General features: G+C 45.1%; 1 protein-coding gene across 2 annotated transcripts; it reads left to right on the forward strand.

Moving 5' to 3' along the window:
• The first annotated feature begins 1,640 nt into the window (after nt 1–1,640).
• On the forward strand, nt 1,641–78,547 carry MAP2K6 (mitogen-activated protein kinase kinase 6). 2 transcript variants are annotated; one of them, XM_034789935.1, is made up of 12 exons: nt 1,641–1,941; nt 44,473–44,539; nt 47,898–47,946; nt 53,180–53,293; nt 57,083–57,202; nt 58,317–58,433; nt 59,241–59,292; nt 61,068–61,195; nt 62,719–62,796; nt 66,934–67,073; nt 71,529–71,574; nt 78,011–78,547. In XM_034789935.1, the coding sequence occupies exons 1-12, from the start codon at nt 1,926–1,928 to the stop codon at nt 78,086–78,088; spliced, it is 1,005 nt and encodes a 334-aa protein (XP_034645826.1). In that variant the 5' UTR covers nt 1,641–1,925; the 3' UTR covers nt 78,089–78,547. The 2 variants fall into 2 exon arrangements, with proteins under 2 accessions (XP_034645826.1, XP_034645825.1); XM_034789934.1 differs by lacking the exon at nt 1,641–1,941 and adding an exon at nt 41,268–41,349.
• The last annotated feature ends 65,632 nt before the right edge of the window (nt 78,548–144,179 follow it).

The raw sequence follows: 144,179 nt of genomic DNA on the forward strand, positions 1-144,179 counted from the left end.
GAAAAAATGAATGGAATAGGACTTTAAATAGAGCCATTCATTACCATGATATGAAGAGGACTTCATATAAAACATGTGGTACCCAGGCTGTCAAATTTTATTGTGAAGAGAGAGGTCAAGGAAATATAAGGAAACGAAGGAAACAAGCACGATTAGTTTTTATACATCTATAATGCAATAACTGTGACGGGCACTCCTGAATACAGGCTTGAAGAAAGGGAAAACGTGTTTGTACCCTTCCGTTTGCTTCTTTATGATGCATAAAGGGACGATCTGGATAGTTTTCATTCCTCCTTTCAGAATTATTTTTCTCCATGGTTGATTTTTTTTGGGTAGCCTTACAGATCTCAGTAAATGGCAAGTCTGATCTCCTCTGTATCTGCTGGAGGAATGATTGGAAAACTGGAGTGGGAGATTTTAATAGACCTAACTGAAAGAGGAATCGTTGTTGAATCTGTAACAAAGACAGGATTTCTCCCAATGATGTGTTAGTTAAATAGGTGGTTTTTTTTAAATGAAGTATTTCTACGTCACTGTCTCCCCGAACTGCCTCCAAATGGCTTTATTGAAACTTGCAGCATATACTCTCTCTCTATATTAGGGTGACCAGATGTCCCGATTTTATAGGGACAGTCCCGATTTTTGGGTCTTTTTCTTATGTAGGCTCCTGTTACCCCCACCCCCTGTCCCGATTTTTCACATTTGCTGTCTGGTCACCCTACTCTATATATATATGCACCAGTGTCTCCCTTCCTCTTACGTGTTTAAAAATTGTAATCCTCTCTTTTTTTCCTTCCCATCACAGGAGAAACAGCATAACTAGATTGTAATGTGTTTATTTTTGTGGGTGGGAGCGAATCAATGTGCTGTATGCATGTCAAACACTAACAGAGGGAAGGCCAAACCGAAGAAATAAGTCCAGCACTTAGTTTAGAAAGCAGTAAATTCCGTGGACATTTTTATTTCCTGGGGGAGTTAATTTCATAATCAGGCTCCCAACTCTTGAACTCAGCAAGCTGCCCCCTACTGACAGTTTCATTGATCCAGTGGGACATGGCTGTCCTTGGAGGCTGCTGGAGGAAGGAGACACGGTTTGTCATTGTCAGGGAGTTAGGACCAAAGCCATGTATAGGGCTTAATATCACTGGACTCTGCTCCACTGGGAGCCAAGGCATAAGCATTGGTGAACTGTGTTCTAGTCAACCTGTGTTGCTAAGCAGACAGGCTGCTGGATTTTGCAGCGACATGCATAACAAGGAAGGACTATTCTTAACTACCATAAAACAGAAAAATGCACACACTCGCCAAAGGAATATTGTAACTAGGGCGATAGTAATCTGCATCTCCCCCCGCTGATCAAAGCCACACTGACTAACCGGCTGCTGCTGCCGTGACACTCCCTGTAAGCACAAGGACGTGCAGTCGTTTGTGGCGAAGCCGATTTCTGCAGTGTGAACGAGACGATTATTTTTTTGCAATGCATCCAGATCGACTGTGCGGTGCCGTGCAATTTTTGCAACGCACCACGGCAACTGTCTCCCCCTTAAGGAAGCGTTCCATGGACTTCTCCGGGAAACTACATTACCCAGTGATCACTGCGGTGCTCGTAGGAAGGACGTCTGCGCACTAAGATACTCAGATCCAAGTTTGGAGCTTTTAGCTGCCAGCCCTGGCCCATCATGTAGGTGCAGCAGAGCCTTCCCTTCCATTGCAATTGGGAAAAAAATTACTTTGCAATCTGTTTTGCAAGGTGTGCAATTGCACCGCCCCTCTCTGCAAAGAGATCTGCTGCAGCAAGTCAGAAAAACTCCAGTTGCATGAAGATTGAGCGCTTGCAGTTTGCATCTTTGTTGCAAAACTAGCTACAGAAGAGAGGCAAGGCAAAGTCTTTTGTGCTCCCCTCCCCCATCAAAGCAAAGGGGAAAATGTCTCAGCCGAGAGGTAAGGATCCGACTTCTGTTCCTTGCAAAATATGCAAAAAGGCATGCGTGCATTTTCAAGTGCATGAATGCAATTTTCGGGATGCAATTGCATTTTGAAGTTTGAGGCTTTCAATAGCTTTCAGTTGCATTTCCTGTTTAGTATGTGCCTTTTTTGCAGACACACACAGACACACTCACACACACAGTTCCTGTAAGGCAGGGCTTGCAGTTCAGCTGTGCATTGACGTTATTTGCATTCTTCTGCTGGGATTACCGAGCTCTTTTTGCCTTTTGCATAGTCAGGACAGATAGAGAATGTTGAAGAGCAGATGCATGCATTACTGTATATATTTGCAAAATAGGCAAAATGCATCCGAACAGCGGATAATTTCAAGTGCCACATTAAACCAAACTTTTTTTAAAAAAAGGTCTCTGCAGGGGATGGAAGGTGAAACTTGAGTGGAGTCACTAGGAATTAAATATATACCCATGTTTCCATGAGAAAGTATTGTTCTGGTGCCAGTATTGAGATCATTTTCCACCGACACCTCCCACCCCCATTTAATATCTGGTAAGTTTTGGTCAGAGGCAGTGAGTGTGATATCAGATCGCTGGGAATCTGCATTGGAAAGCTTTTGTTTTATTTCGCCTCTAAAACAGGCTGTGTGGGATTGGGGCAGTACTGAGTTTTAGAAGCCCTGGGGACTTGGAGAGAAGGCTCTCTCTTGTTAAACCTTTGGTTGTTCAGGACTCAGACTGCTTTGTATCCCAAGGGGGGGAAAAGTTGTGGGCGATTTTTGTAATTGTAAAAATACTGGGGAAATGCAATAATCATCTCAGACAGGTCTTGAATAAGGAGGAGTCACCGGGCACGTAGATGCACCTATTTGTCGGCGACGAGGTTCCTGGGTACACAAGATGAGCTTTGAGCTGGCTGGTTCGGCTTTCATATGGAAGCTGCTTATTCTTGCATTTTGCAGCCATCAGATAGTTTCTGGGGGTGGATTAGAGACATTGCCAGCAGCGGACACTTGGGAAGGTGTTCCTAGAACTTTAGGGCAGTCTGTCCTGCAACCTGAGTGTCAATCAATACACTTTGACTAAGTGCAGTGGGAAAGGACATGGTGAGAGGGTAAGTTTATCCTTTAACTCAAGGGGTTGCTCTCATATTCCCCCCACCCCATTTTTGCTTTTATAACAGAGGTGTTATATAATTTATTCCCAATTTGGATTGGCTGCAAACGTCTTTTCCAGCCAAGTGGAGAAATGTAAAAAAGTTTCCAACAGAAGGAGCCAAAGAAGTTTGGTCACATAAAATAGAACAAGAGGATGCTCACAGGACCTGTCACTAATGAGACCCCAACCTGCTGAGTTGTAGCTCACAGGGGGGAATCCTGCCTCCTGTGCAGTGGGGAAATGGAGCAATGGAAGGTGGGTGGGGTGGGTTTTTTTTTTTGTGAGATTCCCCCAGCCACAGAGTTGGAAAAACTGATCAAGCAGGACCAGATGCCTAGTAGAAAAAGAATTCTAAGTAAGTTTGCCTAGTAAAGGGAAAGAAGCCCATTTCTGGTTTTAACCTAGCTTTTTGCGTTTCCCAGCAATAGCCCTGTCAGTTCCCTTCAGTACCAATAAAATGGGAGTGGACAAGTAGCCAACCCACAAAACATTATTTCAGTGAATAGGCTCATTCTTGAATCCCTTTTCCATCCATCCCACTCTCAGCTCCATCATACGAGTGCCTTTAAGTTTACATTACTTTTGAATTGAGTCATCAACAGCCTTCCCCTACCTCAAGAAACTATATTGAAATAGTCATTCTTCAGACTGAAATAAAGGCATAACATATGTTAGATTATTTAATATTGCATATGAAGTTACCTTTCCAGGCTTGTCAAAATAAAATTTATTTATTGATAAGCTCCCGCCATTCAACTCTGGAATCCCTGCTCCTTAAGTCATTTCCAACAACTTGTTCTGAAAAATTGACAAAAATTATATTTAATTTGGTTTTGGTGCTTTTCTTCACAATGGAGACAATGCAGTGAAAAGAGATTGGTCACTAAGTTGACATATGTATGTACCAGAGCAAGTCTCGTCCTTGATCTTTCATTTAAACCAATTTTTTTTTTTTTAAGATTCCAATTACGTACAAATACGTGGTAATAAAATATTCCTATTCCATCAAAAATGTGTAGGCAATAGATTTGAGGGTAGAGACCATCCTCGGTAAAGTTAATTTTGTTAATTGAGAGAACAGTCTTATTCAGATATATTTTCATTAATGTGTTTATAAACAGTGCTAGAATTCCAATGTTTTGTGGCAGCTAAAATATAAATTAAGAAGGAGGCTCATGAGAAGATACAGAATTCTAGCATCTCAAACATTAAGCAGATCACTGGGAAGACATGATTTGCTTAGTTTTGTTATTCAAGAAACTAAAACTACATTCCTATGTATGGAATTATTTCCCACCCTAAAGAAAATGCACTAAAAAAAGTGAACAGAAAGAACTGGAAGCCTAGAATTTATATCCAAGTATCATTTCTGTATCCCAGAAGTTAACGCCACCTTGATGTATGCAAAATAGTATAGAAGATTATCTGTTTGAGGAAATTACAGTACAGAAGAATTAGAATCAGTACCAGATATGGAATACATGGCTGTCACAACTAATAGGCTACTACAGAAAAAGAAAGTGAGGAAATCCCTTATTACATAGATTCCTTGCTAAACACATGAAAGTCAGAGGCTACAAGTCTGAATTAATATGTTATAGCATAGATATTTATTGTAACATCAGTTGCTGTTTACTTTTTAAATCCCTATTCAAAAAAAAATCTGGTTGAAACCTACAGGTTTTTTGTTAGAGAAGTTCTGATCACAATACTATACTGAGATCAAAGTGTGAGATAGTAAATTTACTTACATCCCAGTTCTTTATTTCAGTGATTCATGTTTAGTTGTTTTTTTTTAAATCAAGTTAAAATGGGATGCTGATAATGTGAGAAGCTAGTCACGTGTGACTCACTAACGTGTACTTATGGACTTTGATCAAAGGAAGTTCACATATTGAATGTTACATTTTATTTATATTCCATTGTTCATTTAATTTTTTCCTGCTCTAAATAGTAACTGAACAGGTATAAAACAAAATAGTAACTCATGTTTATCATTTTTGTGTATAGCACCCCTATGGGTAGCTGCTGGTATAAAATTAACCTCTTCGAAGCCTTGTAAAGATTCAGGTTAGTTATGTAATATCCACTTTTCCTCCACGGTGCTATTTCAGAACATCTTGCCAGCAACATATTGTCCTTACATAGTCACTTGGCTAGGAGAGAACTTGCAAAAGCAGCACACAGTAATGGTTGGTGTAGTCCAGTTTGAAACTAGTGAGTTTGTCTAGGTGGGCAGATACTGCAAATGTTAAGTTACTTGCAGGAATTCTGCCCTTTTAGTTTGTAGTGTTCCCCCCCTCCCTCCCTCCCTTTTTTCAAAGAGGATTGATTATGGTCCCTTTGTTCTGTGTGTTGTATGGAACAGTACAGTATATGTTTTATTATGTGATTGGCCCCTCTAACAGAGCTGTGTTAAGAATCGAGAACACATTTTGCATTTAAAAAAAAAAAGTGCACCTCTCACACGACAAAGGAAGATATTTCAGTTCTCACAACTATCAGAGGAATTTTCCCAGGGTGAGAAAACAGAATGTGAAGCTGAAGATTAAGGGGTGGAAGATTTGCTGCTCGGCTATCAATCACTTAGAACTGACCAGTATTTTGAACAGCTGACTAAGTGGGAGTGGTTATAGCTTAGGGTCCCCCCTCTCTTTTGCTAACTTAAGCAGATGCCAGTGGTGGCACTATACCCGTGCTTTTGATAAAGCAGCTTCCAACATCACTCTCTGTATTAACTATTGGTAGCCTTGGCAGCATTAGATTTTTAATTGGTAAGTGTCAGTAAAAGTTGATTTCACGGCCCACACAAGCCAATGAAAATGTTTTTCCATTGATGATAATCAAAATGTACATATAGGCAAAGTAAGAAAAAGCTGCTTGAAAACTCTTTAGAGTTAGATTTAAGGATATTTATTTGGTATATTTTGACATGTAATGTTGACAATTTCTGCTTTAACTTTGAGTCACAAAGTCTCAAAATTATTGTTTGGCCACCCCCTGCAGTTTCTCAGAACTGGAAAATTTAAATAGATAAAAGCCGGAAAAAAAAAATGCTTAAAAATAGGGCGTCAGGAGATTTAAAAAATTAATCGCACAGTTAAAATAGAATACCATTTATTTAAATATTTTGATGCTTTCTACATTTTCAAATATTCACTTTATTTCTGATTACAAATATTTGCACTGTAAAAAAAAGTTTTCAATTCACCTAAGTACTATACTGCAATTTCTTTACCATGAAAGTTGAACTTACAAATGTAGAATTATGTACAAAAAACTGCATTAAAAATAAAACAGTATAAAAATTTTAGAGCCTACAAGTCCAATCAGTCCTATTTCTTGTTCAGCCAATCACTCAAACAAGTTTGTTTATATTTGCCGGAGATAATGCTGCCTGCTTCTTGTTCACAAGGTCACCTGGAAGCGAGAACAGGTGTTTGCATGGCACTGTTGTAGCTAGTGTCACAAGATAGTTACATGCCAGATGCACTAAAGATTCATATGTCTCTTCATGCTTCAACCACCGTTCCAGGGTACATGCGTCCATGCTGATGATGGGTTCTGCTTGATAACAATCCAAAGCAGTGCGGCCGGACGCATGTTCATTTTCATCCTCTGTGTCAGATGCCACCAGCAGGTGGTTGATTTTGTTTTATGGTGGTTCAGGTTCTGTAGTTTACACATTGGAGTGTTGCTCTTTTAAGACTTCTGAAAGCATGTTCTACACCTCGTCTCCCTCAAATTTTGGGAGGCACTTCAGATTCTTAAACCTTGGGTGCAGTGCTGTAGCTATCTTTAGAAATCTCACACTGGTACCTTCTTTGTTTTGTCAAAGCTACAGTGAAAGTGTTTTTAAAATGAACAACATGTGCTAATCATCATCATCCCAGATTACAACAACATGAAATATATGGCAGAATGCGGGTAAAACGGAGCCGGAGACATACAATTCTCCCCCAAGGAGTTCAGTCACAAATTTAATTAACGCTTTATTTTTTTAAACGAGCGTCATCAACATGGAAGCATGTCCTCCGGAATGGTTGCCGAAGCATGAAAGGGCATATGAATATTTAGCATATCTGGCACGTAAATACCTTGCAATGCTGGTTACAAAAGTCCCATGCAAACACCTGTTCTCACTTTCTGGTGACACTGTAAATAAGAAGTGGGCAGCATTATCTCCCATAAGTGTAACCAACTTGTTTGTCTTTGCATCTGAAGAAGTGTTTTTTTACCCACAAAAGCTTATGCCCAAATAAATCTGTTAGTCTTTAAGGTGCCACTGGACTCCTTAGTCTGTATTTACAAAAACAACAACATGGCTACCTGATACTTGTTTGTCTTAGCGATTGGCTGAATAAGAAATAGGACTGAGTGGACTTGTAGGCTCTAAAATTTTGCATTGTTTTGTTTGAGTGCAGTTATGTAACAAAACAAAACAAAAAAAATCCACATTTGTAAGTTGCACTTTCATGATAAAGAGATTGCACTACAGTACTTGTATGAGGTGAATTGAAAAATACAATTTATCATTTTTAATATTTGTAATCAAAAATATAAAGTGAGCAGTGTACACTTTGTATTCTGTGTTGTAATAGAAATCAGTATATATGAAAATGTAGAAAACCCCCCATCCAAAAATATGTAATACATTTCAATTGGTATCCTATTGTTTAACAGTGCAATTAAAACTGTGATTAATTTAAGTTAATCGCATGAATTAAGTGCGATTGACAGCCCTACTTAAAAATAATCATTCATATTTTATACATATTTACATACAACTAGAGCGTTCTGCCAAGCCTGTCTATCAGGAAAGAGGTGCATGCTCTGTGCTCACCCTTTACCACCAGGTCATTTCTGCAGGTGTTGAAAGTGGAAAAGGTGCCAGGTGCATTTGTCCCACATGTTTTGGAGCTGAAAGCGGTTCTGTGAGCACACCCTGTATCGGTGATAAGGAGTGGCTCTGGCAGAAGGGCTCCTGAGGGTGCCCTTGCACTGCTTATATGTTTGATGGGAAGTTTTGTTGCCAGCTGGCTCTGGTTTTAGGAATGCGAGAGCGAGCGGGGTTTGCAAAATGCCAGTTGGATGTTAAAGTGTGTAAGCCTGTAAGGTATCCTGTCCTTCGATCTGTGAGCCACTTGACACCCACTACACTCTAATAGCATGGGTGGAATGGCTGACGTACTTTCCATGTCACCAGCTTTGCATAGTGCCTTGCAGACCACTTGCTGGTTATGAGTATTTGAGAAAATGGAAATGTTAAAATAATTTGAGCAATAAAAGTGATAAAGTAGGGAAAGGGATAGAGTGGAGTAGAGACTAGTGCTCTTTTTGGGTCTCAAATGACTAAACCTCACAGCAACCTTGTGATATAGGGGAGGGATATTTTAAGAAGCACATCACTAACCACTGAAATGCAGCCACCTCTGGGGTGAAACAAGACAACTATTTAGCAGCCTCTTGAAATATCTTCAGCTATTTAGGAGAAGGGAGTGAAGATCATCATGTTCAATTAAACCTGCCGGAGGGATTTAGAGCAGTAAATATTAATTCTGCCCAAAGACATTGGAATTAAAGGGATCCAGTCAACATGAAAATTATACTTCTGTCAAAATTTGGTATGTACTATAGTTACAAGTAACATCTATGATGATTCGGGGGGAGGGGAAGGGGAGGAACACTTTCCCCCCCAGTATTTTCTTTAATCATTCAGTTTCTTCCTTGCTGAAAAGGTCCTTAAGAACTATTTTTTAAAAATTTTATTAAGTATTTTTTTTATAAGAATTTTTTTTAAAAAGGATTTAAAAAACAACTTCAGAACCATACTATCTGAGAGTGGTTTGCCAGAAACAGAAATTGTTTTAAAGTAGTTTTTTTTAAAGTCAAGTTATAGAGGAACACTTTTAAAAAGTAACATGGGACCTTGAATGATCACAAGGGAGACACAGCGGAGGTCCTGATCACGTGTCGTTGAAGGCACATTGACCATCGCTGTGTCTGTTACCATGTTTAACTTTTGTTGCCCCTGTTTTTTCATCGTTCTCCTATCCCTCCTTCCAAATGCGTTACCTGACTGCGTACAGTAGATTTGTTGTTGTAGCCATGTTGGTCCCAGGTTAGGAGAGGGAGACACAATCACCCACCTTGTCTCTCTACTGTAGATTTAGCATTTCCAGCCCTTTACTTCACTGGATTATGGAGATACAAGGAGAGAGATGTCAGAACTGGTTTATTTTAACTCCCATGTGGAATGAATTGTATTAATTCTGTGCTACCATTTTGCAGAGAAATACACATGTAAGCATGCATCAGAAGTCTGAAAGCATGGAACGGTTTTTACAGGCAGCTAGTCAAAGCGACTCTAGCACTTCTATTGTCAGCAGGGAAAAAAATAATTCAGACCACCTGGAAGGGAAAGTATGCCTAATAATAGATATTGCAGCCTTGTTTTTTTACACAGGCCTCGTCACTGGATGCTGGGGTTAATATCACACGTTCTCCTGTGTGTCAATTTATCTGTAAAACATCTGCATTTTAAAGACTAGCCATCTACCCTTATACCACCTAGTAGGCTTACAGGAGCATAAAAATGATGTAATATGTTGAATCCGTCTAGTGGCTGGGAAATAGAGGGACTATTCCTTTAATTCCTAAGCACGGCTAGAGTTATAATTTAAAAAAAAAAAAAAGTTTCATTACCTGTAAAAGTGCTTAGAGGCCTGTCTGGAAATGTTTTGAGATTAGAGTTATTGGCTGCAGTGGTGCTAGAAGCAAGTTTAGGACCCACGATTTATGCAGCTTTAAATACCGTGCTGTACAATAACAGAGCTTATGAAGGTGATGAAGTCTAATTTTCCTATTTTCTTAGATATTGCATTCAAAGATGTTTTCTTCTGGCCTCTCATCCCTTCCAAATCTACCTTAGTTTGGACATAAAGTGGGGAGGCGGGAAATTTGTGATTAGTAATCCTTATTCAAGGAGAAGGAGATTTAAATAGTGACCGTTTGGCGGGGGGGATAGTCACTCCTTTTGTAGTTTAGGAATGCTTACCCCCCTTCCCTCCCCCCTTGAAAGCCAAATTAAAAGCATCATTATTTTTAAACTGAAAATCCAGAGCACTTGGCTGGAGTTTCATACATTTCACCACACCTGTCCTATTCGCATGTGTTTATTTTAATATGTCCAACCTGCTAAAAACTCTTCTCCTCTTTGCCCAGGTACTTCAGTTAGCGTAGAGTCATCCAGAGCAGATGCTGGACATCCTTGATTAAAATTCCAGCAAGTTATACTCATGCTTTTGCATATTGTTCTTGTTCAGTTAATGACCTACTTACCGGAAATGGAGGCTCCTTACCATGCCAATTTCATCAGTTTGGAATCCACATACAGCAGGGGATTGAGCTTGCATAAATGTGATGCAAAAAGCTATGCAGCTACAGGCAGGGGGAAAAGCAGCATTTTGGGGGTCTAGTCAGGTTTCATGTATAAACGTACATAAAGTTAACGTTAGAGTTCCTTTTTCCAAGAAGCTTTAGTGGGAAGAAAGGGCACCACTCATTAGGGCTGCTACCTGGCTCAGAGGGGAAGTGAAAGTAGCTATAAAAAAAAAAGTAGTAACAAGTAGAATAAAGGAGAAGTTGATAGTAATGAATATAAATCAGACACTAGGAATTGTAGAAAATTGATAAGGGAAGCAAAGGGACACAAGGGGACATCTATGATCAGCAAAGTTAAGGATAATAAAAAGGCGTAAGTACAGTAGGAACAAAGAATCCTAACAAGGCTTGTGGTCCATTACTAGATGGAAGTGGTAGAATTATTGATAATACAGAAATGTTTCTGTTCTGTGTTTGAGGAAAATATAGATGATATAGTCATCTCATATAATATTTTCCATTCCACTAGTATCTCAGGAGGATATTAAACAGCAGCTGCTAAGTTATACATTTTTAAGTTAGTGAGGCCAGATTACTAGCTTTTTTTTTTTTTAAACTCTTGGATGCAAGTTGAGGTGCTCATTGGACTATGAATGTTGAAGTCTTGGAACATGAGGGAAATTCCAAAAGTCTGGAAGAAAACTATTGTTGTGCCAATATTTAAAAAAGGTAGATTGGACAACCCAGTTAATTATATTGATCCTGGGCAAGAGAATGGTGTGGTTAATGGGGACTCAAATAATAAAGAATTAAAAGTGGCGTGGTGGGGCGACGACTAACCGGCCTGGCACCTCCTGCTGGTAGTCCTGGGAATTAGCTCTTCACCAGCCCCAGAGTGCCCTCTGCAGGCTGGTGTCTCACCTGCTGCTGGCCCCCGTGTCCCTCCCGAATCCCAGTTCTCTTTTACATCAGGGTTCTGCCCCCTGCAGTAACCCACAATCTGGGTTTCCCCTCCCAGGGGAACCCCCAACCCCCTATCCTCCCCTTGCTTCAGTGGCTACTGCCAGTCATCATCTAGCCCCCGCTCCCTGGGACAGACTGCAGTCTATAAACCACTGATCATCGGCAAGGGGGGTTGGACTAGCTGCCTTCGCCTATCTCTGGGCTGCCCCTCTGCAGTCCCAGTACCTTTTGTAGGCCCTTAACAAGGCCTGCAGCCTGGGGTTTTTCTAGGCTGGAGCTCCCCAGTTGCCTCTGCCTTTTCCCAGCACTGCTCTACCTCAGGTACCCTACCTAGCTCCTATGCAGCCAGGTCCTTCTCTCTCATAAGCTAGAGAGTGTGTAGCTGAGTGCCTGGCTCACAGCCCTTTTATAGGGCCAGCAGTGGTCTGATTGGGGCGTGGCCCCAGCTGTGGCTGTTTCCCCAATCAGCCTAGCCTTTTCTCTCAGCCCTGGCTCTCTACAAGGACTGGCTTTTAACCCCTTCTTAGCCAGAGCAGGGTGACTGCCCCGCTACAGGAGGGAACATAACTCATGGCCATCAACATGGGTTTATGGAAAAACAGATCCTGTCAAACTAACTTGATTATTTTTGAGGGGGTTGGGGGAAGAGATTACAAGTTTGGTTGATAAAGGTAATAGTGTTAGACTTCTGTAAGGCGTTTGACTTGGTATCACATGAGATTTTGATTTAAAAAATTAGAAAGATAAAACTAAGCAGGCACATGTTAAATGGATTAAAAACTGGCTTACTGATAGGTCTCACAATGTAATTGTAAACAGGCAGACGTCATTGACTGGATGTTTCTTGTGGGTTCCCACAGGGATCAGTTCTTGCCCTATTCTATTTATGTAGGAAGTGGAAGGCAAAAAACAAACAAAACCAGATAATGCTTACAGGTGAGAAGTTGGGAGAGTGGGAAATAGTGAAGAGGATAGGTCACTGATACAGAGCGATCCGGATACAAGCAAACAACCTGTGTTTTGCTATGGCAAAATGTAAACGGAAAAAATCTAGGAGCAAATCCTGAAGGCCACACTTACAGGATGGGGGACTCTATCCTGGGAAGCAGCAAAAAAGACTTGGGAATCATCAAGCTGAATATGAGTTCCCAGTGCGACCCCGTGGCCACAAGGGCTGATGCAGTCCTTGGATGCATAAACAGCGAAGTCTCATGTAGTAGCAGTCGAGGTATTTTACCTCTGTCTTTGGCACTGGTGTGCCAGCTATTGCAATCCTGGTGTCCACACTTCAAGAGGGATGCTGATAAATTGGGGAGGGGTCAGTGAAGCGCCACAAGAACAATTAAAGGATTAGAAAACCTGCCTTACAGTGATAGAGCTCCTAGAATCTATTTAATTGAACAAAGGGAAGGTTAAGGGGTGACTTGATCGCAGTCTGTAAGTATCTACCTGTGGAAGAAAGATTTAATAGTGGGCTCTTCAGGTATAACAATCCAATGGCTGGAAGTTGAAGCTAGACAAGTTCAGACTGGAAATAAGGTGTAAGTTTAAACAGCAAGAGTAATGAACCATTGGGACAACTCATCACAGGTTATGGTGGGTTCTCCAACACTGATTTTTAAGAACAAAAATCCAATCTTGATTTAACATCTGCTCTAGGAATTATTTTTTGAGGACGTTCTCTGGCCTGTGCTCTACAGGAGGTCAGGCTAGTTGATCACAGTGGTCCCTTCTGGCCTTGGAAGCGGAATGTCTGAAAATAGAGCTTGAAGCGGCATGTGACCAGCTAGAGGGAATTGCAAGCGTTTAAAATCAGATGAAGTTTTGTAGTTGTAGGCAAGATTTCACGGAGGGAAAAACATTTTCTTCATTTGGGGGGCGGGGAAGGGGGGGAAAGCAGCTCATCTGACCAGAGCTAATAGACACAGTTTATTGCTCAGCCACACTTCCCTTCCAAGCAGTCACTGTTTTGTTGGTCTGTTTATTTACACGTTTACACTCAAAGCGGGCATTTATCAGAACATAATGAGAAATGTAGGAATTTGTTTCTTCCATTAAAACCCCAAGGTGCCGTCAGCTCTTAGCTTGCTTGTATGGGGCAAGCAAAGAAAAATCAAGAGATGCAAAGGAGGTGCCAAAGATAAAACAAACTATAGCAAATACTGACTACAGGAATCCATACTTTCTACAGTTACTGAAAGTAGGTGCAGTTGACGAAGGCAGCATACATTTAGATTTTATAACTCATTTTGCAGGCGGCGTCTCCGTATAAAAATGTAACTACAGCAAAAGGAACACACAAGCAGAATGTTCATTAGTTATGAGTGACCTCAGAGCATCATGAATATCACAATTGGCTTAGCTCCTCTGTGTTAATTACAAACAATATTTACAGGTGGAAGTTGCACTTAAAAGTCAAAAGGTGCAGAATCAAATTAATTGGGTCTTGGAGAGTAAAGACCCAATCCTGCAAACAGTTCTTTCCATGCACACATTCACTCTCCCATATAGTCTCAGTGGGAGTACATGCAGGAGTTACTGTTTGCCTGATCAGATGCTAAAGCAATGACTTCTTTATCAGACTATAAATTAAATCTGTGATTAGTTGCCTCTGTCTGAATCACCCCTCTTAATTGCTTCTCTAGAGAACAATAGATTTAGAAGATCAAGACCAGTTATTGTAGAAGGGGACTTTGATCCTCTATTGACAAATCTAAAGTTTGATTAAAATAAATGAATTAAAAAAAAGTTACCCTGCAGAAAAGAGTAGTTCCCCAGCCAATAAGGGATTTGTGAAAGGGGTAGGTTTTATATATGAATTGTCACATCCTTCCAAAAGGAAGGGACTTTATTTTTTAGCAGGTCAAAATAGTCCAGAAGTGATTATTAAGTCAAATTTCCCTAAACGGTCCACTCATTTATTTTCTCTCTAGAGGCTCTTGATTATTCGATCACACGTGACTTAACACTAGCAAGCGTCTCATAATTCCCAATGCACAAGGCAGATGACAGCATAATAGAGTTACTAAATGTTCCACAAATTCCAAGAAAATCAGAATCAACAAGTCTCTGTGGCACAAGCACCGAAAGAGAGCTGGCCATACCATCCTATGAATGCTTTCCAGCCCTCCAAACAAGAAAGCGAGTTCTCTTTTATTCCCTCGGGGGGGACACACAACAAATCTAAAGCTCACCCAGAGTTCAGGAACTGGACTCAAATTATTAAGAAAATCTTAACAAACATGAAGATTTGATGCATCCCTAAGGGGGGAGGGGGAAGTGGATTAAGAGAGAAAGTCAGTGGTACCCTCAAGTATCAGAGGGGTAGCTGTGTTAGTTGTATCCACAACAACAACGAGGAGTGAAAGCTTATGCCCAAATAAATCTGTTAGCCTGAACAGATGTTGAGCAACAGCTTCAGTAGCTTGTCTTCCGGAGGATACAATTAAAACAGCGAGGAGTCTGGTGGCACCTTAAAGACGGAGCTCCTTAGCGAAGCTTTTAGCAAAAGGATGTGTGCAAATAACCTTTTCCCTAAGGGATTGGATAGCCATCTCTGGTGGCCTGCATCTATGTTCCCCTAGCCTTATAATATAGCCCTGCATGCCCAAATAAGACTGCTTGGACATTTTACTAGGCATCTTTTCCTGCAAACACACCCCTTTCGCATCTTCATTTAATCCTTATTGTGAGTTAATATGCGATCCTCCTTGATGCCTGGTGCCCTGCTAGCTACTGTCATTGGTCAGCCAGTTCCCATTGTCCGACATAGGGCTGGGGCATTGTTCGCATCATCTGTCAACACCTATAGTCACCAGTCCATTGTCTCATAATATACAAGCCTTTCTTTAGTCCACTAGCAGATGCCATACTGTCTATGTAGGGCTTCCATTAAGGCTAGGACAAATGGGGCAAGTAACTCAAGCCTTTTTATTTACCGCATGTATTGAAACAGGGTAGCAGTGCTGTGCCCCACGAATACATTATTAATCCTACACCAGCTTCCACAAACAGAGGCCTAAAAGCCACCCTGACAGAAATTGGCTCCTCTGTAGTCCACAGAGGTTGGTCAGCTGCATTCAAAATGGCCACCATAGGGTGGCAGTTGACTGCTCTAATATTTAGCGGGCCAATTGCTGATAGGACCAATACATGCAACATGTCCTATACAAAAGAAACAGTCTGGAATTCACAGCCAAAGAGGATCAGCCTTTAGATAATGTTAGAACAGCAGCAGAATGAGCTTCCAGGGACCTGACAGTCAGGGTGTGGGCTCAGTTCCTTGTATGCCTTCAGCGCAGCCCTAGCTACCTTGAAAGGAGGCATGTTAAGTAGAGAAATCAAGCCTTACACTGGTTTTAACCTTCTAAGAGCCATCCCAGATCTAGGGGTTAGTGAGAACCAGGCAACGAGAATATCTGAGAAAAATATCAACACAGTCTATGGAAGGTGAAGTGTCCCCTTTCAGATCAGTTTTCTGTGGGTTTTTTGAGACTGTAAGCTGTGGGGCAGGGACTCTGTTTTGTGTTTGTACAACACCTAGCATAGTGGGGTCCTGATCTGTGATTGGGGGCTCTTAGATAATTAATTAATAATATAATGCTGCTGCTGCTGCTGCTAACTGGAGGAGTAAAGGACTGGTTTTCTCTTTTGAGATGAGGCAAAGCTCTTGCATTTGAATGCAACCTCTGTTCTTGGTGGTTCTTTTTATTGGCTGACAGCTGTGGGATCTCCCATCCTGAAAAAGAATATCAATGAGAAATAAGCAGAGTTTGAGCTTTGGAAGGGCTGAGATTGATTTTATAACCAGGTGACGTTACAGGCTTCTTCCTTTCTAAAAGGGGAGGGGTTTAGCGTAATCCATCTCCTTTGAAACTGGCGGAGAGGAGGGTGGGGGAGAAGAGACTTTACAAACCCTGCTGAGTAAAGATTAAAACCCCCAAATACACCATATAAGAAAGCAAACAATGTTTTAAATTGTAGTGTTATGCAGGAAGCTGGAATGACAGCCATTAAAGTTCCCAGATCTGGAAATCTCCTGCGGGTGGATCATAAGAGAATTTATATTCTGAGAGGAGCAGCCACAAACACCCCTTCATTAATAAAGATAGCCACTGGCAACAGCGATTTCTTAGAATATAGATTTAAAATACAGTTCTCCTCCAAGGAGTGTGGGGTAGTTGTTTTTTTTAAATAAAGTCTCCTGTTCCACAAATCCTCTCCTTGTTTATATGCAGAGTCATAAATCACTGACTATGGTGACACGTTTTTATTGCTCTTTGGTCCTGTTAACCCTGCAGCAGGAAAGAGCGTGAGCTCGGATTCCGGTCCTCCTTCTGCAGCATCAAGATCATGTCCTAAAATCTAGTCAGTGGCACCTGTGCAATCCCACTGCCTCCAGTGGGGCTGCACAGGGGTCAGGGAGGCATAATTGGAAAGTGATAGGATTCCACAGGTCTCGAGTGAGGACAGGATCTGGTCTGCATGAACCTCTGCTACTGGTGGACTGCACATGTAGGAAAGAACCTAGTCTGATTTACACAATCCAGGCTGAGATTTTAGGGCTGGCAGGTGGGAAGAGGGGAAACCCATCCCCTGCCCCCCAGTTTGATAGTAAAAATGAGCACACTTAATGTTGAAGACAGAGAGACGTTTAGACACCCCACAGGGCAGAATCACTTTTCAGAATAGCACCACACTGATCTGTGCACTGGAATTAGAATTCGAAACAGACCTTAATGCTTAGCCATACCAATTCCTGTGTTCAAAGCCCAGAAGACGGACCCTCACAGCATACCCGCAGCAGGGGTATCATTTGTTATGTGGCTGCCCCCTGCAAACCTTGGTTTGCCCCCCAGATTCTTCACAGGTCTATGCACTCCATTTCACCCCTCCTTCCCAACTGTGCAGGATAATATAGAATATTCTTTGTACTGACAATTCCCCTCCTCCCCCCTCAATATTTCCCTCCGTTATCTAAAACACATAAGGTTGACAGAGTAGCACTTTAATTGCAAAGAAATTAAATGCAAACCAGTGGTTCGGAACATTTTCCTCACTGGGAATTCCCTCCCATTTATCAGCATGAGACTGTCCAAGTGTTTGTAATCCCCTAATACCTAACCTGTTAGCTTTCAAACCCCTGATGCAGACAGTAAGATTTGGGATAAATTATTACCTGATAAATCTCAACACACGAGTGTCCCAATTACTCAGACAGCTATAAAGAAAGCTAATATGAGCAGTTATATACACCGGAAATAGAGCTAATCCAGGTGTTACAGAATTGTCCTTTGAGATATTTCTTCCCGGAAGGAGTAAGGAGAATCAGAGCAGACTGACCTCCTTGCTGTTCTGAAGGACCATATATTAGACATCAGTAACATGCCAAAACATACACACTCAATTTCTACTGAAGACTTGAGTTATTGCCAAGTTCAGGTTGATAAATGGACTGGAGAACAGAATATCAGACATGAGACATGGAACAAAGTGACCTCACACTATTACAACTTACAAAATAACATTTCAGCTGAATGAAGACACAGAAAGAGACACTACCAAGATCTGTAGGATTAAACCTGGGCTTATGGGTACATACGGCTAGATCATCAGATCCCACTGTCTTGTTTTTGTGACATGACAGAGACTAAAAACGTAGCTGGTATCTTTTAGCCAGGACAGGTGGAAAAACTGTTCTGAATCTGCAGCCCTTTTAATGGAGGCGGGGCACATACCCCTTGTGATACAAATGCATTTACTCCTGCTAATACCAGCATGGGCTAGACAACCCAGCAAACCTTTCTTCCTTTTAAGGAGAATGGAGTTTTATTCCTGTTACTAGGCCGCATCCTTTGAAACCTGGAATGGGATTTCTCAAACACCCTTTTGGACTGCCCCTCCCAAGAAGGCAAGAACTGGAAGAGCTTCTGTATTAGGAGAACCCCGCTACCCCCATGTGCATTTTAAAACAAGGCTATTTGTTCTAAACTTTAGAAAAATATTTACACTGTGTGCATATTTGTGAAGATACTCACCAGTTTGGGCCCATTGTTAGACACATGCTTCACTATCAGCATTTTTTCTTCCTCCAAGGCAGATTTCCCTTCAGAGCAGCTTGTTTTAAAGAGACCACTTGATAGCTGATTGGGAGAGCTCTAACCACAGGGCATCCTGGGAAATTTAACCCTAACCTCACAACTCAGTCAGGGGGGAGCCACCCACATTTTGTGGGTTCTGGGAATTATTTTCCTTATAAGAGGTATAACGGTGAGTATTGATCTTTAAGGTTCTGATTTTACAAATTCTTACGTATATGTTTAACCATAAGCATGTGAGTAGATCTTCAAGTTAAGCATTTGCAGCGTTAGGGATAAATCTTTTCTTGATCGTTAAGTGGAGCAGTTATAGGATGGACTGCAGTGTAAATGCTGTATGGGTGCCTGTCTGCACTTGTTTTTCTGTCAAATACTGACTGCTTATGCCATCCGTTCTAGCGACTTCTAAATACAAAAATCACTTAACACCCCCACTGGTCTCAAAACACCAATCTTGCACAGGGAGCTCCAGAGAGAGAGTGGCAGGAATACTGCTATGGGGCGGGGGGATACACTTGAAGCTCCTAAATGAGAAAGCCTATTCCTAATTGCAGGGCTGGAACTTTCCCAGGGGGCGTTTGTTGCACCTGGTCTCACTTGGCCTGGAAGGGTCATAAGGAGAATAGAACTGAGGTACTCAAGTAGATCTGAGTGTGGGCACGCGATTGAAAACAAACAAAAAAAAAAAAAGCACTGTAGTCTCTTGTGTGTTATGCCATGCTGTAGTACGCTCATTCAGCCTGCTTTCCAAATTGAAGATAAAGCTGCACACTGGCTAAACAGATGTTTCTGTTTTGTACACTGTGTACTTTGTCATGAGATACAAACCCACTTAGCAGATGTCTAAAATGATAGCTAGAAATTTACACTTGTTGCTCCAGTTTGGTTGAAGAGGGTTTATCTTTTGGCAAAGATTCACTGTAATTATCAGTGGATATGGCATCTATTGGAAGGCTCGGGAAATCTTATTCTGTGAATCCAGTCCTGCAAACATATAAACTTACGCTCTGCGGGACTACCTGCATGTGTAAAGTTATGCATATATTTAAGTGTTTGCAGAATGAGGCCTATAGTTGTTGCATGAGAAATTAATTGCCCCAAGAGGGCTTCCCTCTAATACCTATGAGCTTTTACTTGCTGCTAATCTCTGTTCCTTGTTTTTAAACAGCTGCTGGTTTTGCTAAAAATGTTAAGATTGCAAAAATGGAAGAGCCATTATTCTTTTAGCATCTTCCCTAAGTTCTAATATATCAGCTAGAGGGTTCAGTAGTTGATACCCAAGTTTTGGAAATCTGATGAGGAGTGTCTTCTGGCTTTCTGGTGTTTTAAATTCATCAATCTGCCAATGAGACATTAAGATACCTATCTGTGTAAGTAGGACCTATACATGTATTTTGTTCTGCTACATTGCCAGCAGAGGGAGTAAGAGTTAGCTCTCAGTATGTGCACCCTGAATAGTTTGAGACTATTAATGATGCTAATACCAAAAAAACTAGAACAGGCCTTATCAAAAGCAAGGGAGGGATATATACAGGAACAGCACCAGGGTAATTTAGTTTAAAACAAACAAAAAAAGTCTTTTGCAGACCCTGAGACTAATAGCGACAAAGAGTCCTGTGGCACCTTGTAGACTAATTAGACGTATTGGAGCATAAGCTTTCGTGAGTATTCACCCACAAAAAGCTTATGCTCCAATACGTCTGTTAGTCTATACGGTGCCACAGGATCTTTGTCGCTTTTTACAGATCCAAACTAACACTAACTACTCCTCTGATACTAAGACCAAGGCTGCTGAGTGCGCGTTCGGGCCCCGGTGAAAAAATTTTTTTGGGCCCCCCAGCAAGGGCGGACTGGCTAAAATGGGCCGACGGGGGAAGAGGGGGAGAGCCAGGCCCCCTTCCGGATCGCCGGGCCCTGGTAATTTGTACCGGCTTCCCCCCCCCCCCCCCATCGGCCCTGACTAAGACTAATAGAAATGTTTGCTTGAAACTTTACAATCACAGCAGGGGAATGCTTGTTTGTTAACATTACAGTTATTAATCCAAATATTGCAGTATTATGCTAATGCAGGGGTCGGCAACGTTCGGCACGCGGATCACCAGGGTAAGCACCCTAGCGGGCCGGGCCAGTTTATTTACCTGCTGATGCGGCAGGTTCAGCCGATCGCGGCCCCCACTGGCCGCGGTTCGCCGTCCCGGGCCAATGGGGGCGGTGGGAAGCCGCGGTCAGCACATCTCTCGGCCCGCGCCACTTCCCGCCGCCCCCATTGGCCCGGGACGGCGAACCGCGGCCAATGGGGGCTGCGATCGGCCGAACCTGCCGCGTCAGCAGGTAAATAAACTGGCCCGGCCCGCTAGGGTGCCTACCCTGGCGAGCCGCGTGCCGAACGTTGCCGACCCCTGTGCTAATGTATGAAGACCCAGAAAGTGAAATTGATTAGGATTGTCCCCTGGGAGTGAAGTGCAAAATGTAAATAGTATAAATGGCACAAAGTAAATTAGATCCTTATAACTCACAAGTGCTGTTTGAAACACAGGAAAAGAAAGTTCTAACAATTACTTTGACTTTGGTATGCATCCGAAGAAGTGGGCTGTAGTCCACAAAAGCTTATGCGCGAATAAATTTGTTAGTCTCTATGGTGCCACAAGTACTCCTGTTCTTTTTACTTTGACTCTGTTCCTTAAAAAAAAGGAGGGGGGGAATGACTGCCTAATACAGCTAGATGACAGTAGGAGGGAGGGAATATTTCAATGTGGAGGGGTCCCTAAAGAACCATTTAAGGCTTTAGCAGGCTGTTGTGATATTAACCTGTAGGGAAAGAAAATTAAAGTCCCATGCTAAAATGTTCTGCAGTCTGCATATTGCGATTCTGCTTATAGTGAAACCTCAGAGTGAAGTTACTTGGAAAAGAAAAGAAAAAGTTGCACTACAAAAAATAAATATTCTTATTCAGAAGTAAAAGTGAAACATTCTAATTATAGCCACTCTAACAAAAATCAAAAAACGAATGGTCTCTCACTGGCATTTAGGACTTAAATTTTTCTCATAGATCTTTAAATATGGGTTATAAGAGTGCTAAAGAAGTGTAAACGTTTGGGGTTTATATGTAATATTTCATTAGCGAAAGATGGTTGTAAACATGGTATAAACTGCTGATACTACAACATCTGTAACATGCGGAACCAGTTAAATCTATTCTTGGTAAAAGGAGATGCCTGTGGCGGAGTAGGTAAGGCCCATGGTAACAAATGAAACTGTAGCTCTGATAGCCGTGCAATTCCACTCATGTTTTATCCCACTGAAAGAGTGGTGATGCCACAAGTAATAATTACCTGGTGAAATTTTATTCAGTGATACTGTTTCTTTACTGGGGTGGGATGTACCAAATTAACATCACTTGGGTGGATTGAAAATTATAGGGAAGATAGAAAAAAGCAGTTTGAGTTTATTGTGGTTTTTTTAAGCCATGTTTCTGCAAAGATTTCTGCACATGCTCAATGAGTGAGGAGTCCCATTAAATTTGGTGGGGCTTCTCCTGGGTGTAGAATAACTCATTGCAGTATTGAAGCCTGAGCAAGAGATGCAGACTTTCTCCACAGACATTCCAGGCAGTAAGGCTGCAATTAAGTACTTGCTAAAGTGCTTTGCAGAGGTCCACCCCTCTTCATGCAGCCCTTGAATATATCCTTGGAGTGCAGTGTGTGATTAAGTGCCTTGCTGAATAGGGGAATGCTTTTCTGAATCAGGGCCTAAGGGCAGATTTCATTTTGAAAACAAAGGCTTTGAACAACTTCAAGCGGACTCTGAAGTTGTAAGCAGAGAAGAGCAGGACCGAGGTGGTGATTTGAAAATAGTTTTATGGAAATACTGTAGTTTTGAACAGAGAATTAAAGGGTGTTAGGATTTAAATATTCATCCAATTTAGCTGATAGCGTGAACATTGATGGCCTAGATTCCTCCCTCCTCCCCCTCCCTATGCTAAAAAGCCTCTTATAACCTGCAGACGTGTCAGGAACGTAACAGGCAGTATTCTAACAATCTGGATTCTCTTTGCTTGAGCTGAGACGTGTAATTATTTTCCTCACTGCCGTTGAATATGGATTTTTCTGACTTTGACAGTGAGCCACTTTTAAAAAGAGGTATTTAGGCTTTCAATACCTTTTTTAATAATGAGTTAGGCACCTACATACCTTTACAGACTCATCCTTTGTGTCTAGCATGGTGAGGGGCAGAGCCTTACTTGGTGTAGGTTGTACCCCGTTGGTCTCAGACGAGCTATGACAGTTTACACAGGTTCCCCTAGAAGTCACCTTTTACACTGGAAACAGGTTTTGTTGATGAGGCACCCAACATGCTACAAGTGTTCAAGGTGCCTTTAGAAAACAAAAAAAACCCACAAAACCCCTCCACACCTTTTAAAACCCCACTATCCATTTAACTACAAGCCTGAGAATAGAAATAAGACTTGAGGGCAGCTTTGAACAAAGCTACATTGGCTCTCTGATAGAGAAGAATGCTGTACTTAAAAACAAAATAAAAAACCTCCATACCTTTGAGACTAAATAGAAAATCTTCACGCAAACTACTGTATGACAGGCTAAGGAGAATTGCTCAGAAGGCACCATGCAGTGCGAGCTTGGTTACAACAGAAAGTTGTGAAGACGTCTACTAATGAGGAGGGAGAAGAAATGTTCAAGTTGTGTTGGAGGCTTAAACTTAGAAACAGATCTAAGCTCTAGCCATGGCTGAGATAGGAGTGATGTGTGAATTCATTGTAGTGTGAGACTAAATCCAAGCTTCCCTGTTAAGGGTTGCCACAGTCTGGAAAGTGTCTTAGTAGGAAGACCATAAAACAGACATCTGGTGTCACCAGATGCAACAAGGCTGTGGGCTATCAGCAGTTTTGTAGGATATATCCGGGTACAGGTACAACATGGCTCTTAAAATATATCATACACAAGAGAGAGGAATGAACAACTGGAGTAATCAGATTTTAAAGATCACAGATAACCCAAAACTCAGTCTTAATTCCATGTGAGAGCCCATCCTCACAAGAGGAGCAGATCTGTCTAACTTTAGACAATCTAATGAGCAACATGCAAAGTCCTTTAGACCAAAAGAACCTGGTGAAAAATAGCAGAAATCATCCAGTCCTAGGCAGGTGTTTGAGGATTGCACTGCTTAAAGCGGGGATGGACAACCAGTCTACACTACAAAGTTTGGTTGTCTTAACTACATCACTCAGGATTGTGAACAAAATTTCATGCGTTGCACCATGTAGTTAAACTGACCTAAGCCCTGGTATAGGCACTGCAAGTTTGATGGAAAAATTCATCCATTGAACTATCTACTGCCTCTCAGAGAGGTGAATTTATTACGGCAACAGAAGAACCCCTTTCATCACTGTATAAGTACCATATATGCCCATTCATAAGCTGAATATTTTTGGTAAAAAAAGTGATGCATCAAAGGGGGGAGGGGTCGGCTTATAAACAGGTCTACCCCAAAATTTGATCATTTTAAACTCTATGGAATCATTGAATATCTAATACATTGTCATTTTGTTTACCTGGAGCATCTGCAGGCATGGAGCCCCTCAGCTCCCTGTGGCCGCGGTTCGCCGTTCCAGCCAATGGGCACTTCCCATAGCTCCCATTGGCTGGGAACGGCAAACTGCGGACACTGGGAGCTGAGAGGCTCCATACCTGTGAACGCTCCAGGTAAACAAAATGTCCAGACCCGCTGGGGGCTTACCCTAATGGGCCAGGAGCCAAAGTTTGCCAACCCCTGAAATATAGGGTCGGTTTATGAAAGGGTCATACAGTTTTTGCTATTTTTACCTATCCATTTTGGGGGGTGGGGTCGGCTTATAAACGAATGGGCTATATATGGTAGCTACGCTACAGTGGTGCGGCTGCAGTGCTACATTTGTGTTGCTATAACGTTTCTAGTGTGCTGTCAGTTTTTCAGAGCAGGAAGGGAGGGCCAGGTCTCCTGGGGCCAGATTCTCAGTTGGTGTAAGTCAGCGTAGATCCATTGAAATCAATCTGCTCTCTGATGTATAGTCTCAGAATTGCCACCACTTTGTAGTGAGGGCAGGCCATCCAGCCTGTCTGCAAAATGGACATAAACCTCTTTACTCTTGCACAGGGGTGATACGAAGCATAATTAGAGTTTGTAAAGCACTTTACATTCGCAGCAGAATTGCTGGTGCATGAGAGATAATGGAATTAGTTGTTCAATAAAGCCAAACTGGTCTCTGTTAACACACAGGAGAGTCCTTTAAAAGTGAATACAAAAAGAGGGAGCTGAAAACCAAAGCAACTACGGATCTGGAGGAGGGGAAGAACCAAAGTGCACAAAACCAAACCAAACCAAACCCACGTGTATAGTTCAAGGGCTGACTCCATTGTACCCAGGCAGACTCCCACCAGACGCAAATGACCTAGGGTTTGGCCCCAAGGTTTGGAAGACAAAGCAACAATTAAAGAAGAGGTAGCTAATTAACACCCTCCACACACACACCTCCCCTAGGGTTGGCATCCTCTTGCTAACCAGATTGCATGGTTTGGAATTCCTGTGGATTTCTTAATTTGAGAAAAGAACAGGAGTACGTGTGGCACCTTAGAGACTAACAAATTTATTAGAGCATAAGCTTTCGTGGACTACAGCCCACTTCTTCGGATGTAGTCCACGAAAGCTTATGCTCTACTAAATTTGTTAGTCTCTAAGGTGCCACAAGTACTCCTGTTCTTTTTGCGGATACAGACTAAACACAGCTGCTACTCTGAAACCTTAATTTGAGAGATAAACAGCGCACACACACTCTCTCTCTCTCTCTCTCGGAAGGCAAAGCAGCCAATGGACCTTGGCCGAATGAAAATACAAGTGTGATTGATGTTTCATTGGGGACTCAGCAGTGCTACACCCCCCACCCACCCCCGTGCCGCTCAGGTCACTGGATTTTTATTAGTGCTGTTACTTCCAGAGATAAGTGGGATGATGAGAGACTGTGGGGGCTTGCAAAACTGTTACTCGACCAGATGCCTCAAACTTCTTGAAATATAGATTTTTTTTTTTTTTTTTTTTTTGGTGATACATATGGTGAACTAGGTGCCATGCCTGATGCCTGTGAGTGATCCGGTTCACTTACTTGGAGGGGCAGGGTCTCTGTCAACTGTATCCACTGCTGCCTATGCTCTGCCAGTTTATCTCGATCTTCTTCAGTGCTGGACCCCTCATGACTAGAGGCGGATGGTCATGCACATCACAAACTCCCCACCAGAATGAAGGCAGATGGAGACAACGGAACTTGTCTTGGTTGGTCTTGATTGATTATGTCCAGAGACTGAAAAGCTAACAGAATAAGCCATCACCCCATCTGGCTTATAACTAGTCTTTATTTGTTTTACAGCAGCACCTGGAGGGCCCAATTGAGATCAGGGCTGAGCGCTATACAAACATAATGAGAGAGTCCCTGCTGTGAAGAGCTCACTGTTCAGACCAGACAAAGTGACAGAGGGGAAACTGAGGCAGAGAGAGAGCTGAAGTGACTTGCCCAGAGTCACACCCAGCAGGTCACTGGAAGAGCTGATAACTAAGGAAAAAAAGAAAGGAGTAATCTGTAGCCTCCATTTGCACTCCTGTGCGTTTTCCGTAAATCATTAGTGCCATTGCAGGCAGAGAGAGATTTTGAAGGAAAAAATATCTCCCTTCGTCACCTCGGTCTGTGTGTACTAATGTCAGCATGGGGGCAGCGGATGCATGTCTTGAGCTGCTTTGTCTTAGGGAATGCCATTGGGGCAATCCGGGACATCATTTAGCTCTTGGAGCATTGGTTTGGAGCACCTCAATCATTGCTGCAGGTACCTGAGGCGGCAGCTCAGGGGTGTTTGCTATTGCACTTCCAAACTCCACGCCACGTTAGCTTCCCCTTGCTCATCTTGATGTGTCCAACACTGACAAGGTTCTTCAAGGTTCTGTCTGCCAGCCAGCGGCACCGGTCTGTCTGGCTCTGAACAAGCTGTGAAGAGCCAAGTGGGTTAACAGCTAGTTGTGAAGAACAGGTAACTCTTCACGTCTTATGTTGGTGGTTTTTTTAGGGAAAAGCTTCCAAGTGAAAATGACCCTGTTAGGCCCCAAGTGATCTCTGGTGTAATTTCAGTGAAGGCAACAAAGTAACTCCTGGGATGAATTTGGCTCTTACAATATAATAGATCATCAGCTAGATCGATTATACTGAACATTAGCTAGATTTGAGGGGGATTTGTGGATATAAGCAAGAGATTTGAAGCCATTTTCGTTTCTGCATAAAGAGAAAAGCCCACATTGCTTGCACAGACACCTTATTGCACCTGTACAGAGAGGATGGGATGAAAGGCTGAGCAGTGAAAAAAAGGCTTGTTAAACTAATGAGTAAAAATAACCGTGTAAGGAAAGGAAAATGTTTGGAAAGAGGAACAAGATGCATGTGCATCGCAGTCCTTGAGCTGATCTTCCTGCTTTTGCCCAGACAATATTTCTGTCAGCTGGCAGAATTTGTGGCACGTTTATGCAAGTCACAGAAATTTGCATTTCATGTTCTTTTAATGCCGCTAACTAGGAGCTTCACAAGCTTCCATGAACCTTGGCATGTGGTCCAGCACTTCTTAGCACAGGGATCGGCAACCTTTGGCACGTGGCCCGCTAAGATAAGCACCCTGGCGGGCCGGGCCGGTTTGTTTACCTGCCGCATCTGCAGGTTCAGCCGATTGCGGCTCCCATTGGCCTGGTTCGCCACTCCAGGCCAATGGGGGCGGCGGCAGGAAGCAGCGCGGGCCGAGAGATGTGCTGGCTGCCGCTTCCCACCGCCCCCATTGGCCTGGGACGGCGAATGTGTGTCTATACATACACAATGTATATCTGCATGTTCTGTATAAAAATATCCAGAAGAAACCATTCCACTGCACACATTTCTCCCCCGGGGCGACAAGGAGAGCAGAAGCACAGGACAGATGTTACTCATATTCCTTAATGTATTACTGGAAGGTGCTCAGATATTACAGTGCTGAGTGGGATATAGGAACCGATACAGACCAGTCGGAGCACTTGCATTTCTACCTGTCCAATGAAAGTAATAGATAGTATCTAGCATATCAGTGGAGATAAGCATCATCAGCCCCATTTTACAGAGAGGGAAACCAAGGTAGAGAGATGAAGTGACTTGCCCAGGGTCACTTATTAGGCCAGTGGCAGAGCTGGGACTAGAACCCAGGTCTCTGAGGCCCAGTCCTGTACTCCAATAGGCCACACTGGTTCCTTTGGAAGGCGAGCATGATGCGGGATAGTGATAAAGCCATTCATGTCCCCAGCCTGTTGAAGTGCTTGAATAGCTGCACAATTAAAATGGTGGCAAAAGGTGATAAGTGTTATGAAAACAAGTTAAGACAGTAGGCAATTAAAGTTATTAAGGTCCAATCTCCATCCTTAGAGTTTTGAAGGCCCGGCTTGACAAAGCCCTGGGTGGGCTGATTTAGTTGGGGTTGGTCCTGCTTTGAGCAGGGGGTTGAACTAGATGACCTTCGAAGGTCGATTCCAATCCTGCGGTCTTTATGCAGGCACAACTCTTGTCGTTAGTTCACTTTTATGTTGTATCATCTACCGGCACACAGCAAAGTCAGGGCCCCATTGTGCAAGTCACTGGCTAAATAAGGACTTGTGCTGATGAGAGGCTGAGTAAAGGTCGCAGGATTTCCCCCTGGCCACAGAAACGGACAGCGCTGCTGCATCTTGGCTGCAAAACCACCTCCACCCCCCGCAGCACTAGCTCAGATCTGGGAAATCTGCTTAGAATTCTATTGCCTTTGGCATTTTCTTGCTTTCTTGTTGCACTTCTTGCTCCTCTGGGTACTGTTCAGATAGGCAGCGTCTTCTGGGCCAGGAAAGGGGGAAGAGCTGAACAAGCCACCGATTTCCTCAGGACTGCGGTAAATTAGAGGGCAGTATGTGGAAGGCAGAGTTTCTTTTCCTGGCCATTGTCCTGTATCCTCTCCTGCACGCTCCTAGGACAATCCAATGAGTAGACACAGTCGTGCAGACTGAAATAGGAGGAAAAAATATAGACAGACCTCCTAGAGCCAGAGCTACTCATTTAGTTTTTTCCCAGCTCTAAGCTCACTGTTAGTCATTGCATGAAAACCTCAGTATATGAAGGGTTCTATATAAAATGCAGCTGGCTCCAGTAAAGAGAAAGGTGGAAATCTTGGCCCTACTGAAGTCAGACAAATAAACAGCCAAAATAAAATCAACGGTGCTGGAAAGCCTTGCAGATGGCAAATGCAAAGGGGTGGTCGCAGCTTGGCAAGAAAGGGAGTGGGCTCAAGGAGGAACCTGGGGTGAGATCCCCCAGCTGTGCTCTGGCCCCTTTATGTTGAATAAGTAGGTCCGAGCAGCATACGCTGGCTGGGGTAGGAGGCCCCTGGTGCAGGCACCGTGGGGACAGCCATAAGCTCTGGTGTAGGGAGTGGGTCAGGTGCATGACTGGAGTAGAAGGGAAGATTCTAGGCAACTAAGATTCAGATCTGCACTGTACCTCATAGCGCCAGCCCCAGGAAGCTGCCGTAATGTAGGCCCCAGAGCCATCTAAAATCTGCTGGGGGCCACAGAAAGGCATCTTAACCCACTTTAGCGCCCCCTCTTCCTGAGCTGCGAGTTCTATGCTGCACCTCTTAGAGGCACAGCCTCTCACCTCTATCCCCTTTAAATCGCTATTCAGTTTAACTCCCAGATGTTTCCAGCTCTTATTAGCTACCTGTACATTCCAAGGAGCGGTCTTAGCAGAGTGACAGACTCTCAGAACGCTTTGCCTGTGTGTGTTATGTTTTTTAAAGCTGAAACCACAATAAGAAGTGTAGGGTGAAGATAAACAGGAAATCCTGAGTCTTGTTTCAGAGTAGATGAGTGTAACCTTGGATACGGGACCCTCGGTCTGCTGGAATATATGTTTAAGGACACATTTGGCAACCAGTGTGAGACTTGACTGAATCAGGAAATTGACTTACCAGCATCTCGAGTCTATTGAAAGGACAGGTAAATGCATGCTGGTCTTTGCACAGTGTAGGGATATTTCCATGCGCTTCACTCACTGCTAAGAGAGAGCCATTAGCGTACAGGCGTTCTTTGTGCTTGATGCTTCTGAAGGCGGCAGAAAATTCCCCTATTTGTGCAGGATTGTACAGGGAAGGGGGATTTTGTTTTAGATACTGGAGCAGTTCCTGAGTTCAATGCCAATAAACCTATACAGTGCACTGCTCTAAAGAGAATTCATCCATTATCTCTGTGTTGTCTTAATCATGGGATTTCAGTAAGAAGTGTGTAATTGAATTACCAATGTTATTGTCAGTTGTAATATCATCCTCAGGCCCCTTTTCTTCTCCCAGCTACATCAGTGTAAATTCAGAGTCACTCCTTCAAAGTAAATGGTGTGACTCTGGATTTACATGGCTCTAAAGGAGAGTAGGTCCAATGATGTTGGGAATACCATAAATGTTTACAACACATGCACATAGAGTTTGTCTACACTGACAAAAGTCATCAGTCTCAGGTTGCCTGTGCTTTCCTGCAGCTTTTTATACTCCTGTACGTATCAGTGACCTGATGACAGCAAGGAGAACAAGATTTCTAGGCTCACACTGCTCATATTAAATTGGAAGGAGCAGGAAATTAGAAACGAGGAGCCCAGTAAGAAGATAGGTAATTAGTTAATGTAACTTGTGACAGACCTAGATGACAAAATGCAGTTTAATTTACTTAATTGATTGCTGAAGCTGTGAGAAAAATATTGATGCCATGGAGAGTGAAGTAGCCAGACATTTTGGGGCCTACACAGCCTGACCTGCTGCATAGACCTTTCTATATACGAGTATCCCCACGATGTAGCCCATAGAGCTGGCCCGCCTGCTTGTTTTATTACATCCTGTCTTTATTTACTGGGTTGCTGGTGGTTTTATTAGAATTGGCTTGTATTTTGTATTGAATTACTTCATTTGACATAACTTGAAGTTAAGGGGATCTGATCATTTTATCTTGTTTTTGTATGTTTGACTGTGGGCCAAGTAACTTGCCAGGAGGCTCTGCAGTCAGGCCCGCCGAGGAATGCAGTCCACGTGGAACTGGCTTGATCAGAGCAGAGACTGCCTGAGCTTCCCCACGGTTCATCCAGTGCATCTCAATCCTTCTTTTGCAGCACCCCTGTTATGTTAGTTTGGGGGCTGTCCTGTGCAGAGTTTATTACAGGTTGCAGGATTGAGTCATGGAAGGGGTAGAACATTGTGACAATTAACCCCCTGAGAGGCGGCTTGTAGCACGGCGAGATCGACAGGTACTGGAGTAAGCAGCAACAAGTTTGCTCAACCTTTGGCATTACAGTGTAGTTACAAACTGTGTCACCAAACAGTTTGGGAACTATTCACATATAGTCCCTGAAAGAATCGCTCCCCAGACCAATTGACTCTGCCTTACCTTAACTACCTTGAGGAGTTTGCTGAATTCGAGTAACAGCAGAATGAAATGTAGGCCTGGTCTACACTAAAGTTAGGTCAACGTAAGTGGCCTTGCGTCAACTAACTATGTAAGCATCTACACTTAAATTTCACTCCTACCGGTGTAACTGCCTCGCTATGCCAACTCTACGCTGCTTGTGGAAGTGGAGTTGAGTCAAGGTCTATGTAGTCAGGTCAACTCAGTGTCAGTGTAGACACTAGGTTGCTTATCTCAACAGTTAATGGCTTTCAAGAGTTGGCCCACAATGCCCCACACTGAGAATACACTCGACACAAGCGCTCCTAGCGAGGATGTGCACCGCTGTCTGAAGAAGCAAATTGTGGATGTGCACAAGTGAAGTAATTACTACAGCGGATGTAAGACGACGTAAAGTAGGTCGACTTAATTTGTAGTGTGGACATGTCCTTAGTTAATCCACTTGATGTACCACTGCTTTGCTGTTATCCCTGGTGTGAAGGTCCCCATGGAGAGAGCCCTCTGTCTACTTTGTCTGAACTTAAGGCAAAGTGGAAAATAAAAATCTTCTGAATTCTGGATCTGATGCCACTTCTTCTCAGTAAGTATTTGAGAGTGAGACCCTGGCCTCATTGAATTCAGCATGAGTTTTGCCATGGACTTTCACAGCCTAGTGTTAGAGAGGAGGGATGCATAAGGGACAGATCCTGAGCTGGTGTAAAGCATCTCTGGTAAAAATCTGTGGAGCTCCATTATAATCAGTTGAGTTACACGAACTAACACCAGATGAGGACTAGAAATAGAGCAAATGCAGCTGTTCCCTAGACATGTCTGAGCACCAAGGCCTGGCATGTCACCGCCCCTTTGATTTCTTCTATATTGGCAAAGTCTATGACATTCTTAAAGCACTCTCCCCTCCCCTGCTTCCCGCCACTAAAGTGTTTTAATGCTGTTTCCTGTAAGGAAAATAAGAGACGATAAGCTGGTGTATGTAACCCAGCACTCAAGAGCAAAGCTACAATTCTAAGCCAGTGCATGCAGTCCAGCACGCAAGAGCAACCCTACAATAGCCACCAGCTTGTGCAGGCAAGCACATACCAGCTGCCCTCCGATAAGCCAATGTGCGCAGGCCAGCAACCCTGTGATAACAAAGGAAACGAGTACGAGGAAGCCCAGCATTTGCAATAGCACTAAGTGCAATGTTCCCTACTCCTCTTAGCAGCCCTGCAACGATGAGGGAGTTGTTAAGGAAACCGATTTCAGTTTGCAGCTTCCAAGGTGTTATTGCAGACAGTGAGTAGAGACATTAATAAAAAGCAGCAGCAGGAAATCCTTTGAATCCCACAGTCTATTCGGTGTAGGTTCATCACTGTATTATCCGAGCACCTCCCTCTCATCCACCTCCAGCTTTTTCCCTTGTAAAATCCTCCAGGCAGTGGAGGGCTGTGTTACTTGCTGTTACCCCCAAGGAGGTGGGTTGTCTTTTGCACTATACAGACGCTCCCCGGGTTACGCAAGACGCGACTTACGCAAATTCAACCTACGCAAAAAGTTCCATAAGGCATATATTAAATTTCCAAGTTGCAGAAAACATTGCGTAGCGGACGGAAACGCAAAGTACTGTACTGTAGTGCGGAGGAATACAGCAGTAGCATCTCCTACAAGGGAAGGCTTTGTGCTCTCACAGCCTCTCAGTCTGGTGTTATTTCAGTGATACTGTATTTCTGTTATTTCACCCTATTATTTCATTCAAATCATGCCTTGAAAGCGACCAAGTGATAGCAAGAGCGCAGGACCAGTTTGTAAGGGAAAAAAAGATTGATTTAGAGCAGAAATTGTTTGTTGTTTATGCTTGCACAATATTAGTTTCCGACTTACGTAAAATTTGGGTTACGCAAGGCTTTCCGGAACAGAACGATTGAGTAAGTCGGGGAGCGTCTGTACAATCATGAAGATACCCTGCAGGCCCTGGGGACATGTCTACCCACAAAAGTTGTCTCTTTAACTATATGGACATAGTTGATGCAGTACAGCTTCCCGCCCATGGGTGCAGCTATATTGGTATAAGATACTTCTACTGGTAGTTTATTCCTTACCAGTATAAGATGGCTTTAGAACAATATAGTTGCATCCACATTAGGGGTAGTACTGGTATAACTGTCAGTTAACCTTGCCCCTCCTCCTCCAACCATAGTCATAGCAAAGTAAGAGACTCTGGGTATGTCTACACTACCCGCCGGATCAGCGGGCAGTGATTGATCCAGTGGGGGTAGATTTATTGCGTCTAGTCTAGACGTGATAAATCGATCCCCGAGCGCTCTCCCATCGACTCCTGTACTCCAGTGCCACGAGAGGTCGGGCAGAATCGACGGGGGAGCAGCAGCAGTCGACTCACCACGGTGAAGACACCACGGTTAAGTCGATCTAAGTACGTTGACTTCAGCTACGTTATTCAGTGTAGACCAGGCCTCTGTAGACCAGGCTTAGGGGACAGACCTTTCCTAGCTGCACTGTAGTTCATCTGCATCAGTCAAACATGGTCCATTCCTAGGAGTAATTAGGAAGTTACCCGTTCTGGCAGAGGTGCCAGTATGCACTTAAGCTCTTAGGTGACTGAGCCCATGTCAGTTTGTTCACTTCAGGGTTGCAAAAGATTTCTAAGGTTGTTATTGAGCCTTCCTGTCTTTATCCCAGTCTCGGTTTCCGTAATGAGCTTTCTGGCTCGCCATTAGCCAACTGGAGTGTTTTTCATTCCAACTCTTAATACAGAGACAGCCAGGTACTAACACTTGGCAGCTTGTATTTATTGACAGGACTAAGGAGAGAGCTTCTTAGTTCTATTTCAGTGGTACAAATAAAATCTAGCTCTCTCTTTGGCTCTTCCCTTGGCTTTTGGCTGAAGCTTTCATTGTGCTTAGAAAGTTCTTGCATTCTGACTGCTTCGCCTATATCTTACTGAGGCTATGGCTACATTACGAGGCTTTTAGTGACCCGGCTGTGCCACTACAGCTGTGTTGCTAAAAGGCACGCAGTGTAGCTGCTGTTTGTTGGCAGGAGAGAGCTCTCCTGCCCACAAAAAAATTCCATCCCCCACGAGCGGCAGCGGCTTGGTCGGCAGAAGAGCGCTCCTGCCAACCAAGCATTGTTCACACTGGCGCTTTTCGTCGGTAAAACTTTTGTCGTTTGTGGGTGTGTGTTTTAAAACAAACAAAAAAAAAATCCCCACACCCCTGAATGACAAAAGTTTTGCCGAAAAATTGCCAGTGTAGACAAACCCTAAGGGTGTGAAGTGCAAAGATGTTTGTCCACTTTAAAAAAAAGCCAGCATTTTCACCCAAACTTGTGTTCTTTTATGGGCAGCCTTAAAATTTACACCCATTGATTGAATTGCAGGTGCAGATCAGAATACTTGTTCTGTGTCCCTGCTGTAACCATTTGTCTGCACTACCCCATTTAAGCACCGACCATTTGGTGGGTGCTATTGAAACACAAAATCCCAATAGTTCTAGCCCTCAAGGACTTAGAGGTCAGTGGTGCTTGAAAAATGGTTCTCCTAGATCTACAAGGCCCTGATCATCAACTTGTCTAAATGGTTGTTAAAAGAAGAACAGGAGTACTTGTGGCACCTTAGAGACTAACAAATTTATTAGAGCATAAGCTTTCGTGGACTACAGCCCACTTCTTCGGATGCATATAGAATGGAACCTATAAATGGTTGTTGTTCACTTGAAGTAACTGGAGCTATAAATTTACACCAGCTGAAATTTTAAAGCCAGAAGGAACCATCTAGTCTGGCCTTCTATATAAAATAGGCCAGAGATTATCACCCAGCCAAAGTCTGAGTGAAGGAGAGCTGGGGAAGAAGGAGATGCTGATACATGTGACAAAGAAGGGCAGACGGGGGAGAGAAGGCACTGGCAGTATGATGCTTCCCTGTAGCAACGCCAGAAAGACCTGAATGAACGGCAGGGGGAAATCACAGCCCAAAAACTAGATCTGTACTAGTGAAGTGACCAGAAGTCAGTAGTTTGCCTCTGTCTCTGTTTGTTCTTTTTGGTTGGGGGCATGGCTTGCATTTCAGCCGAGATGGAGTCTGCTTGTGAAAATTCACATGGAGAAGCCAAGCCATCAGGAGCCCAGGAAGTGACATTCCTCTCTGAGAAGGTACATTTACTATGTACTTTGCTTATTTTAAATCTAAGTCCAAAGACTTGGCTGGGAAGCAGAAAGGGTCTTTACTCAGTGACTGTTTAGTCTAAGGATGGTAAAAGTTTGAATTCAGGCAACGTTAACATGCTTTTCCACTCCTCTTAGACTTGGCCGGAGTGTCCTCAGTTGGGGGAATTCCTGGGGGAGAGACATGGGATGAATTAAATGTTTTTCACCCTGATAGTTGACAAGTGGCTGATGTGCAGCTGCTTGAGTGAAACGTAGGTGGATGTACAGAACAGACAAGTACAGCACTTGCCATATAACAGCTGAATTCTTGTATGTGCGTAAAGAAGCTGCCGTCTGTTACCTTGTGTGTGTTAACCTGCAATCATTTGTTTGCATCAGTGGTAAACCTGCCAGATGATCTGTAATAATTTTCCTTAATTAAAAGTGATACTCATTGCTTCCTGGATCATTCTAAAAGGACAACCGTGATATTAATAATGCAACATATGCTTCTGTGTTAGGTGACCCAAGAGCACAGCTAGGGAGCGATGTTTCTTTGCCGCTGTGCCACTGCTCTCCGGCTCAGCATAACGGGAAGTGCTACCAAAATATGCAAGTCTCCTAATCTGGGAAGTGCAGGATTTCTGCCTGCTCACCAGTTCAGCACAGGTCACATATACAGCCACGATCTAAAGAGAGGTGGGAGTCTAGGTTTTGGCCTTGATAAAGCTTCTTTTGTTAATGGGAGCTTTGCCTGTGTAAGGACTGAGGGAATAGGCCTCTGGAAGTGCATGGTTTGCAGCCGTGGCTGGACACGGTTGCGCTGACGCTGTCGGATAGAATTAAACAGGGCATTGCACTGTGATCTGCTCAGGTCCCATAGGTGATGCTGGGTCAGGCTTGTTTGCAAAGTATTCAGGGTGGAAGGGGCACGGGAAACATGTGAGCTGGTTATTAAAAGCCTCTGTGGGTGTGCACTGAGGCACCAGGTGTCTAGATTAGCTGCCAGCATGTTGGTTTTTTGGGGAGTAGGTCTATGGTGGGAGCTGACCCAGCAAATTCACTCGCCTCCTCCCCGGGAAGCCTTTACTGTGCGGTTTACTGAAATGGGTCCAGTGAAAGAGGCCATGTACAGCACACTCAATTCAAATACCCACCAAGGGAATGAATGATTTTCATTACATGAAGACATGCCCCATTCAGTTGCTTAACTCAAAATTAGCAATCCACCTCTTGCTCCCACCCACAAGCTGGTCAGACACCCAGTTGGGTCTGTTGTCGTTAAATTAGTATCTGCGTTTATGCAGCTCTCTTCCCTCCCACAGTTAGATCCTGCTCCCTTTTAGGTCAGTGGAAACACGCCCATTGACTTGATTGGTGCAGGATCAATCCTGCAGGGCACAGGGTTGGGAGGAAGGGGACCTGGTTCTGTTCCTGGCTTTGCCACTGACTTGCTCTGAGACCACAGGCAAGTCGCTGCACCTCTGTTTCCCTTCTTGCTCTCTGTCTGTCCTGTCTATTTAGGCTGTAAGCTCTTTGGGGCAGGGACAGCCTCTCACTGGGTGTTTATACAGCACTCAACGCAAAGGGGCCCAGATCTCAGCTGGGGCCTCCTGGCTCTGCTGCATTGGTTTCCAAACAGTGGGGTATGAGGAGTTTATCAGGGGCACAAGGTAGGGTGTAGGGTTGTGGTTGGCCAGGTGCCCAGGTCAAAGCAGGGAAAGCATGCAGGGAGTCCCCAGCAGCCGGGGGAGGGACGTATGCTGCCCAGCCCCATCCCAGCAGCGGCCTGTCCACTGGGGATTTCCTATACGTGCTGCCCTGCACTGGCCCAGATGCCCGGTCAGCCACAGCCCTGCAGATGTTAAACCCTCCGGAGCTTGCAGGAGCCCGCTGCTGTCCCTGGGCATGTTACCCACTCTCTTCAAAGAGTCACTTTCTGCCCCTGATGGGTGGGAATTTGGGGGGGGGGGGACTGTTATGTTACTCCCATGGAGAAGGGAGGGCACAGTAAAAAGTTCGGGAGCCTCTGCTGTATTGTAATACAATTAATAATGAAGGTCATCTTGGGTCTGTTCTTAGCTGCCACTCCCCCAAGCTCACACTGAGATGGTATATTCCCCCTTCCATACCTCAGTTCGCCTTCTGTGAAGCAAGGAGGACAATAATACATCCCTGCCTCCTGGGAGCCCTACATAAGCAATGTTGGCGAAGTGCCTTCAAAGCCTTGGGTCGAAGACCCCGGACCAGTGCCAAGTATTTATTCTTCTATCTGAAGTTTGCCACTGGCCTGATTTCAGCAGAACTCTTTGCACAGCAAGGTACTATTGATCCCAGGAAGGGGAAAAGAATTTGTCCCCGAGTACTTCGAATAAAATCAGAAGCAGAGCCACATATAGAAACCAGCAGGTCTCTTTCTCCTAGTTATTAGATAACCCTTCCTCCAATCCTAATCGAGAGGGAGGAGTGAAAACAGACCTTCCTCTTCCTGGGACGTTTTACCAGTGACCCTTACGCTACATAGCAGAACATTGCCACATGCCTATTGAATTTGGCTTTAATAATAAATTGTGGCAGAGACAGAACTGACTAATGCCCTCTGAAGGAAACAGGAGCATTTTGGAGCAAGAAACCATTTATTTTGGATTAGATCAAAAAGAGCTTTTGGCCACAATGAAATGCCTGGAGGCTGGTGTACAGGAATTCTCTTTAGGAGAAACTGTTTATTTTCTGTCCCAGTATCTGTGGGTAACAAACACCTCTGTCTTTCCATTCTACACAACTATATTATTCTCTGTGAGGTTTCCTTTATTTTTCTGTGAAACATTAAAGTTAGGTGAATACTAAAAAAAAAAAAAAAACACAAAAAAAACCACCACTTGAAAGGGCAAGCAGCAGGCCTCTCCACCAGTGAGCCTACAGCAAATTGCTGGACTCTGGAACCAGATTAGCAAGACTATTGAATGAATGAGGTTGTATTTTTCTTCCCCCTGGGAATGGCACTTAAGACTTTCAAAGGGAAGCATTCAATCTGTTTGTTTTTTTAAGTCATAGAGGAAAAATACTAATAATTTTGGTTTTAGCCCTTACTTCATTCCCAGCCCCAGTTTGTGGTTTACTCAATGCCCCTGATTTAAAACAAAGAAAAAAGCCTAAAGAAGAAACACTAGAGGGTTATACACTCATAACCCTAACAACTAAACAACTTTGCAGCATCTTGGCCTATTACTGTCCATGTACCTGGATTTCTTTGGTAAAACACCACATTTTTAAGGGAGTGATTTCTCTGCCTCTGGGCTCCACCCACTTCAAAGTACTTAAGCACTAGCTGAAGTGCATTATAGGATGAAGATAATTTAAGCACGTGCTTAAAGTTAAGCATGTCCTGAAGTGCATTGCTAAGTAAAAGCCTCGGTTCTTTTTATCCCATTGTCTTCCCAGCCTTGGCAGGGCTAACATAAAACCCCCCAAAAAATTCTGTTCGGGCCCTTCCTTCAGGACACAATCCAGTCTGCAGTACAAAACACTCACAAAGTTAACACCCAAACAACCCTCTTATCCTGACCAAAGCAGTTGCCGAGGCCCAGAAGCCTCTCATGCCGTACCACTCCAGGATGACCGACAGCAACCAACTTCATGCCTGCAGCTCTCTTCCAACTGAACTCTCTCAACCCTTTATAGCAGTCACCTGACCCCCTTCCTCAGCTGGCTCTGATAATCCAACAAAACTGGCGAGTGCCAGTGTCCTCCCCCCAGCCCTTAAGAAAAGCAGGACATCCTGGACCCTTTCTTGGTACTTCAGAACCAACCTGTTTCATTCTCTTATCACCAATGCTGTTCTTAAAGCCCAGGCTCCTGAGGTTAGGTGATCATGGCAGAATCTCAGTGGTCATTTGTAAAAATGAAATAAGATTCTAGCTCTCCTGATTGCAGAGAAAAATGGGACCTAAGTGCAGCCTGAATGCTCAGAAACCAGAAGGGAAAGAAAAGGACACACACCCTTTCTTATTGATTGATTGATTTATTTTAAATAAATAAAATTATGCCTTTTGGCTGCTTGGAGTTGACAATACTCTTGCCCTTAACCAAGGATGCAAGCTGTTTGGGGCAGGGACCACGTTTGCACTCCATCTTTGTACAGGGCTACCACAATGCACTCCCTGATTCTAGTTCCTACTGTACTGTAAATAATAATGGTTCATAAGAGTGTGCTGCAGAACAATTCTTTTTCTTTTGGTGTGTACCAGACTGCATCAAACTTCATGTTTTTAAAATTGCCTGAAAGCCAGATAGCCCTAAATCTTTATCTCCTGTACATGCATCCGAAGAAGTGAGGTTTTTACTCACGAAAGCTTATGCCCAAATAAATCTGTTAGTCTTTAAGGTGCCACCAGACTCCTTATTGTTTATCTCCTGTACATATTACTCTTCCCTTCACACGGTAAGTACAGTAGAATATGTCCTTCCTATGGAGTTGCTCTTTTAGCTGTCTATAAGCAGGAGTCTCGTCCTTGCTGTGATCAGCTAACAGAGAGAGGTGAATTGCTCTGTGTAGAACGGACACCAGCCACTAACTCTGTTGGTTTGTGTCTTTTACTTCTTTTCATCTAAAGTGCATTTAGTGCTGGGAAAAGGACAGTGTGGTTTTTATCCCAATGTGTGTGTATCTGGGCAAGGTGCCTCTTCCTGCTTTCTGAAGAAAGCGCCTCAGGGGGTTATCAGTCAGTTTCCCTGGCTCACTCACTTCGTAACCACTCTCTTGAGACTGATAAAAAGATGCCAGCTAATGTAAGGTGGGTTCTGTCCAGGAGGGACTGGGCTGAGAGCCATCCAACTCCTCCCACACAGTTGGTGGAAACAACTATTGGTGGCTGATAACCTGGGCTAGATTCAAACCCGTGACCTAAAGGCCTTTTATCCTGGGTCTGATCTAAAACCCCTTCAACATAACGAAAACAACATGGTCTCGTAGACTGGGCCTCAGGAAACCTAGTTTATATTCCCAGTACCACTCATCTGCTGTGGAACTTTGGGCAAATCTCTTCATCCTTCTGTTTTCCTTCCCACCCTTGGTATATTTAGATTACAAGCTCGTAGGGCAGGGACTGTCTCTTGCTATGTGTCTGTACAGTGCTCAAGTCAATCTTGGCTGAGGCCCTAGATGCTTCTATAATACAGTTAGTAATAAAAATCAGTGGATGGCTTTCCACTGACTTCCCTGGACATCGGATCAGGCTCCTTGTTAGCAATCTCTGTGCTATCCAGTCTCTCCCCACATTGCTGTACCGTCTTGTTGGGTGGTAGCTACTGCGATAGATCCAACATGACACTTCGTATCCATATAAAATAATGACTCCTGGGTGCGTCAGAATGAAACGTCATCTGATTCAAGTGAGTGTTTCCAAAGGCTGGAAGGCAGATTGCTCATGCTGCACTCTAGACACCCTGTTGTGGTCACAGACCTGCAGAATGCTCCAGAGATCAAGCACTATGCATGTTGTAACAAAAAGAGCGAAGAAACTTGGTCTAATTCAGCTGAGAGGCATAAAATTGCCGGATTACAGCCAGGGACTTTCATTAAATACCCAGGAGGTGAACTGTGGTGTGTGATGTGTTTGTTGTTTTGTTTCACATACTAATACTGCAGGGAATTTGCTGGTGCTATGAGGGTGAATTGCTGCTGGCTTAATTCCACCCTGCAGTTCCACCTCTCCCAATGCCACCGTGAGATCCATATTTTCTTTTGATCATTGTTGATGCTTTAACGTTAAACTAGGTCCATGTCTTGGCAGCTTTGTTAAGGGAACAGATTGTGCTTCAAAAAATGGCAGAGTTTCAAAATGTTATATTCTCTTAAGAAAGACAAGGAAAATAAACTCAAAACATGGAGAATATATTTCAGTGGAAGGCGGAAAGGCTTTTCATATTTATTTGGGTTTGGTATTTTGCTACTTTGTTCTTCCTTGGACACCACTTGTGAACCAAGATAAGATTACATTTTGTACAGTCTGTTATGGTTCATGCTCAAATTAGATTAATTTCCATTGGGTTAATTTCCACCCTCTCAGAACTGCTTGAAATATACTATGCTGAGATATTGGTACAGCATGTGTGATTCTACAAGAAAATGAATGCAGGAAACAGAACAAAAATGGGTAAGAATCTGTGCTTGTTTTCACTTTTAAGTAGACCATTTGTGAGTGTTTTTGCAGCAGCAGGGGATAGGATAGAGTGTTTCTCCATGACCTGTCTGTGAACTGGTGCCAGTCCCTGAGATCTCCCTGACGCAGTTCAGGAAGGCAGCAAGCCGGTCCCTGGTATCAAAAAAGTTGAGAAACACTGGGATAGACTATCAAGATGAAGACGAAGTAGCAAACCAGAAGAGGGCAGATGGTTTTATAGTTAGGGCCCTACCAAATTCACGGTCCACTTTGGTCAATTTCATAGTCATCAGATTTAAAAAATAGTTAATTGCATTATTTCAGCTATTTAAATCTGAAATTTCACGGTGGTGTAATTCTAGAGGTCCTGACAGAGCCGGGCAGCTGGAGAGCGGCAGTAGCAGCACAGAAGTATGGCATTGCCACCCTTACTTCTGCACTGCTGATAGCTGGGCTCTGCCTTCAGAGCTGGGCGCCCGGCCAACAGTCGCCACCTTCCAGCCGCCAAGTGCAGAAAGATGGCAATATCGCAACCCCCCTAAAATAACCTTATGACCCTCCTGCAACTCCCTTTTGGGCAGGACCCCCAATTTGAGAAACACTGGTCTCCCCCGTGAAATCTGTATAGTATGGGGTAAAAGCACACACAAGACCAGATTTCACGGCGGGAGGGGTGGGGGGTGGAGTGGGATTGGATATCATGGTCCGTGACGCATTTTTCATGGCTATGAATTTGGTAGGGCCCTGCTTATGGTTAAGAGGCTGAGATGTGACTGTGGAGTGCTGGGTCCAATTCCTCACTATCCCATAGACTCCTTCTATCACCTGGGGCAGATCACCTCGTTTCAGTTACCTATCTGTAAGACGGGGATGGAAAGCTAGGATTCTTACACTCTTTGGCTTTGGAACCAAGCTTCCCCCTCCCCCACCATTAGCACCTTTCACAACAACAATATTAAGAGGGAACCCCTGCCCCAAAGAGCTTCCAATCTAAATGGAGACCATAGGCAGTCACGGACCCCATCAAAGTCAATGGGTGTGCCAAGCCCCAGGCATGAAGTCACATGGCAGGACTCATGGGGTTTCCCTGGTTGCATGCTCAGGGGCTAGGATAGAGGATGCAGGCTATGTCAGAAAGCCAGTGAGAGGAATTGTGAGGATGACCTAAGAGGAAGCAGAGAGACAGGGCTTTTCGGGCATTGAGCTCGCTGGAGTGGCAGGCTTGGAGATTTCTGAGGAAGAAAACTGCTGGTTGCTGCTTATATCTACTGTGTTCAAGGAAACAGAAAACTATACATTTTTTTTGTAAATAAACAAGATTACACCAAGAGTATACCTGACTCCTACTACTGATTTATCAGCCTAATGGAAATAAACCTGCAAGACCCTAGATTTTGGTTAACCACTCAGGCTGTCGTGGCAACAATATGTACAGTGCCTAGCACGGCCCCAATCTTAGTTGGACCCTTTAGCTGCTATTATAATACTACTAAGAATAGTAAGAAGACCAGAGATGTAATGGCCGGGGTACTCTGCTAATCTAATTACAGAAGCTTCTGCATTTGTTTTTACCATTTTCCATCTTCCTTATAGACCAACTGGTGTCTCTTGGCAAATTTTTGAAAACTGTTCATCATTATTCTCAATAATCTCTCTCTCTCTCAAGCTGTTCTGCTGGGTCTTGTCTTCTGTTGGCCTTTTTATATTTAGACTGGTAGCTCTGTGGAGCAGAGCACATGTCTTTTTCCAATGCAAGTTTGTAGTATTGTTTTTAATAAATAATAATAATTAATAATATAAAGCAAGATATGAAATGTTTTATCCATAAAGCTGCATTGCAACCATCTGCTACATGCTGGAATGGCTGGTGGCAAACTGAGCAGGCTCCATCTTGTGTTTTAGAGCGGAGAAGAAAAAGAGCTACGGTTAAAAAGTTGACTAGTTGCTTTAAAAGGGTCATTTTCAGTTCTGTGGGCATGCATCTTAACCCAGTGGCCCCTGCAGCCCTGGAATTCACAGATATTTATAGGCCTGCGTGTCGGAGCATGATGGCAGAATGTGTCATAGGAAAATAGACCAAAACACTTATATGTAAAAGGTTGAAGGAGAGTGTCGTGAACAGGGAGAGAAACAGAGGTTTGAAGAAAGACAGTAATTGATGTAAATTGTTAGGTTAAAAAAGTCTAAATTAGGTGGCTGTGCTTTTTTGGGACCAAGTATTTTATAACACACCCAAACTGCATCTGTATGTTTATCCTGGGGGTTTGGTGACATGATTTATGTTCTCAGGTTATTTTGTCCCTGGATTCAGAACCTCGCTCTGAAATGTGACTATATGTTTAGCAATAAAAAGGTTCTCATATTTCCGTAGTCCATCTGACTCGGTCACCCTCTGGTTTGGGCCCTAGGATTGTTTGAACTGCTTTAGAACTTGGTTTTAATCCTGTTCATGTTAACTCACTTCAAGAAAGGTTTAGCTAGCCAATGTGAACAAATACTGTTATATATTTGGAGCCTAATTCTACTCTCCTTTGTGCTGATTTTACATAGCTACATTGACTTCCGTGCTTAATCCTGGTTGACACTAGTGTAAATGGTCCAGACTCTCAAAGGTATTTAGGCGCCTAAGTCCCATTGATTTCAAGGATCTGGGCCTATAAGATCAGACTCTGACCCTGTGTTGTCAAACTCTGTTTAAAAAGATTCTATCCCTGCTTTTGCACAGGGTAAATAGGTGTTTATACCCGGTATATTGGAATTGGTTTCAGTCTGAATTGAATCAGTTCAGGAAACATGGGAGCCGGTGTAGATAGGGCTTAAAAAGGTGAGATGCCTTTCCTGTTGCCTGAGCTGTTGCCTGCATTCTGTGCCACTGTGGGAGCTCGAACTGCAGGCCTGATCACAGCTTGCCGAACAAAGGAACTTTGTGTTTTGAACTCTGTGCCCTGAATCTGCACCACCAGACTGAGCTGGTGTTTCTGTTAAATAAGGTCAACCATGGTAGACAAGCCCTGTTTTACAATGATAACCACAGAGGTTAACCTCCCCTCCTCGCCCCGGGTACACCACCACCCCCTAGAAAACTGCCTTTACTTCTGCCTCTTTCTTGTTTCGCAGGCAAGAAGAGAAACCCTGGGCTGAAAATTCCTAAAGAAGCGTTTGAACAACCACAGACAAGCTCTACGTAAGTCTCAAAAAAATCAGGGGCTATAACCCCCTAACCTCCCCCCCCATTTAATTTGCTCTCTCGGGTATTGCTTTGTCACGTGTCTCAGTCAAAAGAACAAAAGGGGGTCTTATTTTAGCTGATGGTGTCGCTTCTTTTGCGTGAATGAGTTAATAGATTCAGAAGGGACCATTGTGCTCTGCTGCGTAACACGAGCTAGAGAAAGTCCCTGAAATAGTTAAGAGAGAACCTGGTATTATTAGGGTGCCATTTGCTACACAGGGCAAGCCCTGCAGCTCAGAGTTGCTTGGCTGTCAGCCTCCTTGAAGGTTAACGTTGATTCTAAAAGCAGCAGCACCCACCGTCCTGTATGACTTGGGTATCTATTTGCATTGGCAGGTCTGCTCAGCTGATAGGCATAAACGGAAAAACACTAGGTGATCTGATCCCATCCATCAGCCCCTTCCTCATGCTCATTCTGATGATCCTCTGAAGGGGGAGCCCCTGGGGGGGCTGCTTTTTGACAAGTCAGAGACACAGATGTTTGGGAAACTGCTGGCTGCATGGGGGAGAAAGCTCTGGGCTATAAAGTGGCCAACAGCTGAAGTAGGGTGACCAGATGTCCTGATTTTATAGGGACAGTCCCGAATTTTGGGACTTTCTTTTATACAGGCTCCTATTACTCTCCACCCCCTGTCCCGATTTTTCATACTTGCTGTCTGGTCACCCTAAGCTGAAGGGATGTCACGTTTCCCCCAGGAATATGAAAATTGAGGCTGATGCTCTCGTGGTCAATGGGGGAGTAATTTAGATTTAAGTTTCTCTTAAGAGAGCCTGTATTTTCTACTTGCTTGGAACAGTTGCTACTATAATATCCCTGGAGCTCTTTCCTGGATGGTTTATATTCGATACATTTGCTGGTACAGTAATGTTGCTTAGAAATAGATGTGTGGGATAGTTTATTTTGTTTGGGGAACTTGTAAAAACCCAGCAAAAGTACTCTCTTACTGGTATAAGCTGCGTCTGCTCTAGAAAAGGTTTGCGAGTGTACATCTAGACTATCTAAGTATAGCTATAGTGGCAAACCTTTTCTAGTGTAGCCAAATCCCCAGTCAACTCAGTAGACATCAGATACTGTGACTATGTGCCCTCGTATGGGAATAATTTGATGACATTGATGAGATTCCAGAAACAAATTAGTTAAAAAAAACCCAACCCAACTGGCTTTTTATTAAGAGCTTAATTCAACGGCCTGATCAAAGGAGCAGCCCCGGTATCCCCTATTCAGTCAATTAGCACGTCAGGGAGGCCACAATGTAAAGAGATGGCATGAAGGCCTTGATTTGCCAGGGCAATTCTACTTGGGTTCCCCAAGCTTATGTACAAGCAGGAAGCCTGACTTTTTAAAGTGTGCTAGTAGTGGTTTTAATACATTAAATCAGGCAGTATCAGAAAGGAGAAATCTGAGAAATCTCTCTCTGGTCAGATATACCTGATGCCTTACCTTTCCCGGGAGGAGGAGCATTTTCTGAGAAGGAGACCCGTCCCCCACCTTGTCTTAACTATTCCTGGAAAGGATTAGTGTAAGATAAATGAAGGCAGCCTCAGGTTCTCTGTAAATTGGATGGGGCAGCTGTTACTGCAGAGACTGTGGCGGAATCGGAGCTGGGATTCCCTTTCTCGATGCCTTTATTAGTATTCTCGCTGCCTTGTAGAATCGTAGCTGGAGCCGGTTTCCCTTAGCAGGACTGGTGGGAGATGTAGCTTTGCGTAATGATCATTTTAGGGGAAGTGGGACCATGCTAATTGACGTGTGTGGGGTCTTGGCATTAATGGACTGCTGCTTTGTACAGCGTTGGATGTGAACGCTAAATAAAGATGTCAAGGGGGTAACAAGATGTTAACCTTTTGGCCTGGAGTCAGGTAATAAGCAGTTAGATGGGCTATCAATCCTTATGCTTTAGGACACGGAGTACGTCTACCCTCCAAAAAAACCCCTTGTTGCAGCAAGTCTCAGAGCCCGGGTCAACTGACTCAGGCTCCTGGGACTTGCTGTACGGGGCTAAAATTCACAGTATTGACGGTTCCCACAAGGGACGGATCCCGGTCTATGAAACCAGAAATGGGGTGGGTCTCAGAGCCCAGGCTCCAGCCCGAGCAGCAGCGTCTACACCAGGGGTCGGCCACATTCGACACGCGGCTCGCCAGGGTAAGCACCCTAGCGGGCCGGGCCAGTTTATTTACCTGCTGACGCGGCAGGTTCGGCCGATCGCGGCCCCCATTGGCCGCGGTTCGCCGTCCTGGGCCAATGGGGGTGGCGGGAAGCGGCGTGGGCGAGGGAAGTGCTGGCCGTGGCTTCCCGCCGCCCCCATTGGCCCAGGACGGCGAACCGCGGCCAGTGGGGGCTGCGATCGGCCGAACCTGCCGCGTCAGCAGGTAAATAAACTGACCCGTCCCGCTAGGGTGCTTACCCTGGCGAGCTGCGTGCCGAACGTTGCCGACCCCTGGTCTACACTGATATTTTTAGCCCCGTGAGCCTGAGTCAGTTGACCCAGCTTCTGACGCTCACTGCAGCTGGGTGTTTTTTCAGTTTAGACGTAACCACAGTGATCACCAACTCCGAGGCCAGGGGTATTTCACAGTTCGGTGCATTAGGGCTTAACGCTTTCTTCTGATTTTTGTTTATAAGCTCTGCTGGGGATGTTCCTTCATCAGGGGAAGGGAAGGAAGAAAACAACGTGCCAATAAAAATCAGCCATGTCCTGTTGAAAAATATTTTCCCTTTCTAAATGGAGACAGGCCTGAACAAAAGCATAGGGTCCCCAACCCCTTTTAGCCCCAGGTGCATCCAGGGCCAAAGGCTACTTCTGAGACAGAAGTGAAACTGGGCTTGCGTTTTTCCTCTCTGCCTGTTTAATCTGTCCTGTAAACTGGCTAAGGCGGATTTGCTTCTCTCTACCCCTCTTGTGTTTCCCAGGAATTGGTTCCAGTCCCAGCCTGTCAAAGGGAGTCTCTCTTTGAATTCCTTAGTGCTGGAATTGGACGCAGGCTTGTGAAATTCCAACTCCAGCAGCTTCCTTCCTGACACCTTTTGGGGTGACTTTGTGAACCTTGGCAACATCTAATAGCACTGAAAGGCTAGGAAACCAGCTCGGCTACTCAGGGTGACACTGCTGCATATGCTGCACGGGGCTGCGGTCCCATCAGTTTGAGGGGAACTTATACCCAGACCTCGCATTACTGAGAGTCCCATATCCACAGGGCAATAGCCCCTGGTCTAGGGGCTCTGCAAGGCTTTATCTCTTTGGAATATTATCTGTGTAAGGTCTCTGTGACTGATGCTTCTGCATACTATTTTTTTCTTTCTCTTCCACAGGCCCCCTAGAGATTTAGACTCCAAAGCCTGCATCTCTATTGGCGAGAAGGTACAGTTACAAGCTGTGGGAACTAAAGAGTTCATATGTGTTTGCGTACATGGGGTCAGGAACTAAGTTAGGGGAGCGTGTTTAGAAAAATAATTCCTGGCTCTTGTGTGGGAGGGGTGCTGCGATCTGAACGTGAAGAAGGATTGAAATCAGGTTTAGGGCAGGGCTTCCTGGCCATTTTTAAGCATAAAACCACGGACGTTTTCTGTCAGTGCTCCCTAAGCCACCTGTTTCTCCATGTCCTAGCATCTTTTGTGCTTTAGCAGCTAATTCCCCTCCCTCTCCAAAAAAGTGAGACTGTTCTGGTGCATAAGACCTTTATTATCTTATCTTCACTGTGCCACTATGTTAAAAGTTCATGTTCAGTTCATAGAAATGGGATCATTACACATTTTAAAAGCAATATCCAGAAAGTATTGTTTATCCATTCAGACTGAAAGTTTATGGATTACATACTCTCTAGTGCTATGCCTTCAGTAAAATTGTTAATTGGAGAAATAGGTAGAAATGCGTATTATATATTTATTTATACGTCTGTGACAGAAAATAGCTCTGATCACTCAGTGTATTGGAAGTATAGCACTAGGGATTATATGCGTGTATGTGAAGGGGGATATATGTCCATCCTAAATCTGTTTTCTGGGGGCTGTAAAATTTTCTACAGACTCTAAGCTTTCATTATATATCTCTCTGGCTTAGAAGCTGGAGGTAGGTTCATGGTGGTTTCCTTACAGGTATGTGTTTGGCAAAACGGGAGTAAAATTGCAAAGTCTTTGGGCTAGGGACAGTCTCTTTGTTCTGTGTTTTGTACAGCGCCTCGCAGAGTGAGGTCCTGGTTCATGACTTGGGCTCCTAGGCCTTATCGCAGATTCCCAATGTAAAGCATTATAATTATTATTATAATACAAATCGGGCTGTGCAGGTACAGTGGGTATCAGCATGCGTCTAGAGTTGCTGAAGCGAGAGGCCATAAGCCAAGCACCCTCAAGCACCGGTACGATCGGTGTCCCCTTTAGCACTGCAGCCTCTCAGATAAGAACTAAAACTGGCTAAGGTTATTCCCCCCCCCGCTAGGTTTTGATGAAACAGCCCTGCCCCATGGATGCACAGGGATGAGAAGTGTGATGTCATGCTCCTAGCTTGGCTGCTTTAGCCAGGTTGTAGCCAGCAGGCGCTTGGTTCTACTGCAGATAGAGATAAACTTTCTAGTGAGTCTTCTCGACCTAGTGCTGTTCTACCAGATTCCCACGCAATCAGAACCCAGCCTACGCCCCTGTGGCCAGGGTCAGCGTCTCAGCTGAAACATTTACGTATCATTTAGAGAGGCATTAGCCGCAGCTCATCGAACCTGCCTCGGCCTTTATTCACCTAATCCGAAAGTGAGATCAAGGAGCGTGTGAGGGGTCTTTTGTGTCAGCACATCTGTTAAAAAGCAGCCAGGCTCAGAGCTGGCATATGAGACTGTCCGCTCCTTTTGTGAGCGAAGCAGCTCTGCAAAGCCAGCCCAGGGGAATGGCCGAGCAAGAGGCCATCCATAGGAGCAAATCCTTCTATGGAGAAGGCCTCAGAGGTGACTCCAATTTGGTCCTCCAGGGAATTACCCAGCTTAACGAGCGTGGCCTCATTTCCCTTGGCGACACTTGCAACATCCTTCAACCCTTGTCTGGCTTTTACAAAATGCCCCCAACACCACACGCTTAATGGGATTAATAGTAACATGTAGTCGGGGCAAGATGCTGATTGCTAAACCCTGGGTAATGTTAGTAGTTTTCTTTTATTTCATTCTCCCACCACCAGGATCAATACAAGCGAAGAGGACGCAGCCTGAGAAGTTTATTTTTTAAATGGTCTGTGTGAGCCGTGGCGGCCAGTTCTAATAACTGGAGTATCCACCCTGGTTTAGTCACCCCCCCCCGCCTGGCCCTGAGCCATTGTTTGGCGTCCTTGCTACGAAAGCAAAGTCCTCCTTCAGTTTCAGAGTTAACGCTTGTATCCTCAGCTAGTGGGCTTAGCACACAGGGCGCTGCCCAGATCACCCAGAGACGGATGTGGAACTGAGGCAGGGTTTTAAAATTCTCTTGAATTGGATGCAGGCGGAGAGTTTCCCAGAAGGGCGCTGGATGAGTTTTCTGGGAGCTCCAGCCGCTAGCAGCAGTGCATGATCTTAACTCTGGTGATCCCAAAGACTCCAGAGAATTCCTGGACAATCTCCTTGTGACTGGAGTCGATGACACTAATTGGGTAGGATCGCCTGCTGGTCCTGATGTGGGATACTGAGTGAGGGCATTATGCGGGAGGGACTCTGCTTAGAAAGCTGGCAAAGAGCTAGATTCGCTGCTAGGAATCTCCATGTGCCTGTTAAGTATGACTGGCCTGTTCATTCGTCTTTCAGGGGGGAGGGGGTCCTCCATATGGGCATCGGATGCCAAGGATGCTCCCGGTTCTCTTACATACCCTCATCGTCAAGGCAGCCCTCCCTGCATCAAACCACTGAGAACCAAATGAGCTCTTGCTTCTTCAGTGGCCAGAAGCCAATTGCTCCTCTGTAAAGTTAATCCCCTCAAAACAGCCCTAGATACTGTTGACCCAGAAGGTGGGACAGAGGGGAGCAGTGATCAAGTATGTGCATATGCACACACCATGAGCACCTCAAAACTGAGCTGGGTAACAACTTGACCTGGGGCTCTTGGAAGCGGCCTTTGCTCTTGCAAATGGCCGTTTTCTCCTAGCCCCAGCTGGAGCAGAAAGTAGGGCTTGTTTTCTTTCCCGTTTTTCCTGCCTCCCCTTGGATACTGACTCATTCCCCAGGAACAATGTCCCTAGCTCCAGTTGAGGTGTGAACTTCCACTGTTTGTTGCTGGACTGTTAAATGCCAAGGCTGAGCACTTGGGGATGCTGTTAATAGCCTCTGGGGAGAGGGGAGGAACTAGGCTTTGAAGTTCAGTGAGGGACACCTCTTCTGGCTTTCACTCTGAAGACACTTGACTGGGAAGTCTAATGGATGAGGGGGGAGAGAGCCCACTCTCCCCTCCTGAAATATAATCAAAGCCAACTCAGTCATCCCCAACAGCTTGCACGGCTATAGCATGGATTGTCAACCCTGGCTGTGAGGAGGATCTGAAATCTTTTTTTGCTGTCAGAACATGGGATCGCTGAAATATTGCATTAAAAGTACGCTGGGTGGGTGTACCTCTATCAGCAGGAGATCAGAATCAGTCTGATCTACTGCTGACTTAACCTGCCTTCTAAAGTTTTTGACTCCTGTCTTACACTGGAGGCTTTTCTTCATCTGTGCTGCTACCATGAATTTATATGTCCAAGATTCTAACCAGCACAGGTCAGCCTGTCCCAAAATCAGATTCTGAGGAAAGCAAGCATAGAGTCCAGTTTCATTTGACATTGTAAATTTTTCCAGGAAAACAAGAACATGTAACAGCTATTTTTACTAGCGTAAATGTCCCAGGAGCATTAATAAATCCAGGCAAGGTTAGGACTATCTCTTGCCACTGAACATCAGCCAGTGAATTTATTAGATGATGTATTAGTTCATTAGCGTTTTACGATATCTGTCATTGGGCGTTTGTCTCTCTTTTCTTTTTAAGTTTGAATTTTTATTTTCCCTGGCAAAGCACTGGGGCTGGGAGATGGAACGGGGGCGAGGGATCTGCAGCTCAGCGGCCCAGCGTCAAGTCAAAGAAATACCTGCTGCTAAAGTGATCCCTTGTTCCAAGAAAAGCAGTTCACACCCACAATCCCAAGAAAGAGGGAGAGAATTCCAAAAGGATCTCTGCATGGAGGCAGCAAGACTGTGCTGGAAGGTGCAAAGAGGCATGCCCTCATAAAATACAGAGTTCAAGCTTTTTTTTTTATATGGCTTCCCATGGGGAGGGGGACTTGATTGGCTAGCAGTCAAGTACCCTGGTAGGAGTTAGCTGTCTCTCTCCCAGAATGCATGTGTCCTGCAAGGTTCCTTTAGGACATGATTTCACCATGCTCCTCTTCCACAGGCTGTATTGTGTTCCCTAGAGTAGGCTACTCGTTCCTTTCCCTTTAACTTTGCTGCTAAATTTAAGAATGCTGCCTGAAAAAGAGACGAAGTGCTTGTTTCGGAAGAGTTTGCATTAAACAGCAGGCGCAGTGTTGGACAGAAAAAGATGCCTGGATCCACGTTAACACAAAAAAAGCGAGTGAGGGCTGTTTTTACAGTACATGTAATTGTGCCCGAGCAGCCCGCGTCCACGCTGTACAGTAACGCAGTGTGTGCGCCCAAGCTCTCGGAATCCTCTCCAGACAGCCCTTTTCAAGCGGCAGTTTTTCTGCTGCTCAGGCAGAACGCGGTGTGGGATTATGTGCTGTGAATCAGTTCATTATAACCAGTCGCTTTCAGCAGGATGATTGACTTCTGCGGCGGGGCGTGCAGCCGGTTGGAGTAGCAAAGACATATTTCAAAATCCAAAGATAATAATAAGCAAAAATACAAGCTGTGCACAATATTGCGTTGAAAAGAAGAAGGGGCCGGGTAGAAATCCGAGCTCAAAACAAAGTCGTCCTTTAGGCAAAGCCAAGAGAAAGCAATCTGTAACGCTAGACAAAATAAATCTACCAAGGTTTAAAGTGGCACTCTCAACTCCGATCTGGCCCCAATACAGGTTTGTAGACACAAGCTTTTCAAACCCTAAGACCATTTGGAAATACTTCCTTGGATTATTTTTTTAAAGACATTCCCATGGGAAGAGTTGTTTCAGCATTTTTCGGCAGCGTTTTCAACAACCATTGCAGCACTGAGAACCCGAAAGTGAAACTGACTAAATGAAATGGGAACCGGCTTGATTTTCCTTGCCTAAGATTTAGGAAATATAACTGAAAAGGTTGGAAAGTCTGTTCTTAAAGCTCTTTCAGCTCCATGTGAGGTGCTGTTAGTCACACAGGTAAGTGCTGCACCACTGTAGTGATATACCTCTTCAGATTATTGTTAACTAGCTAATCGTCACGGCACTCCTTGTGAGTTTGGGTCAATATTCTTACCCTCATTTTACATATAGGGAGATAGGCATAGAGAGGAGAGGTCATCTGCCCAGTACCACCAGTGGGAACTGGTTTTCATGCAAGGCCTACATCTTAGGAGTTTCTGACTTCCTTTATCACACTGACCATGCTACCTTCAGTGAGGAGAACTGTTGCACCTGTTCTGTTGCCTTTGGCCTTTTTCACTGTGTCTCTTTTCCTCCCACAGAACTTTGAAGTGAAGGCCGATGACCTGGAACCGATCTCTGAACTGGGCCGAGGTGCGTACGGGGTGGTGGAGAAGATGCGGCACATGCCTAGCGCACAGATCATGGCGGTGAAGGTAGAGTGAGACTCCTAAGGTGTTTTCTATGTGTGCTGACCCTTCAGGCTGTCCTCAACATAAGCTTCCACTCTTACCTTCACTCAAGCAGGCTTTAGTCTGACAAGGGACTTACTCTTTCCATACGGAGCAACTCAGGTGCTGAGATGGACAGGACATTAAGCCTAATTCAAGCCCAGATCTACACTTGGAAAAAAGATGTGTTTTTCAAATGTGACAGCTGACATGTTTAAAAATCCTAGTGTAGACAGGGCAAGTTATTCATCTGCACACCTAGGACTTTAAAATGCCTTAGCTCTCATGTTTTGGAAGTACACTTCTTTTCTTAGTGGAGATATACACTCCGGCTTAGTTTGAAAACCAACTACAGCAGGTGTGAATTTGTCCCATTAAGTCAGGAGGATCCTTGTTTTGCACTGCAGGCCACGTAACAGGAGCCTAAGGGTCACACATAGTTAAGAGCTCCCACTTTTAATAGGCATGTGCAGACCACGGAGATCCCAGAAGACTTGTGGGTGGATGAAGAAGCACCGCAGCATACGAGGAGATGAATTCTCCACAGGCTGTACCTCCCTATTAAGGGTACGTCTATACTTACCCGCTGGTTCGGCGGCAAGCAATCGATCTTCTGGGATCGATTTATCGCGTCTTGTCTAGACGCGATAAATCGATCCCGGAAGTGCTCGCCGTCGACGCCGGTAATCCTGCTCCGCGAGAGGAGTAGGCGGAGTCGATGGGGGAGCCTGCCTGCCGTGTGTGGACCCGTGGTAAGTACCTTTAAGTTCGAACTAAGATACTTTGACTTCAGCTACGTTATTCACGTAGCTGAAGTTGCGTATCTTAGTTCGAATTGGGGGCTTAGTGTGGACCAGCCCTAAGTGTAAGAACGTTCCTTTGACCTCTGCCTCCCCGCTGTGTTAGAACTTTAGGAAGAGGTGAATGTCTCTTCCTGCGAACAGAACAAAAAGATGCAAGGAGTGTCTGTGTGCACCGTTTATGTATCCCGTCTCCAATTTAACATGACATTTTGGGGGTACAAATGGGGTAATCTTTGTTGTAATCCCTCTGACTGAGGCAGTAATTGCAATACGCTCTGATCTGAGCCCTGTATTGTGAACTTTACCCATTTCCATTCATATTCACCTACATTCATTTTATTTTACCATCGTCATTATTTCATGGGGTTGCTGCTCTGCATCTTTAGTAATCTATGGGTGTGTGTGTGTGTGTGTGTGTGTGTGTACACACTTCTCTGCCCCCAAGTAAATAGTACCTGTAATAAAAGTATCTTCAGGGACTTCAGGTACTTGACAGCTCTTTAATATAATCAGAAAAAGGCATAACAAGACCCAGTGGTTGGTACCTGAAGTGGGACACATTCAGACTAGAAATAAAGCCCAATTTTTTAACATTGTAGGGAATTAACCATTGGAATAATTGAGGTAGGAATGTGATGGATTCTTCATCACTTTAAAGGCTTTTGATCATGACTGGATATCATTCAAGTAGATGTGATCTACCTCAACCAGAAGTTAAGGGCTTGATCTAGAAATTACTCATTGGCCTGTTATACAGAAGGTTGGACTAGATCATAATGGTCCCGTCTGACCTTAAAAATCTATAACTCTGAATATACATGCATATAAAGAGTGAGAGGGATCCATAGTATTGCGGCAGTGTGTATATCACAATCAGAAGACCCAGGGCCTGATTCTCCTCGCAGTTACAAAGGGGCAGCGGACCCCCCAAACCCTATGCCTCTGACACGAAACATCTGTTTTGCAAATGGTGACTGTAGCAGAGCCAACTCGCCGCCGTAGCGCCTCCTGCTGGTCCTGCTGGGGATTAGCTCTCTTGAACCACCAGGGCCCCTTTTACTAGTGGTGTCTCACTTGCAGTTACTTCCACTTCCTCCACCATCTCCACCATCAGGACCCATGTCGCTCCTGGACCATGCTGTCCTCTTTGGGACATGGCCCTCCAGCTGTGCCCCAGCCCTCTGTCTCCCCCCTTTCAGGGGACAGTCGGTCCTCAGTCCCTACACTTGCCTCAGCGGCCAACTGCAGTCTCTAGTCTAACCCCTGGCTTCAGGGGCAAACTTCAGTCTGGATTTAGGCTGCTCTCCTCATTGGCAAGTAGGGGTAAAGGGGTGGAGGGGGAACCCAGGCCTGCCTGCTACTCTGGGTCCCGGCCCAGGGACCCTAGAGCTGGCAGTCACTTACTGCCCCTCCTCCTATTCCAGACACCTACTTTCCCTGGGCCATTTTCCCTGTAGCCCTAGCACCTTCCCTGTCCTTGCTTCAGGGCCTCAGTCTGGCCATGGTCAGCCAAGAGCTCCCCTATTGCTCCCCTGCCCTGCCCTGCCCAGCACTGCAGTATCTCCAGTGCTCCTCAGCAGACAGTCCTTCCCCTTTGCCCTCCAAGGAGAGAGTGCCTCTTGCTCTCCTGAGCAGCCCTTTATATATGGGTTGCTCCAGCAATCCTTCTCCTGATTGGCTCTCCCAATAAACCCTTTCCTGATTGGCTGGGTTCTCCAAGGCTGCCTTAACCCTTCTCCTGCCTGTGTGGGGAAGCCGCCCCACCACAGTAACTCTTCCAGCTTCATGCCTTCATGGCCTCTGATAAATGCCAGAAGATCAGCATCTTCATCCAGCATCTGGACCTGCTAGCTTCAGAAAAGCCCTCTGAATACCACACCAGAAAAAAAAGATGCAAGGCTGAAAGTAATAGGTGAAGTGAAACAAAACTCTTAGCTCATCAATACTGCCAAGAACACAACAAAGCTTTCCCAGTATCTGTGGGACAAGAACAGGTCTTAAAGTACCTCTAAATTGCAGCTTGGAGGTGTAATTCCCAGCTTAGGTAGACATTCCCTTAGAGCTTGCATGCTGTACATTTTGTCTGTTCTCTTTGTTCTGGTGTCCACCAGATTCCAAAAGCCCTCTGAAAATGGGCATGACTGGGGTTAGACAGGATGGTGGGAGCGTACAGAGCTGTTACTTACTTTCCTCCTAGCTGCTCCCCAGTGCTGAGCAATTTAATTCTATTATTAGCCTCCAGTGGCTTTGACCAAAGAGCCTAGAATATCTGCATCTGGTCCACGTTTAACTGTGTGAGCTTATAAAGCTACCCTAGCATCACAGGCGCTTGCTGGCAGGTGTCACTGGGGCCTTCCTGTGATGAAGGAGAGAGAGAAAAAAAAGGAGATGAAGAAAGAGATGTTTTAATAACAATAACCCTTTGCCCTTCTATAGCATTTCTCCTCCGAGGATCTGTCAGGGCTTCACAGACATAAATCCCACCTCACCCCTGTGAGGTAGGTAAGCGCGATTATCCCTGTTTTACCGCACAGAGAGGTTTAAAGACCAAATTTTCAAATGTGTCCTCTAGTTTTGGATGCCTGACTTGAGACATCGGAGAGACTTGCCTCAAGCCACAAAAGGAGTCATCGGGCAGAGACAGGGATAGAACTCAGGCGTCCTGACTCCCAGGACCAAATTCTTTGCCGGGGTAAATTGCTGCAGCTCTGGAGTGGTGGCAGTTTACACCCGCCTAGAATTTGGCCCCCCAGTTCCCTGCTCTATCCATACGACCACAGTGCCTCTCAGCTGTAAAAAGAGCCAGGAAAAGGGGAAATGATTTCGAATCTGGAGTAAATGCCGGGACTTCGGCGTGTTGCGTTGTGTGGAGTTTTCCCCTCACGTAGCTGTTGTGAGCGCACGTATGCGAGTGAAACACGGCATGCGGCTGGGAGACTCTCCGCCCGTGCTAAAATCCTCTCTTTTCCAGCGGATCCGAGCCACAGTGAATAGCCAGGAGCAGAAGAGGTTACTGATGGACTTGGACATCTCCATGAGGACGGTAGACTGCCACTTCACAGTCACTTTCTATGGTGCGCTCTTTCGAGAGGTACAGCATTCTGGATTCCTGCCTATGTCTTTCCCCTACTTGGCACTTACACTTACTTGGCTTGGAGGCCACTGTGATGTGATGGGCCATCTGTTAAAAAATATAACAGAAGATGGAAGATTAGACTATATTGTAAGCCTTTCCCGCAGCCATCTAGGCACTTAGGCTGTGTCCTTCCCTGGGGGGTCTGTTTTAATACACCACCATTGGTGTGCACCCTGCTATGCAGATAGGTATAAAGACCTGATGCCTCCCTAGAGGAACTTACAGTCTGATTCACAAAGACTTCCTTGATCAGAGGAGACAAAACCGCCCTGGATCCTGGGTGAGGTGGTCAAAGCCGTCTCTATGGCACTATTTTCAATGGTGTTTATTTAGACTCGGACAGTTGCATGCTGAGAACATCAGCTCCTGTCACATTGAGGTGCATAGAGTTTAAAGCCAGAAGGACCATTTGGTTCTCTCGTCTGACCTCTCATTTATCACAGCCAGTAAATCTTACCCAGGCACCTCTAACACACAGTTCTCCGAAACATCCTTCCAAGGGTAAATACTGATCTAGACTTGAATTGAGCCCGGGAACTATAGAAGATAATCATCACCGGGGAATTTTTCAAAAGCCCCTTGGCCCTATTTTCAGAAGTGATTTAGGCCAAAGTGACGAGTGATTTTTGGGGACCTCAGCTTCTGGGTGCTGAACCGGGTGACACTTTAGAGGGGCCTGATTGTTAGAAAGTGCTGAGCACCCATCCTCTGAAAATCTTTCCCCTTTGAGAAATCCAAGTTGAGCATCCAGAATCTTTAGTCACTTGTGAAAATCTTGGGGCCTTAGGCACTTAGGAACTTAAATCCCGTTGACTTTCAGTGTGGCTTAGACTCAAGTCATTTAGGTGCTTTGGAAAATGTTACCCAATATCTGATTTTTAAACCCTTGAGCGTGTAGTGCAGCACCGTATATAAATCAGACACATTGTGTTTAACCCTTGTGTGCTTGGAGGAGAATGGAAAGCCCAGTGCAATCTTCTACGAGAAGTTAAAAAAGCCAGCAAAAGCAAGCCAAGGGCGAGTGCTGTGGGAGAGACTGGGCAGATGTTTGCTTTCTCTTTCCCCCCAGGGAGATGTGTGGATTTGCATGGAGCTGATGGATACCTCATTGGACAAATTCTACAAACATGTCATTGACAAAGGCCTGACGATTCCTGAAGACATCTTAGGGAAAATAGCCGTCTCTGTGAGTACGGGCGGGGGTGATGTGTCTGTGAGGATCTAGCGTCCCTGCCATCTGAGCCCTGGGATGAACTTGGCCCACAACCCAGCCCACATGCTAATTCTTATTTGGCTTCCAGTATTTGGTCCACGATTACGGGTCTGCATCTCTGAGCAATAAATACTCTCAAATCTGCCGATCTGCTTTTCAGTTATGAAGCAGAAAAACCGATTGACGTGGAGAGGGCACAGTAGCTGTTTTTCCTTTCCATCAATGTCATTCCCAGGAGATCTCTGAGCATGCACATTCCCTTAGAGCGGCATGGATCAGAGGAAGGTTAGCTGATGGTTGTGGGAGGGGACCAGCCTGCCAGGGAGGGAGGAAAGCTAGCGGGAGTGTCAAGTGGAAATCAGGGAGGTGTCCTTGCCAGTGCAGGAACCCATTTTGCATGCTCACATACCTCACAACCATTGCCATGAATAGTAAATCCAGGGCTGGCGGAGGGCAACAGCCCCCAGGAATTCCTTCTTTAAAGATCTGCGCAGCAAGAAAAGTTGAAGGTGGCTCGCCTGGGTGAGCTGCATTCTCAGCTCTCCACTAGGAGTCGCTAACAGCGCACTAGCCCACACCTGCCGCGGAGCACACCGCCTCCCTAGCATGCACAGCTGTGTGCTGCCAAAATGACAAACCAAGATTGTTCCCCCAAGCGGGGCCGGTGGGGGCGAGCGCGGGGCAGTCGCCCTCGAGGCAGGAGAGGCGAGCTAGCAAGGTTTGATCAGCCACGTCATGCTGCCGCCAGCTGCGGTTCACTGTAGATTTGTTATGTTTCAGATTGTAAAAGCACTAGAACATCTACATAGTAAGCTCTCCGTAATTCACAGAGGTAAGTGTGACCCGCGCAGCCTCGAGCACTGCTTGTTTCTCGCTGAGCCCTGTGCCACGCTCTTAGTCCAGCAGGGCTTATCCTCAGAGCCTGGCCTGGGGCACTGAAGATAGCCCAAATAAATGAGGTTTGGGAGGCAGGAGAGGTCCAGCCACCCAGGATAACCCAAAGCCTGCTCAGGGTGAGTGGTGGGTTGTTGAGCTGCTCTTAAAACTCCATCGACTTGCCAGCACGTCTCCCCTGACGCTGGACACAGAAAACAGCCTCCACCTTCACTTGGCTAGCAGAAGAAATGGATCATTTGCCTGCTTGCTTCACTGGATTCCTCCTCTGCTTCTGCTTCCCCATTGCATGCTGGGAAGGGCACAGCTAGCGAATTATGGGCCTGACTCAGAGCTCTTTGAAGTCCACGGAAAAACTCCCATTGGCTGGGATGGGCTTGGGATCAGGTTCTGCATATGCAAACTCCTCTCCGGGTGCAGAATGGGGCAGAACTGCCTCTAGGTGGCATTTACACTAAGGCAGGTAGCAAGCCTCAGATTGTGCACCCTCTCATGCAGGCTTGATCAACAAAGGGGAGGGATAGCTCAGTGGTTTGAGCATTGGCCTGCTAAACCCAGGGTTGTGAATTCAATCCTTGAGAAGTACCACTTAGGGATCTGGTGCAAAAATCAATACTTGGTCCTGCTAGTGAAGGCAGGGGGCTGGACTCCATGACCTTTCAGGGTCCCTTCCAGTTCTATGAGAGATATATATATGGAGATATACCAAACAGCTTAGCCTGTGGGAGAGGCATGCAACGTACATTTATAGATGACCTAAGCTTTAAAAAGCCCAACATAGGTACTAAAAAATAAAAATTGGGGCCTACCATATTTTCCATTTTGGCAACCACATCTGATCTCCAGATTTGTGATCAATGTTTGGTAATATTAGTGATACTGGCAGGGTAAATATCTTACAGTGTGTGTTTCAACCCCCCCAAATTTCCTGGCCAGTGTCCGGAATCCAAAATTATTAAAGCTGAAAATATGTTTGTGGTGTGTTTGTACAGCACCTTGCACAGTGGGTCTGGTTCATAACTGGGGCTCTCAGGTGCTACAGCAGCTTACAATAGCAATAATAATTCATTTCTCCATTTGTTTTGGGGGTTTTTGCACTCCACTTTAGTGTCAGATCAGTTTCAGGAGCTGACCCGAACGCGCTCATGCAGTTCCCTGTCCTCCTTCTCCCACCTCTTCTCTCGCCTCCCGTCTTTCCAGAGTCCCACCCTTCTTCCCCGTCTCCTGTCCCCTTCATATCTCATCTCTGGGGTTTTCCTTCATGCTGCTGTGAAAGCGTCTTCAGTTAATGCATCCTTACCACCCCCTCCCGCGGTGGATTTTCACTGGGGAGATTTTTGGTATCTGTGCTGCCGATGGTGTGCTCAAGGGGTGGCTTTGGGGTGCTGCTCTGTGACATCATGATGCTGCGCCCTACCCAAAGTAACAACAACAGGGAAATCTGTTAGTTTCCCTGGGAGCAATGCTTGTAAGACATGGGAGGGGCTCATGTCAACGTGGACAACCCTCTGCATTTGCAACGGCTCCCAATCTTTGCGCAGTGGCTAAAAAGCCCCGCAGATGACGTGCCCCGTGGATGGACGCAGTCGATATTGTTTTGGTGCCCACTGGGGGTAGGAAGCTAACCCGCCCTGTTCGCTTCCAGGGATGCTTTAAAACGATGGGGCAAGGCCCAGTTGTGAGAGTGACGATGGTGTGTGTTCCTTCTTGCAGATGTAAAGCCCTCTAATGTGTTGATCAATACACAGGGGCAGGTGAAAATGTGCGATTTTGGAATTAGCGGTTACCTCGTTGACTCTGTTGCTAAAACCATGGATGCAGGATGCAAGCCCTACATGGCTGTAAGTTGAGAAGATGTGTGGGAAACTGACTGCCCTGTTGTAGAGAGGATTGTGACAATAGATGATCTTAAAACAGGAGACCTAAAACAGAGCAACTTCCAGCATCTCTCTCAATGGCTCACTTAGAAACATGCCTCTGTAGTTATTTAGTGTCTAGGGATAGCTCAGTGGTTTGTGCATTGGCCGTCTAAACCCAGGGTTGTAAGCTCAATCCTTGAGGGGGCCATTTAGGGATCTGGGGCAAAAATCTATCAGGGATGGTATTTAGCTGGGGATTAGTCCTGCTTTGAGCAGGGGGTTGGACTAGATGATCTCCTGAGGTCCCTTCCAACCCTGATAGTCTATTTGTAAACATAAAGACGAGGCTGGCTCTTACCGCTAAAGCTCAAGGCTGGGGATCAGGACTCCTGGGGTCTGTTCCCAGCTGACACTGAATCACTGTGTGATTGTAAAGAAGCCCCGGTAACCTCACTTTGCTTCAATTTCCCTATTTGCAAAGTGGGGACAATAACACTTTTAGCATCATCCAGGCTCCTCCGGAAAAGTCAGCAAGGGGCACCTGTGGGCACCACGGACGGGTCAATTTAGAAGGGTCAAGTACATTAGGGCCCATCAGGTTTGATATCCTGGGGGCCCCAGGACAGCTGCTGTTTCCAATTCACTTAGCAGCCAATTCACACAGCCTCTTTTGGTTCTTTAAAGAGATGGTTTGCATTAACCCTTTCAGTGCCATTGCCTGGGCGGGGAGAGGGTTCACGATGCTACACTATTCACGGGTGCTGTCAACGCTGCCTTTTGGCCCATGGTTCCCCCCCACGTTTGATCTGTCGGTGTAGCAGCAGCTTTGTTTATAGCTTCTAAGTCAAGATGGATCTCCCCTGCCTTGCACTTTTCTATGCCTGTGCGAGAGTGGGTGTGAAACACTACCCGGGGGGGGGGGGGGGAATTCTTCGCCCACAACCCCCGGTGGAGCATTTTACTTTGCTGAGGGGCAAACGCCTACATGAGGCTTGAGGCACTAGTGAACTGTGGCCTCCAGTCTCCTGGATAAATCCGGGCCAGACCGTGTTTCGAATTGGGAACTGGGGAAACAGGAATTCAGCTTCTCCTATCTAGACCTCAGAATGCAAATGCCATCCTGTTCCGGTCCCCAGTCTTGCTGCCTGTCCCTGCAGGGAGACTAACCGAGACCCTAGGCCGGATCCAGCCAAGAGATACTAGGGGAGTGGAGTTTGAATAAAGAAATGGTTCTATGGGTTTCCTCTCAAAAACTCCCCTGGGGGTTGGTCCTGTGCATTCAACATGGTTAGTGCTGCAGCGGGGACTGCCGGCTGGAAGGCGTTCCACTCTGGTGGTGGTGCAGACTTGCTCCGGGGATATTAGCTGAAACATAGGGGAGAGTTGCTCAGTTTGGGGAACTCACATCAGTGTTAACAGGCACTCCAAGGGGATGGAGAGGGGCGGAGCGATGTAGGGATTGAGCCTGTATGTCTATTTCAAACTGTCCTCGTCTCTCTTTCCAGCCTGAAAGAATCAACCCAGAGCTAAACCAGAAGGGATACAGCGTCAAATCGGATATCTGGAGTCTGGGAATCACCATGGTAGAGTATGGAGCCCTGAAAGGGCAGCTCTGAAAGGGATTGGGGTTTAAGGGAACACTCAGCAGGGCTGGTTCTGTTTCCTTTTGGACCTGTCCCTCAGATCACTGACACAGTTCCAGAGCCGGGGGATATTCAGCTCTCCCTGCCCCCAGTAGCCCATAACATGTTGCCGTTTAAAGGGGAAGGAGCCTAGTGCTAATTCACTAAGCCAGGTGATCTGAGATCCTAGTGATTGTCACTAATCGTACTAGGTAGTCAGCACCTAGAAACCACGGCAATGAACACTCATGCAAAACAGTCAGTCATGGTAGACCCAGCACGTGGGCAGACGCCTGAATCCAACTCGCATGTCATTGAACAGAAACCAAGAGCGTGACTCCTCTGAACACCCAAGACAATGTGTACCAAGCTAACCAGTAAGCAGGAGAGGACCCTGATTTCTCTAACATCCAAAGATCTCCTTCAGTCTCCCCTCTGAACACCCTTGCGACTCAGCTGCCCACGTCCAAGTGATGCACTTAGAGACAGCAGGCCTTATATCTACAGCGGTCAACCCATAATGCTTTTATCCTGTTGTATTCTCACATTGAGCGCCTGAGATTCTCCCGTCCAGGTTAACAGGAGGGTTGTATTTCACTGTGCAGGAAAAAAAATAGGAGGAAAGGGGTTGACAGCCAATAAAGAAAAGAACGACATCGACTTGTGCATGCCTGGTGCATGCTTGGGCAATGCAAGTCATCCACATGGAGGAATAGAGGGGGTGACTCTTTCTGGGACCCTCAAATAAAAACCTAGTGGCTTTCACTCCTGCCATGAATGTGGTAGTGCTCAGCCCAAAGATCTCCATCTAAGGCTGCCCCCCCAACCCTCCAGTATTTTCTTCCTTAATTTTGGGGTGTAGTGAGGGGAAGGATCAGGTAAGAGAAATTACCTCATGTAATTTCACTTTCTTTTCTGGTGCCAAATGGTTTCCAAAACCGAGCCTTCTCTAGACCAGTGGTTCTCAACCATTTTGGGCTCAGGACCCATTTGTAAATGTTTATGGCCTGTCGCGACCCAGTAAATAGTCGGGGGGTGGAGGCCCTGGGGTGGTTTAGGTTGGATCCTGCCCCCCATAGGGGTTGGGTCCTGCCCAGCACTTACCCCATAGTGGTGGCTCCTGTGCCTTGGGGCTGGCTGGGCCTGGCTCTCGCTCTGGGGGTTGCAACACTACTCAGGTTTGGCCCCGCCCCTCCTCACTTATCAAATTTGCACGAGTGGAATTGTGACCTGGCTTGTGGGTTGCAGTTCCACTCATTCAGATTTTGGCCTACCCAGACTCCCATCCTCATGATGGAAGGACCAAACCTGACTGGTGCTGGGACCCCAGAGGCTGCAGTGTCTGGAGCAGGGAGGCGAGCCCAGCCAGCCACATGGGACAGGAGCCACGGGAACTGCCCCACGACCCTTTGGGTCATTCTAGTGACCCAATTTTGGGTCCTGACCCACGGGTTTAGAAACCCTGCTCTAGAGCCAGTGCAGCCCGTCTCTTTAATTATCTCCTGAGCTGCAAGGTGAATTCCATTGAATTAAGTGAAAAACGACGGGCACTCCTTCCGGGCAGGGTGGGAGGAATTTTAAAGGGCAAGAACTGTCTGTGGAACCTCCCTCAGCCAATACCTGTCTTTTGGACCCCTGATGTCACACTGTGTGCCTTCATCACCCTCTCTAGAGAGGCAGGAGGGTCTGGTGATTCGGGTGTGAACTTGAGAGACACAAGTTCAATCCCCTTGCTCTGTGTGACCTGAGGTAAGTCATGAGGGGACATTTTCAAAAGTGCTGAAATGTCTTAGGCCGTGAGAGTGAAGCTCCTAAGTCACTTCTGAAAATGGGACTTAGGAGCTGAAGTCACATAGAGTCTTTTGAAAAATTTACTCTTAGTCCCCGTGCCTCAGTTTCCCATCTGAACAATGAAGTTAATAGCAGTGCTGTACCTCCCAGGGGTGCTGTAAGGATTAATACATTAATGATTGTGAGGTGCTCAGACATGAAGGTAATGAGCACCTTAGCTAGGGAGTGGCACAGACAGTGGCTTGGGCTGGCTGCCCAATACAATCCCCTCCAAAGTCCTAGGTATGTACTCAATTAGGCCAAGCCACCGCATGCGCCGTTGCCGCTAAACTGCTATTTTTAGCACCCTGGCTTGATCAAAGCTAGTATTGTCCACCTCCAGCTGCGGTATAGATGTACCCTGTGTGTTGGCTTTTCCCAAGAATAGCTGGCTGGAGCGATGTGAACTGGGGGGGACCCACTGACCTAGCAGGATAATTCCACCCATGCTCTGCCGGTGGGGCAATGAGTGTAGGATGTCACCCTAGGTTGCTGCAGCCCTGTCCTTGGATAACTTGTGTGCTCAGGGCATGCACAGTCTAGTTCTTATGTTGGCACTGCACTCCCCTGGGGGGGTGGGCGTCGCCCTGCCTCGCTCAGCACAAACCAGCAGAACTGGCCCCTTATGCTGTACCCTGCACTTCCCCTGAGGCACAGAGAGTCCTGGGACTCTCCTGGTTGATGCCTTAAAGACACAACTGAGCCCAGTGTTACTAAGGTAAATTGCTTTAAGGTTCGACTGTACTGCTTAAAACTGAAAAGCAACTCGAGTGTAACTTCAGCTGGCCAGCTGATGGCAGTGCAAGCCAACGCTAGCAAAGGGCCTGAAATGCTGATCGTGCAGCGTCCATCCCTACTCGGAGATTCTGTCGTTTCGGAGCCTCTTGGATTTCAAAGATAAAAATAAACTCGGTGCTTATTAACTAGCAAAATCTCTCTTTAAACTCAGAGTTGGAAGATCTGCCCTGAGAGCCAGGAAAACTGGAGTTAAAGGGACAACTGCCAACTTAAAAATCAGTCTTTGACCTACTGCTGTGACAAGTTAACACCTGAAAGTAGGGTAATGGAGAGAGCTAAGAGGGGGAAAAGGTTTTAGCTCAGATTTGTTCACTGTGTGCATTTAACTTATTTGCTACATAGTCAGTTTCCCCTGTAATTTGAGTGGGTCTTTCACACAGAATATTACATATGAAAGGAAAATTAGGAAATTATCATTGTACTTAGATTGTAAGATCTTTGTGGCACAGAACTGAACTTTATGATCGGTATGTACAGTACCTAGCACCGTGGGCCTCCAGTCCTTGATTGGTCGGGCCTCTAGGCACTCTCAGAAGACAAAGAATAGTAAAGCTACGAGCTGACAGAGTGGATGCAGTACTGACACCGTGAGTCAGAATCCACCACTCCCTTTTTCCTGGTGGTGGTGATACACACTCGCTTTGCATGGGTGTGAATGACAGCATAGGGCAGGGATCGGCAATCTTCGGCATGCAGCTCGCCAGGATAAGCACCCTGGTGGGCTGGGCCAGTTTATTTACCTGCTGCGTGCACAGGTCCGGCCGATCGCGGCTCCCACTGGATCCAGTTCGCCGCTCTAGGCCAATGGGGGCTGCGGGAAGCGGCGCGGGGCAAGGGATGTGCTGGCCGCCGCTTCCTGCAGCCCCCATTGCCTAGAGCGGCAAACCGCGGCCAGTGGGAGCCATGATCGGCCAAACCTGTGGATGCAGCAGGTAAAGAAACCAGCCCGGCCCACCAGGGTGCTTACTCTGGCAAGCTGCGTGCCAAAGGTTGCCAATCCCTGGCATAGGGGGTACGGCAGTGGGGATCGAGTCCTGGAAGCATGAGATGAAGAGAGGGGGAAAAAGTCATTCACTGATGTATCTGGTATGGGAGAAGGAAAATCAGTGTTCCCCCTTGGCTGTATTTTAACACCGGTCCCACTAGTGTCCCTTGCAAAGCAGGGACCTGCTCCTATGTTCTGTTCTGGCAGAGGAGGAATTAAGCCTAAGTAATGGGGTACACCCTGATCTCTTCCGTCCCCAGCCGCTCCAGAGAGCAGTGCTGAGGGAAAGAATGTGCACGGTGTTCATACATGGTAGGTGGTGAAAGGCACATTGGAAATCGACAGAGCCAGTGATCGAACCCCACCCCAGTTCCACCCTTCTTTACTGCAGGTGTCACTCGAGCTCTTCATGGGGCTTTAAAGCCAAGAGGCTGTGGGGGGTAAGTCTTCCCTCCTGACGCCTGCCCCTCTCTCTCCTCCCCCAGATCGAGCTGGCGATCCTAAGGTTTCCGTATGACTCCTGGGGGACGCCGTTCCAGCAGCTCAAACAGGTGGTGGAGGAGCCGTCACCGCAGCTTCCGGCGGACAAGTTCTCAGCGGAGTTTGTCGATTTTACCTCACAGTGGTAAGCAGGTCCCTCCTGAGTTCTGGCCAGGCCCCCCCTTACACTTCCGGGAAGCTCAGTCCAAGGCCGAGCCCTGTCTGCACGGAGTCCGTAGCTCTGACATCTTTTCCTTGCGTTCGGTAAAGAGCAAGAGGTTTTAATGCTGGCTCTGTCACCTAAAACAAAGTCAAACCGAAGCCTCCTGCCCCAGCATGCCCTGGGCCTGGAACCAGAATTGTCTGTCACTGGTCAGGGGAGTGGAAGGGGTCCTGGGGAGATATTGTGCTCTCAGAGCCAATCTTAAGCCTAGTCTGCTGGTTGAGTGTGTGTGATGGCTCCCATTTTGGCCGACATGAGGGATTGAACTGGGGTCCTCCAGCATGACTCTTTACAAGTCACAACCCCAGCTAACAAGCCAGGCTTTTTAGCCTAAGACTCCTATATTCTGTGGATCGGGCATATAACACGCACTGTCCAGAGGCTCTCACACGTCTTAGACGTAAGGGAGAAATGTGAGAGAAAACAATGGCAAATCATTTCATCTTTAAAGGGGACCCTCGCTAAGTAGTCTGGGTCCCAAACTGGAACTCCTCCAAAGCAGTTGTGCTGACCTGGGGGATGTTTCCCCAGAGAGGAGATGGAGGAAGAGAATTTTTCAAGCCACTGTGTTCTTTGCTGAATAATTAAACAACCCAAGTCACTCCTGGTGCCGCTGTCGACGGGGAGCCGTGACCCGGGCCCTGGAATTGGCTCCGCTCTTTCCACAACAGGTGGCTCCCCCCGAGAGAAGATTCAGAAATGCACGTACCCCTGGCCCTGCACATCAGCAGCTCGCACTGTTTTCCTGTGCACGGACACGTGAGCCTGAGTGAACCTTCCGTAAGGCATCCAGGGCGGAACGTGTTTGGGCCTGAGAATGGCTGTTTCCTGTGGCTTTCAGGAAATGTAGCGCTGACCCCGAACGACCCCCCCGCCCCCTCGAGCCCCCTGGGAAGCTGTGCCACAGAGAGTCCAGCTGAGGACAGTGGAAGTTCAGAGTTTACTCAGATCGGTCGCATCTTCCTTTCGATCAGTGCAGGGGGCAGGCTCTGCTCTGGCTTACGGCAGGGCATCTGCGTTGGTTTCAGTGAGGCAGGGTTGGCCAGGAGGTGAGCACGGAGAGAGGTAAAGGATCTGTGTTACAGACTCAGGAAGACTAGCACTGTCAGCAGGTTCAGAAGGCTGCATAAAAGAACGGATCCTTCCTGCCCCCTAAAATAGACTGGCATTTGTCCTTGTCCTGTGGTGCATTGTTTAGTAGCTTCTGGCAACAGCCCTATAGCATTTGAATGCTCCTCCCTTCAGCCTCCCTGGAAATTGCTCCGGAGGCCTCTCCCCACCCCCCCCTTTTTTTTTCCAGACACTGCAATGCCATATGCTGTTTGCCAAGTTGGCAGGTGGATGGCTGTTTGCATGGTAGCCAGGGAAGTGCTACAGGCTGACAAATGCAGAAATGTGAGGCTGTTCCTGATCTCTGCTGGTGCCCCAGGAAGGGGTTTATCAAACCAGCCCAGTGGACCTTAAGAAACAGCACTTTGGATTCTGCTGTGGGGCCCTGTTTAAACCAGCCACGTGCTCATGTTTCCTGGAATTTCTTTCCTCCTCTTACTATGCAGAATCAATCCTGTTTTCCCCACCTCTGCCCCACACACACACACACACACACACACACACACACACAGCAGGACTGATCCCACCCAGGAGGGGGCAGTGACACCCACCCCTTTTGGAAGCTAAACACTGAAATTCTCTTTTCTAGACACACGTCCTTTCCTCCATCTTGCCTGCTGGCCGCTTTGTTATTGTAGGGTTGGTTGAACGAGCTGGGCGGCTTGTTGTTTCCCAAAGAATGCTGAGCTATTTGCTTTTGCAAGCCTCGTTTCTGGTTGCAGGTCACATGGACTTCACCAGCAGGTTTAAGAACAGGAAATCCAGATTGTTTGGTTATACTGATAATATCCGGTCATTTAGGACTTGCAAGCGAGTACGTGTGCGTCTCAGAGGGCCTGATTTACTATCCCCTGACTTGATGTCTGTGGGAACTGCTGCTGCTCAGTACCTCTGAAAACCAGGCTCTTCGTGTCTTTGGCCTGGTTCAACATCACTGAACTCAATGGAAGAAGATTTGGACCCTTAATTTCTGGCCAGGATCATATCTGGGGGTGTTGGGACGCTGATCTTAAACAAGAAATGTAGGAGGTGTTAAAGCAGCTCAGGGAACTGAAAAGAGAATTTGGCAGAACCAGAAGTTCCATATTGCTGTGAACTCGACGGTCAGGGATGATCAGTAGTGGGGTTTTGAAAGTCTTATTAAAGATTAACATTAAATTCCTTCAGTAATATCCTGCCACTGTATGCGGTGGGATTGGTAATCCAAAAAAAGAGTCTTTTCCATGAAGTCTACGTTAACAAGAGCACAGACCAAACCCTGGATGAGAACACATCCAAGCTTTGAAGTTCACCTTTGTACCTCAGCTTCGAGGTACCTCATCTCTAGGCTTGAAGGATATGAGGCATCTCTTCCCAGCCAGTTCACACAGTTAGCAGTTTTGACATGCATCATACCAGTGCACCACGGTTACAGTAAACGTGAGCTAACCATGTGCAGCAGGAGACAGGAAATACCGACTCAGTGGGCATCCATCACTTCCCTTGGGCCCGGCAAATCCCACAGTGGAGTGGCTTATCGTAGCTGAGAATCACACTTTTGTTTTGCTCAGCGTGACACCTTTCCCCATGGACGTGTCAAGATCTTTTAAAATCACTCCAAGCTTCTTCCCATAAATACACCATCAGGAAGTGAGTAGCGATTACGTCCTGTGATTAGAAGTTATTTTCTGCTGGAGGGAAACAAAAATAACCTCCCGAGCCATCTGTTGTAGTGGAGGAGACTAAAGGATGTTCCGTGTAACTGTCCCTGTGCCATAACTGGCAGGGCAGAGATAAACAATAGCCGTGCATGGGTTTCCAAGCCATTCAGTTCTCCACTCCCTTGCTGGAGCGCTGAGGAGTTGCCAACTTCTGCAAGCCCTGATTTTGCCCTAAATATAATCAGAGGGTCCCTTCAGAGCTCACCAGATGTGCAATGTGTTGGCTAGCGTGTATGCAGTCTAGGGATGTACCTGCAGGAATCAGCTCCTGGGTTCCTTTTCTGCCACTGACTTGCAGTTTGACTTTGGGTAAATCCCTTCACTGCTCTGCGCCTGGTACTTACGTACCTCTCAGGGGTTATGGGAAGGTTAATTGGAGAACGCCCGCTGCAGTGAGCTCATATGAACAATGCTGTAGACGGACTAATTATTAGCATGACAATGTGTGTATATGACTCTTCCTTCATGATTGGCCTTCCAGGAGATAATCGTCCTGTTGCCACCACTGGAGCTGGGGCAACTGTTTGTTTTTGCAGTTGATGGCCCTGGCATTAGTCAGTGACTCCATGGACCACAAGTGAGGTGGTGCAGCTTGTCCCTGTTATCTGTATGTATGTTGACCACCAGAGTCCATATCTAGCTCGAGGGGATTTTATTGAAACACAAAGTGCAGTAATTTCCCCTACCGCCGTGCAGTTCTTGCCCTGGAGTTGAGCTGCTGCTGGCTGAGGGACTGAGAAACCAAGACTCAAAAGCATAGTGGCACAGTGAGGGTACAGGCCACTGGGCTGTCATGAACTGAGCCTACTGCGTCTGCAAGTTCTCGGGGCTCTGGGGCTGGCCACTTTGGGAATGAACCTTGGCAGACAGAGCCACAAATAACGACTAGATCATCGAAAAGGAAGTAGCAGAGGGGGGGATAATTCAGAGAGGCCCATGGCTGCAGACGGATGTGATCATGAAAGTTTTAAAATGCAAGGGATCTGATGGGTGAGATGTGATGCTAGGAGGCACAGGTTGCCAGATTTCTCCCCGGATGTCGGTGGGACTGCGATCAGAGCACGGCCCTAAATTTGTAAGCGTGTCTTTTTCTAGACAGTGGAGTTTTGAATAAACCTGGACTTGCGAAGAAAGAACATAAATGGGGAAAACAGGACTGCCTGGGAGGTCTGATCCAAAGCCCGTTTGCAGTCAATAGAAAGACTCTGGTTGACTTCAAAGAGCTGTAGGCCAGCTCATTATTTGGTTCCTGATGAGACTGAATGAATCAGAGGAAGGATCTCATGCTTCAGAGATGTACAGTGGAACATGGTTTTCAGGAAATGGCGTCAGCTGTTCAGAGTCCCGTAAAGGCCAGAGTCACAGTGACACAAAACAAGCTAACTGCTAGGAAATCTAGAGTGTTCATACTCGAGTCACTGGAAGGTCCTGAAATCTGAGATCCTGTTGATCTAGAATATGGATGCAGGACTTAAATCTTTGGGTATTTGAGTGGTGTATTTTTATGGCTTTGCTTAAATTACATACAAGATATAATTCTCTTTTTCTTTCCTTTTCTTTCTCAAAGCTTGAAGAAGAATTCCAAAGAACGGCCAACATACCCAGAGCTTATGGTGAGTGTGGCAAGGCTAAAGGTGCATGATAACCAGAGCTTAAAGCTTAGGTTTTCAAAAGTGACTAATGATTTTGGATGCACAACTTTTGAAAAAACCTTGAAGGAGCCTGATGGTCAGAGAGCAGACGCTCAGCATTTTCCGAGGATCCAGGCCCCTTTCGTGTGTCTGGAGTTGAGCCCCGAAAATGTGAGGCACCCCCAAATCACTACTCGTTCTAGGAAATCTTGGCCTAAGTACCAAATTCGGTTCTTTATTACTTAGGTGCATTTCCCATTCAGATCAAAGGAAAATGTACGTGTATAACTAGGAGCAATATGTTTCCCTAAAGGCGTAATGGACCAAGAGTTTATGGGGAGTACTGCTAGAATGGATGAGGATGGGTTGGCAAAAGGCAAAACTCTCCTCTAGGATCTGCATGATGTCTTTCTACGCCCATCCTGAGCAGAGTTTTCATTGCTGTTCCACATGGGCAGCAGGAGCAGAACGTGCAACCGAGATTCATTGCCATGGCAACTTGGAGAGGAGGCTTTTGAACAGAATGATTTCCAGATGTTATTGGCCGGGATCAGCATGTGACCAAAACAATAATTCACTTACTGAATTTCTTCTGCTGCTTGGAATATATGTGCTTTGGGCAGGGCTGGGGGAAGCAACTGCGGAAAAAGATGAATGATGGGAGGGCAATGCGAGGTAATTGGTGTGCAGTGCTGAAAGGAGCTCAGAGGTCAAGTGTTCAGACACTGCTCTAAACTCAGCCAGAGCTGTAGGGACTGATTTGGCAAGAACAGGCTTTGAAGTGAGGTGTCCTGTACCTCCAGACTGGAGTTTGGTCAGAACCTCTCTCCTGATCTTCTGGAGCTACTTCTGCTCCTATTTCTGGTTAGAATCTGGAATTGCTGAGACCCGATGAAAACACGAGAAACACGGTAGCAGAGCTGAATAGCTGCTTGTGAAGTTAACATCTCTCTCTCCTAGACATTCTGCTCGGTTTCTATTTTAGCCGAGTGCTTTGTCCATCCCCAGGTGCACGTCCCACTCCCTCCCTGCCATTTCCAGCACCTCTTCCATTTGCTGGGACGCGGGAAGGAAGTTATTCAGAAATGAAAGTATCCTCACTCATCGCTTCCTCCCGGCTCACTTTACGGGTCTTTGCGATACCGGCTGTAAGAGAGCTCTGAGGTTCCTAACTCTCGATAGGTGTTAGCTGTGCTGGAAGGTCATGAGCCCTTTTAAAAATTAATTGTAAGCAGTGAGTAATTCCTGTGGTATTTTTGCTGGGGTCTGTAATGCAATTAGACTATATATAGGTCTATTTTACACGCAGCTTTGCTTGCACACCGACTTTCAGACAAAGGGAGGACCAAATGTTTTTATTTTTTATGATTGAATAAATAGATATAGAGAGAGAGCAAATCTCAGATCTTTGCCTAATGGCCTTTTATCAAAAAGGTTCACCGGAGCAGATCTGTCTGTTGCAGCATAAAACCCATTGGCAGCTGCGCTCATATCTATTGAATTAGGCTCTTGAATCACCTTTCCAACATATCTCAACACTGTGGTATTCTACGGCAGACGTTAATGTTGTGAGGTCCTGTGGTTTTGGGGTGGTTTTTTTCTCTCCTGTTCTCTCATGGCATTATGAGTTGCGGTACTGGAATGGACTTGTCTTTTTAGAACAAGACTGCTCTTTGCTTTCCTGTGGAATTGAGGTTTCTCATGGAAAATGTGACTCTGTGTTCTCTGACTTGAGCAGCGGGAAAACAGATACTGATGGTCTGTGCTTAATTCTATTTTAAAACCTGCTTCTCCGGGTGAAATGGAGCATGAAACAACGAAAGGAATCCCTCTCCCGCGGCTTGCACGCTGTCAAATACAGCCTAGGTCATATGGAGGTGGCTGGGCCATTAGCTTTGGGCACTGTTCTCTTCCAGCCAGTGGCTGAGGTTGAGATCCTGCAGGGATCAGCATGTGACCAAAACAATCATGGGAACTGTTGCGAGAATTGTTCATGGGGCACTTGTCAAAAGTGACTCAGGTCACTTGGTGCATCTCTCCCTAGCTCCTCTTCATATAATGGCACAATTTGAGTCAAGTGACTATCTCTGATCAGCAGAAACTATCTCCGGGCTCTTATCTCCTGTCTCATGCCTGCATGAGCTCTGCTCTCTGCTTAAAATCGATGCCTCTCTCAGATGGTCCTCCTCCTCCTTACAGTTATGTCTCTGAACCCTTTTACATGCTGCTCCCTATGCTTGGAGTATCAAGCTACATCACTCTCCTCTTTCAAATCCACTCTAAGACAGCTCACTTCTTCCCTCCTCCAGCCACCCTCTCCTGTCTCCACTTGGTCAATGCAATAGACTAAAAATAATTTTCATCTGCATTAACAATCAAATCTTATAATGCAGTTGCCGAGCCTAAACAATCACAGCTCCCATGACATCTTCACGTGCATTGTCCATCCATTGTCTGATTGAGGTTTTAAGCTTATTGGTGAAGGGACTTTACTGACAGGTGCAAGACAGCAAAGTCAAATAAAACAAATAAAAACTAGATTAGCAGCAGGGCTCTCAGATCTGGATTGAGACGCATTGGCAGGATGGTACTTGGAACCTGAACTGGAGTAGAGGGTGTTGCAGGGCTGGGTTGAGGGGCATCAGGAGAGCTGCAACAAAGCCCTGAACTGGAGTATGGGTGTTGCAGGGTTGGACTTAAGGTGCACTGGCAGAGCCGGGCAGGGGCCTGGGGTTACAGCAGGTGTTGCAGGTCAGGATTGAGGTTCTTTGGCGGAGCTGGGTACACTTTAGACATTGTCATGTAGTCAGGCTGCGATCCATGCTCTTCGTCCCTCCCTTTTATGAGCCACACGTTAGTGTTTTAAAGCAAGCCAAGCGAAGAGCCCTTTCCTCTCCAAGAGGTGATCTGGACATTTTGACACATCTGCTGTTTCCCCCATGGCTTCGCAGAGCATTTCTGCAGCACGCGCAGAGAAACAAAAAGCAAAACCGCACCCATGCTGAGTCTCAAGAGAGCACGGGGAGGGACTTCCCCACCCAACAACTCACTGTCTTGTGCATCAGAAGCTGAAGGGAGTGGCAGGGACCGCTGTGCCAGGAAGCGTCAATGTAGCCAACTCCAGTTAAATTGGTCCCATATCATCAGTGAGACGTTTTGAAAGATTTTGACAAAGTCTTTAAATGCCAGACAAATTCAGATTTGGGGGTGGGGTGCGGGGTTCTTGGAATGCAATTAGCAGCTAAGATTGCCCAGCAGGAGTGTTGGAGGATTGTTTACACAGAGTGAGTGGGTATGATCCTTGCATTTCTATCAGGGTGTTGCAGGAAGCTTTTATTTTTGCTGAGTAAGGGTGAAGGAAATGATCTGAAAAATAGATTCTTCCAAATCCTCAGCCTAGTATCCAGTGCCATTAGCTCAGGTAAGCACTGGGGAGATGGGTAAGGGCCAGATCTCCTCCCCCCAAACTCAAGCAGTGATTGCCACGCCCTGCTGTTTGTGGAGGGGGACTGAGGGAGCTGTGCAGTGGCATCTCTCTCCCGTGCTGGCTTTGCCCATTGCGGTTCCATATAACGCCCACTGCACACAGACGGGGGGTGTCACTACCTGCATGCCACAGCAAGGAATATTCAGCAAAAACTCGGTAACACGTGCCGGGGACTGGAAGGCCCAGTGCAGGTCACTGAGCACAGGGAATCGCGGCTACTTGCTCCGAAACTGACACCCACTGGAACGGGTGTAACGCAGGACAGAATGTAGCCTGCTGTGAGTAAACGAGCAAACAGGACTTGTGAAAAAGTAGCCTCCCAAAATAGCCTCTGCTGCTCATTCACTTTGAAGACGGGGTGGGGAGGGGAATGGAGGGAAGAGTGGAGGGTGGCTATTATAATACAGGAAAATGTCCAGGAAAACATTCTAAAATGGATGAAAGCTTAGAAATATGAAACCTCATTGCAGCCCTGGCCTCTCAGATCTGCTGAGGTGTCAGAGATTTTATTGCTCCTTGCAATAGCACGTCTAATACATTGCACCTTGAGCCAGATTTATTAGCTGTCGTCCCTGCTGTGCCCCTGCATTTGGACGGGCACACAACTGGCCCTTTTGGTGCCTAACTAGCCACATGGATGTGAACTCACCTGGCTTCACCGCAGCAATTTCATGTGCAAAAGAGTGACACAAGTGTGTAGCCATTATGTACGTGGACCTCTGTCCATAGTCTTTAAAAATCTAGCTGTTTCCCACTGGACTGCCAAATGCTGGGACTGGACAACAGGGGATGGATCACTTGATGATTGTCCTGTTCTGTTCATTCCCTCTGAAGTACCTGGCATTGGTCACTGTCGATAGACAGGATACTGGGCTAGATGAACCTTTGGTCTGACCCAGTATGGCCATTCTTATGTTCTGATGAACCAGTAGTAAACCAATCTGGATGTATGTTAGAGATACCTGCAGTATAGTCTATGGGACCCTGGTGTGCAGTCCCTCTCATTCTCAATACTGCTGTGCCGTACAGGCAAGAGTAGGCAATGGACATCTGTGTTTTTAGGTCTGTGCAGGGTGAACCGACACAAATCAGGGTGGAGTATTGCATGCCAGGACTTTTGGTCTCCATGGGTCACACCTTCTATCTTAAGGTGGAGATTGCCTGCTGGAACCTGGGTCATGCACCCATGTTGACCTGTCTGTGAGGGGTACTTGTATGGCTTCCATCAGAGTAGTGTCTGAGCACCCCAATTTATCTTCCCAACACCCCTGTGAGGTTAGGGAGTTATATGATCTCCACGTTACACTCAAGGAGTTGAGACACAAAGAGATTGGCCCAAGCCAGACTTTGTCAGAATCGAGGATTGAATCCAGCACCCCCATGCATTAACCACAGCTCCATCCTGCACTGAAGATGAGGTCAGTGGCAATCTGCTCCATTTTATGCACATTTGTGTTTGGACTGTAAGCTCTTTGGTGCAAGGATTGTCTGTTGGAGTCTATGCACGGTGGGGTCCTGGGCCCTGACTGGGAGCATAGGCTCTCCTTTCAGTGCAAATACATAATAACAATAACTGATCGTTAGGCCTCATCCGGCTTCTGGCAAATTGCAGTGCTGGTGCTGCTGCGTTGCCCAAAGCCTTGGTGATTTCTGGCTTCAGTGAATTGATCTCACCCACTGAGATGCAGCCCTCAGTAGCAAACGTTAGTTTCCGGTCAAAGTAGGGTTTGGGATTGTTTTGTTTCGTGTTTTGCTTTTTGCTCATAGTTTTCCTTTGACAGAAATGTAGACAGATGTTCGTTACAATTAAGTGTTTAAAGAAATAGCTGTTTATCATTTTCCAGCCAGCGTGGCTTTCCTCTGTGCTGAGTGGTTAAGAATGAAGTAGCCTTCTCCTGCTGGGAGACTTAACGGTTGCTGATGGGAAGGAATAAAACCCAGAACTGAACAGAGGGAAAAGAATAAATAAATAAAATTGGAAGCTTGGTAAATATTCACTGCAGACGCAGTCTTCCTGATAGGCTTTTCCCTGCGAACATTTACACATTTGTGGTACTATACTCATGCTGTTAGTCCCGCTTCTGTGAGTTCAGCGGTGCACACCCCTAACGAACGCATGGATATCTTCCCAAACAGTGTGAATGCAAATTCAACTGAGAGATGTCTCTGCCTTCTAAAATAAGGGATAACATCTTTCTTTCTTTAACAGTTCAGTGATCCAGTGCCTTTGATTTATAATATAGTCCGTTATTTGAAAGAGACAAATTCAAGGCTAATGGGCCCAGCATTTTTCTGACCTTCCTTTTTTTTCCTTGAGCCCAAAGCGTCCTTGGAAACCTGCATCTCCTGTGATCTTCTAGTGTGCCATGTTGTTTACACATTGCACCGCTTTGTTCCCTTTGTTGTGGGTTTGTCAGGACGTTTCCATCTATTCCTACCCACTTGGGGTTCATGTGCCCTGATGGTCACTTTGTAATTCTTAGATGAAAGGTACTGACAAAGTGTTATAATGATAATGTTTTCATCTGGGGAGAGAGGAGGATCTGTTCTATTTTACACACACTCTCTCTCTCTCTCTCTCTCTTTCTTTCTCTCTCTCTCCATTCCAATACTGCTAATCTCTGCCAGGACTGAGGGACACTAGTCAGCAGAGGATACTGGAGCTACAGAGCCAGAGAAAACTGCAGGGTCCATCTGGGTCCAGATATAGAGAATCCGCATTTCATTCATTTACCAGCCCAGGCACGATATCTACATACCCACCTAAATGGCACCACTGTGGTGCTAGTAGGGGAAACAATGTTGTTTTACTAGGAAGACTTTTCTCCAACTGAGTAGAATTTTGCCAGGCTGACATTGAGGGTGTCAGCTCGATGGTTTAGATTTGAATAGTACATTTTAATATGTTCTCTTTTTTCTTTTCTTTCCCAGCAACACCCTTTCTTCACCCAGCACGAATCCAAAGAGACAGATGTGGCTTCTTTTGTAAAACTCATCCTGGGAGACTGAGAAATGGACTTGTACATGATTTGCCCTTCTGTGGACTGGTGGGTTTAGGGGAAGGGGTGTGCGGCGGGGCTCAGTCACGAAAGCACCAATAGAAAGTCGCCTTTTTTAAAAAATTTTAAAATCCCCGCCTCTCCAATGTTTTTAAAGGGTTCTTTGGTATCCATAGTGACATAGAGTGAACTGGTTAGTGAAATGAATTTTAATAAGGTTGGCACCCTTCAAACAAACAAAATAATTTTTAACAAGGGTGATTGAAATATTTAATGACAGTCAAGATTCCCCTCCCCCCCCCAACTTTCTCCTCAACCCCCTTCCCTTGTTTCTGTCAAATTGCTTTTGTCATGGTAATAGGTGCTATGGTAGTCATGAAGTTGTATGTAGATTTATATTTTGTCCCTTCCATTATTTTAATATTTATGTTAAGTGCTTGATTGAATAGATTTCTGTTTTATATGAGAATGAACGTGTGATGATAATGATGAAAATGAGGCCACAGGAAGCAATATTTACAGGGCTTTGCTGTGGAAAGGGTTAAAAGGAGCAAAGGAAAGGAAAAAAAAAAGAAAAGAAGAAGCCTGTATGTTGTGGAAAACTATTTAATGTGCATTGTTCAAGAATTTTTAACAAGGATCTTGGTTCAAATGCCGGGGCTAGCTCGGAAAACATGCTGAGGGGATTGATAGGATCTCACATGATGTGGGACGCGGTCGGGCACAGGAGAGATCGCTCTGATGCCACGTAAAGAGGAAACACAGTGTTGGTAAAACCTCGCGTTCCAGCTATTTATACGAGTGTCTGAAAGACAGTGACGTCCTCAGGCTGAAGCGTAGTGACTGGGACTAATGCAGGGAGGAAAGATTCGTTTTAAAGTGCGCGGCAGTGTGAAGAGACATTAGCTGATCCCTCACCTGGCTATGAATTCGGGAGTGTTCCATAGAGAACCTTGGGCCGACTTTAGAGTTCAGGTTTTGTGGTGGTTTTGGCCTCAGAAGGGAGTTTTTCTGTCCTCCCTGCACAGAAAGGAACATTATGGATGGCCGGATCTCTGCAAACGGGGGGAAGCAAGGACAGAGGATTACGTCCGAGGGTAGGTTTCCAAAGTTCCTAGCACTACATAGACAGAAATCCCCTGAACTTACCCACAGTCATTTGAAACGCTAGCGAGCTCCGCAGGAACTCCTGCTGGAGTGCGGTTTGATCCTCGTCCAGGGCTGGTCAGGATGATCGCTGGAGCTGCGCATGTGGGGCTAGAGCACACACTGCAGATGCCCTCAGTAGGGCTTCAGTCTGGGAAAACCCGCAAGGAAACCACAGCTACACTGATATCAGAAGCTTGTTGCTATTGGACAAGGTCTGCAAAGAAAACGGCTAGCCAAGGGGGAAGAGCATTGGGGATGTCAGGATGGGAGGGAAAGACAGCACACGAATGCTGCTCTCGTGTTAACCCGGTAACTGGTGCTCTCTAGGGTGAGCAGATGGATCCCTGCTCTGCTCTCAGTGACTCCACTGACTCCGGATTCACACTGGTGTCACAGAGCAGAACGCGGCCTGAGCAGCTTTCCTGACTTGGCTCTTCCACTGCAATCCGGTCTTTGCGCCTTGTCTCCCTCGATCTCTTCCCTCTCACCCTCCCGGCTAGGCAGAATGCATGTGTGTGATGTCTGTCTCCCCGGTCTGTCTTTGAAAAGCCACCATCTCGGCACTGTGCCTCTCTGCTGGGAGGGTCACAGACCGACGCTCCAGATTTGCCTATTTGGAAGCGGAATCCCATGTTGCTCCGAAATCAGCCGGGAAAATTGGTGCTATGCCAGTCATGCGAGCGCCTCTCCCCCAGCGTATGTGCTGAAGGCAGTTTTTTCTATTGCATCGCGGGAAACAGAAAGCTCCCGCTGTGACCCAGTCTTGGGTCTCCCCTGCATTCGTTTCCCTTTCTCGCCCGTATTAGGGGAAGGAAGATCCATTGAGGCAGAGCTAGGGTTGGGAGAGGGCAAGTAATATGAAAACCCACAGCAGCCCTAGCCGAAATCCCTCCAGATCCGTTCAGGCCCAGAAAGGAACTGCACGAAGAGTAGCTCTCACCGTGGCACGAGACTCAGGGCCAAGTTTGCCCTCATTCTGCCTCATTTCACCCTCTCCACCAGATCGTCAGCTTGTGTAAATGGGCGTAACTCTGTGGACGAGCCCAAAGCATCCGTTTGTGAAGTGATCCCACTCCCCAAGGCTGCTTTGTTCCTTTGCAAGGTCAGAGCGGGAGGATGGTCACTTGCATTGCATCTGTCCAGGGTGGGTCATTAGTCATTGGAGACAGCTTATGGGAGTTCTACTGTCTCATTCATCAGGATCCCGCCATTCTGCACCACGTACTTGCTACGTCCGTCGTTTGAGGAGACTCTGGAGGGTTCAGAGGCTGGATTGCGGGACATTTCCCCCGGGGACGCAGTGTCCTGAAGAATTAAATTGGTTGCAAAGGCTTTGGGTATGTCTGTGCTATACTTGCAGGGCGGGGCTGCCATTTGAGCTCGGGTCCCGGAGATGTGAAGCTGCAGCAGTGTGAGCTAGCTCAATGAATAATTACCCAGGGTTCCAGGCAGGCTTGCACAGCTTGCTCTGAAAGTCATGCTGCCTCGGTTTCCCTGTTCTCGGAGCTGAGCTAGCCAAATTAGAGCTAGTTTGGGTCTGTCTGCTCGAGCTGCAGGCGTGCCCAGTCAGTACAGTATCGCCATACCCTTAGTGTGAAGAGGTTCCTTGCTCTCCAGCCCACGTTTTCCAGCCTAAGCACCCCGTTGTAAGTACAATCTCCCTCTCACATGATTCCAGGGGGAACTTCCAAGGAGATGTTTTGTGGCAGATGAAACACAGGGTTCTTTTACATTTCAGTGTCATTTTAAAGGTCACAGGGGGCTCAGAATCGGCGCCCTGGTTTTCAGCTGTGTGTGCGTGTCTTTTCTCTCTCTCTCTCACTTTCGCATAGACTCCGAGCTGTTTTGATTGATTGTCTTCAGCTGCCGCGAAAGTCCAGCCAGCCAGCGTATAGAGCTGGTTCCAGCGTCAATTCTCACTTGAAAAACATGACATTTAAAACCAGCCTTTGGTTTTCCTGCATATGGATTTGATGCTTTCGTTAAAGATCGGTTTTGCCTCTTTTCTCTTGGAATATAAGTCTCATTTGGACACCACGTTTCCTTGACCTCAGAGCACCTTTATTCCAGTGCCATGGTAACTGATGGGTTGAATTTATGTGCTACCGTCAAAGATCAGTATTAACAGCAGATATTAATATCCCCAGCGGTTTCCAACAGAAAACTAATGTCAGTGTTGTATGCAGTTAGTAACCCTATAAACGGAATCGTGCATGGCTCAACACTACAGGTCGAATGTTTTCTTTTATGCTTTTTACTCTTGTGATGTCTGGTTCCTCCAAACTCTTCTTGGTTTAATGACGTTATAACAAAACAAAAGAGAAGGAATATTGCAAAGAAACCGTCACCCTATTCCTCTATCCGATGTTCAAAAGCCTGAGTCTCTGCTGCCTTTCACCTTGGGGAGGCACTTGAATCATTGCAGAGTAAGTATAAACTGCTACTGGTGGTGTGAGTGGCACATTCTGGCTGAGCAGCATTGCACACCCATCTTGCCCAGTATAAATGACCGTGCTAGGTGCGGGTCAGTGGGGAAATGTGAGATTTGCTCTGTATCTCCGCATCTATCTTGGGCACATATCAAAACAAAGCTTGTAACATCTGGGGATCATTTGACACCTGCCATAAGTACTGTGCCACTGGTAGCCTTGGGGGAAGCATGGCCTAGTGGTGTGAGCACAAGACTGGGAGCCAGGATTCCTTAAGCGCTTAGATTACCATTGTGGTGGCTCTTTTACTAACACGGTGGTAGTGGGGAGGTATGTAATCTCTGCCTCAGTTTCCCCATCTGTAAAAATAGAGATAATAACGCCTACCAAGATGAGTGTATTGAGAGTTAATTGTCTGGCTCATGCAGTGAAGGTGAAAAGGGTTCTGTCAGTGGCTTCCCAAGACTCTATTTCTGGACATCACAAGAGGTCCCTCACTTCATCACACACACTCAGAGGGAAGGCTGGGGCTGGAGTGCATTTGTTGGTGCTGTTTGTATGGTAGGATTTTGTTGGCGCTGAAGACAAATCACCGTTTTGTTCTGGACAAGATTTTCCTAGGCAGCACACGAGACTTTAAACAGAGATCCGCATGATGGTTGTCCTTCCTTTTATCACGTTCGCTGGCTGTGGAGGAGTCGTTCCTAACTCACGCCCACTGGGGCCGGGTTTGTGGTGGTGGAGCGGCAGTGTCTGGAGGCAACCTGCCCACCTGGTGTGGAGGCAGGGGGCACTAGAGAGGGCGTTGCTCAGAAGTGGCACTTTAAATGGGGAAGCACGCACTCTCCCCCGTGCCCCGTTGCACGTCGGCAGGTGAGAGAGTGGGGTGTAGCCAGGCTAGTCCGCCCAGTCGTGGGGTGTACAGTGCTGCTGCCCTACACCTCGTGCTCAAGAAGCCCTGGCTCAGCTAGTTGGCGGCCTTCTGCATGTGGGCACTGGTAACGAAGGAGCTCCCGGCACCCCTTTCCCTCCCCACCTCGCACAGCCACCAAGGGGCAGCCAGGATATGGTCCAGGACTCTTTGTATTTGCACAAGGGCCTCCTTGGCTTGCTCCTGCGGCAAAGGCGTCATGCCAACACCACCCTTGTTCCCTTCAGCACCAGATGATATGTGGTGTGAAATGAGGATTGTGTCTACACTATAGATTCCAGCAGAAGGAGGCAGTGGGTGGAGCGGGAGGATCTCCTTGATATAATGCAGAGGGAGCACAAAGGCATTTACACACACGCAAACATGGCCAGTGTTTCTTGCTGTTTACTTCAGTAGAAGAGTCTGCCTCAAACCTTTCATAGAAATTATCGATGGGAAAGACCTGCTAGGCCATCTTATCCATTCCCCTACCAGTGCGGCATGGATCCTGGCAGCCCGTTCACCAGTGCTTGGTCCAGTGTAGTTGTAAAAGTCTCAAGCAGAACGGCTCCCACCATTTCTTGTCCCTGCTGCAAAAAACACGTCAAAAGGCTCCTGGTCCCCTCTTCCATCCCATTGATGTCCATCCCCCGTGGACCATCCTTGGTGCTTGCAGATGGAGATCATCACATCCCTCCTAGGTTAGCATGCCCCCAAACCCGTTCAAAAATCACCCCCTTCCAGCCTCTTAATTACATATTTTTACTTTTCATTGAATCTCCTCCGATTTATTGACATCTTTCAGTTACCGAGTAGTGAGTTATATTCAGTTTTGTTACTGGGAGAGGGATCAAGACAAACAGTTGCCTTCACTGGTCTGCTCTTATTGGTGCATGGGGGGAATATTGCAGAATATTTAGTGCGAGTAATGGAGTAAAATCTCCTGCCCCTAAAAATGGGAAGGAGACTCGTTAGGACTATAGATTCTCAGCTGGCATAAATTGGCGTCACTCCATTGATTTAGCTGGAGTAACACTGATTTACTCCAGCTGAGACTCTGGCCCCTTTTGTATAAACAGTTACTCTACAATAATAAAGATTAATGAATGGAAATCTCCCTGGATTCACATAAAGTAGCAAGTTCCACTCATTAATCTTTATTGCCGTGCTATGGCTGTTTAGGTCTAAGGAATCTTGTCTCCCTGTTGTGCATATTTATATAGTGGGAGAGCTGGGGTGAGAAGTGCATATGAAAGAGACATAACTGACCTGATGTCCACATGTTTTATAGTCTGTATCTTCCTCCCCTAGTTGACTTTCCTTGAAAGCTGTTAACAAGCAGCAAAGGAGGTGCTACAGAGCTTTGTCTGCACAGTTGGCCTTTTGCCCTGCTAAGAAATCCAGATTGTTTCTTGTGAAAAAAAGATCAGATCTCCTAATTAATATTTCAGCTCAGCCTTTAGTGGCGCAGGTGGATAATAGGGAATTTGAGGCGTTCTGGCAGGCCAGTGCTCTGTGGGAGAACTGATTCAGTCGGACTTGCTCCCCCCCCACCTCAATGGGAAGAAACGGCTGCCGTTGAGGTCTCCCCAGTAGACAGGTGTGTTTCTCTAGTTGAAAGAGCACTTACCAACCCCTGCAATGCCATGCAATAAAGCCAGTTGATTTCACTTAGGAGAGTGTCTGCCCCTTCCCAGTGGGGTTTTTTTGATTCCCAAAACTGTTGCCTTTGCAAGTTGTTGACTGAGTTTTTATTGTGGACATGGCCAGGACACCATTGTATTGGAACTATGGGCAGATGGCTGCTGTGCAATGCTTGGTCGCACAAACCCTCTCTAGTAAAAAATGTTTCCAGTAGTGGTACCGAAGAAAGAAATCTTCCTGGAAAGTCCAGCGACAGAATGACCTTCAGCCCTGGCAGTCTGACGAGCGAGAGCTCAGTTATGGTCCTGATGCCTTCCCTTTGCCCATCTCAAATGCCGATGTTGATGCTTTCCTTTGAACATCGTAGAGGAGAGAGAAAGTGGTGTTGCGACATGTGAGCAGTAGCGAAGATGTTTAGCAAAGGATTGTTCCTTAGTAGATTTCCCATGGACCTCTGCCTGCTGTGCTGCATTAATGGAATGTAATCGAACAATGGAAGATGTGTGGGGAGGAGCACAGTCCTTACATGGCAGCAGGCAGAGGAAGTACCAAGGAACTGGCCACAGTGCTGATCCTCCTATTTCCCTTCTGCTCCTGGTGGGAAGCAGAGCATAGGAGCTCACCGAGTATGCCCATGTGGTATAGACCATAGGCTGCTTCAGCCACTAAGCGGCCCGGGAGGGAAGATAACTCCTTTCCCGTGTCCGGTGCACATGGCCCAACTACACAAGTCGTCCCTTTGATAAAAAACATTTTGATGTTGCAAATACCGATTCCTACTGTACCCCCCCCCCCTCATCTCCCCAAGGCAGTTGCGGTGCAGGCCTTAGAGCAGAGAGCAGCAGAACCTCAAATAAAATCCAGAGGGAAAACTCTGCCAGCTAATTTATCCATACCAGCTAATACACGTTCCTGTGCATATCTATTCCCTAGCCACATTTGTCAGTGTGTTTCTGGGACATGACTTTGGCAGCCGTACAAAGACAAGAGCGCAAAGGGAAGTTCTACAAAGCCAAGAAACGAGAGGAGACACATTTAGATCTGGCTTTGAATATCCTATTACAAGGAATAGATGACTTACGGTCTATTAGGGAAAGTTCATTCCTCATTGAAGCCAGTGGTGGTCCACCAGGGATGAATTTGACTGTGTGTTATTTACACCTAGCTGTTATACCTTTAAAGTTCTCATCCCAAGGCTGCAGGGAAACTACTGGCTACCAGTGTCTTCATCTCATTTTGTGGCCATCCTTTAAGGCTTGCCCTGTGTTCCTGGGATTTCCGCAGCTTTTTGGGAGGCAGAGAGATTGCCTGCTGTTGTTTTTAGGATCCTTTTTATTGATCGATTTATTTTTTTGTCCAGTGACTCATAATACAGCAGCGAGCCACATTAAATCAGCCATGGGTGCACACCTCCGATGGGAGCCTACCACCAGCTGAGAGGTGTACCTGTGGCCCATTGATGCATTCCCCGGCTTGGCTTATGGCTATCAGTGTCGCTCGATAAAATCCTTTCCAGAAATGGAGCGAGTCTGGATTTACACCAACAGAACGGAGATCTGAATCGGTCTCATCCACAGCCACGCTGCAATGTGGACTGTGTTTACTTCCCAGAATGATTTACAGGTTCCCTAAAGCAATGTGGCAAAACTCCAGGGGTTGAGTGGTTCCATGAGGATAAGCAGGCAGACGCTCAGAAGCTGCCTAAGTCCTCTGGAAGTAGTAATGGAAATCTCACAAGATCAGACGTCATTTGAAGATTTCCAATACATCGTGGGTTTGGCTGGAGTAGAACAGCCTTCTTATAGCTTTTCTGATTATATTTTGATATGTTACTTCCACTTCTGGGCCCAGCCAAACCCAGTAAGGACAGAATTGTGCAATTTTTAAATAGAAGGGGGGGAAAAAGTGAACCAAGTTTTTTTTTTTGAACTTGGTTGAAAAATGTCTTTTTGGGGAGCACTATAGGAAGGATTCAGGCCAGTTCTGATTATATCTCCTCCCTAATTCTTCACCTTTAGAAGGTGATAGTGGTCTTGAGTCTCACACTAAGGTGCCTTCACTGTGCCAGAGCTTCAGTGAAAGTGCGATTTGGGCATTCAGTCCCCTGATATAGTTCAATCTCAGTGCTGGATTCTGTGATATGACTGTCCAGGTGTATTCTCTGCTCGCATGTACGTAGAAATGACACACACCAATTTGTGCCAGAAGACAACGTGAGATAAGGACCAGAGTACAACTTGTGGCCACGGTGTGGTGGTGAGAGCAGCCATCTTAGAATCAGGTCGGGAAGTTCTTTGACTTGTCCTATGCGGGAAGTCAGACTAAATGTTCACAGTGGTCCCTTCATAGTGATCTATGAGCAACTGGGCCCTGCAGCCTGACTTGTGCCATCCCACTGGAAATAGAGATGTTGTTCTCTTCATACAGAAACCATGAGGAAAAGCCCAAGTGTCTGCCGTGTGCTTCGCTCCTTCTGATGACTGAGAGAGGAACAGGAGCATTGACTGCACTTCTGAAGCACAGATGTGCCATGTAACTAACCCTTGGCCCGTCCCTTGTATCGCACAGAGTATTAATGAAGGATAAGCTGCTACAGATTCAGATTGTTGTAGATACAGGCAGGGCCGGCTCTGGCTTTTTTGATGCCCTAGGCAAAAAAGCCACCCGCCGCCCCCACCCCTCCCCCAGAGCACCGGGGGGAGGGCGGCGAGCCCGGACGGGGCCCCGCTCTCGGGCTGGAGCGCCCCGCCGTGCCGCTCCCCTCCAGGCGCCGCCCCAAGCACATGCTTGGTGGGCTGGTGCCTGGAGCTGGCCCGGGATACAGGTATATTAGTGAGGAAAGAGGGGGAGGAATTAGTCCTAACTGAAGGGAAGAGGGTTTGAAACAGACGACAGCCCATCTGCCCGCTGTTCTGAAAGTCTAAGGCTCAGAACCTTGGCTGATATACATCACCATTGCTCTGTTGATTTCAGTGAAGCTACAATGACTGAGGTCAGCTGAAGATCTGGGCACTGGACTGTCGTTTGGTTTTTGTGCTGGTAGTTCTGTCTTTGTAGAGTGCATTTTCCCTCACTTAGCCAGTCCAGCCTTTCAGTTACACATTTTTCTGTTACACTGGCAGGTGGATTTTGAAGTACTGTAAATACCAAAGGATGGGAACATTACGTTTCTTTCCTCAGTTAAGAGTGGTATTTTTTTTTTCAACTAAAAGAACATTCAGCCATCCCTGAATTTGCAGGAACAGTCTCTTAAAGTTTTTAGTCCTTCTCAGTCCAGTCATGTATTTTGTTTAAGAAGAATACTGTGAAAAGGTAAGAAGTACTAGATGTGAAAGGTATATTAAGGATCTACTATGAGCTGGCAGAGGGCAGCAGGAGAGTTAAAAAGTTACCTGCTGCTCACGGGGTAAACCTTGAAATGAACAGCGGTCAGAATCACAGCTATTTAATCAGTTTCTAATTCTGCTTTCATGTACTGTGGTGTAAATGCAGAACTTTCCATCCACACAGAGCACTCACTCCAGATTTAGACCCTAATTCTATCAGTGTACATTAATGTCAATGGCAGTAGAATTTGGCTCTAATTGTTGTAGATATACCTTACATAGCAAATGAATTTTCAAAGCTATGTCACCCTTTCATTATCTCTGAAGCTGGGAATCATGTGAATGGTGTTTTCAGTGACAACCGCCGTTTTACTGTTCAAGGTTGGCTAAAATATTCACAGCAATAGCTTGAAAATCTTGAAACTTTGCATTTCGCTTCCATTTGGTGAAATTAAATTAATTTTGAAAAAAAAGCTGCTAAATTTTGTTTCTTGCACGTTAGGAATAAACATGAACCCTTGTCAAGGGGGAAAAAAATCTAGAAATGACTGAAACTTTGAAATCAGGTGGTTTAAAAAAATTGGCCAAGATTGATTGATTTTTTTTTTCATCGAAACAAATGAAATTTCAAAATTTCCGGCATTACAATCTGCTCTTTCCTGGGATTGTGGGAAGTTTTGTGATGAAATTTCTAGAATCAGATAGAATTCAGGTGGAAACTACTCTCTCTTGTTATTATTTATTCATTTGTGGTAGCACCCAAAATGTACTAAAGAAAGCCATTGTTCCTATCCCAAAATGCTTACCTACGTCTTTCTTTTTTATCTTCTGACTGTTGAAATGGCAAATGTCTATTGCTGGCTAATTAGTATTTTAAATTATATTTGTTACAATTTGAAATTTAAACTTGTTCTGCCCTGTAATTAGATGTGGGAATAAGAATCTTTTTTTTTTTTTTTTTTTTTCACCTTTTAATTGAAGGTCCTGGAAGTTTCTAAATAGATCTTGCATCCAAAATAAAAACAATAGTAACACTAGATGAGGGAGAGTTCCAATTTGGGTGTAACAGTGACTTCAAAAACAGATTGTCTGGGTTTAAAGCTCATGGAGTCAGTAAATTCTGTGAGTATCACAGTGTGATTCACCAAAAGGGCCACTGGCAATTGCAAGGAAAGACCTTTTTAATTTTTTTTTAAATGCCTGTAATTCTCCACCTGAAAAATAAAATCTTTGATTTGCCATGGATTAAAGATGTTTGGTTGTCTAAGTCTTTGCTTGACTTGGTTGCTCCATGCCTTTATATGTCAAATTTGCACGGAGCATTTCAATCTTTCTTTTTAACTCTTGGCCAATGAGACAGTCACTCGATGTCAATCGAAGGTTATGATTATTGTGTTATGAGGTCATAGGCCACCCAGGGACTGCGAGGGCCAAATTCTGCCCTTGGATATGCATGACACAACTTCTATTGATGTCAGCAGACATAGCGCACACATTCCAACGGCAGAATATAGCCACCAAACACCTTGCACCGTGTCCTTGGAATATTCCGTGGCAAGGATCTTCTGCTAGAACCAGGCTGTGATAGTTAATCCTATTCTGAATTGAGAGGTAGTGGGTGACTTCTTAGGACTTGATTCTGCAAGCCATCCTAGGAGTAGACCCACTGCAATCAGCAGCTATTAAATCAGTAAGCCCTGTGGCCTGGTAGGGTCAAACATGCACCCGGTTACATTCCTAATGTCTTATATAGGGGACAGAACAGGTGTGCGGTCTTTGGGTGATGGAACGGTAGAGTAACTAATTGAGTGCTCATTCCTGCTCTTCAACAAAATTCCCTGTGAAGTCGGTGCAAGTCTTGTTCTTTATATTTCTATCCTGCCATTTGTAAAGGTGCCTTTCTCTTTTGCTGGTATGAAAACCTCACTGGCCCTTCTGCCAAGAGAAGTTTCTGCATCTCTCTTTTAATTTCTTGTGTTGGTTTTTCTGTGAACAAATGCCGGGAAGTGGGTTGCAGAATATGGAACTCATTAGAAGCAAGGATCTCAGAAGGACTTGGGTATAAATGTTTTTATGCATCTGAAGTGAACTTTAAGCAAACGTCTGGCCCCGGTTTACTTTCTGCTTTTCCAGTACCGTTTGGGAGAAAATGGAGTTATCAAACCAGGTAATAAACTTTGCGTCTTTCTGCTTCAAAATGCACAAGTAACCTGTCTTAAAGTGAATACAATAGCTGTACTAAGCCAGAAATGTGTGTGTGTGTGGGGGGGGGGGGGATAGGGGAGGTAAAATCTGCCATTTAGGAGATTTTTAGAACAGTACAAGAGATTAAAAAAAATGTAAAATATTTATTCATCGGTGAAAGTACATCAAACTGCATTTTCATCCATCTTTTCATTGCCTTATGTTTGTTTTATTTACTGAGTTTTTGCCTGCCTGTTTCCCCTGCAGTGTGTTTTCCCACTGCTGCTTACCAGTTCCTAACCTTAGATGCCCGTATAAGAATCCGTGAGCTGGTAACATAGGCTATACGATGAAGATATAAAATCTGTGGCTGATCCAAAGCTCTTACGTCAAGATAGATGAAAATGGTTGAAAAGGACGGAGAAATGTATTGAAAGGCCAGGCAATTTGGCTAGAAAGCTTAATTTTCACTTCCTTGCATCGGCTGGGTAACTCTTCCCTACTGAAAAACAAAACAACCCAAACCATAATGTAGGCCCCGATCCAATTCCTGTTGTCTTTTGTGGGAGTTGGATTAGGCTGAGATATTGCAAGTGTTTTCCAGGCAATCTGTACATCTTCATGCCGTATTGTATTTCTCTTCGGTGTATGATCTGCCACAGCCAGTTACTGTGAACAAGTGTTAGGGATATGGTTTGCAAAAAAAAAAAAAAAAAAAGCTGCCAAAATGGGCCATATGCCTGTTAATGAGAATTCACCGTTATAAAGATTCCTCCAAACTTCTGCATTAAGAGTATTTTAAAGTAAAAGTCCTCCTAGCGTGTGCATGTTTGTTTCATCCCAAACTGGGGGGTTTCTTGAATTAGGAAGATGATCTACAGTCAGAAGCGGACATTAGAACCAGCTGTGTGACCGTATGTGTGCTTTAATTTAGTATTGTTGGGTTTTTTTATTAAACAATTTATGGATCAGCGTTCTGTTGGATTGAGGACATGGGTGAAACATTGGAACAGTTCTTTAAATCACTACTGTCTGTCCTCTCCCCCCTCCCCATCCCTATTCCCAACACTTCAACAAATTAAAATGGGAGAATATATTTTTACTTGAAAAAAAAAACTGCTAACAGGAGAGGAACTCTACTACACTCTGGTCTTATTTCTCAGGATATTCATAGGTTGAACACTGCTGCTGAGAGAAACGGGGAATAATACCTTTTTGAAACTTCAACCACTGTAACCATTTTCCAAACATGTGTTTGTTAAACTTGGCACGGTGTGTGTGTGTACTGCTTAATGTCGTGTTCAACCATCAAATGATTCAGACAACTGCTTGGAAGGAAAAAACAAAACAACAAGAACCTCTTTGCTGAGACTTTTCATAACCACACGTGAACTGGTGGTATGGGATTAAATATTCAAAGAGCTGGGCTTCTTTATAACGATGGTATGTCAGTCAAGTTCAGAAAATGTACAAAAGAATAAAGGAAATTTGTAAAAGGTGCTGTCTAGATGTATTAATCGGGGAAATACCTGTAGGGGATACTTACAGTAAATATTGTGGACATTTTCAGTACTGCTTTTGTCATATATTCCAGATTGTGAAAGAATCCAGTAGGGTCAAAAATCATATTACAAGTTACTCCTAATAATTTATTATCGATTATTAAAATCCCCAGAAGAATGTTAAAGCTCTAATACATGTTTTCACTGATTCTGCTGTTTGTTTTCACTATTCAAGCTGAGTGAAGTTCAGAAAGGAAAGGGACAACTCCGATTCCCTTCCGATTCAAGATTGTTTGCAGTCAGCCCCACTTTCCGACTCTCACATGCTACCCCACCGTTGCAATGTTTAATTGAGAGGCTTTTGGGTTAGCAGACGGGGGCACTGGATTAGCAGTCAGGAGACCTGTAGTAAAAAAAATGGCCTCTTTGACATTAATGGGAGTGTTGTCATTGCCTTCACTGGGGGGTCAGAATTTCACCCTTGGGTTCCTTTCATGGCTCCACCAGTGATTCTCAGGGTGACCTTGAGCAAGTCACTTTACTTTTCTGTGCTTCTGTTTGCCCAACAAACCAACCCCCCCTAAATGTGGTGCCTAAACTATATGTCCCCGAGTGAGCTTGATTTCACTGAGAATTAAGTGCCTTGGGGTATGTCTATTTTATGCACTAAGCCCAGACTGCTCTGATTCAGGTTGGAACCCAAGCCATGCTTCTGTCCACAAACAAATCAGTCTGACTCAACTCAACAAGCACTCAGGACCCGGGTCCTAGGACTCCGCTGCAGAGGGTGGGTCAAGGCCCGAGTCCCACTGTGAGTTGGGTCCAAGCCCTGTCATTTTGCAGTATGGACACCGGTCAAGCCCCATACCTGAGTCAGGTGGTCTGTGTAGTACTGTATGGATGCATTAACACAGCTGATGTTGTGACGGCCAAGCCTATAACAGGGTTCAAAAAAGAGCTAGATAAATTCAGGGAGGATAGGTCCATCAAAGGCTGTTAGCCAGGATGGGCAGGAATGGTGTCCCTAGCCTCTGTTTGCCAGAAGCTGGAATGGGCGATAGGAGATGGATCACTTGATGATTCCCTGTTCTGTTCATTCCCTCTGGGGCACCTGGCATTGGTCACTGTCAGAAGACAGGATACTGGGCTAGATGGACCTTTGGTCTGACCCAGTATGGCTGTTTTTATGGCTGAGACATCCAGGTCCAGCACTTGTAAATGCAGGTGTCCAATTCAGGTACTGGCTTGGAAACAGCGAGTCCACAAATCCAGGTGCCACAGACCTGGGTTTACAGTGCAGTGTAGACATTCCCTACGTTCTTTTGAGGATCTGGGCCTCAAGGCTTCAAAATGAAAACAAAAATAGGCATCCTAAAGTGTCTTCTATATAACAGTGGCATTTGCAGTAATGGAAATGCAATGGGGATATTACCCGATCTAGTATTGCTGAGCTCTTGTGATAGCACTGGCTCAAACTAGGCAGATTTTGTTAAGTGTTAATTATTATTTTTTGTGTTTCTGATTTTAAATTGTAAGTCCCAAATTTTTGTCAAAGCCAATTTTCATTTCTATTTTCTTAGGATATGTCAAGCAGCATTTTGCTTGAATAAGGAGTGCAGGGTTGGATCCTAAAGAAACCTGCCAATAGCACGTGTCCTTGTGAAAATAAAAACCCCTTTCTATTCATGTTAGACTCACAGAAAATGATATACAAACTCCACCTGCTGACTCTGCAGTCACCGTTAACTAACAAGCACTAACTCCAGAGCTATAGTGCTGATGCATTAAAGAAAGAACTCAACAAAAATAGCCAGGTTCATTTCCCAACCTGTAGACAGTCAGGAAAGGAATCAACGTTCATAGCATGAAAAAGGATGCAATGGGCAAGGCATGAACATTTTCAGATTGCAACGAAAATGTTACCCCAGAAACATATGATATAGAAATCCCACTGCAGATGTCTAGGAAAGGAGATGTAAGATAGATACAGTTGTTTGTGGGCACCTAAACACAAGAGCTGCTGTTTCTATATCCGTTTTGCTGTGTGTGTGTATATGTGTATATCTATTTAAAGGGAGAAATTATCCTAAGATTTTTCAACTCTAGCTATACACCTCTACCCTGATATAACGCGACAAAGCAGCGCTCCGGGGGGGGTGGGGCCGCGCACTCTAGTGGATCAAAGCAAGTTCGATATAACGCGGTTTCACCTATAACGCAGTAAGATTCTTTGGCTCCCGAGGACAGCGTTATATCGGGGTAGAGGTGTACTAAACATAATAAGATAATTTATACATCAGTTCCTTTCTTTTTATTTGAGCTTTAGCTCATGTAATCAGTTTCTAACATAAACCTACTTTTATCACTGAAGTGCACCAATACTTTATAAGATGTAGAACACACCCGAGATGCCAAAAGCAAGTTTACAGAATCATCAGTTACAAGACATCAGTTCTTGCTGTGTGCTTACTATCAATTTTAAAAGCTCCAAGATGGAAAATAAATAAATAGCAAGGAGTAAGAGCACAGACTAGCTGCTAACCCTTTGAAATAATCTAGATACAGATCCACCTTCAGGATAGCATTGGAATATAGACAAGGGACAATAATACAAGTCACACTGGGTTTTTTAAAGGTAATTATTTTAGTTGGCAAAGTGGCAGACGTTCTCTCTGTCTCATCATCTGTATAATATATAGTATTTCATGGGGGGTCGGGGGGGGCAATTGTATGACCCACAACCCCCTACACTATAACAGCTAAGATTGCAGTTTTAAATAAAATAAAGAATGGCAAAAGCTAAACTACCTAATAGCAAAAGCTGTGACTCAGGACATCACTGAAGCATGTGCTGAAATCCATCTTTGCTCAGGAGAAGAGCATTTAAACATCTGCCCAACTTAAATTATCTGCCCAAGCAATAGGGCTGCTTTTCTGAATATGGGCTGAAATCAACTCACTCCCACTGCACATAAGAAGAATGGCCAAGCACTGGTTAGATTTGCTAGGGACGGGGTTTTTAAAAGTGCTAGGTGCTGCATTAACTCTACTCCCATGGACATCAGTGGCCACAAAGATTCAACAGGAATGGAATTAGGCCAATACTTAGCGCTTTGTAAATCCCACTCCCAATGCAGCTGCAGAGCACCATTGAATTTCCTAGGGTTTAGAAAAAGAAAGACGAAACAGCTGCTTCCTAGAGGCATGGGACTTCGTAAGTTATTTGGGACAGGGACTGTCTTTTTGTTAAGTGTCTACACTGCACCTAGCACAGCGGGGCACTGGTTCATGACTGGAGCTTTTAGGTGCTACTCCACTTCTGTATACTATGAGTAGTTGTAGTTATCACAGTGTCTGCAATGCACCCCCCCTAGAAAAGGCTGGAGAGTGGAACTTCTGGCTGGCGTGTGTGTATTACACAGAGTCACCTAGAGTCATTTAAATTCAAAATGTCCTTCCTAGTGTGAGGTGGTCAAGCTGTCACTAGCTGTATAGCTGTTTGGAGACTGGTGAGACTTGAATGAGGAGATGTCATAACAGTAATAAAAGGCCTCTCCGTTGCAAAGGAGTCAAGAAACAAACACATTGGCAATGAGTAGAAGTTATTAAAATGAATGGAGGGATGTACTGGGAATGTTTTCTCACTAGGTTACCGAGTACTGTCTCACAAAGCTAGAAAACGTCTTCAAATTCCAATATTCAGAAGGACACCTCTCTTTGATGAATGGTATTTTCCATTGCCCATATCACAAAGAGGTCCCCCACTGTCGCAGAATTCATAGCAGGATGTGACTTCCATTCATCTTTGAATGCTGGCCCTTATGTGTATTCCACAAGTGGCTATGCACCCACACCATGCGCCTGAGTTCAGAGATATCTGGCAAGTAATGTCCGTTGGTCCACACATGCTCAGGTCTCCTCATGCTCCGAGGGCATAAGAGGCGGGGGGACTGACGCCTCTCCAGTTCCATCTTACCATTGCGTGGCACCATGTACTTTCCATATTTAAATGGGGATTGCATTCATCTTTTTAACTCTCTCTATCATTTTAACTATATTTCCTCCATGAATGGAGCCCTGGCCGTTTACATAAGCTGAGGTTCTGGTCCTATGGATTTATAATATGGGGTAACAGAACCACACTTCTTTCTTGGAGCCCTCATGTATTCTTCCCATCTTCCCTCCAAAGACTTCTCAAGCAAAATCATACCACAGTTAGCCCCAGCTCCAGGAGCTTCTAATCCCTCTTAGCAGTTTTTCTTTTCTTTTCCCATTTAGGTTTACTAATCATGGGATGAGAGTAATATTTCCCTTTAAAATGCAAACATTCCAAATCAAACATCCAACAATTCCGGTTTCACTGCACCATGCCACAGGATGTGCTGCAGGCTAACTTTGCTTCTTCCAACAATCCTTCAGTGTCCTTTGGAAAATTTAGCAATGACAACTTGAATTTGTGAACTAATTTATATTGAGTCATTTGAATGTTACTGCCTACATTGCCAAAGAAAGACCCTCTCAAATTTGGCTCCAGTTGTTTCTGCTCCCTACAATTACCTCTAACATTTTCAGTAATAAAGCTGAAACTGCTATTTTTTTAAAACAAATTTACCACACTTTTGGGTCAAATTCATGCTTGCTAGTTTTTGATATTCGTTGCTCTCATTGTAAGTTATGCAGCTCTAAGTGCTATGTTTTATAGAAACACGTTGCAGTCTCTATAGATTGTATTTGTTCATTTCATGAACTACAGAGATCTGTTTTTGGTTTGATGTGCATGCAAAATTCCCACGAGTATTAGGAGACTAGACAGACTTTAAAAGATCATGCATGGCTACAGGTTGTTTTAAACACAAATTATTACTTTTAATATGCTTCTGATACTTGCAACTTTTTTAAAAAAAATCAAACAAAATAAGTCTTATAAAATTACCATGTGTTAACAAATTATTAACAGGAAGCAGTTTCAAGAGCGCTTTCTGATTATTTAAATACAGCCATACACATCAAAGTGTTATCGTGAACTCAGGAAAAAAAAAATCCCTCTTGAAGGAATCATTACTAAAGCATTTCGTATACAGATTACTTCAGACTTCATCATTCTGATTCTCAGCTAAGGTTATGAGATGAAAGCCAAGATTCCTTGATTAAGATCAGATGGCTTGTGGTGAGAAGGAATCTAGATGACTTAACTGGAGGGATTAAACCCAAGTCTTTTGGCTTCCATTTGGCTGTTTTATAAATTGAACTACTAGGCCAACTAGTTGGGCTGTGTTTCCCCTGGTCATGAATGTGTGATGTTAGAGTCTTGGGTTTGCAATATCAGACAGGTGATCAGTATTAACAATCCAGATGTCCTGGGTGAGAAGAATAACGACAGTATTACTATAGGCTAAAATTAGGTCCCTAAGCTCCCTTTAGTGGACCTACCTGCTTAGGGATAACTGACTTGGCCTCTGTTGAGTGTGGTTAAGCCGGGGGAGTGTTTACTAGTACATCTATGTCTCTGCAGGGTTTGGCTTTTTTTTAAAACTGACTGAAAACGTTGCCATCAGGCAGACATGCTGTATCTCTGCCTATGGAAGCTCAACTACAGTCTGCACTTCCAAAAGCCCAGCCCATTTTCGAATGATGGCTGTCCAAGAAAGTCTGCAAATTCAGAGCGAGTCGGGGCTTTTTATCATCTCAAGATCATGAGTTCTTTGACCCAGTGCCATCAAATCTGGACTTGTCACATACCAAACTCAACTTTATTTTTTTCCCTTCTTGGCTCGCTGGGAGGTGGACCCTAATGTTGATTCTGGTATTTTCTCTCTTTTTATACTTTAGTATATAAGGATTGTGTGACTGGCATTTTATATTTAAAGCCACACCCTTTAAACACACCCACACAGGCGCAGCTAAAGGGCTGATCTTTTAGTGCCATTATCATCTTATTTTTTCCCCTTCCATCCTCATTTTAGTTCTTTCTCCCTCATTTTTCCTTACTTATTCTTCCTCTCAGATTGTATTCTCTTTATCATACATACATTTGTTCAGCCTGCCCGTATTCCTTTTTAACATGAACATTAATGACTCTTGCCTTTTAAGATGTCCTCACTTCCCCTTCTAAACTCATCTCTTCCACCCATGTTACCCTGCAAGAGAGAAGATGTGGTATGTGTATGTGTGTAATGATAAGTATGATCTAATAATCCGAGCAGGACGCTTGGGTTCTAGTCACAACTCTGTTGCCACTGACTCACTTTGGAAACCTAGGCAAGTCATTTTACCTCTCTCTGCCTCAGTGTGCCCATCTGTAAAATGGGAATAAAAATCCTCTCTTCCTTTGTGAAACTTCGGTAATGAACATTTGCAAAATGCTCTCTAAAAGTCTCAGATGAAAAGCTCAACTGGACTGCAAATTATTATTAGAGACCAGGCAATGTTACTGGACTGCTATCAAGTCATTGTCGACAACATCTCTGCAGGGAAAAAAACTTAGGCACAGCCAACAAGAACACGCAGTGTATTTTGAAATTGTGCATTTGATTATTTTGGCTTTCATCTTCCGGTAAGTGGATCCACTGCCATGTGAACTGCGTGGTCTCAGAAAGCACAAATCATCCAGTCAGCTTGGCTGGAAATAAATCTCCAAAGACAAACAATAAAATAGCCACCTGAGATCACCAGGGGATCGGCGATGAAAATGATTTCCTATCCCTTGCTAGTTCACCCGTCAAACACTGGCCTTTTCCCGGGGGAGAGCCAAATGAGTGCTTAGGAGAAACGTCTGATGTAAATTACATATGTATCATCATACATGGATTTCTAAGGATCCACGTATTGCAGAGAGCAGTGAGGGTCTGCCTAGAAGAAATAAGCCTAATAAAAATATATAACTATTGGACAATGAAATCAGTGCCACACAAAGGGGGTGTACTGGCAGCCCAGAGGATACTGCTTATCACTTTCTCCATCTGTAAAGTGGGCATAACGACATCAACCTCCTTCGTAAAGAGCTTTGAGCTCTGCCGATGAAGTGTGCCATATCAGAGCTAGGCGTTAGTGTTATTATTCTTGGGTAACATACAGCATAGAAAGATGAAAGGCAGGCTTCCACCACACTCCTTTGTCAATGTATCCCAGCCTGACCGACCTGCAGGGGTCAGCTCTAAGGAAGTGCCATCCCCATGCCTGTTGAGGGTCTGATACAAAGCCCGCTGGCTTCTTTGCTCGGATTGGCTTCTTTGCCCTTTCGTGCGTTGGCCCTGGTGGCATGCACACACTTCTAACGTAGTCTGCCAAAACCTCTTTCACGGGGCCATGATATCATCACGCTCAACACGGAGCGAAGATGACTCAGAATTAGAGGCCTAGAAGCTCTGTATCAATCCTCATGGGCCATCCAGTCCCCAGAGTGCAAAACGGGATATCCGCAACCAGTGTACTTTGACACTGTGGCCTTGTCTACATGGTGCAGCAATATGCATTAGAAGGATGGGATTTCTAATGCCCATCAATGTGCGGCACGCTAACTGGCCTGTGTAGACTCTGCTGGTGTGCACTGAAAGTTTCCCAGTGCATGTTGCCTGGTGCTAGCAAGTAGAAGGGAAGATAGCTGGAGGTTAGACTGCATTAGTGAGTATATAAAAGACAACACTGCCAATTTGAACACACAAGCAGAATATGTTCTGCAAACAGGATTATTCTCATAAGGCCCAAGTTTTGTGCAACAGTGATGTGTCATTAGGGATTGCCTGGTTTTACTTTTGCAAGCTTTTTTTAACACCCACAATGCTACTCCAGGTAATACATGCTTTTCACTTTCAAAAACTTCCCGGAGTTGTTGGCTTAACGTTGCACTTACTACGTCCCAACTGATCATTTTTAGGATGGTTCTATTAATGTAGTATTTAGTTTATAACTTGAACAAATTGTTTCAATAATGCTCTTTAATAACAAACAATGGTGCTGTATGAAAAACTACAATAACAACTTGTTGTTGCTATGCAAGAAATAAGCTAACGCAGATTTAATTTTTGGAATCTGCAAGATTAATATAAACAACAGTGATGTGAAAAATGGTGCTAGATTGAAAATTCCTCAGATCACAGACTTGGTTCTCCTGCGTGTTTGTACAGCGCAATGCTGTGGTTTGGTGCTATATAAATAATCTAAAGTATATTAAAATCTGTGAAAAATACCTAAGTAGGTTTTATTTTAAAAAAGAAATTGCTATTTTTGTTAAAATAACCTCCCACAAAATCCCTGTGAGTTCAAAACAAAACGCAAAGATATACTTCTAAAATAATATAGAACTTTGGCCAAATCCCACATTGAAGGTACCACAAAATATCCCAAATTAACATTTTTAACCATGAAATTGGAAGGTTTTGCATTTTATTTTGAATTTGGGAACATGGTCAGATTTTAGCACCCCCCTCCCCAAAAACACAAACAAAAACAAAACACTACCTATGAAATTTCCTGGTTGTTTGAAAATGGGACCACTTCTGAGTGAAACAGTCATCATTTTTTTGTGAAAACCTCCACCTTCACAAATTAAAAATTTTCTTCAGGCAAAGATCAATATAGGAAGAATAATTTTTTGCATCTTTTGATGAGAAAGCAGACATTTCACAAAATAATTGTAAAACACACACACACACACACACCAAAATTGGTTACAGCATGGGCCAGTATGAAATTTACTAATATTTTAAATGAAATTTTATGAAAAATTAGCAATTTCATACAACACTGCTTAAAATATGTGTGAAGTCTGTGCTTATCCTATTTAACTAAGCGTACTTGTCCCATGTTCATGTGTGAACATGTTTATGAAATAGAGGTATTATATAAAACATTTGTAAATATATTGACTAGAGCTGGTTGAAACAAAGGGGTAGATTTTCCATTTAAAATAATTCTCCCCTTTTTTTCAAAATTCAAAATATACTGTTGGTCAAAAAATGCTGAAAAAATTCATCAAAACTTTTCCCTGTGTCCCCCCCACCCCCAACTTTTGAAATTTGAAAAATTTCAACCAACTCTATTATTTAATAACTGATTATTTTTGATCAGGTGAAGCACTTCTGTGCCTCATGATGGCACCTAATTCTCTTCAGTTGTCTGCTGGACAAAGGTCAATTTCTAAAATTCTTAATAATAGTAGAGTATTCAATTTATGGAATAGCAAAGAGCATTCATTAGTCAATCTTCCTATATAGAACCCTTTCTTCTTCAAGAGCATCTAAAACCACAGCTGGATACACCCAGTTATGGAGATTATAACCTTTGGGCCTGAAACTGCCAACACTTGCATGAGTAGATCTCACTCACCTGAGAAATTCATTGATTGTTGGCGTAAACATTTGCAGGGTAAGGTCCACAGCCTGCAAGATAGTGTCTCCTTAACAGTATAGTCTCTTATGATCTTTGTGACTTTTCTGAGGCGGGCTACAGCTAATGGTAATTTATGTTCTCCTCTGAGAACATCAAGTCATCTACTCAACCTTCTCTGCGGGGATCAGACAGGAGAATGTTGGCCTGGAAGAATAACACATCAGACTTGGAAGCATTTTGAGCATCAGTGCAGGGAATATTTCAAAAGGGTGTTCTTCTCATTTGAGCAGCTCTCATAAGTTTCAAGCTTCCAGTTCTAAAGGCACCTGCTGTGAAGCTTCTACATCCTCTCAGTCATTTCACAATGGCTTGCCTTCATGAAATGTGCAGTTATATGTGGACAGCAACCCAAAGCTGTCATCTCTTTGGGGAGAAAATGTTGCACATAACTGTATGCTGCTAAGGGGCACATTGGGGACCATCGTGGAACAAACATGATGAAATGATGCGTCTTTAATTCTTATCTACAATATTCCTGTGGCACATGTGCGTCATGCTGATCCTGGAGTGACATTCTGTTCCCATCAAGAACACAGCCACCACAGTAGCCCTCCCCAGTCCTTAAACAAAAACGAAACTACAGCATTAACCAGAGTTAAGCCTGAGGGTCAATTTAGTTAATATGTTTGAGGTGCTTGGAAGAGGGAAAACTTTATAATTGCTAAGGGTTCCATCAAACCTCTAAGTCTATCACAAACAGTAGGAGCTAGAGGAGTTGTATGAGGTGCCGATTCCTAGGTTTTGCTAATTGGCATTAGTAGAATATGTTTAATGTTGGAGTCAAATGATAGCTAGAAGAGGCAGATTGACAGGCAGAGCCAGTCTTCTCCCTGAAAATGAAGGGGCAAAAAGAGAGGTAGCATAGATTGATGGGTGGGCAGCATTTCCAGGGGAGTGCCCTCAGTTTCGGCAACGGGCTTATGCCACTGACATTACAGCTAAGCATTAACTAGACCACATAACATTGGTCTGTCTTATTTAAGCCACGTACTGCATTTAGCTAGATGCAAATAATGGATTGTTTTAAACTTTGAGCCACCCTTGACTCAGCAGTTCCTTAACTACGGGCTAAGAAAACGAACATTGTTCTCCATCGTTTTCAATAGCTCAGTATTTTTAATCTCTATTAAGTGCATAGATTGGAAAGCGCCCCCACTTAAAAAAACCCAAAAACCAGTGAAGACAATTGTTGCGTGAGCACAGAGTGATTGCTTTAAAATAGTTCTATAGAGCCCTCCCCATGCTGCAGCTCAATTATTCTAATAGAAGTTGATCCGTGACAATGCAAATGACGTCACTGTTAGATAACAAAGCAGAGCATGTGTAAAAAGCAATTGTGACAGAGATGGCAATTTCCTGCAATTCCCCGGACCAAATTCACAGTGTAGGCAGGGAGCTATGCCGCCTGAAAATACCCTCGTTAGGAGGGAGATAGACATGTTTCCACCCCAGCGAAGTGACAGCTGGGGTACTGCAAGCCTCAGAGTGGGTGCCCTTGCTGGACCATAGAGGGGAAATACAGATGCAGTTGCCCTGAACTGTGACCCCAACCCAACAACTCTAGGTAAATGTCAACTAGCAACAATGTACCCCCAGACTACAAGTATGCCTATATTTTGGTTTAAGCATCCTCCACTAAATAGATTCCCAATGTGACTATATCTGAATCAAAGGAGTTGTACCAGGGCTGTTGCTGGCCCTCTATTTCTTACTGAGTGTGTCATTTCAAATATAAATAAATATTAATGTTCCTAATTTCCACTGAATTTGATTTACGTAATCCATAGCAATCTTGTATGAGTCAGAATTTTGCTGAATAGGTGTTACATGAATAACAATTTTCTAACTCATATGTCGTTAGCACTTGTGTGTTAAATGAATAAAAAACCCTGCCTAAATTATTCCTGACTGACACCTGTCCACTTCCTTCTGCAAACTGGAGCTCCTGCGCACGTAGCACGCTACACTTCTACTGCAGATCTTTTTCCTACTACGCTGCATGCCTCTATTCCACAACGCCATTGATTTCCTCAGCTCTTTCCCCTCTCTGTACATTTTTCATGGAACCTCCTATGAGAGGAATGCCCTTTATAGCCCCACACTCCTCATTCATAGCCAGGCATAATGCCATCAAGCAGTGAATGTGTAATATATAATATTTATTTTCATTTATACATTCATTTAAAAACACTAAACTCTCCCTGCATTCCCTAGCAGGTGTGTGTATTGTCAAGATGTATACTTTTGGAGGTAAGATAAAGAAGCATATCAATAGAATTAAAAGTTCTTTCAGCAAATACCAGGGGTTCTTTCTCTACTGAAAGAAGTCAAATTACCTCCTGCAACATCCCACCTGGAGCTAAACAGCCCATGCCATGTGCTGGTGTCAGTCTCTAAATGGCTGACAACACCTAAACTCAAAAGATCTCTGTCTGCTCCTTTAAACTAACTAAAAAACCCAAACAGTAACTGCTTAATGGCACTGTTTAAGCAGAGGTCCTCTGGCCCTATAGTTCTAGGTTAGTAACAAGTAGTCCCTCTCCTGCCTTAGCCTCACCCAGCACTGTCTCCAGAGGCCACAGGCAAGCCTTCTTAAATGGCCTGCTGGCTCTCTATTGGTCAGTATCACTTCCTGGCCCTTCTAGGCCTCTGGAGGACTAAGTCTCATTGGTAGCCTGACACAAACAGATTTTCCTTAAGCAGGGGGCGTCAATGCAGAGTGGCCTGGGAGACCCTGTCACTGTTCCATTCTTTCTTTCTTTTCCTTTACAAATAGAAGACCCTTCTGTTTCCCTTAATAATGGCATAAGAGTCGCATTTTAGCATTGTTCAGCAATGAAAGGGGCCTGGGTTATATCTGAGAATTGAGGTTTCTGTGTTAATAGGCAAGGTGCAAAGCAGCTCTTAGTATCTTTATTATGTGTATTGCAGGAGTGCCTAAAAGGCCCCAATCAGAAATTGGGAAACTATTGTACTAGGAGCTGTAAACATATAATGAAAAGACAGTCCCTGGCTCAAAGGGTTTACATTAGGGGCAGGCAAACTTTTTGGCCTGAGGGGGTTTCATAAATTGTATGGGGGGCTGGTTAGGGGAGGGGGTCGTGGCCCGGCCCCCACCTCCTATCTGACCCCCTGGGACTCCTGCCCCATCCAACCCCCTCGTTCCCTGACAGCCCCTCTGGGACCCCTGCCCCATCCACACACCCCCATTCCCCGTCCCCTGACTGCCCCCGGACCCTGTTGCCCCATCCAACCCCTCCTCTCATTCCTGACAGCCCCCCTGAGACTCTTGCCCCCTCCAACTACCCCGTCTCCCTGTCCCCTGACTGCCCCCGGAACCCCTGCCCCTGACTGCCCCCTGCCACCCCATCCAACCCCTCCTCTTTCCTGACTGCCCCCCGGGAACCCTGCCCCCATTCAACCGCCTGTCTCCCCCCCAACTATACCGCGCTGCCTGGAGCACCGGTGGCTGGAGGCGCTACAGCCGCTGCCACAACGCAGCACAGAGCACCGGGTCAGGCCAGGCTCTGCAGCTGCGCTGCCCCAGGAGCTCACAGCCCCGCTGCACAGAGCATTGCGCCGGCAGTGGAGCAAGTGAGCTGAGGCTACGGGGGAGAGGGGACAGCAGGGGAGGGGCCGCGGGCTAGCCTCCTGAGCCAGGAGCTTGGGGGCCGGGCAGGACAGTCTCGCAGGCCGGATGTGGCTCGCGGGCTGTAGTTTGCCCACCCCTGGTTTACATAGATGCTTTAAAAGTAAACTATGCAGAGGAAAAGACATCTAGATTTGAAACCATTCACCTTTAGATTGCAGGTTCAAATAAAACCTGGATTGAAAGTGGCTATAAGATTGGTAGCTGGTAGGCTTAGCCTACAAAAAAATCACCACTGCAGCTAGCAGAAATTCAAACCATGTTTTGGGCAGTCCCAGGAGAAAGGCCCAAGAAGAAGTGGCATGGAGAATTAATTACCCTCTCACCACTAGACATAGTCCTACAGGCTCATAGATGGAGGACTTTGATTTGAGAGAGTGGAGAAGTTCTCACTTGACTGTACTGAACCTATTGGATGGATAAAAAGAGAACATCTGCAGAATTATAATGCACTGCATCAGCCCCATGTCCATACCCAGTCTCCACTGTAATTGGCAAGGTGTAAGAGAGCTAATGAGAAGAGAAGAGCAAAGACTGAAGCTTGCAGGATGGGTGGCTATGAAGAAAAATATTTACCATAACAAGGAAAAGTGACGCCTGTGCAAGGACTACAGGGGCAGCTGGAGAAAGCAATATGACTGGCTATGGTCCACATTTAATCCCAATTTTGTGTGATGTTACTTATGCAGATGCTGGCACACTGAGTGTCAATACCTTTGTCTTATCAAGGACAGAGTAAATTGATACCAAACATTTAAACTGGTGGGGAAAAGTCTCTCCCTCGAAAGAATCTAAATTTACCATTGTGTTAACAATTCTGTAAGACTTTTTGGCAGCTCCTAATGGAAATTTCAGAAGCAGATGGAAAAATTTGGAGACATATAGGACACATGAGCCTGTAACATCCATTTTTATTTTCTCAGTGGGAGGGGAGGCTGTGGTTTCGTGATGCCTTTCATTTTATTTTCCCCTTTCTTTTAGATTCTAGGAAAAGCAAGAAAGAAAATGGACAAATTATATACACAGGAGTTTTTCAGTATTATCCTCATGTGGTCTGTCTGTCTGGACTCTCCATAGACTTCAAATTAGACGAAGGTTTCTAACCATCAGAGGAGTGAAGTTCTGGAACTGCCTTCCAAGGGGAGTAAGTGGGGGAAAAAGACATATCTGGCTTCAAGACTAAGCTTGATAAGTTTATGGAGGGGATGGTATAATGGGATAGCCTAATTTTGGCAATTAATAAGTCTTTGACTATTAGCAGTAAATATGCCCAAAGGCTTGTGATGGGATGTTAGATGGCGTGGGATCTGAGTTATTACAGATAATTCTTTTCTGGGTGTCTGGCTGGTGAGTCTTGCCCACATGCTCAGGGTTTAGCTGATCACCATATTTGGGGTCGGGAAGGAATTTTCCTCCAGGGCAGATTGGCAGAGGCCTTGGGGCTTTTTTGCCTTCCTCTGCAGCATGGGGTACAGGTCATTTGCTGGAAGATTCTCTGCATCTTGAAGTCTTTAAACCACGATTTGAGGACTTCAATGGCTCAGAGACAGGTTTGATACAAGAGTGGGTGGGTGAGATTCTGTGGCCTGCGTTGTGCAGGAGGTCAGACTAGATGATCATACTGGTCCCTTCTGACCTTAAAGTCTATGAGTCTATGATTCAAAAGAAAGCTCCATCCAAGGCAAGGAAGGTGTGTGCTGTGGTGGCTAGATCAGGGGAACAGCAAGAATTGTAGGACATTTCCTTGACTTTGGCTCTGTAACGCTGCGGAATGGGTAGTGGCTTGAGCTCGCCGCTTCAGCTTGGACCCAGGGTATTGGGCCGGTTTGGACTCGGGTGGCTAGCCTGAGCCGCTGACCTGCCATTAGCTAGCACATATGTCTGCCCACGTTGAGAGGCAGGCTGCCAGTTGCAGTGTAGACACACCCTCAGTGGCCCAGTCAAAGCCTTTAAATATAATGGACATTCCTGGGCCTGCTGGTGGCAACGGCTATCCTGGCTGGGGGGGGAAAAAAAAGCATCTTTTATTATAGCACCAGTGACTGAATCCAGTGTGAAAAGCAATTACAGAATTCCTTTCACTGTAGGAGCTCCCAGAATGCTGCCCTGGGAAAAAACGGGCATTGCTTTCCCTTAAAGCACACGCAAGCTGCAGGAAGAAGATCTGAGTGAATGGGACATCTTGCCCCTCAACTACCTGATTAGCTAATGGGAAAAAGTAGGCCATGAGTCACTCATTGTCTCCGTAGATTGGCAACAGCATAAAAAGCCTTTGCATTGCGTGACACCAGGTCAAATATGGCCCAATTTAAACATAGCCACCATTCATGATGGCTACCATCACCAGTTCATGAAAGGAAATGGCTTTCAGTTATTGGATCATGTATCATGTGTATCATGGAAATTCTAAACTTCCTGATGGCCTGGGTGTTAGCCTACATTTACTCAGTCAAGTCACATTTTCCCATATATCCTTTTATGGCTCTGTAAGAGGTGATGGTCTGGTGCTGAATGGACAGCTCCAGATAACCTTTGGACCCCCATTTTCCAATTTTGCATTATTATAATACAAATAAATAGCCGGAACTGTAATAGTGTCATTTTTTGGCTATGTGAATTGTATCTATTCTTGCTACTGAAAAACACCATGGAACAGACGTCTTCTCCCTTAATGAGGTTAGTACAAGGGGATCATATTACTTTTTTCAATGTCCCAGCAGCTGGGGCATACAGGCCCAGATTCAGCAAGGTACATATGTACACACCTAACGTTAAGAATAGTCTCGCTGAAATTACAGCGCGTGGTGTTAAAGAACAAAGAACAAAGGGCTTGGTCCTGAGAAGCAGTGAACCTACAATCCATAGCAGAGCCCTTCACTACATGGTTACTGGTTTTTCTCTTCATCTTTTGGTAAGTGGATCATGTCCTAGGAGGAGCCACATGCAGTTGAGAGGCAAAAGCCCATATTGTTAAACGTACTTATCAATTGTTTGGAACGAGAACCGTCATGCATCATTGCACAAACAGGACATCTCAATGCAAGCAGAAGCTCGTCACACTGCATTCATGAAACATCTGTATGGAATCAGTAGCCCGTGGTAGTCTACCCCTTGAACATCTGTATGGAACAAGCAGCAAAGAGTCCTATGGCACTTTATAGACTAACAGACGTATTGGAGCATGAGCTTTCGTGGGTGCATACCCACTTCGTATGCACCCACGAAAGCTCATGCTCCAATACGTCTGTTAGTCTATAAGGTGCCACAGGACTCTTTGCTGCTTTTACAGATCCAGACTAACACGGTTACCCTTCTGATGTATGGAACAAGAAGCCCACAGCATTACATCCACTGTATACAATTGAAATGCTTAATTTAGTAACATTTTTCTCAGAATCCTCTAGAGTATTAGTAGTAATGTAGCTACAGAAACATGTTTGTCTATAGCTTGTGATTCATAAGTTGACAAAGCCCCTTGCCTTTCAGTCACACTCATGTTCCAGGGAATGAGTTTTTGCCCCAGGCCCATACAGTCCTGGAGTTCCATACCAAGAGTATTCTCATTACCTCAACACAGGGGCTACAAAGTGAAGGATATGAGGTGGGGGTTCTTCTGCGTTCCCCCCCACACTTATATTTCTCACTCTGCCCTAAAATTTCCCTCTATACGTGCTTGCGCCTACTTCTTTCTAAAATGCTATCTGTGCCAGTGCCTCCCCTTATTATCTTGAAGAGCATTGCTTGATAACTGCCCCTTCCCTTGGGAATTTGAGTACCACCCCCCCCCCCAACTGTCTGCTGGCTCGGGGAGACATCCTCTGAGCTGTGAACAATCCACAGAAAATTCAGAACCTAGCTGGGATCATTGTAGTCCCATTGTGGGCACAGTAGCAGCTGCAGGCTGACTCTGCAAATCTCCCATGCCTTGGATCTGGGCTTATTTTTTACAGTGTGTTTTACAGGGGGATGAGAATTTCACTCTAAAGGGCAAAGTCTCCCTGTCAGTCTCAAACACGGTTTGTGTCTGCAATAGCATATTGTGTTCAGGCCCGGACCTACATTGTTGCTTTCCTTTATGTGGATAGCATAAATATCCTCTTGTCATTTAGCTGGATAGTTCTAAGTTCTCTGGCCTCAACAGCATCTTCTAATGAAGCAAAGAGGCCAGCCCTTGGTTCCAAAGGAAGAGGTTGTCAGCATGGGGTTTGGAATAACTGGAAATGCCACCTTAACTTCTACAAAGGCCCCACTACCCCGAACCCTGGAAAATCCATGAATGTGCACCTGGAAACTGCTCAGAGTGGCTTCTAAATTAGTCTAACCATCCTCACTGAGACAGTCAGAGTTTTCGGGACTCAATTATGAGTCCTCTGCAGGCTGCAAAGCTTCTTGAAAGGATCAGCACCTCCCAAACATGGGTTTTGGTGTGCCGCAGTCACCGGAATGTGCTGATATGCTTGTGGCCTAATGCTGAAATTATGTTACTGTATCATTTGGGGGCAGAGCCGGATATGGTTCCATAGAAAGCGTCTGGCCTTCTTACAACTATAAAATAAAGAAAGGATACGTTAATGCCATGGCCAACCTTATGCAAGTTGCACTTGCACATCTCAATATTGCAGGTCACTGATGCAGCCTTTATAAAAACTCTGGTGCATTTACACTATGGTGGCAGAGACGGTGAATTATTTTTCAAGGGATTCACACAGGGCTGTATCCTCTGCCATGTGCTGAACTCCCACTGATGCCAGTGGGAGCTGCACACTTGGATGTCATAGGGATCGAAAAACACATTCAAACATGCTCACCGTAAGGGCAAATCTCCCACTGATGTCAATAGGGACAGAATTTCACCTCAGAAAGGGAAGATCCCAACAGTTCTAACAGTGAAATTCCAGCCCTGGATGGCAATATGGCCCATCTGGGCTCATCCACCTTTCTAATAGCCATGCCTTAGGTTGTTGTTTTCTTGGGCGCTAACGCTTTTTCAAAATATACTCAGAGTAGCAGGGTCTATTGCTGCCTTTGAAAGCCCATTTCATGCCACACCTCCTATATTGTTATAATTCTTCAGCCTCGCATATAATCCTTGTAGATATAGCCCTTTGTCTCTTTGTATACGTTTCCATATAATTATAACCCTTCAGCCCTTTCTCATCTCAGTTCTACTCTTCTCTGTCCCTTTTCCAAACCTGCAGTATCCTCTTTGTAGTCCAGTAAAGGACAATCCAACGACTACATTAAATCTAACATTACATCCACTAGGGAAGGATCTTATCTTCAGTCAACCAAGTGTGAGTTTCTTAAAGCATGTAGCCAAGGAACCTATTGTTTCCCTCCACTACACAGTGTGGAGGGGAACATGGACGTGGAGTAGCGATGTGGCACACTCTATCCTGTCCCCAAGGTTGTGGCAGTGCCTATGGATAAACAATATGTATTAGGGGCTCTGCGGGGTGATGAAGTTTGGGCTCCCGGGCTGCAGATACCATGTTCCTCCAAGAAGCTCCCAAAGAGTGAAATCCTGGCCCCCACAAAGGATGAAATAATGGCAAAACTCCCAATGGCTTCCAAGATTTTGCCCAAAGTTTCCAATGGAAATCCCAGAACAGTGTTAAAGACATCCAGCATCTTGTTTCTACTCCTCCTTCTCCCACTTCAGAGGAAGACCTATTGTGCATCCATGGAAACAAATGGCAACCTAGCCACCAACTTGCCATGCTGCTAGACAGAGGGCCGGAAAGGACCACACAGGGACAAGTTGGGTCCCCCAAAATACATGGCTCTCCCAAAATCCCAATTCTTCACAGGTCTCCAGAGTTCACAGGTCCACGCCTCATCACTGCAACTGATCCCAGTCTGCAAGAGGATGAGAATCCCATTTTTTCCATGGGTGAGGGTTTTACATTTGTTTTTCCCCTTCTCTGCATTTCGGCTCAGACAGAAATGCTCCGACCTAATGCGTGAAGCTACCGATAGTTTGGTTTAAATATAATTTGATGTTACAAAATGCATTCTGCCTGGGGACTGTTGGCCTGCACTTGGGCGCTGGTGGTAGTAGCTCAGAGTTTTGCTTCCAGAAAGGTTGTCAACTGACCTTTGCAAAGTGCTACTGAAAGCCAGGCTCAAGGAATAGAACAGAAGGAAGGGTGCCAAAAAGTCATGATTTTAAAGTGCCCACATGGGGGCAGCATAGACATATGTCCGCTGCATATGTTGCAAGGTAACTAGGCAAAAGGAGTCTTTTAAAGAGCACTTTACAAGCATAGACATGTCCCATCAAAGTCCCTCTAGGACGTAAAGTAACATGAGCCTCCCAACACTTGGAAAAAGGGTAGGTTGGGCGCTCAGTGCCTGACAAGAGGCTAGGTAGAGTTGCACAAAATTAGTACCTCTTCATCATTCAAAACCACCCTTCCCCTCTCCTCCTGAAACATGAGGAGATAAAAGGAAAACAAGGAGAGGACAAAGACAGCTTGGACGGGCAGTGGATTCTCTTCAATGGAGCACTGACGACTTTCTCACCTGCTCAAGACAAGCTAAGGAACATAATGCTCAGTCATCTGGTATCTGCTTGTCTTTGCTAACTAGCCCGGTTGTAAGGAAGAAACGCAACATGGATTTGTGACTCCATCCCCCTGCAACTACAACTCTGTGAATGCCCTTCTAATCACCTCCCCTCCAGCTGCATCCCTGGGGCCTTTCTACCCAATTCTGGAAGGTTGACGGGGGATAAAAATCAGGGACAAGCTCATTCTGTGAGAAACTCCTTCGCGCCAAACTCAAACCTGTCTTTAGCAACCCCAGGCAAAGCTGTGGTGACGAAATAGGCCTCCTTCAACTAACTAAGCTCTACAGGGGACATCTAATCTTAAAGGCGTCTGCCTATGGGAGGCTTTTTGAAGTGCAGGTTTCATAATTCAATAAACACATGTTCAGTTTTAAGCAACAATAGACTTGCTGGTGCTAATGCGAAGACAATTAACCTTACAGCATTCGAGTCCAGTCTATACCTCGCCTGCTCCAAGTTTCATGAAACCCAGGCTTTCCTAGGAGTATTTACAAAGATTTATTAGGCTAATTATGGAAGAGCTTTTATGACACCTGATTTCTAGGTTCCCCCTGTCCCAGCAGGAAGCATTCCATTTTCTAACCAAGAGTGAGATAAGCACCCAAGATTAAAATCATTCTGGCTTCTTGGCTCCTCTAGAATATTCTCCCTTCAACCTGAGATTTAGAATCATTCGGATTAAAGGGTTGAATAATGGAGGCTTAGGTAGCAACGTGGCACAATGCTCCCAAATGCACTCTAAAGAGCCCTTGAGGCAAAACTATTTGGGAAATGCTGTGCATTAATACCTCGCTGAATATCGGTGCAGATGACTGAAAGTTCAGTGCGCTTTCTCTCCGCCAGCAAAAAGTGCCTTGTCTGACACAAACAAAAAAATCATAATCGTTTTATAGAAATGTTTAATGCTCTTATGGAATTTAATAATCATTAATAATTTATCATCACAGTAGTGTCCGGAGGCCCCAGTCTGGCATCAGGGCCTCAGTTTGCTTGGCACTGTACAGACACGTAATAAAAATAAAAGAGAGTCTCTAGCCCAAAGAATTTACAATCCAAATCGAGAATTATATCCCAGCCATAGCATTCCACAGGATATTAAAAAAACAAAACAAAACATAGAGAGGATCTCACCCTTTAAGAGATTCCATAGGTTTTTTAGAGTCATTCCTATAGAAACCTATGACATTTGTCTAGAGGTGTACAGGATTCGTGCAAATTAAATTCTATAGCCATTTCCATGAGGGCAGGAAGTGAGGTACCCCAAATCACCAGTCACTTTTGAAAATCTTGGCCTTATTGGAAAGGTGCTTTGCAAGCATCGCAACACTCCTGAGAGGGAGAAAATTTTATTACTCCCCATTATTACCTCCCCTTTTAAAGATGAGACAGACAGGCCCTGGAGAAAGTGTCAGCGCTGAGAGTCCGGAAGTTTTGGAACCATTAGTCCAAACCCCTCTCTTCTCTAGTGAAGGAATTTTGGAATTTGTTGTCTGGTGTCATGTGATGTTGGGGTTGGAGTCAACCACCTGTCACCAATGCTCCCCTCTATAGAGACTGTTGTTTAATCTGTTTTAAAGCTAAAAATCTAACAGTGTAGAGCTTGAGCCAAAGGTTGTTGAAATCCTTGGGACTCTTTCCATTGGCTTCTCTGGAGCAGGCCCTTAAAGCATTCTGAGGTAACTCTGGAAACACCAGTATGAGGAAGAGACTCACTCCCATCCTGACCCAGGACCTGTCAGCAGTGAAAGCAGTCCTGCCTAGAGCAAGGAATGTCAGGGCTGGTAGCACAGGAGTGCATCCCAGATTTCAGAGAATGCCAGAGTCAATGACGGGAACGTTTGTATGTGCTGCACAGGAGAGGAGCACGTTCTCCTTCACGCAACATCACAGTCCCAGCTCCAATGACTGCTTGTTCCTGGAGACATTGCTTCACTAGCCATTGTCTCTTAGGGGAGAGACTTCCTATAGCCAGGGGATGTCCGTTTAACCAGATGCCCTTGTGTGCTGTTGGGGGTTGATGTTGTTTTAAAGGAACAACCTCTCAGCTCTACATGGCTCTAAATCTGTAGCTCAGAACATCCCCGTTTTTGTTCTTACCATAATCAGACATTTTAATTTTCTCCAGATTTCTAGATTTCCTAAAGAAATGGCCACACAATAGCAGATGTAAAGGTTGCCATCTTACAGCAAAAAAACTTCAGGACCAGACTCCAAAGAGAAACTGCTGAGCTCCAGTTCATTTGCAAATTTGACACCATCAGATCAGGATTAAACAAAGACTGTGAATGGCTATCCAACTACAGAAACAGTTTCTCCTCCCTTGGTGTTCACACCTCAACTGCTAGCAGAGCACCTCACCCTCCCTGATTGAACTAACCTCGTTATCTCCACACTGATATATACCTGCCTCTAGAGATTTCCATTACTTGCATCTGAAGAAGTGAGGTTCTTACCCACGAAAGCTTATGCTCCCAATACTTCTGTTAGTCTCAAAGGTGCCACAGGACCCTCTGCTGCTTTTTACAGATTCAGACTAACACGGCTACCCCTCTGATACTAGATTTCATAGTAACTTCCAAATAGCACCCAAATCATCAAGACCGGAAGGATGGTGTGACGAAGTGGGAATGTTCTTAATGTTTTCTCTGAATACTGTGTGGCTGCTTCAGTTTCCCCTATACATTTCTCAAATATCTAGGTGGTGGGATAAGGGGATGTGATTGTTGCAGAGTCCGAGAGGGCCAGTGTGATGTTGTCTGCATAGAGAATGGTCGATACCCTGTCTCTTGGCAACTGATGGCCTGGCCCCTCCCCTGCAAAGGTGCCAACTGAAGGTGTTGGAGAACAAAGTGATCAGGTGACCTCCTGGTCTGGGAAAGAGACAAATGCCAGAGGAGGGGCTGGAGAGTTTTCAGTTTGGAGCTGGCTAGGGAAACGGAGGGAGCCCCATGGCTGGGGTCTAAGCTCCCTGCCCCTCAAGATGGACCTGACTGAGGGGGTCCTGTTGCCTGTACCTACAAGCTCTGTTTTGGACTGTGTTCCTGTCATCTAATAAACCTTCTGTTTTACTGGCTGGCTGAGAGTCACGGTGAATCGCAGGAAGTGAGGGGTGCAGGGCCCTGACTCCCCCACACTCTGTGACAATGGTCCTGTGGCTCAAGCACTGGCCTGTGACTCAACAGACCTGGGTTCAATTTCCTGCTTTGCCGTGAGCTCCCAGTGTAACTTTGGCAAGTCACCTCATCTGTAAAATGGGCTCATAGTGCTCTCCAGGTCTGTCATGTCTAATTAGACTATAATCTCTTTGGAGCAAGGGCTGTCTTTTACTGTGTGTTCATACAGCACCTAGCACAAGGGGGCGCCAAGGTTGGTTGGGGACTCTAGACACTGCTACAATCTTTCAAATAAAGCATATTTTCCAGGGTCTGTAGTGTCTATGTATATATGCTGTAGGTGGAGATTTAAAACATCTCTGTTTCTGTCTAGCTCGTGCCAGGCAACTTGAATGGAATACAATGGAATATGCTGAGTAGATTTTCCATTGTCCAGAATAATTCAAGCTGGCATGAAGGAATTCTTTCAGAAAACACAGGCAATCAGCTCTAAGCAAACATGTAAGCCCTTGTAGGTGACGAATCGGCAGAGTTCATGCCAGCAAAACAAAACTGATCTAGTCAGCTTCTTAGCTGTGAGTTATTAAAAACGACATAACTTAAAACACTGTCTGGAAAGGTTTGTAACCAATACTGATCTCCCCAGTTTGGAATGATCTTCAAGAAGGATTAAAAAAAAGTAAGGTGCTCCACAGCAAGAAATAGTTTGGGCTTTTGCAACCCAGTATCCCCAGCGGAAGGATTAAAGCTAAAAACATGGAAAAGGAGAATTCCGGGAGGAATAATAGCGTGAAAGCCTTCACTCAGATTGCTTGCTCCGGGGCAATGTTTGCAGCTGGTTTAAAAAGGATGCGACAGGCAGTATAATAGTAGCCAGATTGTGATGGAATGCACCCCTGTATATTCACACCGCACACACTGTTGTAATAATCTTTGTACGAGGCATGCCAGGTGAGGTATCATTTGAAAACTCATAACTCGTTGATCAGTAATATCATGGTAGAATGCATGGAGCAACATTATGTGTAAAGTTATGAACGTGAACTAAAATCATGTCTGAAGTGTGTTTCTCAGATAAGTCTGGGGAGTGGCTAAATCAGTTACTCAAATTAAAAAGGGCAAGCTGATGCCCCAGCCAGGTGTCAACAAAGCTGATGGGCCGTCACCTATCACTTTTGGCAAGAAAGCGGGGCAGGGACAAAGAGATCGGCCTCTTAGCAAAGAAACAGCATGAGGTCTCCTTCCTCCTCCAGAACCCATGTCTCTGAGTTCTCAGCTGGAAATACTTTTCAAACAGGGACTGAAACTATAAAAAGGAAGAGCAACCCCCGCAAGACACCCCACCCCTCCTGTCTCTCCCTATCCATCTTACTCTTTGCACCTGAGAAGACAAAAGAAGCAACTGTTGGACTCTGGGGGAGGAAGAGTTTGGTCAGCAATTCTGTTGGAAGCATGTGGTGAGAAACTTGTCTTTATATCTAATATAGTTTGTTAAAGTAGGCATTAGAAAGCGTTTTATCTTTATTTTTCTGACCCGTATGCCTCATTGCTAGTCCTCACTTAAAAAATCAATCTCTTTGTAGTTAAACACACTGGATTGGATACAAAAATAAAACAAGTGTATTAAGTTAAAACACACTAGCTCACTACTTTAAATGGAATTACCCAGACACTTTATTTCCTTTAAGAAATAACAGAGTTAATGTCCAGGAGAGGGCTGGGCAGTTCAAGACATACATTTCTGGGAGAAAATCTGAGACTGGGGGTGTTTTGGGGTCACCCTGCAGTATAACCAAGGCTGGTGAGAGCCAGAGTGTAACTCAAGTGTGGCTGGTAGGCGGCAGTTACACACGGACACTCAGGGTGTGAGTTGCATGCCAAAAGGCTGCTTGTGAGCAGCCCAGAGGGAGCTATTACCAGCAAGGTATTACCAGCTATCACCAGCCCCTCCCTGGTCTGGATTGCACCCTGGCATGTTACACAGATCCCTGAGTCCTGTTGCATCAATTGACAATAGAAAGCCGTCTGTTAAACTACCGGGAGCTGCTGTTCCTGCCACCTGACGGTCAGACGCTACGCTTGCTCAAAGAGCAGAATCTCCTGTCCAGTGCCTGGGCATTATTTGTATTCTGTGCATTGTCGGCAGCTGGGAGTCCAAGCAGGACCTCCATGGTTCCAGGCAGCGGATCTAATGAGGGCTCCATCCTGTTCTCACAGTGGAAACTGCGTTAAGCGTGGAAGTTGCTCTTTTCAAATCTTAACAGGAATCAGCTTATAAAGTTAGGGCCCAGTCCTGCAAGCTTTTACTCCACTAGGATGATTTCAGTGGGCTTCAGAGCTAGTGTGTAGATAATTTTTTAAAACCTGGTTGTTCGCATACACATACAAACGTGTGTTTGTCCCTCATAGAATCAGAGGGAGAATATATCACCCATATAAGCAGAACTAACCAAATAACTCACAAGAGCCTTAAAGTCAAATGCTCAGCTCATGTTAGCTGACACAGCGACTTTGACTTCAGTGGCGCTATACAGATTCACACCATTAATGAGCTGGCCTGATAGCCCCTTTTCTATTTGCAGATTATTTAGGAGCAGATCACAATTTCTTTGAATTTTCTGGATTGTTTGACAAATACATTGTTTTAACTCTATCGACTGATTGCAACTATTCAAAATTTCAGGCAGGGATCTTAAGAGTGATTGGTCAGATACGTTTCATGGTATTTTTTTCTCTGTGCCCTGAATGGATGAATGTGCAAGCACCCATCATAAATGTTTGTTGGCATGAAATTAAAAGTCATTTTTTTCTCTCTAGAAAGATGTGCTGCCAAAACCGAACTCAAAAGGAGCATGAACATAGAATCATAGAATATCAGGTTTGGAAGGGACCTCAGGAGGTCATCTAGTCCAACCCCCTGCTCAAAGCAGGACCAATCCCCAACTAAATCATCCCAGCCAGGGCTTTGTCAAGCCTGACCTTAAAAACCTCTAAGGCAGGAGATTCCACCACCTCCCTAGGTAACCCATTCCAGTGCTTCACCACCCTCCTAGTGAAAAAGGTTTTTTCTAATATCCAACCTAAACTTCCCCCACTGCAACTTGAGACCATTACTTCTTGTTCTGTCATCTGCTACCACTGAGAACATCTAGATCATCCTCTTTGGAACCCCCTTTCAGGTAGTTGAAAGCAGCTATCAAATCCCCCCTCATTCTTCTCTTCTGCAGACGAAATAATACCAGTTCCCTCAGCCTCTCCTCATAAGTCATGTGCTCCTGCCCCCTAATCATTTTTGTTGCCCTCCACTGGACTCTTTCCAATTTTTCCACATCCTTCTTGTCTTGTGGGGCCCAAAACTGGACACAGTACTCCAGATGAGGCCTCACCAATGTCGAATAGAGGGGAATGATCACGTCCCTCGATCTGCTGGCAATGCCCCTACTTATACAGCCCAAAATTCTGTTAGCCTTCTTGGCAACAAGGGCACACTGTTGACTCATATCCAGCTTCTCATCCACTGTAACCCCTAGGTCCTTTTCTGCAGAAAACATGGAGGTAGCGAGTTCAGTTAAAGGTCTGAATGAATAACCACGGAAAATGTTTTGTCTTATTCACTCAGCCCCAGCTGCACATGATGAAATATGTCTGCCAATTATGTGCAGCCTAAAAATATCTTCCCCCAAATATTTCTCATACCAATCACAGCTGGTAAGTCTTAATTTAGGGCTCTCATCGACTTTGGACCGTGTACCCTTTGACCTGTGTTATTATTTGAAGGGACCTGGTAGCAAATTATACATTACGGTAAATATTCCATAGTGAGATAGTACAAACACACACACGCACGCCCACATTGAAACGTGTCCCACTGAATCTGATGTGAGAGACCACAGGGAATTTAGAAAAGTGCACTGTCAGAATTGAAACATACGAGCGTAACAATGTGGCTACTGGATCCGAGCTCTCTCAGCTGATGGCCTGGATCACTCTGAAGTGAAGGATGGGAATAAGACGGAAACAGGAGAAATCCTGGATGAATGCCCCACACATACTGTACCAAAAGCAATACCTCTGTTGTGCCTGGCATATAGCTGGAAGGAGGTAGCTTTATAGTGGAAAAACGGATCCCTTTAACTACAGATATAAATCCCACTAGGTTGACGTAGCCTTAAATCCATAAATCATTCTGATGCAAAAGATCTGAGCACCATGCAGTACGCAGTGTGTGTCTCTTGTGAAATAGCTGAAAAACTAGCCTGCGCTGTGGGGGTGTTAAAGATCCCATGGCGTTTTTGGTACGAATAGGGGGTTCGCACTAGTGCCTTAGCTAGATTTGCTCCCACATTGTGGTCCAGTGGGATATGCATGGACTGGTTGCATCCTTCACCAGAGAATCAGCTGAATTACAATGGCCCTGTCTGCCAGTACTTTGCAAAGCACTTTGGGATCCCTCAGGACGAAGGGCGCTGTGCGGGGATCTGTATTTCATAAGTAGCTCATGTAACTGGCTCAGGCTGCTACAAGGACAATTGAATGGCGTAGCCTTCTTCTGTGCCCAATTTTCATACCGTCTTGCCTATCAGTAGAGTCTCGAATTTGGTGAAGAGAGTAATTACAGAAGTGTCAGATGAAGTGAGTGACTTGCCCGTTTTGTCTCAGTCAGGGTCACACCCACACAGATGTCCCGCCCTGTCACCCCACATGGCAGACAAGATGAACTTTTTAGTATCTCCCGGAATGGACAGTGATGCTTTCATTAGTCACCACCAGCTAAGGCAGCTTCTCCTTTCTATGCCCTCGCAGTTTCTCTTTTTGCTCCAAGCATGCAGTATCCATGTCATCGAGCTCAATCCTACCCCTGATATCCCACCCACAACTGCAGTTCTCTCCCACTTTCCTAGGAGTCAGTATTTATCCTTTAAATGAAACTGTGCTCCATACTTTTTTCCTGGTTCAGGAGCTGCCTATGAGCCAGAGGAACTGAGAGAGCAGCTGCTTGTCATTTTCTAGAGTTTTGGATTCATTTAGTGTGGAGCATGTTTTAGTTCATCTGCAAGCTGCTTTGGCTCATGTCAAAAGGCTTGCTTGGGGAGCTAAGGAGATGGGGATGGGGGCGTTCTGCAGAAGCATTTTCCCCAGAAGCATCTTATTATTATTTATTATTTTGTATTACTGTAGCACGTAGGAGCCCTAGTCATGGCCAAGGACTGCATTGTGCTAGGGGCTGTACAAACACAGAACAAAAAGATGGTTTGTCTAAAGAGACATTCCCTGGAGGACTTCCTCTTTCCAGGAAAGTTGTCAGAAGATGCAATGACTCATAGAACCATGGAAAGATAGGGCTGGAAAGCACCTAGAGAAGTCATCAGGTCCAGCCCTCAGCACTGAGGCAGGACGAGGTAATTCTAGACCATCCCAGACAGGTTCCAACCTGTTCTTAAAAAATCGCCAATGATGGGGATTCCACAACTTCCCTTGGAAGCCTACTCCAGAGCTTACTTACCCTTAATGTTAGAAAGTTTTCTCTAATATCTAACCTAAATCTCCCTGCTGCAGATTAAACCGTTACTTCTTGTCCCACCTCCAATGGATATAGAGAACAATTGATGACTGTCCTCTTTAAAACAGCCCTTAACACATTTAAAGACTATTATCAGTCTTCTTTTGGTGAAACTAAACATGCCTTTTTTTATTAACTTTTCCTCCTGAGTCAGGTTTTTCTAAACCGTTTACCATTTTTGTTGCTTTCGTTTGGACTCTCTCCGATTTGTCCCCATCTTTCCTAAAGTGTGGCTCCCACAACTGGACACAGGACTCCGGCTGTGGCTTCACCAGTGCCTGACAGAGCAGGACAATCACCTCCCGTGTTTTACATATGACATTCCAGTTAATACACCCCAGAATAATATTAGCCCTTTTTTTTTGCAACTGCTTCACATTGTTGCACAATAAATTCCTCTTGGGAATGCCTCTCCAGACAGAGCAAGGGAAAAATACTTCTGAAGGATGAAGGCTGCAATGCGATTTTTATTATTATTAATCATGTTGATTGCAGTAGGGCCTAAGGGCTGGCTAAGAGTGGGGCCCCATAAGGCACCGGCAAAACACCTAGTAGTTTGCAATCTCTGCCCGTAAGTGCTCACAGGCTACGCCATGTTAATGAGCTATTCCATTTGTATATGATTTCTGACACATTTTGTACAAAACAAGCCCCAGAATGGCCTTAAGCATGGGGCTGCCTGGATTAGAAATAGACGCTTTTGAAGTTGTGTCAGGACAACCCCTCCCCTTCCGCTACAATTGAAAGAAACTCTCAATTTGAACCGCGCTGGGAAATCACTCCCCTACCCGCAAAATCCCCTAGAACTAAGAGCAAAGCTGACTCACAACATATGCCCCATGTCTATTTTGAAGCTGCCAAAGCATAAAAATAAGTTGTCAAGGCCCCTGTGCTATTTGGCACCTGGAGAGAGAATGCTTGACCCTCCCACATACTTGTGAGCTCACATGCAGCATGTTGTGAAAAAAAAGTTTGACTGAGACCCAGTCTTGTTTATACTTCTCTTTCTGTTCCACCTGGGTTTCTTCGAGCACCTGCTTCCAGATCTCACTCTCCCTATTGTCAATAAACGGCGCTGGGGGACACCTGTTCAGGATGACGCAGATTGGCCCCTACGCACATCCTTGCCTTGTTGCTGTCTTCTGGCATCGATGTCTAGCTTGCTACGCCCAAAAAATAGAAAGGTATTTTTAGCTTTTATCTCCCAGTGTTGTTGTGGTTTTTTTCTCCCCACCACCTCTTGACCTGGGAGCTGGAAATAAGGTCTGACTTCTATAAAGCTGAGAAAGTTCTCAGCATCTTCCTTCCTTCCTGCTGACATGAAAAGCTAAGTGTAGGCTTGAATGTGAAGAAGCGACATTTTACATCACTCTAGCTTTTGATCCTTTAAGTTTATTAGATACAAGTCCTCTTCCTCTCCATCTCTCTTTCTGCTTGGGTGTCAATTCTTCCCAGTGCTGTAAAGTTTCTCAGGAAAGGGTGTCATTTATAAACTGATTGTCTGTCTACAATTTTTCAGCCGTTATTTATTTATTTTTATAACACACCCGCCAACATTTAGAGAAGAAAAGATTCGCTGTGCTGAAGGAGAACGAGAGAGAGAGAAATCTGTATGTAACATTAATTCACCAAAGAACAGAGCTGACTTACGGGCTGTAGAAAAGTCAGAGCTACAGTGCCCTGGGACAGGAAGTGCTTTCAGCACTGGCACTCCAGGTAAAGCCACTGTGCCAACCTGCCATCACTACCACGCAGTCGCAGCCACGGAGTTGCAAGACCTTCCTGTTGTGAGCAGGCACTGGATGGCGTATGTCGCATTCCGCCCTGGTGGAATTTGTCACTTGACAAATATTGACGTGTCCTTTTTTTTTTTTTTTTTACAAAAATAATAGTTTTATGAAAAGTTTCTTCTTTTCAAAATGATTCCGGTGAAAGAGGCCCAGCCTGAGAGCCCTGCAAGGTGAAATTCCTTCTTCAGCTTAGGTAATGATATGGCCCCCGTTACCATGGTTTCTAAACACCTCACCATTTGTTATTTATTCTCAGATCATCCCTCGGAGGCAGGGAAGAGCTCTCATCATATTTTACAGAGGGTCACCTGAGGCAGAGAGGGTTTGTCTACACAGCAGCTGCGAGAGGTGATGCCCTGTGTGGATAGACAGACTCCTGCTAGCTCTGCTCAAGTTAGCATGGGTCTGAATTTGTGTGGCTAGCCCGTGGTGTTGTCTGTGCCACAACATGCAGGCTATTTTCAACACGCTAGCTCAAGCTCAGCTGACACAAGTCCATCTACCTGCACTGGGAACCACACCTCCCAGCTGCAGTATAGACATACCCAGAGAGACTAAAGTGACCTGCCCAAGGCCACATAGGAGCAAAGACTTGAACCTGAGGTTCCTAAGTCCTTGGCTAGATCTCTAACAACTGGATGATACGTCTTCCTCCTAGCTACAAAACAAGTGCAATACAGGCTAATCCTTTCAATGCACCTCAACCCTAGCACGGGTGGGAGGACGATGACACATAACTCACTGAAATGGTGGCATCTTCTGAGATGGCCAATAAAGAAGTTAATAAGTTCAAATTACAATAGCTGTTTTGATGGTGTGGACACCTGCCCACTAGTCAGTGGAATGGGGCCACCTACTCATTTCACATTGGCCACCAAACAAACTTCACATGGCGATGACTTTTGGTCACTTGCTACTATAGCGGTGCAAGACTCATCACCATGGCGCCTCCTGCTGGCTGTTCTGGAATTAGCTCAAGTCCTTCCGCAGGGCGCCCTTCTCCGTGGTGTCTCGCTCGCAGTTACTCCCTCTTTGCTGTCTCCACCCCTCTGGGACCCGTGTTGCTCCCTGGACCATGGCATGCTCTTCCAGGTACAGCCCTCCAGTTGTGCTCTGCTCTGCTGTCTCCTCGCCTTTTGGTGGAACCGGCAGTCTATAGTCCAGCCATGGTGCTCCTAGGCAGTCAAGGAGAGACCACTCTGCTCTGTTGAGCAGCCCTTTATATATGGCTCCTGCTGGCCCTGATTGGCTGCTGCAACAAGCCACCTCCTGATTGGCTCGCTTAGTGAGCCCTCTTCTAATTGGAGGGTTCTGTGCAGGCTCCCTCTGGCCTGCTTTAACCCTTCCTCTTCCTGGAGTGGGGCAACCGCCCCACTACACTACTGACCTGGGCTGGATAGAAACTGGGCTTGCAGTTCCATATCCAATCACGGCCCAAATTCTACCTTCAGTTACTCGTCTGCAAGCCTGTTGACTTTACAAGACTTGTTCCCCTTGTCTTTAATTTAGTGCTGTCTGGTACTTCGGCCCATGGAAAGTTTTACTACTGTGTTTTGGCAGGAACCACTTCCTCTTGACTTTCTATCGGCTAAATTGCATGCACACCATTTTAAGTGTTATACTTTGAATGGAGGGGCCTTGCCTCTGTTGCTTTCTTGCTCCTTATCCACAGTGATTGATTCCTGGTTGAGAAAAAAAAAAAAACACTCTCTGTTTCAGCAGTCTCTAGCTATGTTGCAAGTCAATTTCTCAACATATAAAAAAACCCTGGATGTATCAATAGCAGCAGAAAAAAAAATGTAGAAACATATGGTGTGTTATCCTGACCTTTCCAAGCTTTATTATTACTCCCTTTCTCTGCTACTATCAATCATTCTGTTCAAGTGTTCGCCAGTTAGCCAGTGCAGAGCAATTAGAGCCTGAACCCTTTGAGATGTTTCCAAAGAAGGCAAACGTGCTGGAAAGATAATACGTAAAGACCAGTGCAAGCCCAACTGGAGAACTCTATGTACAAACATCAACTTTTTCCATTTCATGATTGTCTGAAATGTCAAAATTCTTGCCATCTGCTTCTGATCTCACTCGCCCTGACTACCTCCACTCAGGTCAGTGGATTACTAAGGTGTAAAACTATGTATGCGAGTGCAGAATCTGGCACTCAGCACTCAATACATGTCACCCTAAACATTACAACTCCCAACCACTTTACAATGTGTTGGGCCACTTCATAGAGAATACTGAGATTGACACAACGTATGGCTGGATGATGTGATAGAAATGGCAGCTTCCGGCTCTCCATCTCTTCTTGCAGTTGGGTAAATTAGGGGAAGCTTGGGCCAGGGACTTTCATACTGTGTATGTGTGTGCAGCACCTAGGCCAGCAGGACCCTAATCTTGGTGGGGGCTTGTAGACTGTCTTGTAAAAGAACAGAAACCACAGGAGTTAGACTCCATCTCCCTTTGCTGGTAATATTGGGCGTAATTCTGCTTTAACACATACTGGTTTTACACTGGTCTGAGTAGTGAGCCAAGGAATGCGTTAGTTTCAAAGATTTTAAGACCATTTTGATCATCAGATCTAACCCTTTACATAACACAGGTCAGTGAAACCTTACCCAGTAACTCCTGCATCAAGCCTGCATTAAAATCTTTATCCCTCATCTTCAGAAACAAACTCCCTTTGAACAGGACTCGGTGCCCACTGTAGGAAGGTAGGAAGGTGGAAAAAGAGATAAAGTCTAGTAATTGAGGGAAATAAGGTCTGGAATGCAGCACGGATGCTCAGATATTTTCATAGCATGGTTCACATCTCCTGGGATGTCAGGTGGGCCACCTCCTGCTCCATTTGTGATCATGCTTTTTCATGATAGGTAGAATCATAGACTACCAGGGTTGGAAGGGACCTCAGGAGGTCATCTAGTCCAACCCCTTGCTCAAAGCAGGATTAATCCCCAGACAGATTTATGCTCCAGATCCCTAAAAGGCCCCCTCAAGGATTGAGCTCAGAATCCTGGGTTTAGCAGGCTAATGCTCAAACCACTGAGCTATCCCTCCTCCACAACCAGCAGCACAGCCAGGAATTGAACCCATGTCTTCTGAGTGCCAGTGCAATGAACTACCCACTAAGTCACACTGCTGGTCACGTCCCCTTTCATGTGCTCTTCCCTGATATCCTTGTGGCATCTGCAGCACTTGCTCACACGGCAAAGTAATATTAGGAAAGTATTTATATTCTTAGCTGCCTTCTAATCTACTTTAGCAGCAGGAACCAGAAGAACCTGGCCATGTGACCAGCCAGTTCTTCACAGATCAACAAGTGCTCCACAGACTGGCAGAGGTCCCTGCACCCCAGCTCAGAACCTCTGGCCTAGCGAACAGAAAGTGATATGATCAGAAATGAGGATGACTGGTCCTGAAGAGAAGGTGGGGGAATTTCTGCTGGACAGGAAGCTATTGAAGACTGGTTACAGCAGCTGGCATCAGAATGACCTGGTGGGCATTGTTTTCAAATGCATGTGCGCTCAAATTTGGTTCACAGCAGAGTGAGAAGTTACACACAGGCTCGAGCAATAATAATAATAATTAATACACAGGGCATTTCCGTAATGTCTTTCATGCAGACACTTTACAAAGATCTGTTAAACCTCATCACATAACACGGCACAATAGCAGGCTGCCTTGGCTGAGGAAGGATGGCATTGCATGCACCCTGTAAGCTGGTAGGATGGCAACAGCCTAGCCTAACTTTTCCAAAGTTCAGGCAATCATTTGAATGCCGAAGATTTCAGTGATCTACCACCAGGAGCATGAACAAAAGGAGGGGGAGTGTGCATGCCATTCCAGTGTCTTCCTGCTTGTACCCAGTGGATACAGGATATTATTTAAAGGCAGCCTTTAAATTTAATGTATTTTTAAGTCACTGATAGCTTTCTAAGTGACCTTGCTTTACATAAACATCAGCCAAAAAGCTGTTATTTTCCGGCCCTTGGACGTCAGATTGCTTCCTTTGACACCTCTGAGAGACCAAGAAAAAAGAAAAAAATTGGAGGCATTCTCTTCCCAAGGTGACTTTATGTCTCCCCCCTTCCCCCCAGTGATATTACTGTGGGGTTTCAATCAGATTCTGTATATTGTAATTTTAGACTTAAAGGTCAGTTTTTCAAACTCATTTTCAACTGAACACAATGAAATAAACACGACCGTGGAGTAGCAAATGCTGAGGGTCCAGAAGAGAATGTTCAGATTAGTACTAATGGGCTCTCAAAAGTCAGAAGAACTTTGAGTTAGATAAGTATCCCCAGAGTTCAGGTGCTCATGGTTACAGGGAGAGAATGTGAGGCAAGGCCCAAAATTTCTACCCCTGAGATGCTGAGCTTTTAGGTGACTTGCTTTGGACACCCCACAACTGAAAACTTTGATCAGGATTCCTGGGTTCTGTTCCCAGCTCTGCCCCTGTCTCATGGCGTGATGGTGAAGAAGTCAGTTGCCTACTCTGAGCCTCAATTTCTCCATCTTCAGAATGAGTTAATCACTTATCTGTCTCACATGGGGGCTGTCAGGCTTAATTAATGTTCACAAAGAGCTTTGCACTTGTATAACACCTTTCAGCAGAGGAGCTCATGTCATTATTGTCATCTGAACCTGTCAGGTTAGGGAATTAGGAGAGTGCCTATTTTGGCACAATATTCAGCCAGAGACTTTAAGGCGCTGGATGAATTGAAAACAATTCATGAATTGAAAACAACACAGCAATAGCCTGAATGTGGATATGCTTCAAGCTAACGACACAATGTTTGTTCTTTAATATTTTATTTTAATGAGTTCAGTTTGAGGCTTAGGTAAAAACCCAGGTTGATTCTGGTTTTATCTAAATTCCTTTACCAGGCCCTATAGGCCTACTCCAGAGTCCACTGAAGTCAATGAAGAGAGTCAGATTGCGTTCTATGGGCTCTGGAGCAGGTCCTGTGTACGTAACTAGAGTGAATCCGGCTCACATGCACTGGATTAATCTGACTGTCAAGCTTGGGGTGCAGTCTGTCTCCCATGGCACTTTGGGAGGTCATTTTGGGGGGAAGCGTGGTTTGCCCTCATCTCTGGAAATGAATAGGAATCGCATCTCAAGATCCAGGGGGCATATCTCATCTGAACAATTCCCCAGGATGGTTGTGGGAGTGCATAAGGGAAAAATTACAGGCAGTGGAAGACACTTACCCCTTACACCTTCTATTCCTTTGTTTCTATGCTTCACACAGCACTTCAAAGAAACCAATAATCATCCCAAGGAGGTGCATCCCTCCAGCCAGTTCTTCCTGCATCACTCATTATCTGGGGCCACTGGATCAAGAGGACAATGTAACGTGGATCTCTGGGCAGCTCTAGAATGTCAGGAGGAAGCAAAGGTCTTTGGAGGAAATTCTTGCGACAGTCTAGGAGGAAATGAGAGATGCTAAAATACACGATGTATTTTCCGCCTCAGAGCCACGTGCTCTGTTTTTATTATCATGAACCTGTACCCAGAGGATGTCAGCTTATTTATTTATTTGTTTAAATGAGGCTCCTAACGTTGGAGACATTCTCACGTTGGCAGATAGTTCGGTTTGGCAGATGTTCCTGTTTCCATCCGCCTCAGCGGCAGGGGGCTGCTGACCAGGGGACGCTTCTTCTCTAGGAAGTTTCTTTCTCTAAGATGGGAGAAGTTGAAGGTGTGTGGGAAAACGCTGTGTCTGCTGAGGAGCATAGTGGGGAATATTTACCTGGGGTTAGGGGAGGCAACTTGAGCAGAGATATGTGGATTGGCCTCTAAGCACAAAGTCAGAGTTGGTCCCTGTGATGGGGTGCATTCACCCTTAGAGCACTCCCTTACATCAGTGCATAATGTCAATAGTACACTTGGCTCCAGCACCCCCTGCAGGTCATCTGCCTCTTGCCAGGTTGTCCGAGGCTTGGCCCTCCAGCCAAGTCACAAAGTTCAAAACCCATCCAGAATAGCAAAAAAGTCCAACTAAAAGTCAAGTAAATCTCTAAACCAGTAACTCTTTTACCCATCTCAGGCCCCACCGAAATGCTGTTACTGCCCCTAGCTCAGGGCTTCCCCCTCTCCACAGGACCTAACTGCTCCTGCGAGACTCCTCCTCTGTTGTTTCTTGTGTAGTGGATTTTCTCCCAGTACCTCCTCTCCCTGGGGATTCTGGAAGCTTCCCCTAAGGATCTCCCTGCTCCCTGTAGGCCCTGCCTCAGGGCTCTTCCCTCCCTCCTGCTCCTGTCGCTTCCTTCCTGGAGGAGATGCCTGCCTAAGCTCCCTCACTCTGCTTATAAGGCCCAGGTAACTAATAGCTCATTACTTAGCTCCGCCCCTGGGGGCAATTCATGAGTCACCCCAGAGGTGTGGAACAGGTCACTAACTGGGACTTTTTCCTTCTCCAGCAGGTGATGGGGAGTCACCCCTATCCCAGGCCCTCTCCACAGCTAACAACTCCCCCTCGTCACCTATTCCTAGCCATCCACAATGTCCAGCCTAAACCACACTGACCTGAGTCTCCTGCCTCTCCACTCCCGGGTGGCTCTGCCCCCTCTCTTTATTCCACTCCGGTCCCTGCTGACTCTGACCCTCGATTTCCCTCTGTGCTCAAGTCCCAGATGTCTCTGTCACTCTCCCGTCTTTTCCTCATTTGCACTGGTTGGTGGCTGCTCACGTCTATTACTTCCTAGAGTGTGTGGCCACCTTCCCACCAGAACTGCCTCTGTGATAAGCTGCCCCGGGGCTGCTGCTGCTGCAGGAGAAGAGAAGGCAGCAGGTAGATCGAAGGCAAGGTGAACAGTTTCTAAGGTTCTGTGAGCCACTTTTTCTGCTCCTCAGCAGCAGTGGAAGGACCTTACGGTAACAGCAGGAATTTAGCAGGCTTCTCCATCCTGAGTGGTCCTTTGCTTTCCCCCCAACATTTATGCCCATGAGATTTAAGTAAATTTAATTTCCAGGAGGAAAATGGGTGGACCCCCATTTTCAGGGGTCTGTAGATTTGCAACATCATCCACTAAAGGACTTTGTCTTTCTGCTGCATTGCTTTCCTCCAAACTAGACCTCGGTAGGCAGGTAGCACGGAAGATAGAAGTACAACCTCACAGAAGAATCCTTAGAGTCCCTTTTCACTGACTGTTTTGAAGTATCCATAAGTTCCTGTAGCAGACTCCATAACATGTCCATTCTAATGAACAGATCTTTTCAAAATGTCCCAGTAGATGAAGCCATCGGCTGGACATACTAGACAGAGAGGCGACACGAATCAGTGACACAATTACTAGACCTTAACCCACTGTCATTAATTCAGGCTAGGGTCACTATCATTTCACATGAAAAAATGGTTTGGCAATCAATGCAATGTCAGCTGAGGTCTTGTCTGCAGCTGAGTGAGACCCTAGACGTCACAAGTGGTTACTGACTACTCTGAAATTTGCATTATGATCAGGGATGCAGTTAATGATCTGTATGTGGGTTTTCTAGCAGTAGTTCCTAGGGAAAGCAGCTAGTGCTAGATTAGAAACTTCCAACGTGGAGTACAGGCTGCGGCTAGCTTGCACCCATGGGGAGTCCAATGAAACCACCAGGTCTGAACCTGTAGGAACCTCTGAGGCACAGAAGATTCTGGCTAGGAGGAACTGTAGTTTTTATGTTGTCTAAACCAAGTCTTGCACTGTGAACTCAACCCAACTAAAGTGAGGCAAAGTTTATTCTAACTGTGATTTCAGCTAGCCCTAATCATTTAGGGCTTCCCTTCAAAATCAGTGTTTATTCTCCTCAGAGTGCTGCTTCAACGGTAGGAGCATGTCTCTGCCTATGTGATCTAAGCCACATAGACTCAGTAATGACCTCAGCAGACAACAGTGACTCTTATTATGACCCAGGTGGGAGATAAACTTTGACAGGCATGCTTCATTCCTGCCTACTATCTAATAGTTCCGTTTTCACACAGAGACTGCAGGAAGCTGCTTTCTCAAAGGAGGGGTGATAACCGAGGCAGAAGCACCTGGTAAAAGAAGCTGTTTGCTTAAGGAAGAAAACAGGATCTAATACATAAACAACATCCTCACTGGCTCAGCGCGTGAGTCGCTCTTTCCAGAGTTTGTTTTTGAGCTATTGTTGCAAGTTCCCCTGTTTGCTCCCCCTCCCCCACCAAGAAACTTAATTGAAACAAGATTAGAGTAGGAGAAGACTCAAGGCTTTGAGACTCCTGAAACCTAGCATCAAAAGCTTATTGTCCATGCGCTGAGGGACAGCAGTATTCTGCAGTTAGTTATTGAAAATTCTTTCCATCGCACGAATCTGAAAACACCTCAGGGTAAAATAAAGCCCGTAACAGAAAGATTGATGCAAACCTGTCCAGAGATACCACTGCCCAGACTTTTTCAAGGTGAGGACCTTTTTTGTGGCCATACTCTCATGGATATTTGTTTTTATCTGGGGTGGAAGAAGCTTCTGTGTGTTTATGAAACAGAAGATCCTGAGTTCTCACCCGCAAAGTGGGCATGGGATTGTTACAGAGTCCATTTCCCTCTTCTTTACAACCACAGAAAATGTCTTTTTTTATCAGTATTATTTTTCAGATCTTCCCAGCTGTAGAGCAAGGATGGCTGCGTATCTATCATCTCTGATAGGAAAATGAGTCCATCTGTACAGGCCTCAAAAAGCCAATAAAAGTGAATGGAGGCTAGATAGTTATTGGCGGGTACATTTATGGTTATTGCCAGTTATACAATTCCCCACACTGGGATTGGTTGTGTTTCCCAATCTGCCAGGGGCACGGATGATGCAACCTGAAGACCGCTGCCCCCAGGGTGTTATTAATGCCCAATTGTTATGAAAAGATTTGTTCCCAGATTCATTTCCCAGTTTGTTTATGGTGAAAGCCAAGTGCTTCCTTAACCTTTTAAACTTTCACATTTGCTGGGCTGAATCCCACCAGCTCTTTGTTTATTCAGAGACAGAGGTCAACACAGATCTTCTCCTCTTTTGAGGGGAGGAGATTTATACCCCTGAATTTGATGCTGTTTGGATATTGATAGGATCCTAAGATGTATTTTTCAAAGTTTCCTATGCTAGACCTTGGAACCCCTTCCCAAATGAGATATGAAAGGGATTTCATCAAAGAGTTAAACCAAGACATGCTTTTACTTGGTGCCGGAAATCTGCAGCTGAAGCCAGATCCCAGAATGGAAACATTAAGTGTATTGTGTGAGAAAAGGAAAGCGAAGTGTTAAAGTTATTACCGTGACCAGAAGAACTGGCATATCCTGCAGCAGCAAACTTCCTGTTTAACCTAAAACTAGAAAACAACAACCAAATGAAAACACGGTAAAATCCCAGCTTCGCGGTCTATAGTGTGAACATTTATTTTTATACTTTAATTACTTTGAACCCATTTTCTTATTGATGCTCATAATTTTCCAAGATTCAGCACAGCCACAGTGTAAGTAAACCAGCCCCTTCTGCACTGTATATATATATATATATATATATATATATATATATATCAGTTGGTTGGTTATATTTTTATGCCTGAACATCCTGGATTGAACTTGGGGTGTGTGTGTGAGGGGCATTCAACTCCTGATGTTTCAGGCTTTCGAAGCCATTCTTTATTGGATACAGTAGATGCTGCTGTTGTTCAGTTGCTGAACAAAACCTGCTTCTTGGCAGCAGATGGGAGGAAGAGGAGAGGGTGTAGACTGATACGATGCAGCCGAAACAGACTACTGTGAAGCTACCAGTCAACAAGGGGAAATTAACCAGAGCTTTGCCATTGTCGTTGCTGCTTCTTCCTTTTATATCCATGGAAACTGAACAGGGGGGTGGGGCTCTACGTTACTTCTGCCGTGATTTGAGCTGTTTGGTGAAAGAGGGGGGAGCCCAGTCTAGTGGGTGGAGCCTGGGACTGGGTGTCAGAGCTGTAGTAATTTGGGGGGCCTCTGACCAGAGGTGCTATAAATACAGAGAATATCCGAGGTGTTTCTTGTGCAAAATTGCTTTTATTGCATGGGGCTTTTTGAGATGAGACCTTAAAAAAACCCCAAACCCAACATTCACTATCAAAAGTAAGGGTGGGATTTTTCGAGAGCGCTCAGTGTTGGCCCTGGCCGTGCTCTCATTGAAGTCAACGTTAAAACTTTTATTGACTTCAGTGGGAGCAACGTTAGACAAAAGGCTTATCTACACGAACAATTAGTGGCAAGGTGGGATGGGAATCTACCCTGCACTAGCCTGCTGCGGTCTAATTGTCCATGTGCACCCAGCTGATGCGCTTTAACAGTTCGTTAGGGTGCTTTGATCGACTAGCTCCAAACGCTCTAACGAGCTGTTTACCCGTGTCAGCAGGATGCACACAGAAAGTTAGCCCGTGGCAGGCTTGTGTAGGACAGATTCACAGCCCCGCTCGCTGTTGTCTAATTGTTTGTGTAGACAAGCCCACAGTGGATTGCTTTTGAAAATCCCACCCTATAGAACCTATGGCCTTTTTGGTTAAAGCAGAGATTTGTCTTGGTATCCTTGGGCTAAAATTCCCCCTTCTCTTGCTGCTGTGCTGGCTGGTTGCCCATCTCCACTATATACCTTACCTAAGTTTGTAAAGCCCAAAGATCCCACACTTTTGAGGAAGCCTTTTCTTCTTAAAGAGGATTAAAGAGGCTTCTTCAATCCCCCTAGCTGCTGATGCCACTTTTAAGGTGGTCAGGTTGCCTGATGTCTTCAGTATATTGCTAGACTTCAATGTAGTTGGTTTTCTGAAGAGCCCTGTTGTATGGGTCACAAATGTCCAGATTCCCCTGTACAGTTTTTATTTTTCCACCAAGAGTTTGAAACGACAGAGAATAGGCCGCCGTATTCCTTTGCAGTGTGAATTTGCAGAAAGGCCTGGCTCTAAATGAGCGCAATTGATGCTGTGATTAGCTAGGCTAAATTGAAATCTTATGAACTACGGTGCGGTTACATAAAAAGCTAATTAGCGTGTGGTCTACATTGTTGCACATAAATGTTTTTCATTATATTTTACTGTCAGCAAAGGCTGGTGTGAAACCAGTTTCCATCCCTCGTATGGCCACCATAAGGCGTTTCAGGAAACCGACAAGCATGTCTGAAATCTTTCTACCGATATGTGCTCTTCTCCCAGTGAGTTCAACTTCTCCATTCAGCACAACGGGAATGGAAGTTTTTATCATGGAAGGGAACAGCGTAAAATGTGAGATTCATTAGCATTGATTCTGCTGCACTATGCAACCCACTCCTTTGAGAATGCAACAGAGCTCTGCTACCGTGTGAGTTTGATGCTGGAGTTTTGGCCACTGGCCATGATGGAAGTTCACTGTCCACAGGCTCTTGTTTGCGGCTACTGTTGTTGTTGTTTGGAATCCTATTTTAGATAACGTCGCTTTGGCAATAAAGTGCTGAGTCATGGAATCCGAGAAATATTGTAACAATAACCTCAGGGGACGCATAGCTATTAAGCCGTCAAGGATGCTTCCTATTAAATAATAATAAAAAATGCTAGAGAGACATGGTGGGTGAGGTAATATCTTTTATTGGACCAGCTGCTGTTGGTGAGAGAGACGAGCTTTCGAGCGTACACACAGCTCTTCTTCAGAAGTAGTTGGAGCTACTGCTAGAGAAGGGGTAGTAGGTGGTGCTCACCCCTGCAAGTTAACACCAAACCAGTGTTCCACAACAGAGTTAAGGGGTTTCTTCTGCTGCTGAAGGTGCCATCTATTGACATTCCCTGAGACTATTAGAAAGAATCAAACGTTTAGCCCCAGTGTCCTGGATGCATTCCAGTTTTGGTAAGGACATTCTGCCTACCCAAAATTACAAATGTCATTTCAATTGGATACAGCATTTGCCTTCACTCGCTGTCTGAAAGTATTATGTACTTTTGCTGTGCAGCATTAGACAACTGTTGAGCTCCACCCTCAAAGGAGCTGGCCTTCTATGGCAAGAGAACTGGTTGGGATGTGCGCACCTGTGTGCTATCATCCCTTATCACCTGCGGAAACAGTGAGTAAAGAGGGTAAAATTCTTTTGAATCCCCCTAAATGAAAAGTGCTATAAATGTAAGATCTATTATCGTATTAAATCTATCCATTCTGTTCATCTAGCTTGTATTGCAATTTCATCATTCGGCTCACAACATTTTTGCCAAAAAATCATTTTAACCTGTTTTGCAGCAGGATTTACTTTTCTTAACGTCCATCATTGCTGAAACACTAGTTGTCAAATTCTACCCTGACTTAACTGCCCGTGTAACTCCTTTGCCTTAAGTACATTTTCATGCTTGTAACTGAGAGCATAATATAGCCTTACTGTCTGCTAACAAAATATGGACGACAGAGCTCTGTAGTTTTATCAGAGATTTCTGAGCTAGGTGGCGCCAGCTAACTCAGGTTTTGTTACAATCCAATGCATGTCAGGACATGCCCTCCACAAATCTTCACAGCTGGGAAACATTTCCAAGGAGCCCACATTTTTGTTTGCTGAATTCAGGACTATGCAGGATGAAACAGATGAAAGAACAAATATACTGTAGCGATTCCAGTATGTGGTTTTCATGATGCAAAATATCCAGCGGTTTTTTTTTATTGTTTTGTATGAATTATTATTCAGCTTTGTATGCCTTCCCAGTGAACTGATATTATTACAGTTACACTCAAGCTCATGTTTGTTGGGGTATTTTTCTATTGTATCACTTGTGATAAGTACAAGATCCTCATTTTCACCTTTAAAAAAAGAAGAACAGGAGTACTTGTGGCACCTTAGAGACTAACAAATTTATTAGAGCATAAGCTTTCGTGGACTACAGCCCACTTCTTCGGATGCATATAGAATGGAACATATATTGAGGAGATATATATACACACATACAGAGAGCATAAACAGGTGGGAGTTGTCTTACCAACTCTGAGAGGCCAATTAATTAAGAGAAAAAAAAACTTTTGAAGTGATAATCAAGCTAGCCGAGTACAGACAGTGTGATAACAAGTGTGAGAGTACTTACAAGGGGAGATAGATTCAATGTTTGTAATGGCTCAGCCATTCCCAGTCCTTATTCAAACCGGAGTTGATTGTGTCTAGTTTGCATATCAATTCTAGCTCAGCAGTCTCTCGTTGGAGTCTGTTTTTGAAGTTTTTCTGTTGTAATATAGCCACCCGCAGGTCTGTCACTGAATGACCAGACAGGTTAAAGTGTTCTCCCACTGGTTTTTGAGTATTTTGATTCCTGATGTCAGATTTGTGTCCATTAATTCTTTTGCGTAGAGACTGTCCGGTTTGGCAAATGTACACCTTTAAAACTCTGCCTAACTCCATCCTCGTATTAATTCCTGCATTAATTTCTCCTTAATTCTCTTTTGCTCCTTCTGGTCCTCTGCAGCCTCTCTCCCCCAAGCAGGAAAAATATTTGTGTCCTGCACCCCCTTCTCCACCCCTCCATTGGCAACATTCCAGCCTCATTGAAGTCAGTGCAAATTTTGCCAGTGGTTTCAATGGGCCCAGGATTTCACTGTGTGTATCTAACTAGTTTCCAGTTTTCATTGCTGAGCTGACATAAATCCAGCACATAAACTTGAACAGGTTGTCTGCTCTTAAAGAAACTAGGAATTATTAACTTGTGGAACTCATGGCCACTAGATGTCATCATTAGCAGGATTCAATTTATCATGCTTTTTTGAGCAAGATCCTCAGTACAAGATCCTAGTACAAGATGGCATAGCTCTACTGGCTTCCAGGGAGCTATGCCAATTTACACCAGCTGAGGATGTCAGCTGGGATTTTCAAAAGCATTCTGCATTGGCCTAACTCTGCTTGCATTGAAGTCAGTGGGAGTTTTACCCCATCCTTGATGCCTTCACTGTGCCTGGCTCTAGACAATGGTATTAGTGCCATGTTTTAAAGAGCATTAAATTCACTCACCCATTGTAAAAAGAATACACACACACACACACCTGTGTCTCCACCTTAGTGAGTAAATTATAAATTAAACATATGTAACCAATGGAAGATGGTCCAATAAAAGCTATTACCTCAACCATCTTGTCTCTCTCATTAGAATCAGGAACAAACCTTCCGCTTTTTTACTCCAAACCAATGTTGCTGCAGTGGTAACTGGGATGTTTTGTGGATCACCCAGCCAGCTAAGGGGTTATGTCACTGCCTGCCCTGTAACCTTGGGTGCCTTTATGCTGTACAGCTCTCTTTCAGACCCCTGATGCCAGGACCCTGTCCACAAGCACAAGGTTTCACCTTGGTTTCCATCAGTCTAGTTACTCCAGTGGTCCCCAACCTTTTTCGTCTGGCAGGCGCCGGATGACGAGCCACGGAGGACCGTGGTGGTGGATGAGTATCCGCCAAAATGCTGCCGACAATGAAAATCGGCAGCATTTCGGCGGCGACACCTCTGGATGACGCTGCTTCTCGGCGGCATTTCGGCGGATGCTCGTCCGCTGGCCAGTATGCGGGCGCCATGGTGCCCACGGGCACCGCGTTGGGGACCCCTGAGTTACTCCATGCAGGGTGACATCAACAGTCTTCCAGTCCCGAGTCTCCCCAAATCCATCCTTCCCGAGTTCTTAATTAACAGGCACTCGCACTTTTCCTCTCTGGTTAGTCACCCCCAAAGGGGTGGATATTTAAAGCTGCCTTTGTGTGAACACCTGATTTTGTGAAAACACCTGCCCTGCCTGATTACTTCACCAACCTATTGCACCACAGTTACGATTGTCTCTCTCTCTATATATACAGATGTACATTCATAACCCTGGTCTGTGTACGGATCTCATAATGACCGTCGAGTTCAGATCATTACAAGCTTTCATGAAAAACCTTTACCCGATATAGTCTTATTACACAATAACAAGGTGCACAATCAGTTGATTTAACTGCTTATATCTGGGGTTTAACCCCCCCCCGTTCTTGCCTTGGGGTGTTTGCCCCCACTACCTGATGCCGGAGTTCTGGCCGTGACTGCCCCTGCTTTTCTGCAGTGCCGCTGGCTATTTTGTTCTTCAACGGCTCAGTATGTTTAATTATCTCTGAAATGACTCACAACTTGAGCCTTGACACCTCCTTGACACCTACACTTCCTCCAGCAGTTGCTTCACACCCCGCTGGGCTTTTCCTACCCTTTACCAGGGAGCATGAATTTATCAGCACTTTTACCACCTGGAGTCTCCCTCATTCCAGGGGAGATCAGAGGGACATCATCTTATGGCTGGGCCTAGTTTCCCTGCTCTCAGCAGCATTCTGGCCCACTGCATTTCCTAGCTGGGCAGGGGTCTGATGGCACCTACCGGTCTTCACTGCTCCGGACTGTGTTCTGACTCCCAAGCAGGTCTTGGTTGTGCAAACTGTGGAGCACGTGTGTCAAAGTAATCTGGTGTCTGGGGGCTGGTTTCACGCCTTCAGGGATGATGAATCAGAGGGGAAAAGTCTGAGAGTCTCTAGTAGTTAAGAACTCAGGGAGGACAGATTTGGGGAGACTAGGGCTCTTGGTGTGACCCTGCATGGAGTAACTAGGCTGGTGGAAGCCGGACTGAGATCTTATGCTTGTGGGCAGGTTACTGGTGTCAGGGTGTGAACCAAAGCAGCACCGCACAGAGGCATCCAGGGAAGATAGCGGGGGGGAGGGATAGCTCAGTGGTTTGAGCATTGGCCTGCTAAATCCAGGGTTGTAAGCTCAATCCTTGAGGGGGCCATTTAGGGATCTGGGGCAAAAATCTGTCTGGGGATTGGTCCTGTTTTGAGCAGGGGGTTGGACTAGATGACCTCTTGAGGTCCCTTCCAACCCTGATATTCTATGACAGTGTTTCCCAAACTTGGGACGCCACTTGTTTAGGGAAAGCCCCTGGCAGGCCGGGCCAGTTTGTTTACCTGCCGCGTCCGCAGGTTTGGCTGATCGCGGCTCCCAGTGGCTGTGGTTCACTGCTCCAGGCCAATGGGAGCTGCTGGACGTGGCGGCCAGTACGTCCCTCGGCCCGCGTTGCTTCCAGCAGGTCATCCCCAGTGGATGGGAGCTCAGGGATCACTGGGCATCGGTGGGTGACTGAGATGTCAAAGGTTCATGAGCCTTAGGCAACCCATGCTGACTGCACACTCCAGGAAGCAACAAAGGGAAGGTCAGGCAGAGCAAGCCCCTTTACTATGTTTGTTTTCTCCTTTAGCCCATAACTGTGAGAGCATTTCCTGAGCACAAGGCATCCTGTTTTCTTTCAGCGGGAAAGACGGAGCAATAAATCTGTAATAAAACAGAGAAATCTCCAAATAACATGCTGCCAGCACAGACTGAATAGAATAGTGCAAAACAGCATGGAGTGCTGAGTTACAAAACCCAAGCAATTCCTCTTCCCAAGAAAATAAAGGCCTTAAGCGTCATTAATTTTACTCCCAAACAGATGTGAACTCCCCAGACTTCGGAAGGTGAAGACTGTCTCAGCGAGTCCCTACAGGTTCATCAAGTGACTTGGCCAAGTGGCTGTATCCTTTGAAATACCACCCTCGATGTTGGCTTAAGTTACGCCCCAGCAAAGTCTCCTGAGGTGACACGTGTTTATGTAAATGGACGGTGAGAAGTGAGGGGTATGCATCATCACAAGGAAACGTTTCTCGTTGCTCGTGATTGTTGAATAACAGTGGTGTGAAAAGTCTAAGAGCAACATCTTAGGTGCTCATCAGAGCTATTATGATGCCTCCTGTGCTGGGTGTGTGTGCATACGTGTGTGTACAGACCTCGAGCAGAAATATATTTGCTGATTGAGATTTATACAAATATAAGAAAAAGGCGCCCATCCAGGACGTTAGAAGCCCCTGCCATATATTACAAAAACAAATATAATTACACCATATGCAGATCACCAATCTCCCCTGTCCCCCACAAATCTGATTTTCCATCATAGCCCAGTCTTGCAGCAGCCAGCCTAAATAGATATACATTGAGTTGTGTCTCATAGGTCAACACACGCAGTCATTTCAGACCAGAGCACTAATAATAAATAATAATAAAATATTATCAAGTTAATGGTAATCTCAGTGGCAGATGAAAAGCTCTGTTGATGAAGTCTCTAAAAAGCACACGTTTCTTTCTTAGCTCTCCCCAGGCGTCCAAAGAAAGGGACTCCTTTGCTGTGAGACTTTCCCAGTGATCTTTGGATCATTGCTTTTTTGAAAACAAACCAACCAACCAACCAGCTTGGTCTGATAGATGTGGCAGTGTTAAGCAGTGATTTATCATGAGTTCTGATATTTCATTGGATTCGTTTTTTATTCGGTTTTGGGCACATTCCCGTTGCCTTCACATTCCGCAGGAGGAGAATCCTTTTTGCTGGGTACACAGGAACCCAATGGTGCTCAGCGAAATCCCTAGTCAGAACGGGCAATCCCAAGCAAAGGCAGGAAGTGCCATGTTAGCATCATGGCCAGGTAGATGAGAAAAAGTTTAAATAGTGATACATCATGGACCATAAACAGGAAGAATGTTATCATTTCTTTGTGGCCCATCTATTCAGCCATCTCTAATGAGCTCCCCAATAGTCTGAAAATTGCTGCTGCTGCCGATATACTTATCATTGATGTAACAAGGTTTTGGGGGAAGTTTGAGAGTATTTTCCTGAGTTGGAATTAAGGGGGCTATTTTCCAGCTTTGATTTATTGGCTTGCTGAGTTCATTCATGATATGAAGATAAACATTTTTTGCCGCTAGGTGGTTATCATTTGTGAGTGTGAATCTAATTAATTGTTAAGGCACCCGAGAACTTTTTTGTATGGGTTTGTTATTTAAATCTAATATATAGATATATACATAGTTCATAATGTGCTTAGCTTATATTGAGAGAAAAATAGTCTGCCACTGTAAAATAATTTATTATTGCCATTGTTGATGTTATTATTCAGAATATTTTAGAAATTCATCCAACTCAGAGTTCTTTTTCGGTACATTGATACAATTCTAGTAATTCCATCCAACAATTGTATTTCTGTTTTCTAGTATGCTACCCATGTCGAAATCATCAGTATTTTGTGACACCAAATTCATGGGTTGAATCTGAGGCCTTCCTTCGGGATTATAGGGAAAATGTTTCTAAAGACAGCAATACATAGATAGCTAGTGTTATCTATTCCTGATAATCTAGGGGTGAAATCCTGGTGCCATGGAAATCAATGGGAGTTTGCCATTGACTTCAATGGGACTAAGATTTCACCCCAGGAGTTCATATCTGATTGTTCATGCTATCAGAAAGCTCAGATTGTGCGCCCCAATTCAGGAAAGCATGTACTAAGTCCATCGCTATGCAGGACAGCACTTAAATGTATTTGCTTTGACTTCAGTGGTACTTCTGCAGGTGCTTATATAGTTAAGCATGTGACTAACTGTTTTCCTGAATCAGAGCATTTATGTGTAATTCAGTAAATCTGTCACTGCCATCATGTATTTTGTATACTTATTTTTAATATGAAATACATTCCAGCATGAACCAGAGAGGTATAAAGACTATGCAAAGAGACTAATAGAAGACATTGCGTTTTCCAGAAGACATAGTAGTTGCCACCTCACTTCAGCACTGCAGGTAATTTATAGGCAAGGATTCAGTCTATTGTACTGGCTGCTTGTGCATAATGTAGTCAAATAGCTCATTAAAACCGAAGGATTGCAAGAATCCTTGCAGGAATATTGCTTCCTATGGGTCCAATTCTAGGAGGTGCTGAGCCCCCTGGACTCAGAAAGGGTCCCTTTTTGCAGATTTCCTTTCAAATTTCCTGCTCGTTTTCCAGAAACTATGTTTGAAAAACAGCCCTGCTGTGACTCTGACAGTATGTTGCATTACTTCATTAGCACTGCTACCAGTAGTCCTAAGCCTAGGCTTATACAGAATGGTCAGTCATGTGGGACATGGTGATTATTAACCGCTCCCATTGCATCCACTGGTAATTACAGACGAAGCCCTAAATAACAATGTCAGAAGCAATAGAAATCAGACCCGTAGGCCTTAATTCAGCAGACGGAGAAACAACAACAGCCCTGGTGTATTAGTCAATGAAATAAAAACAAGGAAGAGGGGAAAAAGTCAGAAGTCTCTAAATAAAAGCCAAATCCATTTTCCTTCTCCAAAGTGCAGAGAGCTCTATACACAGGGGACACAGCCCAGTTCCTCTGTGTCCATTTGCAGTCAGGACAGCGAGTAGAATCTGACGGGGTGGACGCCTTATTGCTATGGGGGAATGCCCCCCTGTGTGATCAAACAAATGGGGCAGGAGGGAGCAGTTAAGAAGGGGTGGTGATTTAATTAGGCCAGTAGATTCACTGCTATGCTGGTCACTGCTCTTGTGGAGTAGTGCATGATAGGCAGTTAGAGTTGGGGGGAAAGAGGTCGGCATTAAAGATGGCGAGAAGCCACACTTCTGTGTGAGAGCGCTAGAATTTGGGAGGTAGCTGCCTCGTTCTACCCTGTGTCACACAAAACTAAGTCTTTCCTGAAATCTGAACATCCTTCTCTGGTTCCACTCAGTGTATTAACAGTATGGGGATGTAAAATAATGTTGGATGCTAAGACTTTGCATAGGAATGCAGGGCTCTTCCAGGCTCAAGTTCTAAAGCCCTACATTAAGATTTAAGGTAATTACTGCTGGGGCATCAAACGAACTTCATCTAGGATACAAAGGGAAATCCTAGGAATGACCAAGTTCAGGATTGTTTGCCTGGAGGCTGATGGTGGAGTTTCAGTAACTCAGAAACAATAATACAACAAGTGTTGGGTCAGGACACTAGCTCAGAATCCCTGTTCTCTGTTGAGGACACAGTAGGAAGTCAGTCTCTGAGACTGCACCATCAGCTCCTATGCTACCACCAGCTTGAGTGAGAAGGGATGATGTGCAGCACCAGGCAGTGGAATGCCCGTAATTCACTCTGCCGAGGGGCTGTGTGGACAGCACTGATGGTGCCAGTGTTGACCATTGGTGAGTGTGTGTTACAGGTCCCCCTCTGTACCAATCCACAGAGGTCATGAGTCTGTTAAAGCCTCCAACTACAGAGCTGTAGCTCAAGTTGTACCAGCTCATGCTTTAAACTCTGGATGTCACCAGTTCAGTCCTCGGTGTATCTGCCAAGAAGGCACCCATCCCACCACATGCAAAGCGATGAGACAGGATCTCCATCGAAAATTAAGCTGTTTAAATAAACAACAACACAGAACAACCACCTCCCCCCAGCTCAGATAATTTTAGCTGTGTTCAAAACACCAGGGGAGACATGAGCAATATTTGCCAAATACAATCTCCCACTCTATGTATTAGTCAGAAACTTGAAAATTAGATTTCTCCCCTAAGAATGAAACAAAACCCCAAGTAAAATGAGAAAACAATGAGTTGAGACTATTTTCTTCGGAGTACCTTAGCTTGCTGCCCGCACGGCACCCCTGTGAAAATAGACAGGGCTATGTATACACCCAAGTTAATGTGAACTCTGTGCAATCCTAGCCAATTTGGCGAGGTGCGTGTATCTGAGGACGCCTGGAGAGAGAGTCACAGCGCTGTGGGAGTGCCGCTGTTTGTGTCACGTCTCCAAGGGCACGCGTCTCGCTCCGATGTTTGGAGATCAAGGATGATTCATCTCTAGGCTGAGCAGCCGAACATAAAAACACATTTGGATCGGAGAAGCTGTTGATGGTTAATCAGGAGCTTGTTGCCCCTGCCTACATGCCAAACCTTGCCCACTCTTCCATAACTGTATCCACAGATCCATCAGCCAATGAGATTATTTCTTATCCCTCCATAAGCCCCTCAAGCACATGTCACCCCAAAGAAAGTAGGGAGTGTGAGATTATTATATGGGCGTGAGGGGTGTGACTGCAATGGCCCACGGGTACCCTCCTTCTTGGAAGGTGGGGCTGTGGACTGCATCACGTGCACTGCAGGTTGTGATGAACAGCACGCTCTAGTTTCTGTTGTGTTAGAGGTTCATAATTTTTCAGTCAGATTAATGTAGCTGTTGAACTCCACTATGGAGACAAAAGCAAGCCCATGATCTCACTCATCTTCTTGCAGAGCTGTCTGGGTGCAAGGAAAGGAACCAACTGCACTCTCTAAAGGTTTGCTGGGCTGCTTTCTCCTTGTTGCCAGGTATTCTGGGGAGAGACTGTCCGTCTCAAGCTCCCCAAAGATGGTGCAATTCCGCACCAGGCCCTATATTAGAAGTGTGGCTAAATGGATCCAATCCAGCCCTCTAAGCTTTTGGGGTTCTTTCAGATGTGAATCTGGAGCGATAGGGGTGTCGTTTCACTCTGATGGGCACCGCTGGAGATGTTTGCAAAATGCCCCGTAAACCAGAACTGCTGAGCCGTGTACAGTTCTAACAAGGCAGATGACAGATGATTAGACACCATGCACACAATTCTAAGAGTCAACAGAACCTTTGCTGACTTAAGCGCTGGAGAGTCAAGAGCAACGGAAGCTGGCCACCGGGAAACCATCTTAAAACAGAACACAGGGCTTCAATGCTGTTTGCAGGCTGAGGGGCAGAACCCCAAGGGACATGGTTGCCTTCTTGTTCGAAACTAAATGGTTCCATGAAAACAACTTTCCATTGTAGTGCAAATCTGGAGCGGTAATAAGGCCACATGGTCTATTTTTTCAGGCATATGTAAAGCTCTTCTCCTTGATTCCTAATGCATCAATGTGGTGCAATAGAGAGCTACATAACATCAATACAATTATGCGGGGGGTGGGAAGGACACATGAAACCACTTCACATTGTTTCTTGGAACACATTACTCATGGTATAAGTTTCACTTCATTTCCATCTCAAAGACCTTGTTCTTGAGAGCAGAGATTTTATGGCCTTCCACTTGTTGTTTTATATATTTTGGCATGGGCCTGCCGGTCTTACAATAAAGGAGCTGTTTGTGCCTCTACAAGCATATTTGGTGGATGCAACTTAAGCTAAACCTTTGAAATGTTGGCCTTAGAGGTCATCCAAAGGAATGTCAGTGTTTGTCATCGGTTTACAGGCCAAATCCTAAACACCTTCCCTGCAAGTAATCCCTTTGAAGTAAATAGAACCACACATGTGAGCATAAGACCATTAAGACTAGTGGGTGGAACAGAAAGGTACATTTCAAGCTATGACCTATAAACCTGTCTTGATCTTTTTGTCTCCCCCGCATAATTCAACACCAATAATAGACAAATAAAAAGGCAGACACCCAAGAAACAACCGGAAACTTGCTTGATAAAATCCACAGAGCCAGCAAAATGTAATTCCCTTGTCCAAGCACTTTCCCCGAGTTCTGATCATGCTTATGTATGACTACATTATTAGGCTAGCAGGTCAGGTGCAAAACACAGTAACTAACAAAAGTGTTTTCAGGGATAGAATTAAAAGGAGGGGTGGGGGGAGAATAGAGAAAAAAAAATCCTCAGGAAAGCTGGCAAAATGTTTGCAGAGACAGTAATAACAGATGCCCCCAAAGAGGAAATTACAACATATGGCAGCTGGGTTTTTGGTTAGGCAACTTTTGTAAAGTTCAGAGCAGCTGGGATTAGTAACTGGTAACAGGGTGAGACAGATTTATAGGCCCCACACATGGCAATATTTTTGTAGAAAATTAGTAAAAACCATTATACCTCTAGGATGAAGAGATTAATACGTACAAGTTTGCATTTTTTCAAGAGCAATCATATTTAGTCTCAGTAAACTGGAAGAACTGAGTAATTTCTTGGATTAACTGATCACAGGAGTTGTAATCCATAATAAAAATCTGAAGAGGACTGCCAAACTTTGTTTCTCAGAGGATTAGAATAATGAGTTGATTTGACATTAGTAGAATTCATACCAGACTGCAACCGCATTATCTATTAGTCCTGAATTT

The sequence above is a fragment of the Trachemys scripta genome, chromosome 14, assembly GCF_013100865.1.
Source record: "Trachemys scripta elegans isolate TJP31775 chromosome 14, CAS_Tse_1.0, whole genome shotgun sequence".
NCBI classification, from domain to species: domain Eukaryota; kingdom Metazoa; phylum Chordata; order Testudines; family Emydidae; genus Trachemys; species Trachemys scripta.

Excerpts from the sequence above, each read along its gene's own strand:
- MAP2K6 (XM_034789934.1), top strand. The coding sequence starts at position 41,322 with ATGAATGCAGGAAACAGAACAAAAATGG. Across the intron at positions 44,540-47,897 it reads CAACCACAGACAAGCTCTAC|GCCCCCTAGAGATTTAGACT; the intron begins GTAAGTCTCAAA and ends TCTCTTCCACAG. Across the intron at positions 71,575-78,010 it reads CAACATACCCAGAGCTTATG|CAACACCCTTTCTTCACCCA; the intron begins GTGAGTGTGGCA and ends TTTCTTTCCCAG.